Source organism: Gigantopelta aegis, chromosome 4 (assembly GCF_016097555.1).
Source record: "Gigantopelta aegis isolate Gae_Host chromosome 4, Gae_host_genome, whole genome shotgun sequence".
In the NCBI taxonomy this organism is placed as follows: Eukaryota; Metazoa; Mollusca; class Gastropoda; order Neomphalida; family Peltospiridae; genus Gigantopelta; species Gigantopelta aegis.
In genome coordinates this window covers 43543819-43661185 of record NC_054702.1, presented here as the reverse complement: position 1 = coordinate 43661185, position 117367 = coordinate 43543819, and the positions used below count along the sequence as shown (strand labels likewise).

At 36.2% G+C, this 117367-nt stretch overlaps 2 protein-coding genes across 3 annotated transcripts; one reads left to right on the top strand and one right to left on the bottom strand.

Annotated features, from left to right (window-relative positions):
• Positions 1–7408: 7408 nt before the first annotated feature.
• On the bottom strand, positions 7409–62319 carry LOC121370589 (importin subunit alpha-1-like). Its single transcript, XM_041495911.1, has 12 exons — positions 62218–62319; positions 50452–50630; positions 49027–49155; positions 46429–46613; positions 34256–34428; positions 33517–33599; positions 17902–18112; positions 15025–15134; positions 14414–14590; positions 13515–13697; positions 11033–11182; positions 7409–9844 (listed from the first exon to the last, which is right to left on the bottom strand). The coding sequence occupies exons 2-12, from the start codon at positions 50509–50511 to the stop codon at positions 9749–9751; spliced, it is 1557 nt and encodes a 518-aa protein (XP_041351845.1). The 5' UTR covers positions 50512–50630; positions 62218–62319; the 3' UTR covers positions 7409–9748.
• A 2111-nt stretch (positions 62320–64430) lies between these two features.
• Positions 64431–110047, top strand: LOC121370588 (AT-rich interactive domain-containing protein 4B-like). Of its 2 annotated transcripts, none has more exons than XM_041495910.1 (26): positions 64431–64565; positions 65932–66042; positions 67099–67164; positions 68696–68789; positions 71869–71948; positions 73182–73279; positions 74045–74293; positions 80955–81034; positions 84408–84514; positions 85239–85311; positions 86912–87006; positions 87781–87875; positions 88809–88974; positions 89599–89815; positions 90744–90985; positions 92583–93340; positions 95635–95749; positions 98496–98563; positions 98773–98908; positions 99496–99667; positions 100682–100741; positions 101302–101523; positions 102121–103749; positions 107579–107722; positions 108619–108765; positions 109170–110047. In XM_041495910.1, exons 1-26 carry the CDS (start codon positions 64563–64565, stop codon positions 109205–109207), a joined length of 5265 nt encoding a protein of 1754 aa, XP_041351844.1. In that variant the 5' UTR covers positions 64431–64562; the 3' UTR covers positions 109208–110047. The 2 variants fall into 2 exon arrangements, with proteins under 2 accessions (XP_041351844.1, XP_041351843.1); XM_041495909.1 differs by having other exon boundaries at positions 89599–89869.
• The last annotated feature ends 7320 nt before the right edge of the window (positions 110048–117367 follow it).

Below are 117367 nucleotides of genomic sequence, written 5' to 3'. Positions count from 1 at the left end.
AGAGCGCATTGAGCGAGCGCTTTACGACTGGGCTACCTCCCGCCCCTATACACAGACATTACTAAGCTAGTAGCGAATTACATTTGATCTACAATTAATTACCAAGTGTTCCCTTATTCATTTCTCCCAGATATAGTAAATACATTCAATGTAATAGTTAAGTATTAAACACGTGTAATGCACGTATTGTTTCGTGTGTATGGAGTATTGGTATTCCGAAGTAATATTGTGAACACTGATTACTAGCATTTGATTACCACCACTACCATTAAACAATAAATGTATCTTCTTCACACAAGCTTGTACCTGGCATAATTAAAGACGTTTAGAGGCGGAACTTATTATTTTTATCGGTATATATAAACCAAAACAAATGTGTTTGTGCCTCTTCCTACTGCACTCCACACACACACTTCACACAGTCTGCTTTGTGCAAAACACTTGATAAATTTCAACTCAAAATGGTTTTGTCAACTGTAATAATCCGCCTAACGCAGCCCCACTTTTGATAAATAACTTCACTCATTTGGGAATTCCTGGCAACAATGGTAAATGAAAAATGTCGAAAACAAGTTCTATGATGTAGCATTAAGAAATTCATTTGAACGTTGTTAACGATACGAACTGGTGTGTTTAAAATACATCATGGTAAATGCTTTCATAGTTATTTTTGCTGTTCAATTCATTTTAAACGAGAAAGAGTCAATATTAAAGATACGTCTCACATAGTGTACGTACTTCGTCTTGAGACAGTCACCGTGAACGTGTAAAGACTGTTAAATATGATGTATTTACTTACAAACCTGTGTTATTCGAAGCCAATTCGTGTTGGGTCGTCACATCCTTGTATACTCCGTGTCTGTGTTCCACTGGACTTAATAACATGTATGTGTGCCGTTAAATCCACATCGAAAATAATCACGTTTTTATCCGATACGATTCATTCCATGTGAGTAAGAATAAAGGAATTATGTTAATCGTGTTTCTTTGACCTGGCGGCTCTATTGAAAAGAAGTTGGGTAATATGGTACCCCACACTGGGTCATTAAACAGGAGAACTCACCACTTTGACTGATACGGTGTTGCTAGTAGTATATCGCCTGTTACAAACGCAATTTCAGGTAGATTATTCAGTTGGTCATGTTCTTCAGGATTGGTTTTATAATGGAGGAAGTTAGGAATAGGTGTGCGTCAACCATCTATGTAAATTCATCAAAATACTTTAAAATTCAGCCAGTGAGACGAATTAGCATTCCACTATAAGAAACCACAATGTGGTGAGAAATAATATATTAAATGATATCTTTAAATTTACGAATAGTTTTTGGTAAAATTGAATGAAGTTTCCTATAAAAATAATGTACCTTTTTGTGTGTTATTTTGTTATTACTAGTCTGACTTATAATTTACAACTATACTTATAATTTATGTTTCAGGATATGTAAGCTAGATGGAGCAAGTGAGTTTGTTTTGTTTAACGACACCACTAAAGCACATTGATTTATTAATCATCGGCTATTGGATGTCAAACATTTGGTAATTTTGAGTCATAGAGAGGACACCCGCTACATTTTTTTTCATTAGTAGCAAGGGATCTTTTATATGCATCATCCCACAGACAGGATAGCACATACCACGGCCTTTGATATACCAGTCTTGGTGCACAGGCTGGAACGAGAAATAACCCAATGGGCCCACCGACGGGGATCGATCCTAGACCGACCGCGCATTAAGCGAGCGTTTTACCACTGGGCTACATCCCGCCCCTAGATGTCGCAATATGTCTGCAACTTAGGAAATAATTAATTCGTCTTTCAATTTGGGGAGGGTTATTTCAACACTGAGTAAGAACATAAAACATAGTTTTTTTCATTGGAAATGCATAACACTCCACATCTCGTTATGCACTGGACACAATGACTGGTTTATCAAAGCTTGTGGTATGTACTATTGTGTGTGCGGGGGAGCGCATGTAAAAGAGCCCTTGATACTAACATTATAAGTCTGTTTGACACCCAAAAATTAATATATCAATGTGCTCTAGTAAAGTCGTTCACTCGCACAGCCAGGATTTTACGGGGGGGGGGGGGGGGGGGGGGGAGGGGACAGCTTACTATTGGGGAGGGCAACCCACACTATGTATGTGTGTATGTATATATGTTTGATTTTATAAAATTTAATACAGTACAAAAACAAAGAAAAAAAGAAAAGAAAAAGAAGATTGGAGGGCAGTGGCCCCTCGCTACGCCACTAGTGTCGTTAAACAAAGCAAACTTTATACACTCACCATTCACTATCATAAGACTAGCGTAATTTCCATAACACCATTAGGCGCAACCAATGTTCAGCACCGTATCGTGGGGTTACGTAAATTCTAAGTTTAGCTGGAGGCACTTCAGATCGAATCTCTTCAGTTTATTTTATTTTCTTTCTTTCTTTTTTTCATTTTTTTTTGAAGGCCAATACATTTCACATTATGAAATGTTTGCAGTTCGTTATTTGCCGAAACGGTCACCTGAGTAATATGTTGAGCTCCTTGTACACGATACCCATGGTTATGATTCAGGGAAGCTTCCCACCAAATTTAGTTGGAAATGGTCTAGTAGTTGTGAATTACCGTGCAATGTGCAATTCAGTTCTATAGTCCGTTTGAGTTTGAGCCTAACTCTATGATGAATAATGTTAAAACTCGTATGTATAAATATATATATATATATATATATATATATATATATATATATATATATATATATATATATATATATATATATATATATATATATATATATAGTTTTAAACCCATACCAACTATCATACATTTTTTAAACAAACACTTGTCAATAAAACAAACTTGTTATGTAATACCATAAAATTGTATAGATTAAATGTATTTTAGTACAGACAAAATGCTGGAATAGCCAAAGTAGACAATAAAAAAATCGTGACATAATACCATAAAATTGTATAGATTAAATATAATGTTTAGTTACAGACAAAATGCTGAACAGTCAAAGTAGGCAGAATTGCCCCCGCTTTACCTGGCTGTGCCATCAGTTGTCTTCATCATTGTATCAAGGGAAATTAACTACTTTTTATTTACACTGAGACTTTAAAAAATATATTATAAATATTATTATTATTTGTAAAATGTTATGTGCGTTGGTATGGATTTTAAACTTAATAATTACGTTTTTATACGAGTTTTTACATTATTTTACTGATGACATTTACATACATGAAACTGGCCTTGGTGGCGTCGTGGTTAGGGCCATCGGTCTACAGGCTGGTAGGTACTGGGTTCGGATCCCAGTTGAGGCATGGGATTTTTAATCCAGATACCGACTCCAAACCCTGAGTGAGTGCTCCGCAAGGCTCAATGGGTAGGTGTAAACCACTTGCACCGACCAGTGATCCATAACTGGTTCAACAAAGGCCATGGTTTGTGCTATCCTGCCTGTGGGAAGCGCAAATAAAAGATCCCTTGCTGCCTGCCGTAAAAGAGTAGCTTAAGTGGCGACAGCGGTTTTCCTCTAAAAAAACAGTGTCAGAATAACCATATGTTTGACATCCAATAGCCGATGATAAGATAAAAAAATCAATGTGATCTAGTGGCGTCGTTAAATAAAACAAACTTTACTTTACTTTTTTTTTTACATACATGAAGACTACTGGGTAGAGTTAAAGTTACAGTGTTTTAACGACACCACTAGAGCACATTGATTAATTAATCATCGGCTATTGGATGTCCACCATTTGGAAATTCTGACAAGTAATCATCAGAGGAAACTCGCTACATTTCCCCTATGCAACAAGGGATTTTTTATGTGCATTTTCAGACAGGAAAGCACATACCACGGCCTTTGACCAGTTGTGATGCCCTGGTTGTAACGAGAAAAAAAAACCCAGTTGAATATATTCACCGAGGTGGTTCGATCCTGCGACGCAAGCCCCTCAACCGACTGAGCTAAATCCCGCTCTTACTATTTGGTAGAAGTAGAAACACAAAAAACTTTAAATTACGGTCTTTGGTTACATCGTTTACTGGTGGGAAATCCAAGCTCAGCTGGATTTTGTACTTGTAGGAATCGTCTCAAAAATTAAATTAAAAATCTCCCTGTATACGAAGAGGGGCGGGACGTAGCCCAGTGGTACAGCGTTCGCTCGATGCGCGGTCGGTGTGGGATCGATCCGCGTCAGTGGGCCCATAGGGCTATTGCTCGTTCCAGCCAGTGCACCACGACTGGTATATCAAAGGCCGTGGTATGTACTACCCTGTCTGTGGGATGGTGCATATAAAAGATCCCTTGCTGCTAATCGGAAAGAGTAGCCCATGAAATGGCGACAGCGGGTTTCCTCCCTTAACATCTGTATGGTCCATAACCATATGTCCGACACCATATAACCGTAAATAAAATGTGTTGAGTGCGTCGTTAAATAAAACATGTCTTTCTTTCTTTGTATATGAAGAACGTTCGGTTGAGTGTGCAGGTATTTCGTTCAATATTGATAATGCACTACTGACAACTGTAAAGTTCTTATACTGTTCTGTAGTATTTAAGACTATACGATAAAGTGTATGTAGATTCGAAGTTTAGCTTGTATTTTTTTTTTTAAATATGTTATTACCTTTTGAAGAACTATACTAAAGTAGACATTAAATTATGTAGGGCGGAACGTAACCCAGTGGTAAGTGCTCGTCTGATTCGCGGTTGGTCTAGGATCAATTCCCGTAGGTGGGCCCATTGGACTATTTCTCGCTCTAGCCAGTGCACCACGATGGTATTATCAAAGGACGTGGGATGTGCTATTCTGTCTGTGGGATGGTACATAATATAAAAGAGCCCTTGCTACTAATGGAAAAATAGGTTTCCTCTCCAATAGCCGATGATTAATAAATAAATCTGTTCTAGTGGTGTTGTTAAACAAAAACAAAACGCTTAACTTTAAGTTTTCACTTCGTATGGAAGGTGGGGAAGGTTGGGTTCCATACCTAGTAACAAGAAGGGAAGATGTAGCTTAGTAGTAAACCGAATGCCCGAGATACGATAGATAGGTAATATTTGGTACGGATTTATCTAATTCGTCGTACCTATTTATCCCTGGACATTTTTGCCCTGTAGCACAAAATTAACCCTAGATGGTAAATTGTCATCAAAACGCATTTCACAAAAAGAAAGGGTGTGTGCACGCGCTAAGTCCCCTTATTGATGCATAACAGTTTTCAGACGATGAATCAGGGCTTTAACTCTTTAACAGCATTTAAGTTTCTGGGGGCAATAAATAAATTAAAAACAAAAGTCAAGGTGGAGCAAATCTCATTAACCCCGAAAGCAATTTATGTTATGTAAACGCTGTTCGGAAGTGTCTTAACTAAGAACAAATAACAGACCTTGGCAACACAGGATTATTGTATGCCATCGAAATTAGTACTATATTCAGGGATACGGACACAAAAATGGTGACCGTTAAAATGCTCAGTGGACAAATCAGAAGAAAGAACATGTACAAATGGAATGACCTTTCAACAAGACATACTAAATATAGGGGAGCTTCCGAGATGCTTTGATGCGACCTACACAACCAGTACGTCCACGCGGTCAGACCGTTCTCGGTGGATGCATACGCGTTCGAGGTCTCCCGTTGCACCCTCCTTAACAGGATGTTTATTCATCAAGTATACTGGACATTCATAGTTTACAGAAAGAGCAAGCCATGGCAGCCACATACATTCTGTGGGAGATGACAACCGTCTACAAAAATCAAAGTAAAGAGGAAAATTCGAGAACTTTGAAGAAATCTTGAAAACTTGTACTTTTTGTAAAGGACAATATTTTCAGCTCTGAGAAAAAGCATCGGTTTTGACTTCTCAAAAATGCGACAAAACCAAATGCAAAGTAAATAAATACTATATTTATTGAGCTTTTGTCCTTTAAAATTTGGTCGTGTATTTAATTAATGCGCATCTGTCCAGTACCCATATTCTACTATCGTAATCATGACACCAATACCATGTTTCCCCGAGGCTCAACATTTGTCTATATAAACTTCCTAGAGCTCTCGCTCTCTACTATGAAACATCAAACGTTCGTGATTAGGATCTCCACGAGCAAGACTAAAGTCCAGAGTATTCGTACAAGTGTAGGACATGTATTCCAGCAGAAATTAATAAGCGATAAAAGTTATACAATAATTATATGATCACGAGCTTGTTTTTCTTTTTAATCTGGCCGTCCGTACGTCCATCATAATAGTATACTATAGACATGCTGAACTTAACAACCGGTTTGTAAATGCATTACAATGGCATGATTTGGCATTCATGTTCAGCGCTGAAATTAACATGCATAATTGCTCTTTATTCCTTAGTCTCATTATCATCCAAGTGTCGGGTACCGAGTACCAGAGTCCAATATTTTGGACTCACGGAGGCCCTATTTGTGATATGATTAAAGTCCACTAGATGCTGGTTCTTCCCATTTACCACCGTCTGCCATCTGTACTAACGATGAAGTCACACCCAGATTAATACTATAGTAGTATAGCGTGTATTCGTTCTATTACGTCATGAAATATCCCACTTGCTTTATAAATTGTATTTAAACACCTCAAAATTTGGCTTTTGCCCCAAGGAACAAATTTACCCCAGTGGACAGAATACCCTCGACAAATATACTGCATGCAAACAAGTTTTTACTCTTAACTCGTGTAAACGAAAAATTACTAAATTACAAATAAGACGGGCGCCTGCATAAGACTGATCGTCCTCGGACATACGGTTTTGAATGCCCAAACTAATGGTACATCAAAGAACGGGGTTCCAAACAAGAACGTGCATATAAACTTCACAGCTGTTAATCGGTTGGCTTTACCCTCTCCCAAGTAAATGTTGCTGTATCTAAATGAGTGTACATACTGAAACCATTAAAATTTTTGTAAAAATTATAAATTTTCAAACTTCTTAGTTTGAAGGATACTTAGTTTCAGAATTATCCATCAAAACCGAGATTTTAACTAATAAAACTTCACAATTTCTAAATTTCCAAAATATCAATTAGTTTGTTAAGACTTTCTCAGAGAATCATAGTATCAAGTTTCAGAACTATCATATAAAACAAACTAGGAAAAAATATTTTTTAATTTATTATTTAATAATAAAAATTTTGAATTTTAAAATTATCTCTTAAGTTTGTGGATGTCATCGTACCAACTTGGAAGACAATTCAATCAAAACTGCTGGAGAAGATAGACTTCAAAGGAAAAGTTAACGGATGGACGCTGGACAAATTGGTATTAGAAAAGCTCCACCTATGAATGTCACAGTGGAGCAAATACGTACAGGCTGATTATAAAGGGTTACTTGTATCTACTTCACAATCATGCTTACTTCAAAAAGTCAAAGACACATACGATCAAAATATGAATTTATTGTGACAGAAAGACAAGAGTGCTAGCAAATTCAATTTGCTGAAAATATGAATGCTTAGTGCTAAAAACAAAAAAAAAACAAAGGCATAATTTAAATATTGCAATCCATACATTTAGGTTTCAAATGCATACGTGGTGGACTTATTGCTCCATTTCAATGCATGTTGTAGTCTATATAGTTATACAACACAAATTTCATTCCATGACCCAACATGTACAATTCAACATAATTATTTTATAACAAAGAAGCTATTTATCGACTAATTTTCACTTGCAATTAATGAATGCTTATTTTTAACATTCAAGCACTGAACCCGGATGCCAATTCTATCAAAACATTTTATTCAACATTTCCAAAATCATTAAACTCGAGCTGCAAAAATCTTGAAACTCCACCCCCTCCCCCCACCCAAATACTAACCATCCATGTCAATATTTAATCAGTAATACCGTATATATTTTTTTAACTTGTTATTAAGGATATAAATCAGTGAATTATGTTAAAGAAAATGTTGATGGTTTTCACAAAAAATTAAACATTTTGCACAATTAATTTGTACCTTTTCAAAAGCACAGTATTAAAAGGATACCATGAACCTTTGACATGCGTTTGGTTACATTGGTTCAATATTCATTTATTTACCTTTTCTGCAAGCTAACTTAATATATTGATTTTGTCTGCCTGTTACTAAAGGACCCATGACATCAGTCAATGAAAACATAAGTCACATGGTTCAGCTTTTGCATGTGTTAAAGCATGGAGAAAAGGTAGGTAAAGAGACAAGGTGATCAAGACAATCAAACTTTACTTTGATTAAATGGTGGTGTTCAGCGAGGTGTCGAAATTGTTATGGGACTGTAAAAGGATGAGATCAACCTTCATTTGTTCCCTAATGGGGGTGGGAAGTAAACCAGTGGTAAAGCACTTGCTTGATACAGTCGATCTGGGATAGATCCCATTCAGCAGGGCCATGGAGCTATTTCTAGTCCCAGCCAGTGCACTGTGGTATGTGCCATCCTGTCTGTGGAACGGTGCATATAAAAGATCCCTTGCCACTAATGGAAAAATATAGGTTTTCTCTCTTAAGACCAAGTCAAAATTACCAAATGTTTCACATCCAATAGCCTATGATTAATAAATCAATATACTCTAGTGATGTTGTTAAACAAAACAAATTTTTGTTCCCTAATGATAGTAATCTCGGTAAATTGACTGCTTTATCAACCAGCTCAATTAACATGACAAACAGTTCTAAAAGGGCTCAATGTCACTTTGTAGCAGCAGCGATGGTTTTTATATATTTATACATGTATTTTTATATATATGGGGGGGGGGGGGTGCCCACCACTTTTTGGCACCTTCCTATTGACCATGGAACAATTTTCAAGTCACAATAACCAAAAAATAAGATCAACTTCATCTTAAAATCCAGGTTTTATTAGGTGTGCCTCCACCCACTGGTCACCAGTTCATATCAAATAGATTATATAGGTTTTCAATAATCATTGAAGATAAAATAGTTTATCTTATGTTTTTAAGTTCAACTGTCCAAAAATCACTGCTTGAATGCATGCAAAAGCCAACCATGTGACTCAATGTTTTCACACACTGATGTCACAGGTCTTGTTTGTTTCGGCTGGGTTTTTGTCACTTTGAAAAAAATAGTGCTTTATCAGCAAGACTTATCAATATAAGTTTTATGACACATGTAATTTTAATAATAAGCATCACCGTTGTTCCATTCATCATATCCTTTAACTACAAATTCTATAAAAATGTGTTGTATACATATATATATATATATATATTGTAAAACATTTGACAATAAACACTGTTCTGAGCAATATGCACCAAATGGTTGCATGATAAACAATATAAATAAATGGAGCACTAATGAGCAACGTGAAATGTTTAGTGTTAATAGGCATTATAAAAAATGTCAATGTTAATTTTTTCAATAATTTGACTGTAAATTCTTTATTTACAAAATATTCTTAAAGTATAAGTTGAAATGAAATGTACAAATAAGTCAAGATCTGAAAGTCAAGAGATCAAAACAAGAAAGTGTGAGATAGAAAGAACATTTGGGTGGGGAAATGCAACAAAATAAGGCAAACAATAGTTTAGACATACGTGTTTTTTTTTAAACTGTTTCAAAATATGCATCATTGTTATGCAAAGTGTTTTCTGTATAATAAGTATTTGTAATTGTTGTGCCACTAGGCCACAAAGGTGAATTAACAAATCAGCAGTGTTCCAAAACACTTCAAGTGATAAAGGAAGCCATGATTACTTGAATTCCGTCAGTTGATAAGTTTTATCTTAAAAAGAGAAACCTTGTTCTGGCACCGAGGGTGTTGCATTGAACTCAAATGCACCATCAGCAGTCTGGCTTGGCGCAATGCTCTCATCTTCTTCCTATGAAATATAGTATGCAATATATTTAAATATTCCTTCAACATAATATACAATTCAACTAATTTAAATATTAATGTATAAAATCTAGTAGTAAATGTATAATATAAGTTTGTGGCAATGCTGAATTTCATGACATGACAAAGGTTCCAACAGGGCTCAATATTTTACACGTAGCGCCATTCTGTTCAAATGTCAGTTAAGAAACTTTTAAACAAGTTAAATTGCAAACCATCCTGAAATAAAAAGTTGCATACTTCAGGATCACTAGAACCATACCCTTTGATTTCAAACAGAGTATTTATATGCAGCACACCAAGATATTTCACCCAACGTCCCTAAAACGCGGTAAACCATGTAAACGCAGCAAAAAAAAAGAAATGTTTTATTTAACGATGCACTCAACACATTTTATTTTACAGTTATATGGTGTCAGACATATGGTTAAGGACCACAGATTTTGAGAGGAAACCCACTGTCGCCATTACATGGCCTACTCTTCCGATTAGCAGCAAGGGATCTTTTATTTGCGCTTCCCAGGCAGGATAGCACAAACCATGGCCTTTGTTGAACCAGTTATGGATCACTGGTCGGTGCAAGTGGTTTACACCTACCCATTGAGCCTTGCGGAGCACTCACTCAGGGTTTGGAGTCGGTATCTGGATTAAAAATCCCATGCCTCGACAGATCCGAACCCAGTACCTACCAGCCTGTAGACCGATGGCCTACCACGACGCCGGTATAAACGCAGAAAATTCTTATGCCTAAAGTTGGTTTTCTCAAATGTCTGTTGTATAATTTTCTGATAATGGATTAGGTCCAAAATAACATGGCAACTCAAATTCTCACTACTGCCAGTAACCCAAAGATATAAAACAAATCTTGCCATTTCACTGGCTAGATTAGAGCTTGGTGTGCAGTGAGATACTATCACTGTAAGATACTAGTTCCACCTAAGGTCAAATTTTTGTAGCCAAAAGACTCACAATCGTATTGAAAGTGAAAGACAAATGACTACACAATAAAAGAAACATTAACCTATTCAAGACACGAAAGAGTGGGAATATTATTAAAGTAAACATTTATCAAACTTCAACCAATGTTGACCTGGTCCGATATCCTGACATAAGGATGACAAATATTGTAGTTAGGATTTATATGTACAAATGTTTCCACAATAACTGAACTTACTTCTCCACCAAAGTATTTTTCAATCAGCTCCAGTGCTGCTTTGTAAACCTGCTCATTTTCATGATTTTGAAGATGTTCTATTTTATCAACACCTCCCACCGATTCGATTAACTCTGACACTTGCTCATGTTGTCCAATTCTTTCTGCAGCCTTCAAAACAAAGTTTAAATTTTTTAAAGTTACCTACAAATTCTACAGTTGCTGTTTAATTGTTTTAACATCATACATGTAAATGTGTTGAACATAACATTACCATTCTGACTACTAGATTAATTTGTGACAGTTTTGAGGGGTACAACTTTTAAATGCTTAAAATTGTACAAAACATTTATAGATTTACTTATGCACATTTGTGTCCAGATGTCAGTATTCATGGCCTTTATTCCCCAATCACGTTGTTTTACTCAATTTATGTGTGAAACTAACAATTCATATCCCATATTTGGTGGTTGGTAAAATGGTTAAATTATCAAATTAGCAGTCACCATTGGCTATCCATTCTCCAAAATGACCGTGACATTCCATTATCATTGTAAAGCAAAAATACTTGCCATAAACTTTTTCAACTCACAATTCTCCATCAAATTGTTTTAATTGTTCTATTATTATTTCTGGCAATTAAATGTGCAAAATGTTGGAAAATACCAATGAGTGAATACACTGCATGTAGTATAGTTTCGGCTTGTGTGATGTTGGGCAATTTATCTTGCTTCAGTAAGTAGGTTAACACTTAAATTAACTATAGAAATTACAATAAAAACTATCCTGAGTTTTGATACCATTGTAACTCGTTTACAACACATGGAATCTTTTTGACTAAAATTAAACATTAATTTTCTTGATTACAATATCAGTTTTTCTATAGATAAGGTTTTTGTTGTCGTCCTACTAAAGTTTCACAGTATGTAAGCTACGACAGTTTCTTGTGGAATTGTATGTTTTCAAGTCACATCACATGCATTTTATTACTTATTTCGCAGATACAAACCAATGCTAATCAGGATTGTTGAATATTTAATCTTAGGACATAACTGTCGACAAGACTAAGAACACGTTATTCACATCATTTTAGGGGTGCAACGATACGGTCAAAACCGTATTGCGATATATTGCGATATAAGAAACCGTATTGCAATATGTATTGCAATATAGTTGATATTATTTAAATTTAATATTTATGGGTTGGGTCTTTTTTTTAATGAAAACAGAAGGCATAACTTTTTAATGATTTTTATTAGTTTCAGCTGTCAGGCTAAATGTTTTAGGCCATATTTTTATTTTTTAACACAATACTTGTCTACTAGAACACCGGTGTGACGGTGTCAAACTATTTATAAATTGTCACATTCGGAAATCCTTACTATCGGGCTTTTCCGTTGCTGCTCGCTTAACACGGAAATGTACGTATTGAGTCGCTATGTTTCGGCAGATTGACCAAACCAGAGCCGAGGTTATTAGCCGAGGTATTTTGAACGATCGGCTGAAGTATTCCGAGTTCAGTGAAAAACAGCGAAGTGTGATTCTCACTTGTTGGTTTATTTCTTTGAAGATGATAGCCGTAGCCGTATTCCAACGTAAATGAACAATGAATGATAATTTGTAAGTAACAAAACATTTACTTGTAATTATCATTAACTGGTTATTTTCAATGGACATTAAACACGTTTTGTTTAGAAGTCAGAACCAAGTATAACCGACCTATCACTTCGTATGCCAACAAGTAAGCCGACTACGCTTAACGTGATAGTTACACTTCCTGTCACCACCAATTAATAAAATGATGTGGTTTTTGTTTGTTTATTTGCCTATTTCAAGTCAAATAAAATACAAGGAAAAAAAATAGCGTATAAAACTCGCGATACGCAAAACTGTACCGCGGTTCGTATCGAGCTGATCAATTATCGCGGTTTATCGTTGCAGCACTACATCATTTGGACCACATTGTTGTAGGTAATATTTTATATGGTGTTAATATTGTTAAAATACAGAGTGAAAAATTAAAAATGACTTAACATTACCAAACGACCTCAAACACATTGGATATACAGATGCTGGTATTCTTAATAAGATAATGTATTTGATATCTAATTTTATTCACCAAAAAGACTAAGTTGGAAACATTTTAAAATGGCTGTAAACTCAGGACAGTGCCTTTACAAAGACCAAAAGAATTATCTTAATGACCTATCAAAGAATGATAATTATTATACACTGGTAGCATATACCGATGTTTTTATTCGACATGTCATGCGTTGCATGACATCATTGTGTATCAAAATGAAATATGTTTTCAGTACATTTTACTTGGGTAACACATTCTCAACAATTTAGCCATTTACAAATGCCTACAATTATATCAAATATGATATGAATCTAATTATGCTTTAGGCCTCGAGTAGTTACAATAATTATTGCAGATTATGAAACAAATAGTTAAGTACATAATATTTAAACTGAACTCTCTCCAATGCATAATACTCACATGTAAAATATTGTTAAATGCATCCAGAATGACCAAGATCACTTTGGCTTCTCTCGACCCCAGGAGGTCACATAGTGGTGGAATGATGCCCATTTGTACCACATAAGCTATCTGTTCCACAGTACCACCAGATGTTAAATTGGTCACCGCCCAAACTGCTTCCTTCTGACTCTTGTAGTCGCCCTAAAACATACAATATCATGCAGAGAATATTAACAGAAACAAAATCAACTTTATAAGATATATTAATATAGTTAGACCCTTTTGTGGTAAATGTGTTAAGAAGATTTCAAAGATTTCTAGTTCACTGGAGTATGGCTACAATGTAAAATTCAACACCGTATGATGCCGAAGATATTGGTCAGGTTAGGTCATGGCCCGTGCTTGGCAAATGCAAGAGGACATAAGCAGCCCGACCAGGGTTGGTAGTGGGCAGGGGAATGACGATACCTTACATAACTGTATTTATAGCCAATACAACATAGTAAAGTTTAATCAGTTTCTCAATGGGCACGAGAAATTAGGCTATTCCAAAAATTACAACCCATGATCATAATGTAAGCCATTTCCAATTGGCCCCTGCAGACTGTCTAAAATGAGTTTCAAAATTGCAAGCAGCAAACATGGCAAAAGACTGAGAATGGCTTTCAGATACACATGAGAGAGAGAGAGACAGACACACAGAGACAGACGACAAATCATGCTTAAATACCAGAAGCCAAGCAGCATATCCTGAGAAATGAATACATTAGGTTGTTCAAGTTTTGTTTTAACTATTCTCAGGCACTGAAATTTGAACAAGACAACATTCATGATCAGCCATTATTTACAGGCTTAATGAAAATTGGTCAGTGGACAATTTGACTAAATTCATGTAGATATCTTTAAAAATTACATACGTTGACAAGAATATGGACAATGTGGGGAATCAATGATTTGTCAACAACAGCTTGGATTTGCGATGTATTTCCAGCAGTGATATTGGAGATTGTCCATGCTGCTTCTTTCTGGATATTTGTTTTGGTGTGGGTCAGGAGTTTTGGAAATGCATCAAGAGCTCCACTGTCTATTACAATCTGAAACATAAATGATGTCATGATTAATTAAAATTTATTGTGGTTGTTCAAACGATACAATCAAGCTTTATTGAAAACCCCCAGCAACTTATGAATTTATCATCCAAACTGCTACGCACATTAAACAGGCCAAGCTAGTTCAAACAGAATATTAATATATACTTATTGATTTGTTGACATTATGCGATGACCAATATCAGAATAACATTTATTAAACGTATATCAGTGGAGGAAAAACATGAGCTAGTGTGGGGGTTTTTGTGGGTTTTTTAAAGCCACTAGCTCATTAGGCTACTGGTTTTGCATTTGTCACTGGCCCTGTGTTAAAAAGCACTAGCCCCGGGCATTGGGCTAGCGGATTTGTCGGGGACTAATATTTGACACCCATTACATCAGGTTAATTATAAAACAGAGGGTACAAAAAGCGAACAAACCTGAGTTTGTAAGTCATCCCCCGTGACAATATTACCCACAGATCTCAGAGTTGGAGTCAGCACGGACACCTCATCCACCATCAGCAGTGAAACCAGCTGAGGTACAATACCTGAAATTAAGGTCAAACTAAGGCAATTGGTTAAAGTTAACAGTGAAACCAGCTGAGGTACAATACCTGAAATAAAGGTCATATATAAATAAATATATAAATGAAATAAATTGCAAGATGAACAAATGAAAGTAAGTAAAAAATCATCTGTTCTAACCAATTAAATCTGCAACTGAAGACAAATATATCAGATGACTGACTGTGGTCACAAAAACCCCCAAAGTCACTGCACATTAAAAATTACTTTAGTGCCACATGAATAACCTGTTTCAGGCAAAGATTGTAGATGTTTTCATTTTTCAAATATAGTATACATTTTATTATATGTATGGAATGAGCAAAGGACACTACATGGCATGCATTTATTCAAGGTGTTAACTAAACTGGTTAATTTATGGAACGTAAGCTTTTGAAGCAAGGACTGGCTAACAGATTTTCAAGTAGTTATGAAAAGGTTACACCCTTGTTAGACAAATTTAATGCACATACTCAATCGGATTCCTATATTATTAAATTCTGGACCAATTTTGCAATACGACAAAACGAATTAACATGACAGTGGAAAACATCCTATTAGCATACATTAAGCATTTAACAATATTCATTTAATTATAACTTAAGTTGTATTTTGCATTAATAAAACATAATGGAAAACTGAGCCCAGACCCGTATTTAGCTGGTGAGATAATGCCCAAGTGCTTTGTTATTTGCAATGGTTAGAAGTTGGAAGTTGCCACAATATTTTGAAGCTAATACAATTTTTTTTTTTTAAACTACCATAAAACAGACATTGGTCAGATAACTCCTTAAAGGCTGTACATCAGGCATGATGGTGTGTGGTGCAAGGCTGTACATCAAGCATGTCGGCATGTACATCAAGCATGTCGGCATGTGGTACAAGGCCGTACATCAAGCATGTTGGCATGTGGTACAAGGCCGCACATCAAGCATGTTTGTGTGTGGCGCAAGGCCGTACACCAAGCATGTTTGTGTGTGGTGCAAGGCCGTACATCAAGCATGTTTGTGTGTGGTGCAAGGCCGTACATCAAGCATGTTTGTGTGTGGTGCAAGGCCGTACATCAAGCATGTTTGTGTGTGGTGCAAGGCCGTACATCAAGCATGTTTGTGTGTGGTGCAAGGCCGTACATCAAGCATGTCGGCATGTGGTGCAAGGCCGCACATCAAGCATGTCGTGTGGCGCAAGGCCGTACATCAAGCATGTTTGTGTGTGGTGCAAGGCCGTACATCAAGCATGTCGTGTGGCGCAAGGCCGTACATCAAGCATGTTTGTGTGTGGTGCAAGGCCGTACATCAAGCATGTCGGCATGTGGTACAAGGCCGCACATCAAGCATGTCGTGTGGCGCAAGGCCGTACATCAAGCATGTTTGTGTGTGGTGCAAGGCCGTACATCAAGCATGTTTGTGTGTGGTGCAAGGCCGTACATCAAGCATGTTTGTGTGTGGTGCAAGGCCGTACATCAAGCATGTTTGTGTGTGGTGCAAGGCCGTACATCAAGCATGTCGGCGTGTGGTGCAAGGCCATGCATCAAGCATGATAGTGTGTGGTGCAAGGCCGTGCATCAAGCATGATAGTGTGTGGTGCAAGGCCGTGCATCAAGCATGATAGTGTGTGTTGCAAGGCCGTGCATCAAGCATGATGTGTGGTGCAAGGCTGTGCATCAAGCATGATGTGTGGTGCAAGGCTGTGCATCAAGCATGAAGGTGTGGTGCAAGGCTGTGCATCAAGCATGAAGGTGTGGTGCAAGGCTGTGCATCAAGCATGAAGGTGTGGTGCAAGACATACATCAAGCATGTTTGTATGTGGCGCAAGGCGCCATACATCAAGCATGTCGTGTGGCGCAAGGCCGCACATCAAGCATGTTTGTGTGTGGTGCAAGGCTGTACATCAAGCATGTTTGTGTGTGGTGCAAGGACGTACATCAAGCATGATGGTGTGGTGCAAGGACGTACATCAAGCATGATGGTGTGTGGTGCAAGGACGTACATCAAGCATGATGGTGTGTGGTGCAAGGCTGTACATCAGGCATGATGGTGTGTGGTTCAAGGCTGTACATCAGGCATGGTGGTGTGTGGTGCAAGGCTGTACATCAGCATGGTGGTGTGTGGTGCAAGGCTGTACATCAGCACGGTGGTGTGTGGTGCAAGGCCGTGCATCAAGCATGGTGGTGTGTGGTGCAAGGCCGTGCATCAAGCATGGTGGTGTGTGGTGCAAGGCTGTACACATCAAGCATGATGGTGTGTGGTGCAAGGCTGTGCATCAAGCATGATGGTGTCTGGTGCAAGGCTGTATATCAAGTATGTTGGTGTGGTGCAAGGCTCTACATTAAATATGATGGAGTGTGGTGCAAGGCTGTACATCAAGCATGATGGTGTTGGTGCAAGGCTGTATATCAAGCATGATGGTGTGTGGTGCAAGGCTGTACATCAAGCAATACTGTCTTCTCAGGAACGGTCATTTCAGTAATGCCAAAAAATACTAATTACTTTCAATTTAACAAAACAATAGCACATTAATTATCAGTTACTTAGAAGTTTATTACCGGAAATATTATTATTTGATAATAAAAATATGACAATTTGAACCGAGTGACAAAACATTATGAAATGTACTGATAAATGTTCACATTGCCTGTTTTTATAAAACTTCTACTTTTTCTATTCTAGATTAGGGCCTGTGGACCTTCACTATTATATACATGTAGTAAAAAAGAAGAAGATCAAACTGACAAAATGAACAGTAACCAACCAGCATCTACAACTTCCTGTATTTTATCATTTGTCCCATCAGTAAGGTATGAGATGGCCCAACACGTGTCAGCCAGCACCTCTCGGTCTTGATGATGTAACAGGCGGGACAGAGTTGGAAGACACTGTTTCACAGTTTTAAATTTTGGTGGTGGGTTCTTGTTTCGGCACAAGTTTGAAATTGTCCATGTTACATTCCTTAAGAAGCCAGCCTACAAACATTAAAGACAGAAATTAAATAAACACATAAAACAAATAAAGGGTAAGCCAAATTGATCAGTTTAAACTATTGGCATCTTAACATAATGCAAGATAAAGCTATTTGATTGATCAGGGTGCAATTTGTTTTTAAAATTTTGATTAGCAGTTTTTCCTACAGGATGGAGAATTGATTAGCAACTATTGGAAATTGATTAGCACTTTAATAAAATGAGTAAACATGAATAAAAACACATTATTTTCAATAAAATTGCATATTTCTTGTACATGTATCTGTATTGTGGGCTGCTTACCACAAAGTAAAACAAGTATAGAACAGTACATGTGAAGGGTCATCACTGTCACTTGTTTACAAGGCCGAATCCTCCAGAGGTCATTGGGGGGGGGGGGGGGGGGGGGGGGGGGCAGTTGCCTCCCCCTCCCCCTCTACACACACAACCAGAGAATCTCACTTTGGTTTGTTTTTTTGCTATATAGAAAATAGCATAGATATGTCAGGGTTAATTTTTATAGTACAACATATTTCTGAATATTATTTGTCAATGGTTATGCTAAGCAGCTTGGTCATCTAACTTGTTCAAAAGCGATTTTTTTAGTCTTTCCTGAGTTGATTTGTATGTCTGATCCAAAGTGCGATTGAAGCCCGAGAAAAATTCCTCATTTGGCTGATCATTCCAACGTATTCGGTGTTCATTTTTGTTATGAAAATTGACAATTCTTAAACGATATATATACGTATTTTACCGGAACATTATTTGCCGAGGCAATTCGAAATTAAAAACGCCAAGCTGTTAATGCTGTGTTTTGTATCTATAGGCATTATTCAAAGCTAAATCGGAAATAAGTTAACGCGTAATTAAATTCGCGGAGCTATCAGCATGTTCGCGGTATATTTAATTCGTGAACATAATATATTTGCGTGCACGGTAGGCTACAAGTTCAGTGTACAAGATCATAGCTGCTTGCAAATTAGGTTACCACGATGACGTAGCAACTAATACGTTACGTCACTGTTCTTGTTCTTGTTAAAACGTCAAACATCTCCGCGTATTCCGACAGTATTTTCTATTTGAAATACTAAGACACGTGAGAAGGTTGTACACTGTGATACATTTTTTAAATGTTTATCATTGACGAATCAGTTACCTTGGCTGCGATCACAGAAAATCGACACCCCTAAGTGCGTTCTTCTCCCGCGATCTCAATTCAAAGATCAATTTGGTTACAAAAAACATGCATCGCAAACTGCTAGTCATTGTTACAATATTGCATCGCGATCGCAAGATTTTGCATCGCTTTTTGCGATGCGAACTCAGTCATTTTGCAGCCTGATGATTGTTGGAAGTTTTGGACCAGTCTATGGGTTCAGGGTGGAAATGCACTTGGTTTGGGATGAAAACTGTAACAAGACAGTGTCACTTCTGCTGTGAGCATAAACTAAATTGTTGACAAAGGACAAACAGCACTGACAAACGGTCATCCATTTTAATAGTTATTTTGAGATCAATATTTTTGTAAATGGGCTGTTCTCAGAAATTGGGGTCAGGTAAAGATTTCCGACTTTGAGACTGAATAAAATGTTTGTATTCAAAGAAATGGACAAACTTATACCATTTTTATTATTTGTTTATATGAAAAAAATAAAATATATAATATTAGTGCTGTGTGTTGCGTGTTGTTTTGAATGATGACACGTAATCTAGAAATGAGCCAATTATAGCACGAACAATTTGTGACAAGAAGATAGGTCCTGTTTTTACTTCGCTACAGCATCTATCAAAGACATTTTATTAAAGACATTTAACTTAAATTAGTTAGTATTGTGTTACACTACAGCTACATCGTTGTATGATTGATTTGTGATTGATTTGTGACAAGTATTTATTAAATTAGAAACGTTACAAAATAATGTTAGTCGCAACATTTGGTTTCCACACAACTTCTATAAATAAGAGACGTTGAAAAATGCACCAACATCACGTGATCAGTTATATGATTTGTTCATGCTTGCTTGGAATGATCAAATCTAAATGTTGTTATGCAGTACCCTAATTTCAAAACATATTCCAGAGTTTGTGAATGTTTAAAGTTGATTGAGAAACTATAGTTTCCAATTTTTTTTATGTAGCGACTGTACACCAAAAGAAAGTTATTAATACCAAGAGCAAGCTATTCAGCACTACTTTGCCAGTTTACTCAGTCAGCAGCATTGGCGGAACGTTAAATCTACGTAAATTTGGCGGGGTTTTTGTCATTGTTTACGCACACCGTTATCACAAGTAATTGTCTTCCACATGTAGCTTCGATGTTGCGACCGTTCTTCGTGAATACAGGATTCACAACCAACACCACTTAAAGGTAAGAATATGTTATGCAAATTGCTATACTGTCTGTTTTTCATGTATAAACTAATTAACTTTATTTTATGGTTTTGTAATATTTTAGAATTATATTTTATCATCTTAACTTCATAGCGATTCCCGATTTTCAGTTGGTGGTGAAGTTGTTTTTCCACGCCAGTTTTGACTCTTGCCCAAAGAATGCAATGTTTTGATACAATAAAATATAGTTCAGAAATAATAGGCTTTTGAGTTTAATAAGTAAACAACAACAAAGTTGTGAATTAAGTTAAGATGACTAAAACGTCTGCACGGTGGTTTTATTTACACGGGAAAACAACCAGCGCTACAGTCGATTCAGGAAACGTCTGTGTGTCGCTTCGATGTTACAAATGAACACGTTGTTGCACGAAATCTCGTATCTATAAACTGTTCACACAGAATGTTTACATTAGTATTTCAGTATTTAGCAGTTATTAATATGGTCGTTGTTTTTTCAGTTATATATATTTTTTTTTAGCACTGGGTTTGTTGTGCGCTATGCAAAATTAGATCGTGCGTTACAGTCGCGACTAAGAAACCGGTACCGGAGATTTCTCTGTACGACTGTAACACATGTAGTAGTTCGTTGTTTTATAAACTTCTGATTTAATTTTTTGTTGCCAAATCTTTTTCTAACTGAAATAAATAATATAATAAAGTATGTTATACATAATACTTCATATTACATAAAGTATAATGGCCTGTCTTTGGGATTTTACATTGCACGGTCGCAAACGGAAACCATTTATCATGGTATCCATGTTGCAACAGTCCACTGTACAAGCTATTTTCCCCGACTCAAACCTATTTGCTGTGATTATTTTAGTTAATGTGACTGGTCATTTAATTTTTTGTCAGAAATACATTACATTAATGCTATTATTATTTAAAAATGATTTTAAAAAATCACTTGTATTGAAACATAAATCAAATTTTCATTAAGATTGTAACAAGAGACCAAATGTAATTGTTTCTTTGTTGCAACAGGATGCACTTCGGTTGTTTTGCACATTGAAGCTATATGTGGTCTTCTCATCTTTTAAGTGTGTTTTGTGTGTCCTACAGTTGATTAAAATAATGCTGTTATATTCAATATAATGTTTGTTTATATTTTTTTCAAATTTGGTTGCAGTGAGTTACATAGAAAAATTAAAACTATTTTTATTTCATTCTTATTAAAACATTTTATTGATTGACAAGATTGTTTATTAATGTATTGTCACTTTAATTTCTTTTTAATGTATTGAATAAAGTATCTTAAAACAATTAAGACCTTTTTTTTTAATAAAAGTACTACAGTTGTAACATGGAAACTAAAAATATACATTATTTGATTCTGGATTTGGTTTTATTAAGTCACTTAATTTTATTGAATGGAAAGATGCATATATTTATAATGTAGTTTAAAAAAAAAGGTTAATTAAAATAAATTATTTTAAACCTCCCTATTAGAATTTTCTTTTACCATTTTAACATGGAAGCAAACACAGAATTTGGATTGATTTGGGGTGTGTTTGTTTATTCACTTAATTTTTTTATTAGCAAGAATAATTTATTCAATATCATTTTAAAGATTTACCAGTAAATATTATTTGTAATTCCCTTTTGTCATTTTTGTTTTACAAAAAATTAAATAATTTTTGCTGTTCATATTCTTTTAGATTGTTTTCAGATTTACTTAATTTTCAGATTCATTGATTTGTTTATTTATGATTTCTTTGTTTTGCAGCATTTGTTTGTAAAGTTAGGTGATGTTATTTTAATATTATTTTTACAGATTTAGATGTCACCTAGAAGATGCAGCAGACTTGCTCTAAAAAGACAGAAGTCCATCACCAGACCCTCCTCCACTACATAAAAAAAAGAAGAAGCTCTCTAATGCAGATAGAGTTAAGGCCCACAGAGACAGAGTGAAAAACGAACAACCTGAAAGGTACAAGAGGTATCTTGAAGAAAATGCTTCAAAATGCAAGGCCTACCATGCTAAACTGTCCGATGAACGAAAATCAGAAGAAAGAGAAAAGTCAAGGCTCCGAGTACAAAAGTCGAGGCAGAAGAAGAAAGAGGAATTGGCAACATCTTCACTGTTACGGGTAACAACACGGAATGATATTGCTGCTAAAGAGATACGAGCCGTTTGGCGCAATCAGAAGCAGAAGCAGGCAGAGCAGATGACATCTCAAAAGAGGAGGAGAGTGAACGAACGGAGGCGTTTAAAATATAAGGAGAAAAAAGATGCTGAACAAGCAAAAAATTCGAAATCAGTGCATTATGAGCCAGATGGCAACCATCTTGAACAAAGAACACCTGATGCCCAACGGAAAGCACTCCATCGAGCTAAAGCTGCTCTCCCTAAAAGCCCTCGGAGATATGTTTGGACAGTTAAGGCATTAATTAAAAAAGCATCTCCAAGAAAGCAACGTTTATTCAAACGTACTGAGCCAGTGCAGACAGCAGAGCATAAAGTTGGTCGTCTGTTCGTACAGTCTGTACGTCGCTTGCGAAACAAGAACTTTGCAGCGTGTTCTGCTGAATGTTTGCCAGGGAAGTGGAACATTAGTTAAACGAAGTTCAATGCTTGGGATAAGCCGAAAAACACTGAAGCGCCATGAAGATGTCCGCCCCAAAGTGAAAAAACCAAAACAAGTGGAAAAGCAAGCCAGTGTGTTTTATGAGCAAACTGCCACATCCCTTCCTGATAAGAAACTGGTTAGCAAGAAGACTGGGAAAGCTGCAGCTATTTTGCGGAAACCGTTGCATGAACTGCACAAAGATTTCTGCAGCACTTCTGGCCATAAAATAAGCTTTTCGACATTTGCCAAATGCAGACCATCCAATGTGAAACTCATGGCACAAGCCAGATTACGCCAGTGTCTGTGCGAGTACTGCACAAATGTAGATCTCAAGCTGACCAGTATCAATGCTGTTGCTGCCACATGTGACTACAACAGTCGCATTAGACATGAAAGGCATGCTGTTACTTTGACTACTTGTGATGGCAACAACAAAAATTGTTGTTACAGATCCTGTGACAAGTGTGGTGTTCACTTGATGAATATCATCTTCGCCCTCTCCTGCAGTACAATGGCGAGCTTTCCTGGCATCGTTGGGAGTCCAGGATGGTGGCTTCAAATGGTAAACAGGTAGGACCTGATTTTAATATTTACCTCACCTTTTTTGTGTGTATAAATATGATTCAGCCCTCTATATTGCAACGGATTTGGTTGCATATGCGATAATGTTGTTCATCTGGCAACTAAACTATTATCTATATAAAAATAAAAGTAGGTGCTATCTGGCTCCAAGATGGAGAAATTAGCATAGAGTGCTGCTAATTATAGAAAAGTGTGTGGTAAAGGAGAAATTATTTACAATTGATGTAATTTTTGTGAACAATGTTTGCTTTTATTAATGAAAGTATTCCTCTTTATATTTTGCAGGTAACACGAAAGGTGCTCGTAACAAAGAAAGGTCGTATTCGCGAGTTAGTGGATGAACTCATGACGGAGGTGGCTTTTCTGTCCGAACATCTGTTTCGTGCAGACTGGCAGCACAAGCAGTTTGTTGCACTAAAGAACACTAGTCCCTTTCCTGCCAACACTGTATGTATGGTGATGGATTTCGCAGAGAACTTTGCATGTACCTACCAAGAAGAAGTTCAGGCTGCACACTGGCATCACGAGCAGGTGACTGTGCACCCCACTGACCTATTACAAGTGTTCTGCATGTGAAGAGACAGTGACGGAATCACTTGTTTTCATTTCATCAGATAGGACGCATGACTATCATGCAGTTCATGACTTCACTAAACGTGCTGTTCATCACCTGAGAGAAACAAGAGGTTTGTCCATTGAGCACACTTGCCAGTTGACAGATGGCTGTGCAAGCCAATATAAGAGTAAAGGTCCATTCTCAGACATCTCCTGTATACGCGATTTCAACAGCACAATGGAGCGGAACTTTTTCGGTTCCCGACATGGCAAGGGCCCTTCAGATGGAGAGAGTGCTGTAGTTAAACACCATGCAACATCGGCCATAATAACAGCACAAGCCATCATTGCATCAGCAAAGGATTTGTTTGAGTACTGCCAGCAATCGTCACTGAACAAGCAGGCTCCAGCTGAAGGGTGTTCCCATTTTTTGCGGACATTTTTCTGGGTCGAGCAAATCAACCGGTCTCGTAAACACAGCGCTGTGGATACTGTTAAAGGTACTCGGACATTCCACTCAGTCAAATGTGTTAAAGACATCAGATCGTGACAAGGCATCTGTCGTGCCTTTGTCTGCTAGAATGCGACACCAGATCAGGGGAGAGTGTGATCACCAGGGTTTGTGGACCATGCACAACCCATGTGCTCCAGAGTACAGGACAGAAGGCAGTGAAAGTGTGTGTCCCCCAACAGTCGCAGGAGTCCATGGCAGATGCCCCCATCTCTACTGGCGTGTCATGCAGGTAAAGTGGGTTTTAGTATTACTTCATTTAACTAGTATAGAATGTTTTACGTGCATAAAATAAATTCTTTTTTCCCATTTATCTGAAGTTAAATATTGTGGATGTTGTAACTTGTTGAATGTCCACATTTCCATTTCAATTAAAACATTTTCCAAAGTCATTATTTGTCAACTACATATAATTCATCATTTTATACTTATAACTGGATATTGTGGTTTGTTGTTGTTTCAGACATCTGGATGTGGATGACATCCCTGCGATGGATAGCATCTTAGCCCTGGATGTAGACGACACCCCAACCCTAGATATAGGTGACACCCCAGCCCTGGATGTAGACGACGCCCCAGCCCTGGATGTAGACGACGCCCCAGCCCTGGATACAGACGACGCCCCAGCCCTGGATACAGACGACGCCCCAGCCCTGGATACAGACGACGCCCCAGCCCTGGATATAGGTGACACCCCAGCCCCAGATATAGGTGACACCCCAGCCCCAGTCCCAGACCTGGATGTAGACAACACCCCAGCCCTGGATGTAGACGACACCCTAGCCCTGGATGTAAACGACACCTCAGCCCTGGATGTAGACGACACCTCAGCCCTGGATGTAGACGACACCCCAGCCCTGGATGTAGACGACACCCCAACCCTGGATATAGACAATGTCCCAGCCCTGGATACAGGTGACACCCCAGCCCTGGATATAGGTGACACCCCAGCCCTGGATCTAGAGGATGACCTGGATGTATCAACAAGGTAAAGTGATGTTTTGATTTTTGATGTGTCTAGTGTGAACTAAGTTTTAGATTCATTAATCCATCTACAAACCTATACAGATGTTTTTGTAGATAAATTTTCATAAAGGACAAACGTTCTTTGTTTCCAAGTTTCATTTTATTTATGGCAATTATATGTAAACGATAATCTCATATTTAATAGTGCTTCTTTTCTCTCCAGGAAATTGACAAAAGGTGCCTGGATCACAGTAAATTATGGGAATGGAAAACGGCAAAAGGAATATGTTGGAAAGGTATGATATACTTGTATTAGCCTCAAATCTTTGAAATTGATTTTTTAGAAATCATGTTAACATAAAAATTTAATTTTTGCTTTATTTTATTGGAAATATTACTATTATTGACATTTGTGTACATTATATTATTTTTTTGCAGGTCTTGGATGTTGACAGTGATGGAGATGATATCCATGTAAAATTCCTGCGATGTCGAGGAAGCTACTTCACCTGGCCAATGTTGACGATATAGCTTGGGTCAACCTCAGTCAAGTGAAGAAAGTTCTTGGCCATCCCATAATCTCAATTCGAGACCAGTACATATTTGAATGGACTTGATTTGTAAATAAAAATATTTATGTTTGTTGTTTTTAATTCACCATGTAACCTATGTATCCTTTAGCAAAACAAAATCTAGAATAGTGATCCATGTTGCAACTGTTATTATACATGTATCAAACATCATTAAATTTGAAAACAAAATAAATAAATGTAACAGTTTGCTTTACAAAAGTATGTTTGTTGTTTTATTTCATCATATAAACACATGTATCCTGTTTACCCTTCTTTAAAAACAAAATCTTGAACATCAAATATTTATGGTTTCTATGTTGCAACCATAATAAAATTATTTTAAAGGAACATCCAAAGCCAAAATAATACTCTTAACGACACAAATGGTTTAGAAGCGTGTTAAACAAATTAAATAAAGTAGATTAATTCCAAAATACTTTTATTTAATGGGAATTTGACAGCTAAAATTTTATTTCCTGTTTCGAATTTCTTTCTTTTTTTTTGGTCGCAACATACAATACACAAAATATTTGAAGTATTGGTTAAATTTCTAAAGTTAAATCTATATTAGAAAATTTGTTTCTAATTTTCATTATTATTCATACTTACCTAGTGCTAGCACAACAAATATGCTATTCAACCTGAGTCATACCTACACACTGCAGAATTCTCTCCCTTGCCGGATATGTGCAATGCTATCCTTGCACGGGCTACCTGTAACTTCATTCTCGGTTCAAAGTCCACCCACCCCTATGAGGCTTTCCCTCGGAGGTATAGTTTGTTGTGCTAGCACTAGGTAAGTATGAATAATAATGAAAATTAGAAACAAATTTTCTAATAGTCTTATTCAACTTACTGTGCTAGCACAACAAATATGCTATAACGGACGTGCAATGACACCGTTAGAGCACGTGAATTCAACATTAATGGGAGGAGGTAAGAAAATAGAGGACTTACCCGTACCCAAAAAGCTCCTTTGAAGTAATGACATGGAGATAGGACGAACCACGACATACGGTAACCACGACATACGGTAACAAGGAGTCAAAAAACTTTTGGGAATAAAAAGGGGCTTCCCAAAAGAAAAACTCATCCCCATGAAGAGGAGGAAAAACATCTCCCCAGGGCGAGGAAACGGTAGACAACACTACAAAAAAAAAAAACACCCATCCCTCAGAAAAGAGTGGAGTGTTAAACATGTCCGAAGCGTGAATCGATGGCAGTCGGACGGAAAAGAGGTCGACCCCTTTCCGTTGCCCTGCGCACAGACACGACGTGTTGAGCCGCAATGACTGTCTGGATCCTACGCGTACCGTCAGGACCAACCGCCATATCCCGGAAATAGAAACGGTCAAAAGTGTGCCGTCCTTTCCAAACCCCTGCATTCATGACCTTTATAATATCTAAAGAGTCATGAAAATTCAGGGAAGCAGAAATGGCTCGGATCTCATGTGGTTTAACAGAGAAATTCCGTAACACATGATCACCCGCCATCTCATATGCTAGCTTGATGGTAGCTGCTATCCATCGAGACAAAGCATTTTTTGTGACATCACCCGGCCTAATGGTATAAGAAATAAACAATCTCTTTTTACCCTGCCGCCGGTTTTTCGTACGCTGCAAATAATACTTCAATGCTCTCACCGGGCAAAGAAGTCTATCCGAGTTATCAGATGACAGTGTACGAGATAAACTGTGAATGACAGTAGGTGGAAACTCTTCCCCTGGAGACTGGTTTTTAGCAACAAAGATAGGGTCGGTACGTAAAGTGACAGACCCGTCCGAATTGTAATCAACCAAGTCATGCAAAAAAGCAAGTATCTCACTGATCCGACGACAAGCTGCCAGTGAAACCAGAAACAGAGTCTTCCACGTCAAGGCACGAAGACTAGCAAACCTCAACGGCTCATAAGGCGCACCCTTAAGAGCATGCAACACCAGAAAAACATTCCATTTCGGAATAATGGAAGGTCGTTCAACCGTGGATTGTAATGATTTAAGTAAATCATGCAACACCAAGTTGGTAGAAAAGTCACGACATCCACACTGTTTAAGAGTAGTGAAAATCGCAGCTCTGTGACTTTTCACTGTCGTGACTTTAAGTTTCCTTTCTTGGACCAACGCCAGAAAGTACTCCGCTAAATCGTTGACAGTAGGCGATAAGGGATCGAAATCCCGTGCGTTCGCCCAACGAACCCACATACGCCAGTGACACTGATAAACCGACTCGGTAGATTTGCGCTTTGCTGAAGAGACGAGATGCACAATTCTTGTCGAAAAACCTCTGCGTCGCAAGGAAGCCCTGATAACCTCCACGCGTGAAACCGGAAGACCTCCGGCTTCGGATGCCACACCGTCTGACTCAGTCGCTGGCTGAGTAGATCGGACAACACTGGTAATCGGAACGGGACTGCCACTAACAGTGACAGGAGCTGTGGAAACCAGGGCTGCGCCACCCACAGAGGAGCTATCAACGTCACATGACAAGGTTCCTGGACCACTTTGGTCAACACCTTGCCGAGTAAGACAGGAGGAGGGAAGGCATAAAAATCCAGTCCCGTCCAATCCATACTTAACGCGTCGTACTCCAACGCCAATGTGTCCGGTACCGGGGACACGAACACTGGCAATTGGTTGTTCAACCGTGTGGCAAACATGTCCACCTGTGGACTGCCCCACACCCGAAGAACCGCTGCGACCACCCCTTTGTTCAACATCCACTCCGTCTGAACAGGGGTATGTCGACTGAGGGCATCTGCTAACACATTCACCGATGAAGGAATGTGTTTCGCCCACAGAGTGGTCCCTAGTTGGTCGCAGAATTCCAAAATCGCAAGAGCTTTGCGACCCAAAGTCTCCGATTTGGTTCCACCCCAACGATTGAGATATGCCACTACCGACGTATTGTCGCATCTCAACAGAATTCGACGGTGTCGAAGAACACACCGGAAATGAAGACAGGCACGATGCACTGCCTCCATCTCCAAACAGTTGATATGAAGCTTCCTCTCGGAGAGATTCCATACCCCTGAAATGTGTTGATCCAACAGATGCGCCCCGTACCCGTGCAGCGACGCATCCGTGAACAGGATCAGATCCGGAGCAGGGGGGTGCAACGGAACCGATAGGGACATGCACTTGTCCGACAGGCACTCCTGTATCGGATGAGTGAACCATGGGCCCAGAGGCACTATCGTGTCCCAATTGTGACCGTCCCACCGTGGGGACAAATGCCACTGGAGTGGTCGTTTGAATCGTCTGAACCGCACGATCAATGAGGCCAGAGATTCGAGGTGGCCCAACACCACGTGGAGAGATCGTACCGTAGTACTTTGCTCCCCCATCAAACGTTGCGCCGACGTTTGGAAATTGTGGATACGCGCATCGGTGGGACGAACCGACGCTACCACAAGATCGAAGACCACTCCGAGATATGTGAAAATCTGAGCCGGCGTTAACTCCGATTTCACCCAATTGGGAATAAAACCCAATTGGAGGATCGTGTCCAAAACCAACCCGACATTGGTCTGACACTCCTGTTGCGACGAAGCTGGGATCAACCAATCGTCCAGATAGGTATGCATTCGAACCCCTAACAAATGAACATGACCTACCACCGCTTTTACCACACGTGTAAAAGCATGGGGACTCGTCGCCAAACCGAACGGGAGCACACGAAACTCGTACGCTTTCCCGTCGAACAGGAAGCGCAGAAACTTCCAAAACGCCTTGTGCACCGGGACATGGAGGTATGCGTCTTTCAGATCGATCGACACAGCCCACTCCCCAATTTGAAGCAGGTTCCGGACCGAATGAACCGTTTCCATTTTCATGGAAGGAACATCGACGTAGACGTTCAGTGGCTTCAAATTTAGGATTGGTCTCCATTCCCCATTTTTCTTCCGGGCGAAGAAAAGATGAGAATAAAATCCCGGAGTGTCCAGACTGACTCTCTGGATGGCCCCTTTGTCGAGAAACTCGGCAATCATACTCTCCACTAAAACGCGCCGATCCGCGGACGGTAACGGCGGCATTCTCGGAGTGGAAGTAAGAGGGGGGCTCGAAGAAAAGGGTATTTTGTAACCGTGTCGAACGACCGACAGAACCCAGGGGTCGAGACCAGGCAGCTTGCACCAATTTCGAAGGAAATGGCGGAGCCTGCCCCCCACGGGTATGGTTGCTAACGGTACCTCCGAAAGCAACTGCCAATCGTTCACATACCCTCACCCCAACCGCTTACCACCCGTAGGCGCAACGCCTTTGGTGGACTGAGAACGGAACGCAGTACGACGTTTGCGTCCTCGCTTAGCGGAAGACGGGTTGTTACCTGGTTGCCTCCTAGTGTCAGGAACCCTAGGGATCTGAGACGACTGTAAAAAAGCAGCCTTTTTTACAGGAGGCGGCTTGAACCCCGAAAACGTGGACCGACGTTTACCAGAGGTTGAGGGTCGAGTGTTCGGGACTGGTCACGACAAATCCTTGTCTAGGACAATATTAAAATCGGGACCGAAAAGTAAATTTTCCCGTACCGAACGTGTACGAAAAAACGTCTTCGCAACGTTTGACGCACTCAAACCCACCAGGTAATGGTCACGCCATAACAAAAGACTGTTCGCAAACAATCGGCCAGATAACTGAGCGATATGCTTAGAGGCTTTTGACGCAGCCTCCAAACAGCCTTTCGCCATCGCGGGAAGGCTCTCGACAGCCTTATCCAAGCCAAATAGGAACGTACCTAAATGGTTATTAACCTGGAACATCGACTTAGCCAGCCGTTCGAACGATTCCAGATCCGCGATTGGCAATGACACATGCGGCGATGGGGAACAAGCGGCTCGGACACTAGCGGGAACGACCGCCGGATGTTCGAGAAAATCCGCCCCCAACGTCTCATAGGAGTCGGCACGAAAAATGCGCGCTCCCATTAGGATTTTCCCCGTAGGCAGTGCCGTTGGGTACTCATCAACACCCACTCCCAGGATACGATCACTGCCAGTGATCAACACATCAATGTCATAAAGTGAACTGTGCGCCTCCTGTGCAAGTGGTAAACCCGACTCCTCATGAGGAGTGACCAAATTCAAAGAACGGTTCCCGAAGGAGACACCCTTGAATGTAGGCTGGGCTTCAACCTGAGGTATAGCGTCCCCGCATACCTGTCGGACCTGGTCCCTGACAAAAGCCAGAACCGCCGGATAATCGCACTCCTCCTCTACCTCCGAACCGAAGTGAGAGAGAGCTGGGTCAGCGACAGAATCCGGTCCAACCGACGCTTCCTCTGAAGCCAGGTCACTGTCCACTGGATCCCGAAGATCGATATGGACTCCTCCCCCTAATCGAGACGCCCCTGGGGCAGCGTCTCCCGAGACGGAAACAATAGGAACCGAACGACAATCCCTAACTGCATCGTCAAACTGCTGTCGAGACGCAGTTTCTGCTGGTTTTGGCGGAAAACCAGGGGGGGGGGCAGGAGGAGGAATGGGAGCCGCACCCGACGGTCCCGTCTGCGAAAGCAATGATCCCAACTGAGGCGAAGCGTTCAAAAATTCCACAAAACTCCGAAACAACGTTTCCTGAAAGCCTAACGGTCGTTCCTGCGCCAAGTGCGGAACGGTCGGAGTTTGCGGCCACAGAGTACCCCCAGCCGAGGGGTATCTGCGCGAACCTCGTCCTCTATCGAGTAAAGTCGAAGAGGTAGGGACCAAAGACGGTGCAAACTGTGAGGAGATGTCCGTTGCTACCGAAGTCACCGGACCCTTGGGGTAAACATATGCAAACGGAGGACCCAAACGGGATGAGTCCTCCACCCAACGGTAAACATCGGTCGGGATGCCATCAGAGACGGATCCCGGCATCGGAACAACTGGCTCAGTTCGAAGCAAACTGGCAGAACTCTCCTCGGGCCTTGAGAATGATGAGGTGCCGAAGCGACTGTCAGCAATCGAAGGCAAAGTCGGGGCCACCTGCTCTGCGGACGAAGCAGTGGACCTATGCACAACGGAGTGCATGTGCTCGGTAACCGATGAAGTCGTCAAAAACCGGTGCCGCGACGACTCCACCCTGCCCCCCTTCTGTTTGTAAAGGTAACCGTAACGACGATGGCGACGCCCGCGACGAAGCCAAACAAAAAGAAGAAGGCGCCGTCACTAACGAAGACGGCTCACGTACCACGGTCACAATAGGAGCCCGGGGGGGCGCTCCCGAAGTATCTGTAACTGTACTCGTAACACGGACCGAAGAAGAAACACCCTTGTGTTTCCCCCCTTTCCGGACACTTTTCGAAGTGTCTACAGACTTATGGGACCTACCCACTAAGTCCGACTTGCCGACTACTGCCGAAGCAGACGACAAGATTTTGCTGGTACCCGAAACCTGAGTCTGCAGTCTTGAGAACAAGACCGACAGTCCGGACACAACACGTGTGTGTCTTTACGTCGTAAAGGAAATGGACAACCATCTCGCGCACAAACTTTCCGTGCGCTAGCTGTCAACGAACTCGCGTTGGACATGGTAAATTCAACACAGAATTCCCAACTACCAACCGTATGTCAAGTTCAACCAAAAAAACAAACACAAAATTACAAGTAAAGAAAACTTTTTGCCAAAGCTTAACAGGTGTTAACAGGTGGACTGCAGAATTGAGAATGAAGTTACAGGTAGCCCGTGCAAGGATAGCATTGCGCATATCCGGCAAGGGAGAGAATTCTGCAGTGTGTAGGTATGACTCAGGTTGAATAGCATATTTGTTGTGCTAGCACAGTAAGTTGAATAAGACTATGTCGATTCATAACTGAGTCAACATTATGTAAAATTTGGAATGTTAAAGATTGTTTTTAAACATTTTAATATGTTTGGTTTCCATGTTGCAACTGTAATTTCGTTGGATGACATTACTTAATCACACACCATGCATAAACCAGTGAGTAGACTATCTTTTTTGTTGTTTTACATGCTGTCTATGGGCTTTATCTATAACTGAGACACTAAGATATGTTTTTTGAGAAATGTTTATTTTTGGGACTTCATGTCACAGAAATGGCTACAATTTCTGAGAACAACCCAAATCTTTAAATAAAAGATTTAAAATCATATTGAGAATAAAAAATGTCAATAGTTGCAAATATCAAAATTATCATTTGTAATAAAACCACAATTAATCTAATAATCTTGTTCAGTTATCAGGGTTTCCAATATTTCTAAAATATTTAATTTTAGCATTAACACTTAACAAAAATTAACAGTTTTCAGTGTACCGACCGGGGCATCATTTCTAGCAAGACGGAGAATAGGCTCAATAATTCCAGCATCAGTCACATAATCACGGAGATCCGGTCCATCGCCTAAAACAAAATAGAAACAGTATGTCAATGCACTCAAGAGTACTAAACAATGCACACACAAAAATAATCACAAATGTTTGGCTCAATGTAATAGTCTTTGTATCAAGTGCTCCTGTTGGTAGTAGCTAGTGGGAAATCTGTTGGATTGGAACCAGATTTGATCACATTATGATGGGTGAGGCAACAATGACTAATGTATTTAAATCAATATTTATTGGTAAAAAAAAAATGAAATATGCACCATAAAAAATTATATATAACATAAGAGTCAATCCTAGGACACTTCGCACACAAGGCACAACCCACCCCAGAACTTTAGAATAATTCAAATAACACAGATAGCTTCAGAATATTGCCAAAACCAGTTAAGATATAATACAATGTTTAAACCATCTGCATTTAAACTAAATGGCACACACATCACAGCCTTTGATATATCAGTCATGGTGCATTGGTTGGGACAGATTTTTTTTTTTTTTTTTTTAAATTAAGAGAATGATTCCATTCACCTCTATAGACCAAGCTAGAATGCCTCATAATAAAATAGATGCAAACTGTTCTTCACTTAACACACACATTGACTATATTAACAACAAATATGTCCACACCAAGAATCAAACACACAAAAATATTGAGAGATTTATCCAATAACTCACCAGCAATATTACCAAGTGCCCAAACTGCCTGCTCACAAACAATCTGAGATTCTGAATCAAGAAGATTAATAAAATGTGGAACTGATCCAGCGTTAACCACAATTTTTGTCTGCTCACTTGTACCAGATGCTATATTGGTTAATGCCCATGCAGCCTCAAACTGTATATCAGGCCTGTAAATAGAATATGTAAGGAACTTTGTTAAACACATATGGCATGAAGTATAAACAGAAAATCCACTCATGAACAAGTTATACATTCATCACATACAGGTTCCAACGACAATCTGATTAAAATTATCTCTACTGGTCTAGAGCCACTGAAATTTCGCATTGGAAATCGGCTGATTCCGCGTTTGTGAAAATGGGAATTTTAGCAATTTCCGAGATTTTCCGTGCGTAAGAAACCGGAAATTCCGCAATGAACCAATCATCTGCATACAAACCGTCGTCAAAACGGCAATTTCTGCGACATATATTCAAGTGCGGACACAAACTATACTAAATAAGTCGTATTTGATTGCATGGAAACAAATAAACAATAAATAATGATACATTGCATTGTATTACAGTATATACTGTAATAAATACTGGCATCTGTCAATCAAAATGATGCCAGTCTGGGTTAAGTCTGTTTCAACAATTTAAATGTTAGTAAATTTAAGATACAATTATTGAATTAAAATATTAAAAAAATAATCTTCGATACTGCAGTGAATCAGAATGTTTTATTTCGGAAGTGTTTAAAAATAAAAACATTTAATTTACTATAGATACATAATAATGGGCTAAATAACGGTTAACGGTTACATTTCGGTTAAAACCGTTATTATTGGAAAGCGAAAGTGACTAACTTTATTATGCGCTACGCGCCATTGCATTCAATGTATTTAAGTAGGTACCGGCAGAAGCCTGGAAGGCTGAGTGGAATTGGTAAATTTGTCCAAATCTGGCAAGTTTCCCCTGCGTTTATCTCTATATTTTTTAGTATTTATCCTTTAAAAAAATATACTGGATTAAAGATCAAATCTTTTTCTGCAATATGATGTTTATTGTGTGTTTATTGTTCATGTTTTAAGTATATTACTTTTTATGACAAAACACTAATTTCAAGACTAATTAACGCTGTGGAACACGCCTCCAGCAGAAATCTGTGCAGACACAAAATGCATACCGACTTTCTTTCGCTTTGCTCAAAAACGCCGTAACTCATACAAATAATCTAAAAATAGCACGATATTCAGCACAAACTCTTCTTTAATTTGATACCAAATATGTAGTACAAAAAAATAGTATAGTAACTTTAACTCCAAGTTTAAATTTTTTATTTATTTTTAAACGACTACTACGGCTTTATTTTTTTTAAAAGACTGACGAAATGTTATATCAAACGAATCGTCATTCAATTGCCTTTAAAAACAGCTTTGCATGCAGTGGCTAGGTCAAGCGGCGCGCATACGCAGACTGAAATAAAAAGGTATATTCCTAGCTTTCTTGGAAAATAACCAAGCGCGCGCGACCATGAGGAATGGCTGAAAAATGTGAGCAAGAAAATTTGAAACCGTCAACGATATACAACAAACTAGGTAATTATCTTATATTTAATTGTTTGCATTTGTTTTATTTATTATTTAGGACCATATTTTTATAAGTTTTAATCACCGATGCATACTTTTAGTTAAATAATTTGACCAAAAGTAGTTTCGATTTTTTTAGCTTGTTGTAAAATGTAAACAAATCGTTAACGGTCGTTTGTCTTTTATAATTGTAAACTTTTATCGCATTTAATAACAGAAATAACTTAAGATGTAAAACAATAACATGTTAATGCACCATTTCATTTTTTTTTATCGACACCAGTTATTATTTTTATGACTGTATTTTCACAATTTTTAAGAATAAAATAAAATCGAACAATTCCAAAATGGCGGACATCGATGATGGTTTCGTTTATTTTTATCAGTTACATTCCAATAGATTGCCTAGTATTTATGTTGAACTTCCATAGCTTGTTAATAGTTATGATATTTATAATTACAACTAAAAATAATTAGGTATGGGTAATTGTAGCCGTTGCTATAGTTTAATGAAATAATTATAACTATAGCATCATCAACATGTACGTACTCATTTAAAATTTAATTTTTAAATAATTTTTTTTTTTTAAATTGCTTATCAATTTATGATTCTTCAAATATGTTCATTATGTTGCATGATGCCTTTGTCATCCATGTCATTTAATAATGAAGTTTCCAAATATGATTAAATAAAATAGAATACAAATTTTAAAATTAAATCTTATATTTATTATCCATTACAGAATTGTTGTTCACAATCACAGAAACAGTTATTTTGCAGTAATATTTACTGAAGTCTTCCTAAAGTACATGTAAATTGTATTTATTTATTTGATTTCGATCAGGCACACATGTAGGGGAGGGTTTTGTGGATATACCCCTTCTTCCCGTGTTAACAATATCCCCCCATTATTGTTCAATGTATTTCGGGCAGTATAAATATAATCATCACCCCACCCCTGCCTTAAACTTCACTCAACACAGTATAGACCCCTGCACATGTGCCTGACAATTCAGTAGTTACACACTATTAATATTATACTGTTTCATTACTTTCTTAAGCTTTAAAGTTAAACTATGCCTTAAACTATTTGAACAATTTTTAAAAAAAATTTTACTTTTAGATGATGAAAACTTTACAAAGTTGAAAGGATTATTTAATTTCATCGGAAGAGGGCGTAGGCCATCCTTGCCAAAGGTTTCCTGTACCAACAGACTTCTTCTTCAACTATCATTTGAAGTTAAATAAAACATGGGATGAACTTTCTGAGTTTGCAGTGCAGTTCGTAAATACCGAAAAAACCCAGGATACGTGCATTAATTGAAAAAACATTAAAAACTGCTCTACAGCTAAACCCGGCAACTGAGGACTTTGATCACTTTCTTGAGAAAGAAATAACATTTGTAGGCACTTATTTAAATGAACATAGCATTACAAAAACTGAGCTGATTAAAGTAATTTTCCAAACAAGTACATGTAAATCAAATGTCATACCCCTTACAAATGGAATTATTTTGGACTTGATCACATTTCAAAAAAAAGAATGTTTACCTGCTACATGGATCTACACAAGTGCCATTTACTTGTCTGGTGCCAATTTAATTCAAAGTTTATTTAATAAAGATGTAAAAAAAAAGCCAAGAAACTGCAAAAAAGAAAAGTAGGTCCCGATACCGTGATGAAGAAGCCTATAACAACTTTTACAGGGCGACATACACACAGACCCCTGCTAACACTCTGGTCTTATCTGCAACTGAAAATACTGATTCTGATGTTCCCCCTTCCCGGAAACGAGTTAAGCTGGATAATACAGATGTGTCAGAGAGAAGTGGAAAAAATGTACCCCTCTTTATTGCAGCACAGGCAATTCAAGTCAAGAAGTTCAAAGGTGATGTATAAGTTAAATGTAAAGAACTTCATGAAGAAAAAGAAACAACAAAAACACTCAGAGAGCTCATTTCTAAAAAAATTCATGAATTCGAGAGAGAAAACAAAAAAATGATGATGCAGAAGAAAAAGTAAGAAACCAAAATGCACTGCAATTAACCATTGAAAATTACAAAAAAGAACTCGAGCAATGTGTGTCAGTGAATGCAAAAAATTCTCAAGAATTGGCAAAAATCAGACATTCATCATACTACAAGAGATTGAAAAGGTGGATTACAAATTAAGAAAGAAAGAGAAGTCTAAATAATAATCACTCAAATTCCAATGATACTGTCCTTAAATTGAAAAACCAACTAAAAAGAACACAAACACTTCTGTCAAACTGCAGACAAAACCTTAAAAAGAAAACAAAGGAAAAACAATTACTTTCTGTTAAGGATTGAACACCTAATAAATCAGTTACAGACAGACACATGCACAGAAAATGTTCAACTACAAATGAGGGAAGAAAACTCAAATAAATACTCAAAAGATGTCATAAAATGTGTCATTGGATTAATTGGACAGGCAGAGGTGTCGGGCAAAAACTGTGGGTCTGTTATTGACATTGTTGCCAAAAATTTATTCCATGTTGAGCTGGATTCCAAGGATATACCATCAGAAAGATCATCCCTTCGATTCGTGGATACGGGTTATATACTAGCGAAGCGTCAACTGGCTGAAACTCTCCTGAAATCATCTCATGTTGATTTGCATTCTGATGGCACTTCAAGAGACCACAATAAGGTAGTGGGGCACCAACTGTCGGCTGACGGACCTACTCATAATGAAAGGTTATTGATGTCATGTGGGTTTACTCCAGTCTGTTGAATGAGTTGGCTGCATTGTATGATAGTGAAGCAGACCATATTTTTCAGTCCATGTTGAAACATTTAACAGGTTTGATGAGTGACAGAGCTAGTGTTATGAAGTCATTTGATAAAGCTTTCAATGAAAAGAGAGAATTCTTGGGGTGGATGAAAATATGGAATTCCTACATTGCAATGCACATTTTCTTCTTGGATTAAGTACTGCATCAGACAAAGTTTTAAAAGAATGGGAGAAGGAACAGCAACATAAATTTGGCCGGGACTGTTTGGAAAAATTCAAGAGATTCTCCAGTTCAGAAAATGCAGGGTCCCGATTCATTAGAACAGCTTGTGACATACTTGGTCCTCGCGGTGATGAGAAAAGTGGATGCAAAGATATGTGGGAAGCATTTTGTAACATGCAAGGGATTCATTCAACAATCACAAGTTTCAAATCGAACAGATTTAACAATCTTTTTCAGGCAGCTGCCTCTCTACATCATCAAAGAGATGACCTAATCAGCTTTCTCAAAATTACATGCCCACCTTGAACTTGAAACAAGAAAGTGTTATGTTTGATTCTAAATGTGATTCACTGGATACCATCATCATTGCTCTTGGTATAATTTACCAAAAAGTGACAGGCCCTTACTGGATGTTGATGCGTATGGATGTCGAGTATTTGACCCTATACATTTACATAGTGGAAATGCATGAAGCTTTTGTCAGATGGGAACAAGATGCATGTGAGCTGTTGATAGAAAATGCACCTCCTCTGTTTAGGCTTTCAGTGAAGAGCAACATGTTTCCTGCCCTCTATGCCATCAGCGATACCAAAAGAAACAAAGTTCTTCTCATACTTCAGAAACTAAGTGGTGCTTACCGTGGAGTTGTTGAACGACAGTTAGTAGATTTTTTACCAGGTGGTAGATACCATCAAGTGGAAGATCAGCTAATCATTGACAAAATGAAACATTCCAAAATCACAAATTTGATTGGAGAGGAATGCTTTGGTGATTTGGACAGTATTTTTAAACGTCAACATGCTTCTATTCACCATCATAGTACCATCAACATGTTGAAAAGAAACAAAACATCAGCCTGGTTCGATTCCAAAACTTCTGTTGAACAGGATGAGTTACTGAGGATCTGTTCTCTGAAATCTGATGGGTTGAGACAAAAGCATATGCAGCTGCAAAAAAGCATTCTTGTCAAACGAAGAGAAATCGTATGTGAAAACAGGAAAATTAAGGGAAAAAAAGCAACAGATCTTGCCAACACAAAACGTGAGATTTCAGACAAGGTAAAAGGACATGGTGGTCCTTGTTTGAATTCTGCTGAAGTTGAAAACATTTTGCAGGACATTACCCTTGTTAAAGCTAAACAGGAAGCCATTAAAAATGAAATACGCTTTCAAAAAGGTGCCAAAAGTCCTTTTCTGAAGCTTTCTGGAACTCTTGAAACTCTGAAAAGCAACTTGAAGTTATTTCTTGGTGACAAGTCACCTCTGGTGGATGTTCAGGATTCGGTAGAGGAAGAAGCTACAGACACTGTGGATCAACATGACGAGTTAAATGAAGGTGATGATGATTCGGATGAAACCATCATTGATGAGTGCTGCTTCGGTACATTTGCTTTCAGTAAGCAGGGACAGTATATAGCTGTATACTATGACAATGACTATTTCATTGGGCAAGTAGTTAATGTAAAAAACAGTGAAGAAGCAGAGGTCAAATTTCTTCAAAAATGTGGCATACAATCAAACACGTTTAAGTGGCCAAGACTTGAAGAAATTGAAACGGTGTCATCAGTGTTTGTGTTTGACAGTGACATTGAGATGACAACATCAAATGGTAGAATGTGGTCTGTTCTATGTTCGGAAGCGTATTCAAAATTGTGCAAGAAATATCTGTTGTACAAACAGATGTATTGTTAAAAAACAAAATTGGCATATATGTTGATACATTTTTAATTCTGTATATACCAGACTACTTTTCAACTCACTGTTTAAATGCAAAAGACTAATGTGACTACATGTTTTCCGATGGACAAATTCGAAAAATGAACAAAAAGTTCCAGGTATGTTATATGACAAATAATCAGATCTGAACAATGAATTTAACACAGATGCTGGTCCTGTGTATACCCAATCCACATGCCAAATTTCATGTACATAGTTATAATACTTTTTTAATTATAAATTTATGAAAATTGAAGATTTTCGCCATTTTGGGGCCTTTTTTTCCGCTCCCAATTTTTAACATTACATCATTTTCAAGTAGCTGTAACTTATAAAGTTACACTCCTACAAAGCTGAAAAAAATAGGTAGATATTATATAACTTGTTGTACATAAATTAAAATGCATTAGACCTGTAACATCATTACATTTTGTTTTGTGACCCCATAAAAATGGTCGACACATTTTTGTGCCTTTTTATCGATATAATTTAAATTTTTACAGGTAAAAAGCACTTTATAAATAATACTGTATTAAACCCATTTCATTTATTTTTGTTACAGATTAATACATACATTTTAATAATCATAAAAGAGTAATTGTCATTTATCTGTATTTTATGTTATTTCATGCCAAAAGGTGCACCCCATAGCATAAAAACGCGATTTGTATTTGTGTTTTTGGAAAAACGGGCATAACTTCAAAAATAATAGACATATTTAAAAAATTATTTTTGTCAAATGCTTTTATTTCTTTACAGTATTATAAAAATGTATATTAACAGTGAAAATCAGTAAATGAAATTTTGACTGCCGGTACCTAATTTAAGTTATTGTCAGTTACCAGTCAAGTAAGAAAGCACGAGGTTATTTCAATGAATTAGAAGTCAAAAGGTCAAAGGTTTATCAACAAAAGTACGATTTTATATTTTTTTTTAAATAAAAATAACCGAAAAAAAACAGAGGACGATTTTGACCCAAAAAAAAACATGTTTCCCCAGCGGAAAATGAAAATTCTGTTTTCAACCACCGATTCCGTGATTTCCGCAGTCGCAGATTTTCGGTGGCTCTACTGGTCTCACAAGTAGATCTAACAGCATTGCGTGGACTCCCCATGTCCAGTGACATTTCATCTATAAATAACAATTTAAATATCGACCAATTACACTTCACCTTTTATAACGTTATTCGGGAGCATACAAATTCTAAAAATATCGGTCAAGACTATTTATGCAATAGGCGAACTTGTTGGTCTATTTCAACATTGAAAAAACAGGGGGAAAAGTGCAGTAATAAACTCTGGATTGTATACTAGTATAAACAGATTTTGTGGCTATACCATTACGTTTCTTTTTTCGTCTTGAAACAAATTTTATATAAAAGTTTATATTGAAATTAGTTTCCGGCATACTTTGTAATTCACCCGAATCATTTCGTATACCCTTGGCATAAACCCGAATGTTTTCAAATTCTTTTCAAATCACTGGCATGATTTTGCAAGTAAGTCTTTGACTGGTTGAATGAAAGGTCAACTGGACATGAGCTCCAACGTGCTGCTATTAGATCCACATGTAATAGTGGAGCTAATTTTAATTAGATTGGTTCCAGCTACTTCATTTAAGAATGGACTTGTCACAGAGTCATTTTGTTAGCACTACTTTTTCCATCAATATTTTATCCAGTCAATTTCCCCTCAGTACTCAGTTACAACTGGTACCTAACTTTGATCATATATGATTAAAATACTTAGCAAATGCATAAAATAACTTATGTACATGAAACAATAAACATTATTTTTTGGTTTTGTGGGGTTTTTTTTGGCAAAAAGACTCTTTAATAACAAGAAATAATCATTTTTAAAAATCAACAAGTAAACAACATTATGAATGCCTACTAACATTTATTTACATATATCATACTTTCTTTGTGTTATTTAAATAAATAAGTAAGTAAATAAATAAATAAACAAAGAATTAACAAATAAATAAATGATGTTATGTACATATATACAGAATTGTGGATGGAAGAAACCCTTAACCTTTAGACTACTGGATTAATTTTTAACAAAAACCACGTTTTTAATTTTTACCGACATATATTCACTTAAAGGCATACTGTCACAGATTTAAGGACCTTATTTCTTGAAAAATAAATAATAAATCAAAATTACATTAATGTTTACAAACCAAACCTTGCTATTGCATCACCTTAACTACACCATGATGGAGTGAAATCCATGTCAACCCTCTCAGCAATGTACAGGGATATACCGGACGCACAAAACTTGCGTATAGGATGCACTATAACTTAACTGGACCCGCAAAAATAGAGATACTGCATCCCGTGGGACGCATAAAATATCTGACATTTTCAGTAACCCTGTCCACTATCAAAGATCTATCATTCTGTGTAACACACTATTTCTTTTCTACCTATAAACTGCTTATTCAAATGGGGATTCCCCATATGGAAAACAAAAAGTTTTAATCTCTGGGAACACTGCGTTTTTATCCTTTGCTGCGCTTAATCGGGTAAAGTTAGTAATTTCCGGAAAGAGATTGCGGATTTGCAATCATTCGGAACTTCTCGTCAACAGGCCGAACACAATCGAAAATTCCCGGGCGAATAAAACAAATTGGTTAAATGTTCTGATTTGCATTAACAAACAAGTAGCACGATTCATAAACAACGCATGGTATTGTGAGTGTCATTTAGTTTGCAGGAAATGGTTCAAATAATTATACAGATCAAAGTGAAATGTTGATTTTGAAAGAACAAACAATGAATACCGACATTGATTTCCCGAAAGGAAAAACAACAACACAGCTTGTTAAATTTACTTTAATGAAACATAGTATACACGTGATTTGTTGTCTGCAGCTCTGTCGTTTGTGTGATTTTGGGACCCTTTGTTTTCAGGTTGGGACCCCCAGAAAAGAAGAGGTGAGTCCAAGGGACCCCCATTTCAGAAAAACAAGGTAAATCCCTGAATGTAATTCTATTATTTTTACAAAATATATAAATATCATTAATAAGTAGAGTACGGAGTTTATGTAGATGGTTGAATAAAGTACATTTAGGGACAAATCAAATATATATATTTTTAAGTAATACTTTGTTTGGCCATGTAAAAGGGTCAGTGGTCTGTGACAATATGCCTTTAATGTTTTATAAACACATGAAATAAAGTTCAGAATCGATAAGTATTATTTTCTTGGTTTTTTCGAATTTTTATGATATTTTATATCAGTTTATGGTGATTAAAATTAGGCAAAAAATCGAAAAAGTTGCATTTACTTACAGGCATTTATGGCCAGCTGTCCAGTATTTATGTCCATTATTCCCGATAAAAGTGGTTTTCTGACCAGAATTTTTTTTTAAACCTGAACTATGATACATATTGCAATATTTGGTGATTTTCGTTGTTGGTAAAACGATTAAATTTATTCTCAAATTAGCTGTCACAATCAGCTATTGATCTCTGAAAATTACTGCGACGTGCTGCCATTGTCGTCAAGCGAAAATACTTGCCAAAAACTTGAAAAAATCTAAATAAAAGCCACCATTTTGAAAAGAAATTTTTTTTCTTTTATTATATATTTCCGTTTCCGGTGAGTGCAGTGTGCAAAACGGTGGGAAATATGAATTGGGGAATGCACTGTATGCTATTTGGAACACATTCTGAAACTTGGAATCAATATCAATGAACATTGTTAAAAACAAATCTAAACCAAAACAACAAACCATGGCAGTGTTCTCGCTGGGTGAAAATTAAAGGAGGGCGGCCGCTCGGCACCACACCCTTCCCCCCCAAAAAAAAAACAGGAGGGGAAAAAAAAAAAAAAAAAAAAAAAAAAAAGGGGGGGGGGGAAGAGAAGAAAGAGGGAGGGGAGAGAGAAAGTAATTTGGTTACCATATTGTTGTGTGTTGGTAGACTTTGTGAAAAGACATACTCCTTATTTTGGCTACAAAAAAGTGCAAAAAGGTTTATAAATACGAAATACAAGCAGACTCGTCTTTTAACTGAACTGAAGATGATATCGGTCTGACATTCACGGGCAGTTCCGGTTTTTCTGGACCGATCAAAGTTTTAATATTATTTTTCATAAAGATTTCAAGATATACGAAAAACAAAAAAATATTATTGCCAGCTGATAAAAAGTAGTTTCGTTTTTGTAAAGGCTGTGCATATATTATTTGGCACTAAGATAAATGATTTTAATGATAAACACTACCACTTCCGTTGCGTTCACATCCCCCCAAAATGAAGTTTACAATATTTTATAAAGAACTGCTGAATAAACAATGACAAAAAGTAAAAATCATCAGTTATAACCAGTTATATCTGCAACTGAGGACAAAATATCAGACGATAGTTAGTGGAAACAAAAGACAGAATGACCTGATCACGTGACAAATTTGGCGCCTTATTTAAGTGAGGGTTTTTTCAATCGGAGATTGCTGAATCCGAAAAAATTAAATGTTTTCATTGCTCACATAAAATATCTTATTGTGTCTATCAAACATACAAATGGATACAGATATTGGACAAAATAGAGGCTGTTAAAAATACTGTTAAATTACGTTACGGTAACTGTCGTAAATGTTTCGTCAATTGCTTTTTCATACACAACGCGGCTTGTTTCTTTTGATGTCCAGTGTGCAGACTGATCGTTGTTTTTTGTGTGGAAAAAAGTGTGAATTTGGAAATAGATAGAAAATAAAGAAGGGCACTCAAAAATAAAGGAGGGCGGGGAACGTAAAAGGAGGGCAGCAAAATGGAATAGCTGGGCCCCGCCCCGCTTAAATGGAGCAGCGAGAACACTGCATGGACTCATTTTTTAAACGTTAATCTGAACAATTGTTTCTTTCATTATTGATTGAAAAAATATTTTATTGTAAACAAAAAGATTAGGCACAAGTTTGACAACTGTCATTTTGCAACCCTAATTGTGTAAAAACTAAATTATTTATGCATCTTCTGTTTTTATTTATGTTTTAATGTTAGTTAATAAAAAAGAAAGATACATAACAAAACTGGATAAAGTGACATTATTATGAGTCGTCGCTTCGACAGTCAAATTCATTCGGCAATTATCGGACATGTTCGTTTGCAGTTACGAATTTGATGTCATGGGAAATAACTATATTCTAAAACGTGACCCTCAAAACACCGGATTCTCTCCAGACCGGATAAATATTAGGTCCCCGATTTCACTGTAAAACCATTTTTTTTTCATTTGGCGACTAAAACACACTATATAAAAATACAAGTAGGTTCCATCTGGCTCCTAGATGGAAAAGTTAACGTAGAGGGCTTTGAGGAGAGAGAAAAAGTACACCTGAGGTGGTGAAAATTTCGACCTGGATTGAGGCTTGCCCAGTCCCATGGTTGAAATTTTCACCACCGAGGGTGTACTTTTTCTATCCCACATGACCACATATGATGAAGTCTCTCTCATTCATTCGGTAAATAAACCATTATTTTACACGAACAGACAAACATGGCTGAACACAGTTAACTTTTGGGGAGGACTATTTTGTCATAAACTACACTATCGTATTTGCCGTGTTTCACATGTTAAATAAAATTTAACACTACAAATTAATAAGATAGCTTTTAAAATGAGGGTTTTAATAACAAAATATGAATTTAAAACTGTCTATCGACCTCACGTCGCCACCTCACATTAAATGACATCATATATTACCAACAACGTAATGTTAAACGCAAGCGTGTGATATTCAGAGAAATTTCTTACATAGCTTTCTTTCAGGGGGTAACTCTGTCCTATATACCGGAGGATTAGAGAAAAAAAAATTAACTGCACCCTTGGAAGGCACTGTACTAAACAACATTCTACTCCAGTCTCAACCAATCAGAAAATGGAAGCCACACCTACCTGTCATTGTATTTGAGGAATTGTACAAGATGTGGAATTACTCCAGCACGAATTACATCATCAATAGGAGGATTTCGTTCTTTTGAGAGAAGCTTTCTTGCTGCCTGGGTTGCAGTCAGTTGTGTTTGTGGATCACTCGAAGTAATTCCAGCAATTATCTCTGGAATACTCATCAGAAGCCTTTCCTGTTAAAAGAATAAAATAAGAAATTTAATTTGAAAACCTACCAATATATAAAGTTAAGTTTGTTTGGTTTAATTTGATTAATTAATCATCTGCTATTGATGTCAAACATTTGGTAATTCTGACACGTAGTCATCAGAGGAAACCCACTACATTTTTCCTAATACAAGGGATCTTTTATATGTACTTTCCCACAGACAGAAAAGCACATACCACAATATTTGACCAGTCGTGGTGCACTGGTTGGAATGAGAAAAATCAGCTGAATGAATCAGAGGTGGTTCGATCCTGCGACACAAGTAGGTAAGTGACAACAACAGATTAAGTTGAATCCCGCTACACCCAACATATAAATGGTCCTTGGGGAAAACTTGTTATGGAAACAGTCCCAATGTGTAAAATGTATAGCACTGTCCCAAATGGTCTGTAACAGTACAAGTTTGCGCGAGGTTCTGAAAATGGCAAGTGAACAACTTTCTTCTTAAATATGGAATTTAATTGCACAAATTTTTGTATCAAAGAGCAGATGGAATGAAAATAAAAAGGAAAAGAAATGTATTGGATATATCTAGGAATAGGCCCATCTCATTTTCTAAATGTGCCCTTTTGATTTTGTAAAAAACAATCAGCTTTAATTATTGACAAAATATTTTGAAGAGAAGTGTAAAGAAAGCTACATAGATTATAAAAAAACTAATAATAATTTATATGTTATAAAAAAAATAGTGTATAAATTTTCATACTAGGACAATAGCATTAACAGTGTACAGTTGTCAGGACATCCGCACATTGACCTACCACTGCAGCATTAGCAACTCATTCAGCCAGTCCTTTTCCTCAACACCTATAGGAAAACTTTTTTATTTTAAACATAACCATCGGCGTTAATTCCTTTCTATCAGTCATGCATGTTAATACCATGGTTAAATGTTTTTCAGCCCCACAGGTTTTTACGTGTACTAAATGTGCCCCCTTCATATAAATCTTTGCTCTCCGGCAGCAGGGCTCACACTGGAACAAATTTTGGTTTAGCCAATTTTAGGAAATGTAGAGTATTTTCTTGAAAAAACATTAAAATGTGGTTAATTTAAGGAATATTTTATTAGCCAAACCTAAATCTTGTAGTTTTTTTGTATAAAAATTAGCAATTTGCTAATTTGACAATATACAGGGTGAGCCCTGAGGCAGGTCAAGGTCATCTCTTCTATGTTATCAATCTCGTCTGGCCTCCTTAGACTTGGGCATCTCAGCCAGGACATCTTCTCCTTTTTCTCACTTGTTTCTTGTTGACATCCAATTGTCGTGCTGCAGCACAATTATTAGTTTTCTGCGAAATGCTCAGACTTAGAAAGATGCATGATATGCAGATAGTTTTCTTTTGGAGCTTATGTTGCACTGACAATATTTAAGTGCAAAACATAATTGTGATAATACCAGGCCTTTATATAGAATTGAAAAAGTGAGAAAAGTGACTTCTTTCCCAGAATGAAGGGGAGAAGTTTGATAAAAATAGGCGAAGTGAACATTTATCAGTATGTTTCGCCATGTTCAGCATTCATTTGGAAAAATTTCAAATTTTACTCGCTTGTAATATTATTTTTATATAAAATACTTTTAATTCCGATAATTGTAAGTTTCATTAAAGACGTGATATTATTAAGTAGTTAATAATGTGTCGTTATGTTAAACTGAAATTAATAATCAGTATTTTCTGGCATTACTAAAATGAATGTGGTCAAGCAAACCTCGACTGGTCACTGCAAACGTGTCAATGTACAGTCTGGCACCAAAGTAAAAACATGATTGACAAGGTGACAAGTGAGCTATCACACTAAACAGTCAGGTACAATGCAACAGTGTAATATAAAAAATATGCATATGTCTAAAAAAATTGTGTGCACACCAATACATTTAAATAAAATATTTACAAACATACTTATTGAAAAACAATTGCCACTTCAGGTGTGTTAATGTATGATACAGCAAACTCGTATTGAATTTAAATATAGCTTCTGGGAATGTAGACTGTAGATAAGACGAAAACATCTTTTGATATCAACAAAAAGAGTACCAGTGTGGTACATGATACGCCCATCATGAGTTTGATGGAAAACAATTGTATGTGGCAAACCACCATCCCAAGTTGTTCCTACATGAGGTTTGATAGTGCTGTATGCATCTGTATACAAGATGAGATCCGGACAAGGATTTACTGTAATGTGCAGTAGACTGAAAATTAGGTCACAGTGACTTAGTAATTGTATGCGACACACTGCCATCCCAAGTTGTTCCTACATGTAAGGTTTGATGGTCTTGTATGCATCTGCATTCAAGATACACAGACGGACAACGCCATACCATAATACAACCCATCATAGATGGGTGTATAAATAATAAAAAGCAGTAAGCATCTACCTTATTTTTTTCTTGTAGTGGACTTGTTGGTTCATCACAGACCGACACATTCCTACGTTTCAGCAGTTGTTCATCTTTCTTGCTCTTCCTTAGCTCAACAGAGACTTGAGTACGACGTCTTCGCATCTCCTTCAGCAAATACACAAAACAAAAATGTTGCTTTAACAAAATTTATCAAATTTCTAAAATTTGACACGACACCAATGGTTTAGACTTTGCAGGGTTTCTGCCAGTTGGTAAAACGGGTATTGTGCCATACCCAAATTATTTTGGCAGATTTTATTTTTTAAAGTTAACATTTTGACAAAATTAATTTCTCTTATCATTACTATGATTTTCGTAACCCTAACCCTAAAATTAAACCCATTTTCTTTCTGGGGGAGGCCCCCCATACCACCTGTTTACTGTGGTTGCATTCAATTCCATACCCAAAAATTTCTTTCTGGCAGAAACACTGATAATTTTAGCTGTGTTTTAGAAGAAATTGGGAATTTTTAGTTCCATTTCAAATATATATTAGAATTTAGATGGGTGTATAAATAAGTTAGAATTTAAATGAGTAATACTATACATGTATTTATTAAAATTAATAGATTTTGCATTACGAAACATTATGGGGGAAAGAAGTCAAGGGTTATGTCTTGTTTCATGTCTTTATATAATAATAAAAAAATGCAAATGATTCAGACTGGGAAATGTTACTCCAAACTGGGTAATAAATAACAATATAACCTTTGAGGAATAGTGGCGAATATACATGGAACATTTTTTTCAGTGTTGCATCACTATACAAATTTCACAGATTGCTATACAATTTTAAAACATTAAACAATAGTTGCTTATCAATTTTCAGTTAACTAGAAATATTGCTATCAAGTTTTAAAAAATTATGTTCTGTTATTTGATAAATCTCAGCAGGCATTGAAATAAGCCGTGTCTGGCAGCCCATGAACAGGTTACCACAAAATAGGAGTCCTAATAACCTATGGGATACAATACATTTATCAAGCTAATAATTACCATTATCATGAAGTACAACAAAATCACAGAGAACTGACATTTGTATGTATTTGATAAAATAAAAAAACCCCACTATTGATCAAAGTTTGAGGGTGTAGTTTTTGTTTGTGGCAAATGAAGTACTATTCAACTCACTCGACGTGGCAACGACCTGTAAGCTTTGTTGACTTATTTCGCCTGCTGTAGTCCAAACAAACACCAGATTACTAAATGTACTTTCTCTTAGATTAAAAAAAATATATAAAAATTTGTTTTAACCCCACCCCCATATAAGATTTTGTTGGAAAATGCTCAGAGTTAAAACTAATTGTTCCTTTAGTATAGATGATGGAATTAATGTAAATATGTTGGGGTTTGTGTTCATGTTATCAATATAATTTATTATAAAGATGATTTGAAAGTTACATCTGCATCTCTTCCTTTGTTCTTGTATGTCTTCAACCGACAGTTTTCATCCAAAGGCATTTTGGTCTGTTCCTTAGCTTAAGGTATCCCAAGTCTTGCAATATAGTTAGCTTTAAGATCTTTTCTTCTAAGTTTTGCAATATTATAATTATCAATTCCACCTAGGACAGCAACAAAGTCTGAAATGACAAATGCAATAGAAATAATAAACATTTAATGACACCACTATAGTATAGCACATATTAAGATTTCCTTTGTTATTGAATATAAAACATTTGGCAATTTTTCTTATCATTTTTCAATTGGCAAAAAGAATCAAGTTTGTTTTGTTTAACGACACCACTAAGACTGGTAATTTTTCAGAGACGAAACCTACATTTTTCCATTAGTAGCAAGGGATCTTTTATATGTACCCACAACCTGAAAAACATTTTACAAATCAGTATTTTTCATCTCCATTTTATATTAATGCACTCTTAATGGTGTCGTTTAACTACTTTGATCTTTTCTTGCAAAATACAAACAAAGTACATTTTAATAAACCTGTTTTTATATTTTCACACACAGGGGTCCAGGAACTTGTAAGTACACACCCATTCGCCAAATGAGTAGAAATTCTGACAGAGGATTAAAAAAAGAAGAAGCAACTACTGGGTTTTTTCCATTCAAATCTGCAGCAGCTGTATCAGAATTCCACACTATTCAAACAGATGTTTCAAAATGATGACGAAATACACAATACATGTAGGCATACTGCTAGACAGACTACTCTGCCATTCAGTAGCTAGGCAGACTTTTTGTAGTTACGTCTTATGATCACTCAACCATCAGATCAATCTGCAGCAAAAACAAGGAATGGCCGACTCCACATGGTAGACAAAGATTCCCACTAATACAGTATACGTATGTACCAACAGGTTTCTTCCTGTAGTGTGTGTATTAGTGGTGAATAAGCGAAATATTTGTTATTGGCGAACTGGAAAATGATCAATGTAAAGGTATTTAGCGTCAAACTTAGAATTGTTGTTGTATTAGAGCAGGAATCTCTACCGTGTGGTAGTCCGCTATACAGCATTATTGCTATAGAGTGATCTGATGACAGAGGGATCATACTGTCCAAATGTCTTTGTCTATAGTCCGTCCCACAGGGAACGCCTTTTTTCATGCTATGGAACTGACTAAGCAGGCTTCGACACTAAGGTACGTCCGAACGACATCGTCTAGTAAACGGCTGGTTCGGTCTAGTCATGAGTGTTTCTGAGTAGGCCGACTGGTCATGTTGATAATTTATGAGCAGTGAATTAATTTGCCATCCAGTGATCCTACAAACATTAATATTTTCCATTAAACTATAACACGGAAATCCCAAGTTCTATAATTAGACGTGATGCAGTGGGCAGTGAATAACTGAACAATCCCGACTGGTGCTAACCACTGACGGATCCGATATGTAGAGGGCACCGTTCGTTACAACTCGGTTGATTCCGTTGATACCAGAATCGATCGAGGTTTGTCAATAGTGTGCGTTTGCTAAATTTAGTGTGCATAGATCTATGTCGTAAATACTATCGGCGAAAACAGTATTATTGTTTCTACTTTGGTACTTGTTTTTTTGTCCAATAAGTCAAATAAGGTAATAAAAATGCAAAACATACAATAGTGTTCGTTCTTTGAAAAAAAACAATTCGGGTTTTTCAAATATACGACAATCGATTTCGTTTTCAAATTATTTACATGTGGTTACGGTCGTATTCGAGCAGACAAAAAATGGACCTGTTCAAATACGGGGTTTTCATCTGACAAAGACCCGTCTGAAACGGACTTGTTTTAGAAAAGAAAGAGTAAGGCAACTGAACAGAGTTTATATGGATATTCTGTGAAGTGATATATTGCATTGTTTGCCATAGATACAGTTTAGCTTATTCCACTGTAATAAGACTACAAGCGTTAACTTTTAATGTTAAATATGTTTCAGTCATGAGTAAAATATGCAAAAAAAGTTACACATACCATGATGTAGGTATGTCAAACTACTTGAGTTCGGGATTGCCATTGTTCTCCGATTGTACCCGTTACGGAGTTTGGCGAGGGCTTTCCCTGAAATGCGGGCTTTTTGTTGGTTCGGCGGACGTATTTACCAGATTTTTTTTTATATGACGCGAGGGAAACTCCCCTCTTTAGCCACATCGATCGAACTTCTAGGATTCGTCCAAAGGTAAGTGGGATTTTAATATAACATTTCAACTACAAACTGACAAAGTTTCATCATAGTCTGATGTTCCGAAAGTAGGTTTTGAATGTCCGAAATTAGTCACTATCGTTCCGATGGAGCGTCATGGCGGATGAAAATAATTGAAAATGGCTCTTCATCCCAGCTCGATTAAACCATTATATTTTTATCAAATCTTATAGATCTTACATTATATGACTCAAATAACATTTGTAGATAATATATGTTGAGAGTTTACTGGTTAATATCCTCCTGGTTGACCGTAATTGTGGATTTCTGACCAGATAGTTTTCTGCCGATCCATGTTGTCAGTCGTAAATGTAGGTCAGTGACCTAAATAGCATCATCTGATTGGACGATGCGCTATGCATACAAAACAAATTACATGTGTTTACTGTTGCTTTAGTTTATTTAACCTTCTGACTACTGCAGGCGAGATATCTCGCCCAACGTCACGTCAGTCGATATACTGTACACTGTATACAGTGCATTCCCCAATTCATATTTCCCGCCGTTTTGCACACAACACTCACCGGAAACGGCCAGAATCGAAAGTATATCGTGTGGCTTGCAGCTTGGACAGAATTTTCCAAAATTGATTATTCAAATGAGTGGTCATTACATCACCCAGAACCATCACCTATGGACCCTGTGAATTAGCTTGTATCTTAAGTTTAGTATACCAGGCTTTTCACTGTTCAACTAATAGTACACTCCGAATTTCACTAGACACTGGTAAAAACAATGGAACAAGTACGTATAACTATTACAACAGTTCATGCAAAAATTATCACTGCTATAACACTCACACTGAGAATTAAAGACAATGAGAAGATCAAATAAATGTAATCTTTCATTGTTCAAATGTGGAAATAGTCATATATCATATTCATATAATATTACCGTATTTGACCGGAAATAAGCCCATGTCTTTGAATAAGCCCCCCTCCGTTTTGATAGCATTTAAGAAATTAGGCCCTCATTCGTAAATAAGCCCACCCCCAACTTCGTCACCTTATAAATAACACGAAATTGCAAGTTTGCTCAAAGTTCATTTAAAAGGTCATACCTCCTGCAGATAATTAAACACAAATGTAACACAATATTTTACCACCAGTGAGATTTAGCAGTCTAACAATAACAGTGTGTAACATTGTTTTCAATTTCATGCCTGCAGTATTTCTCTGAAGTATCCAAGCCCAAGTATGAACTAAAAACCAATGTCTATTTTTACCACCACACTGGGTCCGCAGTTAATGCTAATTAAGCAAATACCTTATTCTGATTGGCTAAGAACAATGACCTTAGATTGACAATTCTTTGTAGTGTAAGCTGGCTTGTATCAGAAACGTGTGTACACACTATTGAGTTTGTTGTTAATTGCTGTTGTTTTAAGTCTTCTCAGCATTAAATTTTGGATGTAAATAAACAGCACTGGTAAGTAATTGTAACATAGAAGGTGTGTTTCTAATAATTAGATACTAGTAAAAAAAACCCACAATTTAATTAATAAACAATTATTATTTATTAATAACAAATGGAACACTAATTAATAGATGTGCTACTGAACGTTTTTTGTTTTCTTCCTAGTTCTTTTAAGTATTGTTATTTATTTTAATTATTATTATGAAATTTTTTTTCAACAAAACTGGCCCCTTGTCTGGGAATAAGCCCACCCCATGCTAAGCTCACAATGAGTTGTCTTGGCCCCCTGGGCTTATTTCCGGTCAAATACGTACAATAAAATAGAAAACTATTTAGTTATATTAATCATACATTTTCATTTCACGTTCATTGCATTTAAAGTGGACTAACTACAGGAGTTGACATTAAGAATGACGGATCTTGTTTACCATACCAACAGAGAACGTATTAATGCTTTGATGTACTCGTGAATGCTAATAAACCTGATATTGGGCAAATTGTGACCTTTGACCTTAAGTGAATTCAGTACAGGGGTTGATATTTAAAAATCATTGATCCTTGTCAGGGTACCCTAAGGAATATTTTGGCAGTAGTTTCGTTGATGTACTCAGTCATGCTAATTAATCTTCTAATTAGCGCTAATTAGTGGCAGTCTTAAGTGGATTAAGTACAGGAGTTAATACTTAAGAATGGTGGAGGATCTTAATTTGTACATCAATAGAGAAAATCTTAACGTTAGTTTCGTTGATGTACTCGATCGTGCTAATTAAACCTGAAATTGGATGGATTTTGACCTTTGACCCATTCTTAAGTGGATTCGGTACAGGTTTTGACACTTAAGAATTGGCACATATCTGAGGGCCAAGTATCAAACTCAAACTTTCTGCAGTGATACAACATGACTGTTTTGTCAGTACCTGACACACGGATGACTGTCTCCTTTTACCCCAGTCTTATGAGTGTCATCAGCTGCTTTTGCATGAAGGCATATCTTGGTATCCGCCTCCTCGTGGTTATTTCTAAGGTCATCAACCACATCACACTTGAGAACTCCATCTACAACTTTGAAATGATGGCATTCCCCTGGAATATCAAGGTAGAGCTGGCGGCTTCCAATTATCTGTGCATATTGCTGGTCCTGCCACTCCCTTGCCAGGAACTGTGAAAGTTGGGTTTTGAATGATCAAAAACTCTGTTATCTGCTCATCTTCTGCCTCACTCCATATCTTTCAAAGATGGCTGTGGGTAGTTGTCAAAGACGAGGTGAATTTGAATGATAGACAATGCCATTGTTTGAATCAGAATGTTTCTTGCAAGTTCTCCGTAAGTTGACGGTAGACTGAGGTAATGTAGGAAGGGGAAACTGGCCGTCTACAATGCATACACGTGTGAATTCGGGGTGGCCTTTTCCATCTTTCACCTCTTGATTCCAATAAATGGAAGGGAGCATTTTTTTTCGGTTTTTGCCATTGTTCCATCTGTGTTGCACATTGACAATGGTACAGGTGTGAGTGAATATTCAAATATGAATGGCAAGTCCAGATTCCGTTTGGTTGCTAGTAACACCAGGTGAACCATAAGATATGTTGTACTCTCAAGTTCAGCTATTCTGTGGTCTTTAGCTCTTTGATTCTTCACACAATCATTTGTAAATGACTTTATCTTCTCTTCAAATCTGTTGAGATCACTAATGCAGGACTGTAGGAATTCTCGTTGGTGTGATTGTTCATTTTCTGGAACACAGCAGACTTTCCCGAATCTTGTCACTGGCAGCCTTCCCTGTGCTTATGTTGAGCAGATAACTGGGAGTTTTTGATAACAGGACCTAACAAAGGAGACCACAGGTTAATAGTGATGCCTTGAAATCGAGATCATTCAAAACTCAACTACCACAGTTCCTGGCAAAGTTGTAGATGGGAGTTCTCAAGTGGGAAGTGGTCGATGACCTTAGACATAACCACAAGGAGGCGGATACCAAGATATGCCTTCATGCAAAAGCAGTTGATGACTCTCACAAGACTGGGGTAAAAGGAGATACTGACATAGCAGTCATCATGCTGTATGACTGCAGAAAGTTTGAGTCGCCACTGTTGATTGATGTTGGTACAGCTGCCAACAATAACCACAGATATACCAATATAATCGCTATTTACCAGATACTTGGCCCTCAGATACTACACTGGATCATTTGTTCGCAAGGGAAAGTTGAGACCATCTGCTAAGCTGGAAAAGAATACTGAGGTACAAAAAGCATTTGAAGATATGGCGATTGATGCAGAACTCAGTCATATCACACAAAATACCCTGCAAACATTTACCGCTAGCATCTATGGAACAAAGGATACAAGCAAGACAACACCCAATGCCTTTTCAATACAAGATATTTAAAAAGGGTTATGGACCAAAGTCAATGACAAAAAAAATCCGTTGGAAAAGCTGAAGGCCATAATTGCAAGTGCCATTCCCCCATGTGAAGCAGAGCTAATCATGCATATCAAACATGCATCCTTTGTTTCACAAATGTGGGTGAATGTCGATCTCACTGATACAACTGCCAGAAACCCTCATTACAGATGAAAACGGGATCGTTGATGATGAGAGCATCGAAGAGGATGACATGACAGTATCATCTGATGATGAGGCAGTCCTTTTTGAGGATGAAGATTAAGGAAGGTGAAAGTTGTTTAGGCAGGCAATGAAATGGAAACAGACTGGAACTTAAGTTCTGTTTTGATCAATAATTTTCTTTCTGTCTGGTGACTAATCAGAAAAATGAACCTTCAGTTGAATTTTGATCACATCAATAACTTAGTTTAGATTTAGGGAAACACTTTTCGTTTTGACCTAGTCGTGGAGTTCGACTACATTTAGTATAATCATATAATCACATTCTTTATTCATGCTGTAGTTTTGGAGAAATCCCATTTTTATGTCATGTGTTATGGCGCGGAATCGAAAGTATATCATGTGGCTCGCAACTTGGACAGAATTCACCAAAATTTATTATTCAAATGAGTGGCCATTACATCGCCCAGAACCATCACCTATGGACCCTGTGAACTAGCTTGTATCTTAAGTTTGGTATGCCAGGCTTTTCATTGTTAATTAATAGTACATTCAGAATTTTACCAGACACTGGTGAAAACACTGGATCAACGAATGTATAACTATTACAAGTTACTGTCATTTATGCAAAAAGTATCACTGCTATAACACTCACATTGAGAATTAAAGGCAATGAGTAGATCAAGTAAATGTAATCTTTCATTGTTCAAATGTGGAAATAGTCATGTACTCGTGAATGCTAATAAACCTGATATTGGGCAAATTGTTATCTTTGACCTTAAGTGAATTCAATACAGGGGTTGATATTTAAAAATCATTGATCCTTAGTCAGGGTACCCTAAGGAATATTTTGGCATCAGTTTCGTTGATGTACTCAGTCATGCTAATTAACCTGAAATTGGATGGATTGTGACCTGTGACCTTTGACCCGTACAGGTTTTGACACTTAAGAATCACTGATCCTTAGTCAGGGTACCCTAAAGAATATTTTGGTATCAGTTTCGTTGATGTACTCAACCATGCTAATTAAACTTCTAATTAGTGCTAATTAGGGGCGTTCTTAAGTGGACTAAGTACAGGAGCTGACACTTAAGAACGGTTAATCTTAATTAGTACATCAACAGAGAACATTTTGGTGTAGGTTTGATTGGTGTACTCAACCATGCTAATTAAACTTAAAATTTGGGGTATTTTGAGGGGCGGCCCCTTGGATTGGTACAGGAGATGACACTTAAGAATGGACGTTTGGGGGTCCCACAGCCCACACCTATGTATTCCAGGTCTCAGACCTTTTGTACTCGCATTGCTAATTAAACCTCTCTGGGCTCCCGGACTAAAATGTTACCATGGGGTTCGACACTACCACACAGGAAGGCACACATGTTAACAGCATCCATTTCACAACAAAAACTGATTATGTCGCTGCGGCTGTCGATGAGTTACCAGGGGGAACTGCAGCAGATTATGCTAATCATGTGACAAACAGTGAACAATTTAACAGAAACTTTTGCATACTTTCACAATGAAGACTACCAGAGGTCTAGGGAAAAGATCATTAGCAACATAACAAATACGTTGACTGACCGCTGTGCAGCAAATGCAGCAGCTCTTCGCTTGGTCAGGGAGGTGTGGAAGAAGCCACTAAATGAGCTAAATTGTCATCTCCACCCCCTCGATACAATTGCATCGTCAAGTCGCTCAGCCCTTAAGAAACTGGAAACAACACGAGGCAAAGTCTTCGGCAAAGACTGCATAGGTGCAAATGTTGTTCTTCGGGTCAATAAACTCAGATTTAAAGATGGAAAGGGTGACCCACGTGGCTTTACAGCATTTCTTGATATAAAAAAATCTCCCTCATACTCTCCTGTCACGCTATCAAGGAAATCATCTGCATGTGCTATTCAAAATCTGTGGCCTCTTTATTGAGCACTATGATGTCCTGGAGGAATTGTTTGCTTCTGGAACTTCTTGTGGTGCACTCCAGAGTAGTATTCTTGAGGATTTCCACAGTGATACTGCAAAACTGGAATTTTTGGTGTTGGGGATTTTGGGTAAAGTACTTACAGGTCCATGGATGAAGAAGTTCTATGTCTCCTCAGAAAAACAAATGAATCATGTAGATGGCATTGCAGTTGTGAAACTGGTTATTCAAAAGTTGAAAGACAATTGCACTTGAAGACCCCCTTGGTCTATTTAACAGTGATGTTGATGTTTTCGGGGAGAAAATGCCTGATGACAACACACTGAAGAAACTTCGCCTGTTCCCTGTAGCTGATAAGGATCAACTCACTGTAATGTTGAGAGCTGTTCTAGCTGCTGTTGTGGATGTCCTTGAACGCCAATATACCATGTACTTCACTCTGGATATTAATGATAAGCTGAGGAAGGAGACTGAATCTGCCCTAGTCCATAACATCGATGCTGAAGAGATTATGGGCATGTTTTCAGCAGCAAAGGAAAGAGTTCCTTATTTTCCCCACTATTGGGGTATTGAATTAGCCATATCAACGGGGTATTGCATTAAACACTACAAACGACGTATTGTTTTAAAATATATTGTATATAACTATCGCTAACCCTAACGCTAACCTTAAACTAATTCTAACATTTATTTAAAATCGTTATGGGGAAAATAAGGAACTCATGCCGGATTTGTTATTAGGGGACCTTGTTTTATCTGATTAGAGTCGAATTGATCATTAGACTGCATTATTGAAAGAAAGAAATGCTTTATTTAACGACTCGCTCAAAACATTTTATTTACGGTTATATGGCATTGGACATATGGTTAAGGACTCCTGTCACGGGGATTCTATAATTCCCGTAACTGAATAAAACACGATTATCAAAATATCTCCTAACGGTATATCTATTAGATCTCTCTGTAACAGGCTGTTAAACCCTAGTATGGCTCGTCTCTAGGTAGATCAGAGATACGATCTTATATAAAGTATATATGATTATAGCACGTTAGTTCTCTAGAAACACAACAAAAACACAATACACTTTGGAATCTGTATTAATCTACGCTGACAAATGTACAGCCGTAGTAGTTAATTAATAACAGCAATAATAACAACCCAGAACTGATCACTTAATTAGTTAATCTCTAGGTGTCTAGTTACACAATATGCGAATCACTTCACCGTTACACCACACCCACACGTGTGATAATTGAGAAACGCTTCCAGGAGAAGTTAATTAATAAAGGAATTACAACACCATTCCTAACTGGTTAATTTTTAGTTAACCCTTACTACTCGTTCAGTAACGTGTGATAATTTAGGAACGCTTCCAGGGGAACTTAATTAATAAAGGAATTACAGCTCTATTCCTAACGGGGTTAATTTTTAATTAACCCTAACTACTCATTCAGTAACCTTGTAACACAGAATTAATACTGGTACCTATCACAATAAAGACAATAACCTACAGTTTACCTAGGTCGTCTAGGATGACTGGCTAAGCTTTATATTACCAAATACTCGTATAATGTTAGAACAAAAAGTCTACGATTTACTTCGTCAGATGACCGAAGACACTGTCTAAAGAATATTGGTATAATACAGTATTAAAATATTTAAAGTCATATCAATCACATCAAGGTTATACACAGAGCAGAAATAAAAATATTTACCAAAGTCCAACGGACTACGTTCCCTGGGAGCCTTCCTATTCTGGTTCTCCTCGATATCTCTAAAAACTAGCTATTTATTATAAATCAGAATTCGCCTGGGGGTACAAGGCGGTACCTCCCCCTATCATCTGATATTCCACCTCTACTAGAGTCGGTATATTTCTCTCTGATCGTCAGACTTACTGACGCCATCGTCGCCAAATCACGGTTGTAAAAACCGCACTCGCAGAGGTATTACGTAACTACTCGCCACATGGCCTCCACAGCTGGACTAAGTGCATATTGGAATGCCCGATCGCGCAAAGTATTACGTAACAAGTTGCCCACCTGGCTTAAGTGCAATTAAACTGCACACGGCCCTCTAACACAATTAAAAATCGCCACAGGCGAAACAAATTAAAGAGCATGTTCCGTCACAACCACACACATATTGAGGGAGGAAACCCGCTTTCGCCACTTCATGGACTACTCTCTTCGATTAACAGCAAGGGATCTTTTATATGCACCATTCCACAGACATAACACTTTGATATACCAGTCGTAGTGCACTGGCTGGAGCGAGAAATAGCCCAATGGGCCTACCGACTGGGATCGATACCAGAGCGACAGTGCATCAAGTGAACACTTTACCACTGGGCTACATCTTAATTAATTAATTAACAGATTATTGATTAGTCCAAAGAGTTGACAGTGCTCTGTATAGCTGATACCTAGTCTTAATTCTCCTGAAAATTTCATTTAAAGGGACACACCCTAGTTTCAACCCATGAAAATGCACACGAAGTTTAGTTAATCTACAAACCTGTAACACATTTGGGTTACCTGTTACAATTGAGTGAAACATGAGTATGACTTTGAAATGGTGAAATACCCTCTAAAAATAGACTAAAACACGAATCCATAACTTACTTCTCAGACGCACGTGTGGTTTTAAGAATATAAGAAATGCATTTTCTGGTATTAAAAACACCAGGATGACCAAAAACACTGACTGTACGGATAATGGATAATATTAAAACACTAAAATCTAAGTAAAGCATGATTTCAGTTAACAAAAACAGCTCTAATAGTAAAAAATATACCTTAGTGTTTAAAAACTAGGTTATGTCCCTTTAATTATCTTGAAATTCAAAGAAGATACAGGTTTCTTTTGCCATTACATCATTGCTCGCGATCACAGTAATTAGTTTAATTAAAGGCTAAAACAATGCAAAAAATTGACGATTTTTAACATACTTCGAATAGCCATAACTTCCTTATTAATTAACATATTTGGATCATCTTGGTGTCATTTTGTTCCTTGATTACTGCTCTTTCTGATGGAACAGGAATTATTGATGGGGGTTTTATTTGTGTGTTTTATTCAAATATAGTTACATTGGCTAATTATTATGTATACTCTTCAAATAATAGGCAATATGAAGCAAAGTTTAACAAAATTAGCCCTGCTTAGGTATATTTTGTCATTCAGCAGTTTGGTCTAGTTGATATTAGGTCAGGTCTAGTAAATTTTAAGATATACTAGTCCACTGGTCTAGTAAAAAATAGTTAACGTCGAACCCTGCTTAGCTGCTAAGTTATTTATTTCTGAGCAAACTGTTTTCTAAGTTGGACACAAAAATAGTTGGGTTTTTTTGTTTTGTTATTTCCTAAAAACTTTTACTTTTCTTGTTACGTCAAACAAAACTGCAATTATTTAGAAGCGTTCGGAAGTCTTGCCGGATTGGGAAGGACAAAACTTCAAAAGTCACAAATAAATGAAATATTGAAATCATGAATTTGATGAAAACTTCAGAAAAGCCTATTTATTTGGGCACGCTAGATTAAACATTTTAAGATATTACCCGAAAGGTTAGCTACATGTACTTCTTAGAAAAGCAAAATCTATCTACTTAAAAAAAAAACATACCTCAAACTTGTTTTCAGTAAAGAATATGGAAAGGGTTCAAATGCTGTGTATAATGACGCCTCGGACAGTGCGTCGATGATTTGTTCATTGATTGGCTAGCGGCTCAACAAAATACTTATGATTGGATAAGCGCTAAACAACAACTTTATAGGCTGTTACTGTTATTACTATATCGTAAATTACATTTTCAATTAGTTGTTTTTTTAAACAATAACATATATAAAAATAAAATAATCGAATGTTTATTTTCAGAAAATACAATTACATAATTTCAAGTCCCACGGAACATATCCGATTGTTTTCGTGATCACTCTACGAAAAATCCGTAATTGGCCGAAGTGTTCCGAATGCATAAATCGGGAAAGGCATTCGTCAGTCACCGAAAAGAATGAATGAATGTTTAATGACATCCCAGCATGAAAAATACATTTCCTATTGGGTGTCAAACTCAGTCACCGAAACGTTACCTTAATAATTAAGTCAATTTACATCGTTGCAAGTACATTTTGACATTTATTTTTGATAAATAATTTCAAATCAATGCACAATATTTCCATAATTAAGTGAAAAATATCAGTGGTTTGAAGTGGGGAACGGCATCCTTCACTTAGGCCCCTAATTCTACCCGTTTAAGCAGGTCGTTTAAGTGGTGACAACCAGAATTGGTTGTTCAAAATTCTTGTTTTCAGAAGAAATAATTAATTTAAACAATTTAAAATTGATATACGTGTATTCGAATTATAAATATAGAATCAGAATATATTCTAAATTGATATACCACTTTAGGTTCAGGCACGTCTATCTTGGGCATGACCTCCGACTTCGCCAGTGACCGTGTCCGGTACAGAAAGAAAAAGAAAGAAAGGTTGAAGAAGACGAAAACTGGTGTGAAAAAGAAGAAAACATTATCAGAGTGCATGAACGGAACTGTCTCATTATTTTGTGGAAGTGTGATTATGTGTAATATGATATAGCTTATATTTTGTTCTTCTGGAATATATTGTTGATTCCCAAACAGGTTTCAGTCTGAAGAAAACGCCTCTCAGCCTTGTTTATGCTATTGCTTTTGCTTTTTTTTTTGTCGGCACCAGCTCCTCCATCTGCATACAATGCTTCCCAGATAGTGTGCGTGTGCGTGCGTGCGTGTGTGGAAGTGGGGGGGGGGGCAGATGAATTCTTGGAATGAACAAGCATATAGAAGGCGCAAGACACTATAGGGGGCATGCTCCCCAGAACATTTTGAAATCTAGGGGCTCTGAAATACCATTTTGCAGTCATTTCAGGGAGGTAACTGGTTATATACGATATCAATAAGCAGTAAACAAAATTGTCCCCACCCCATCGCTAGCTACGGCCCTGAAATTATATTCCTCAATCATCATTTTTTAAATTAGAACACCTTCATTAAATCAAAATTTTGACAGTGAAATGCACTTATTTATGGAGAATGAGTATGTGACATTGTAGGCATACGGTAAGATTTTCCAACATTTCTGTTTCTCAGTGGACAGTTTTGGCAGATGGGTAACACATATCAATGCTTAATGATTACAAATGCAGGGTGCAAACAAACACATTAAAACTTGGGGGACAGCTAATTAAGTTAAAGAGAATTGGACTAAAAAAAAATTTGGTTAAATAAAATTAATTATAAATTGCTCTGACGAATAGGGGACGGGTTTTTTTTTTTTCAAATTTGCGAAACTGGCCTCTAGAATATCCACTGACGTGTCATGTTTACATCTATCATTCTATGCTGAACATGATTTATGTTTAACTATTATAACATTTTGTGTTTTTCATCTAATTAGGTCCATTTGCTGCAGTTTACATTACAAAAGTCATAAATTTTTTTGTTTTTTAAATGCTTGTTCAGTTGTTGTATGCTTTACCATGCAGTATTGTACGAAATAAACAGGAAGTATGGTACGAAATAGATTTCGAACACTTTACTGTGATTCGTTAAATGTTATACATTCCTTATAAATAATACGCATATATGTAGTGTACGTCTGTTGTGTCATTTGCGGGTACAAATGAAATATAAAGTGTCAGAAAAGGCACTTTAGCGGAACCTCAATTAAATGACCCTTGACCTCTTATTTACAGCTTTAAACGCTTTACGCATGTACAGCGCGCAATCTCATACATGTTCTGCATTTTCGTAGCTCTCAACCAATCAAAATTCTCGACTCATTGTGACAAGTTGTTGTTCTCGCTGTGTTTTCGTGTGTACAGTCCGGTACTTGTTGATGAATTATTACATAAATCTAGTGATCATAAATTAATTACATATGTATAATTTGTAATATTGCCCTGCTTAGTCATTTTGAGATCATCTGACAATGGTAAGTTGACTTGTAAAACTGCACTTCTATTTTTTTTGGATGTGGTAATGAAACTGGTTGACTCAGCTGAGCGAAGCTGTTTAGGTCATCACTTATTATCAGTTTTATGTTGACACTTTGGTCGTTAATTGAACGTTGTTTCGCATGTATTGGTATAAAAATTTGACCACATGATAATACAAATATATTGCATTTTCTTTTTAAATAGTTGTACATAAGCATATTTTTGTTGTTCACTAGTATTAGGTCTTCCTTTTGGCTCTTCCCTTTGAAAGTTGGTGAATGTTTCTCAAATGCCAATCCATGTCTTGCTGACCTAATCACAGGTACCCCAAGCAACAACCATGGGAATACTACTGTTATATATATGTGTAAGTGTAGGACACTTCAAGACTACATTTTACAAAGTTGATTTATGAAAAAAGTGCCAAAATTTACTTTACAAATCATGTCAAATGTATCAAGAAAAACCTATGCTGCATTGAGTTGTATATAGTATATTAATAAATTACTAATGACTAGTAATGTTGAATTTACTTAATATCACCATGTATTTAATAGATTTTAAATAAATGTTACGTAACTCTCTTCATGGACACAATTCCAGGGATGAAAATCGTTGCTAGAGGGGCATGGGATCACCGATCAGGCTATAAAACTTTACAGTTGAAACTCAAATCTCAAATGACATCACACATATACAATTTGTATGGCATAGCCCAGGCCCTGATCTAGCCAGCAAAATGAACGTTTTCTTCACAGAAAGTCGGGTCAATATTTTGGACCTAATCTGATTTCCAAAACAAAACTACAACAGACATCAATACCCCCAACTTATTTAGTGTCATAGCTTACTTGGCACGCTGTGACTGTCGGTCAGTTTTTACTTTGGCGCCAGACTGTATATCGACACATGTCATCACATTTGCAGTAACCATTTGCGTTGTTAATTCTGTAACAATAGAAAAATATAGTGGGATGTTGAGAAATAAAGAGGGGCACAGAACACTAAAGCAGGGCAGCAAAATGTAATAGTGGGACGGGCTACCCGACTTAAATGGAGCAACGAGAACATTGTACTCACAGTACTCCTAAATGTTTTATTGTGAACACTAACATGAATTGTCACCAGTCTTTTAAGGTTGATGTCACTTTTACTGCCATTTCATGCTTTTTAGGGTGGCAGATCTGTAAACCAAGTAATAATAAATTGCCTACAGTTCGTTTTATCTGGATGGGGCACAAATGTTGCATAGTGACGTTTCTACGGTACTAGTCCCCAGAGCAGGAAGGAAGGAAATGTTTTATTTAATGACACACTCAACACATTTTCATGAACTAATATTTAATTTTATATTATTTGTAGGCTGCTCATGAACCAGCTGTCTTGTCAGTTGGAACGGATGTCAGTGCTAAGTATCGAGGAGCATTTTGTGAAGCAAAAGTTCGAAAAGTTGTCAAGAATGTGAAGTGCAAGGTATTTAACCTTTAGACTACTGGATTAATTTTGGACAAAAACACGTTGAGTGGGTACAAGTTTATAATTTATACTTGAATGTTTTATAAATACATCAAATAAAGTTCATATTTGAATCGGTAAGTATTATTTTTGTGTATTTTTCTAATTTTAATTTTTTTTATGATCAGTTAATGTTGATTAAAATTAGGCAAAAAATCTAAAAAGTCATGTTTACTTACAGGCTCTCCAGTATTTATGTCCATTATTCCCAGTAACAGTGACTTTCTGACCAGAATATTAAAAAAAAAAGTACTGATATTATTAACATCACAAAGTATTGTGATGCATTTTTTACCAATCTAATGCATCCTAATATTAGTCTAAAGTTTAAACTTTAATGGTATTTGAGAAAATGTAAGTATATTGTTGAAGAAAATTAAAACGTTCTCAAACAAATAACCTGTCACCCCTAAACTTGTAATAGACGTTACCAACCAACATGGTTTATTACAGTAAGTAATTATATGTAATATTATTGATTAAGTAGACTGTCTCATCTAAAGTCACAGAACTGTCAAAAGAAAAGGAAATGATCACTTGGTTATCCTGGGTGGTAATTTTTGTTTGAATGTACTACTACATGTATGCATTGTTTTCTTTGGGATTTTTTCATCAGGGAAAAGTACTGTTAATGCACATTGAAATATTTTTAGTTAAATTTTATTTTATTATATTATCAGGACATTTATGTTCTTTTACAAGTCAGGCTGATCAAAGCAAAGCGCCTTGCCTTAAATTACTGCATTTGTTTAGTCTGTTAATACAGCAGTAGTTTACAGAAGCTGATATCACTTCCCTTCCAAGCTTTCAGTGGTGACGAAAAAGAAACAAAATGGCTGCCCCTTGTTTGCAGGAATAATCAAATGTTTTTATTAATTCTTATACTCAGTATGTGTTGGTAATGAGGGTATACATCTTTTCAACACCTAAGGCTTATATTTGACCTGATTGTTCCTTTAAACGGTAGAAGCCATGATAAAACCAGTGGTATTAACTTTCATACAATTTTTTCAGGTTATTTTAAAGGAAGCGCAGACATCTCTGATTGTCACAGATGAATTTATCAAAGGACCTCTTAAGGTATGCTGATATAATTAAATTGGGTTCAATAATCAAACATGTACATGTAATGTTGATTTGCTGCAAACTTTCATAACACCATGTGTAGGGGTGTATCAACAATTGGACCTACATTCTGCTCTAGAAGAGGACAGGTGGTGTTTTCGATTTATGTAACCTTTTTAAGACCATTTTCATTAACTATGTAGACCTAAAAAAAAAACAATACATGTTTCCAGGATCATGACCATACCTCATAGGGGGGGGGGGGGGGGGGGGGGGGGGGGGCTGACCCCATATATATTTTTATTGTTATTATTATTTTTCATCAATATTTATTTGAAAAGAGTACATGCATAATATTTTATCTGAAACCATAGAAACAAACAGAAATAATTTGGGGGGGGGGGGGGGTCCTTAGATATAGGGAGTCTTTATTTTTCTTTTAATATTATGGATGGTGTTTTATATCAAGTATTTATTAAAATATAGAAGAAAAAATGCAGTAAACCTGATGATCGTCAGTGATGTGACAATGACGAAAGGAAGGAGGAGCTGGTATAAGGAAATGTTTTATTTAGCAACGCACTCAACACATTTTATTTACGGTTATATGGCGTTGGACATATGATTAAGGACCACACAGATATTGAGGGAGGAAACCCGCTGTCGCCACTTCATGGGCTATTCTTTTCAATTAGCAACAAGCAATCTTTTATATGCACCATCCCATAGACAGGATAGCACATACCACGGCCTTTGTGAGCTGGTATAGATCATCATGTCATTTTAGAGAACTAATTAGTATAGTGTTACTTTCATATAAGTAATTGTTGAAGACCCCCTAACATAAATTGGCAATTGTTATAGAATTAATCCACAACCTGTTATCGAACCTTAGGTTTACACTTTGGCTAACTCATCCAATTATTAGCCATTAGCTATTAATCTCCTTCAAGAAACAGACCCCACCAAAAAATATCAAAGGGATCTGCCCTTAAAATCTATTTTTTTCCCACTAAACATACTCATATGTATACTTGTCAAATTCTAATTCCCCCCATTCCCAACTAAAGACCCCATATTGCACTCCTATCTATCCCTATGTACCTCAATGGTAAATCAACAGCCTGGCGTGCTATGGGTCTTGGGATCAATCATCCTCAATGGTAATTTTTTATTTTCCATCACAACCAAAGCCCCATCCCACGACTAACTTGTACATCTGAAGGCTAAGTTGTTGTATGTACGTAACACTAGATCTCCCTTTCTCTCTCTATCTTTCTCTTAACCAGTTGTTCATTAATTAATTTCACCGTATTTTTGTGCTTATATCCAATTATGGTTCAGGCATGTTGTCTCGGGCACACACACCTAATCTATCTGGGTTGTCTTTCCAGGGACAGTGGTTAGTGACATTAGAAAAGTTAAAAGAGCAAAAGTAATTTTGTAGACATATTGCAAGGAGAGCAGAAATCATTTGTCCTGGTATTAGCTGTTATGGTCACATGCCTGAAGTGCCATTTAAAGCAAGATGATGTTTTATTTGCAGGTTGGCCTGACGGCAGAAGTAACTCATCCAGACACTGGGGAGGTGTTGGATGCAGTTATCAACAAGCTTACAGACCAAAGCATTTATACAGTTGGTGAGATACAAACTTATAGACTACCAGTGTTTCCCCCAGGATTTTTGTTCAGAGGTTTGGCAATATAGTTTGATGTTATCTGAGCCCCCAAAGGGTGCGAAAATGCTAGGGGAGTTTGGGGGCATGCTCCCCAATAATGTTATTTTAAATTTCCAGTTGTTTTTAGATGCATTATGGAATACATGTGGGTGTCATGTACACTTATAGAAGGAGATATTTTAAGATAGATTTTAATAATAATGTTTATTATTAAATATTTACATAATGTGAAAACAATAATTTGAAAAAGAAGTATAAGAATATTAGACTACGCACAAACAGATAATACATATTACTGAATTACTGATTGTAATATGTATTATTTGTTATCTATCTATTTATCTAAAAGTAAAACCCAGATCTTCTAGAATTTAAAAAAAATCCACTAACCATGGGATTGGTGATTTTAAAAATTAATTATCCATGATTGAATATTCATTAGCCCTACTTCTGTATGTATATCAGGGGTTCTAGAATTTAAAAAAAATGACTTCCCATACTGACCAGTGGATACAAAATTTACTGGTCATGATAAAAAAATTCACCTGCTAAATTGTAATCACTCAGTGACTGATAAAACAAATAAAAGAAAGTCAATATATTTTTTTTATATGTAGGTACGTTTTTAAATTTGTGTTAATTCATCATATAATGCACTTTTAAAATAATTTCTTTCAAGTCTTGCAACTTGGACTTTAATAAAATTACATCTGTAGGTATATTCATTTCAGGGATGGGGCATAGATTACTGGTGACCATATATTCATTAGTGGACTGTTGCATGTGAAAGGAAATCAAAAGTATTGATTTGTATATCCGTTTTCCTTTTTACATTTGATCGATGTTGGTTGAATTTTTTACTTTTTTTCATTTGAGCATCATGATGGTTGATCTTTTTTCCCCTAACTGGCCACCTAACAATGTACATATTTGTGGAATACTAGTATATTTATGACTACTAGCATTTGCATTTTATTTTATTTTATAATATTGGCGAATTAATCGTCCCTTTTTTTAATGGTTACAATTTTTACGATCCCGGTAAAGAAATTCACGGGGTGGGTACGGGGTCCTTCCGGCCCCTAGGGAAAACACTGACTACTATTAATTCGATAATACAGTGTATCTGTTGGTTTACGGTATAGACTACTATTAATTTTATAATACTTGTTGGTTTATAGTATGGGCTCCATAGATGTTTGTTCTGAGCACCGCAAGGTCTTTTTGATGCAGTAATGTTATTAACAGCTACTGAAAAGTTGTGGATATTCAGAAATTCATTTCAAGTTATTTTGATACAATGAAAGCATAACAATTCAGAGGTTTTAAGTTTGTACTGAATTTGGAGTTATCATTTTAGGCACAATGTTTATTGCATCAATGTAAAGCCCCGAAAAACACTAACAATACATGTCACAACACTTGATATACCATTATTAGAACACTGTTTCATATAAAAAAAAAATCCCTTATTCTCTTCAACACCCATTTACATATATTAATTAATATACAATACAAGACAGTGCTACATGTATTTTGACAATAAAATATACTCTTCAAAAAAAGAAACGCAAAAGGGTACAAATGGGTTATAACTCCGATTTTATGTTTCCTACCGGTTCATGCTTTGTGAATATAAGGTCATTGCATGTCCCAAACACATTCCCACGGTTACATTCGATAAAACGCAGCTACTGTACAATAAAGTTCCAAAATGTGAATATTCGCAAAAACGCAGCCACGTGCAAACCATGTCACCACTGCACGTGCGTTGTCTGCACGTGCAACATGAACACCGACAGTATAAAAGTGCAGGGTGTTCGCTTGCCTGGCCTCTGTATCTGGCCGACAGTTGACAATCCAGGACATGCCACGTCTCAGTGAACCGCAGAGAAACAATGCCATCGGCCGACTAGACGCAGGCGAATCCAGAACGGCCGTTGCCAGGGCATTCCATGTGTCCCCAAGCACCATCTCCAGACTGTGGGACCGTTACCAGCAACATGGATCAACACGTGACCGCTACATCCGGGTACGCCACCTTCGGGAACGATTGACTACTGCCACCTCCACAGCCGCAGCAATACCAGGTTTGCGCAGGATATCCGACCAGACCGTACGGAACCGCCTACGTGAGGTAGGAATTCGTGCCAGACGTCCAGTTCGAGGTGTCATCTTAACACCACAACACCGTCGACTCCGACTGCAGTGGTGCCAGATTCATCGACAATGGCCTCAACTGCGATGGAGACAGGTGTGGTTCAGTGACGAGTCCCGATTTCTGCTCCGACGTCATGATGGAAGATGTCGCGTGTATAGGCGTCGTGGTGAACGTTATGCGGCAAACTGCGTGCAGGAAGTGGACAGATTCGGCGGGGGTAGTGTCATGGTGTGGGCAGCCATCTCACACACTGGCAGAACTGACCTGGTCCACGTGCAGGGCAACCTGAATGCACAGGGCTACATTGACCAGATCCTCCGGCCACACATCGTTCCAGTTATGGCCAACGCCAACGCAGTGTTCCAACATGACAACGCCAGGCCTCACACAGCACGTCTCACAACGGCTTTCCTACAGAACAACAACATTAATGTCCTTCCTTGGCCATCGATATCACCGGATTTGAACCCAATTGAGCATCTATGGGACGAGTTGGACCGACGCCTCCGACAGCGACAACCACAGCCCCAGACCCTGCCCGAGCTGGCAGCAGCCTTGCAGGCCGAGTGGGCCACCATCCCCCGGGACGTCATCCGTACTCTGGTTGCTTCAATGGGCAGGCGGTGCCAGGCAGTTGTCAACACACGCGGAGGCCACACCCGGTATTGACTCCAGATGACCTTGACCTTGGTGGTGTGTCCTATCACTTACTCACAATGGACTAGAGTGAATTGTGAACAATCCTGCAACATTTGGTAATTATCGGACTCACCATTCAATAATTAAATCAATTCTCCAAATGTTACGACAATGTGGTTTTGCGTTTCTTCTTTTGAAGAGTATATGTACCATACTGCAATTTTTATTTATGTTTTGTAGTGTTTGATGATGGTGATGTGGCCACCCTGAAGAGAACACAGCTGTGTTTGAAAGGGGAGAAGCATTTCATTGAAAGTGAGGTAAGTGAAGATTTAAAGCAAAACTGGAGGAAGGGAGGAAGAATGTTTTATTAACGATGCACATTTTAATTTCAGTTATATGACGTTAAACATGGTAATGAGAGAGAAATCCTGTTGCCACCACACAATTGGCTACTCTTTCTGATTAGCGGCATACCACAGACAGAATAGTACATACCACAGTCTTTATTGCACTGGCTAGACCAAATGACCATCAAGCGAGCGCTTTTCCACTGGGCTACAAACTACCCCTATCATTGTTTTTAATGATGAGTAATCAACATTACTTTATAATCTTTTTATTCTGAGACACGTTTAATATGTTTCATAATGGTACATCTTGTAAATCTTATTGGTTGAAAATGTAAGCAATTCCACAGAACTTGTCTCTGTTGTTCATAGTTTCAACTTTGAAGGAAACGGTGGATATTGTTTTCTAAATGGTATCCACAATTAATGATGGATCTGTGGTAAATTCACAGCTGTATAATAAACATTTATAACTAGTGCAACATGTAATCTTGTCTGTAATGTTTTTTTTTTTTCTTGTTCCACAAAAGTTAAAAGGAACTTTTTCTATCATTGGTGTTGCTGCTTTTATTAAAAATGATATTTGTTTCTAATTACTGAATTTAAATTATTAGTCCCCTGCCGGTCCAATCGGACCAGACTATAGGTTTCGTTTCTGTCTACCTATTCATCTGTCTGTTTTAAATATATTTTTTCGGACTTGTTTTTTTTCCGGAATGCCTCAAGATATTGAGCTGAACATATATTTTTTTATATATCTTTATCATGTACTGTTACAGATCAAGTTTTATTTTCATGGTCATTTATCCATTCTTGACAGTTGTGTGTCTTGAACTTTTAGGAGGTCTGCAAATTTGTTTCCCGAACCTCAAGATATTGAGCAGAAATATTTTGTATAGCTTTACCATGTACTTTTACAGATCAAGTTTGACTTTAATGGCGATTTACCCATTTTTCATAAAATTATGGCCTTTTTAAGAAAATTTGTTAGGCCGTGCAGGGGACATGTATTGCTTTAGCAGTACTCTCAGAATGCTTGTTCTATAGATAATTGCTGAGTAAAAATAGTGATGATTATTATAAATTTGTTCTAACAAGGGGTATCGAACCCTTTATTCTAAGCGAATGATTTTCTGATTAATCAAGTTAATCAAGCATTTCTGGCATAAGTCATGGCTCTGTATGTGTGCTTCCTATTTTCAGACTCTCGACAATCTTCCACTCTCACATCCGGAACACTTTGGAACTCCAGTTTTACAAAGTAAATCTCGAAAGAGAACTGCCAAGATGGGATCCCCAGAGTAAGACTAATAATGTTTCATAAATAAGATCCACTTTTATAATTTCAAGTGTTAAACTACATGTATCATTTTATCTATTACTTTAGTTGATAGATTTGTCTTTTTCTCTATCATGTCTGTGCCATTCTGATTCCTCGCTGTGCTCACCCTTAATAAGTAAGTTGGATAAATAACACTGCCAAGTAACTATCCAGTTAAACACACTGCTCACCAGTCATTGTGGAGTTGTAGAGGGACAGTTTGTTCGTTTTTACTCTGCCCTATAGCTTGCACACAGGCAAATGTGTTAAAGTGTATTTCAATTAACTGCCATAAGTTAAATATGGTTTCCTTGATTGCCACAAAGAATTTATACTCAACAAAATTAATTAAGGGCCAGTACACTTTTGGGTAATTCTTGCTGGTGTAATATTATTTTGCAGGTATTGATCACAGGCGACCTTTAGACGTGCCACATTTTGCACATGGTAGCTTTTTTGTGCATTTACTAAAGCTTACCAAAAATGCACATTTGACTAGGAATCGTTACATGTTGGTTTGTAGTGATTCTTGTAATTTTGTTAGCTCTAAATTGTTGTTTAAATCTGTAGGTTTAATAACATGCCACAATGTTGACATCTTACAAAGGAACCATCGGTCTAAGTATTTATTTCTTTTACCATATTTAGAGATCTATGTCAAAAATTTCTAATGGCCTCTAATTAATTTTGTTGGGTGTATGTTTGTTGTGCATTGAGCAGACTAAAGTGTGTTCTCTGTCTGTAGGTATGGGTCAATATATATGTCACAAGAAGATACTGAGTCAGATCAGAGTAGTTCTGAAGACAGTTCTCCAAGACGAGCGATGTACCGTGGCCGAGGTCAGGAATTTGTTGGAAAGGTAATGTGTGTGGATCTCGGTGATAAGAAGAAGACTCTTCTGACTCCTGTCATTGTCTGTCTGCCTGATGCTCATTCCACGGAACTCAGAACCAAGGAGCATATGCTTGTGCGGTCGTTTCGGGATGGCAGATTGTAAGTATGCCTTGTGAATAATGTTGTGTTGTCATACTTGTTATAATTGTCAGAAAAAGTGTACACGTTTTTTTATCATTGCATACTGTGGGACTTAACAAGTCAATCTACGAAGAACACTCGTCATTGTCCGTGAACATTCGTCATTGTTCGGTGTTGACCAGCCTCGGTGGCGTCGTGGCAGGCCATCGGTCTACAGGCTGGTAGGTACTGGGTTCGGATCCCAGTCGAGGCATGGGATTTTTAATCGAGATACCGACTCCAAACCCTGAGGGAGTGCTCCGCAAGGCTCAATGGGTAGGTGTAAACCACTTGCACCGACCAGTGATCCATAACTGGTTCAACAAAGGCCATGGTTTGTGCTATCCTGCCTGTGGGAAGCGCAAATAAAAGATCCCTTGCTGCCTGTCGTAAAAAGAGTAGCCTATGTGGTGACAGCGGGTTTTCTCTAAAAACAGTGTCAGAATGACCATATGTTTGACGTCCAATAGCCGATGATAAGATAAAAAAATCAATGTGCTCTAGCGGCGTCGTTAAATAATACAAATTTTACTTTGTTCGGGGTTGTGAACATTTGTTGTACATCGGTATGATTCGTATCGTGTTATGTGTGCGCGCATGTCTTGTAGTTCTCATGTTTCCTGTATCGTGTGGATCAGCTGGTCACTTGTTAAAATGTTTGTCTGTAAAGTAAAGTTGTGTTAATGTTGTTCGTGTTCTTTTGACCTAATAGAGATTGTGGCTCACATTTGGTGGCAGCGGTTAAAGTGGTAAAAGCTTCAAGAACGGCTGTACGTTTATTACAGAACTGTTTCAGTCATGAGTGGGAAAAAATTTATCTTGGAAAGTTGTTTGTCAACAGTGACCTTGAATGTCAGCACGTGTTTCTTCGAAGTCAGTCGGGCCGCTGGGTGCGTGTGTCGGACTCGCTATTGTGTGTCGATATTGGTTGACTATAACATTCGTATTGGCGTTAAATATGGGTGAGGAAGGTAATGTTGCAGACACTCAAAGTAAGCAGTTTTCTCAATTCAAAATGCCTGTTTGATCCGAAAAAAGTGACATTTTCGCAGTACATTAATGACATTTATGAAGTTAAAGCATGGGGGTTTGGTTGGAATGATGAAACAAAACTAAGAAGCTTAGCTTTTATTCTCCCCACAGGTTGGTGTACATGAGTATTCTGTGATTTACCTGTTGAACACAAAGAAACTTATACTTCTTTGACAGATCATCTTATTAAAGTGTTTGACAGGTCTGCAGAAAAAAAGCAAAATGCAGCAGGAGATTTTCACAAAATGTCTCAGTATTTTAATGAAACTATTGATGAATTTGCCCATAGACTAAGAAATAAAGTTGACGAAGCTAATCCTTCTTTTGCTAAAGGTAATAAAGAAGAACTTTGTGCCCAAAGGTTTTTTGAAGGGGTTCGTGGAGAAAAACTTAAAGAACAATTGAATATTATTATGTGTCAGTCTGCAAAACCACCAAAGTTTGATAATTTGGTAGATACAGCACGTCATTTGGTAGAAACCTGTAAACCAAATGAACAGGTGTTGCGAGTTCGGTATTTTTATTGTAATAAACCAGGACATAAACAGAATCAGTGTAGGAAAAAGAAAGCAGACCTGGATAGAACTTTTGATAAAGACAGTTCAAGAAAATCACAAAGTCAGAATAATTGGATGAAAAGTGCTAAATGTTACAATTGTTCACATCGGGGTCATATATCAAAATTTTGTCCCAAAAAAGATGTGAGAAATACTGTTAAAGAAATTCAGTCTTCAAATAGAAACTGTCCAACTAGGGAAATTCTAATTGGCAAACTTGAGTGTTCAGCTGTGATAGATTCGGGTGCATCTGTTTCATGTATATCTAAATCTACTTTAGAGCGAGCATTTCCAAGTGGTATTGTGCTTGAAGAGAGTACAGCTACATTACGTGGTGCTGAATCGCATGTGTTACCTGTATGTGGTACAGTGTCTGTTCCAGTACGTATGAGTGAAGATGTTATACCGTGTAAATTATATGTATTGGACACCGATGAAGACAATTCAGTTTTGTTAGGTTGGGATTTCATGTGTAAGTTTGAACATATTTTGATTAAACCCGAAGACAACAAAGTAGTGTTTGGAGCAGTTAGATTGGCCGAGTCAGCTATTATTCCTCCTAGATCTCAGAAAATTTGCCGCGTGACTGTCGATAAATCACGAATGAATGGGACATCTAGTTTGTTAATAGAAAGAAATGAAAATTTTGAATACAAAAAAGGTTTATATGTTGGTAGGATCTATAGTTTCTGAAGATGAGGCATTATTGCTTATTTTAAATAGGAGTACGACAAGCAAAAAGATATATCGTTGTCAGTCACTTGGGGTATGCTCAAATGTTCAAGAATGTAAAAATGAAAAGGAATTTGAAAAAACTTTACCAGTGATAGTACTGTGAAATGGAACATAGGTAACAGAGTACCGTATTTGACCGGAAATAAGCCCAGGGGGCCAAGACAACTCATTGTGAGCTTAGCATGGGGTGGGCTTATTCCCAGACAAGGGGCCAGTTTTGTTGAAAAAAAATTTCATAATAATAATTAAAATAAATAACAATACTTAAAAGAACTAGGAAGAAAACAAAAAACATTCAGTAGCACATCTATTAATTAGTGTTCCATTTGTTATTAATAAATAATAATTGTTTATTAATTAAATTGTGGGTTTTTTTTACTAGTATCTAATTATTAGAAACACACCTTCTATGTTACAATTACTTACCAGTGCTGTTTATTTACATCCAAAATTTAATGCTGAGAAGACTTAAAACAACAGCAATTAACAACAAACTCAATAGTGTGTACACACGTTTCTGATACAAGCCAGCTTACACTACAAAGAATTGTCAATCTAAGGTCATTGTTCTTAGCCAATCAGAATAAGGTATTTGCTTAATTAGCATTAACTGCGGACCCAGTGTGGTGGTAAAAATAGACATTGGTTTTTAGTTCATACTTTCAGTAGCACATCTATTAATTAGTGTTCCATTTGTTATTAATAAATAATAATTGTTTATTAATTAAATTGTGGGTTTTTTTTACTAGTATCTAATTATTAGAAACACACCTTCTATGTTACAATTACTTACCAGTGCTGTTTATTTACATCCAAAATTTAATGCTGAGAAGACTTAAAACAACAGCAATTAACAACAAACTCAATAGTGTGTACACACGTTTCTGATACAAGCCAGCTTACACTACAAAGAATTGTCAATCTAAGGTCATTGTTCTTAGCCAATCAGAATAAGGTATTTGCTTAATTAGCATTAACTGCGGACCCAGTGTGGTGGTAAAAATAGACATTGGTTTTTAGTTCATACTTGGGCTTGGATACTTCAGAGAAATACTGCAGGCATGAAATTGAAAACAATGTTACACACTGTTATTGTTAGACTGCTAAATCTCACTGGTGGTAAAATATTGTGTTACATTTGTGTTTAATTATCTGCAGGAGGTATGACCTTTTAAATGAACTTTGAGCAAACTTGCAATTTCGTGTTATTTATAAGGTGACGAAGTTGGGGGTGGGCTTATTTACGAATGAGGGCCTAATTTCTTAAATGCTATCAAAACGGAGGGGGGCTTATTCAAAGACATGGGCTTATTTCCTGTCAAATACGGTAACAGACAATTGTAAAGCTAATCTCATAACTTTATTGAACAAATATGAAAATGCAGTGTTTACAGGCCTAGGAAAAGCCAAGAATTACACATACAAGCTTCAGGTTAAACCGGATGCAGATTTGTCAATGATTCGTGGTCGTCGTCGTCATTATGGACCGCACTTGGACAAAGTTGTTGAAAAGCAAGTTGAACAGTTAGTCAAAGCGGATATTGTTGAACCTAGTACATCTACTGTGATTTCTTCGATTGTTTTGGGGAGAAAACCTGATTCGACAATCAGATTCTGTTTGTTTTTTCGGGGGATAAATAAAATGTTAGTAGATGAAGTGTTTCCATTGGTGACAGCATCGGAAGTGTTAATGAAGTTACGCAACTCAAAATATTTTTCAGTGTTTGACATGAATTCAGCTTACAATCAGATTCCTATGGACGAATCATCTCGTAATCTGACAGCATTTGAAACTTCGTCGGGGGTATATCAGTTCACTAGAATGTGTTTTGGTTTGAAGACGGCTCCTTTAGCATTCCAGCGTATTGTGCACATGATGTTTTCTGGTTTGCCCAGGTCTTTTATACTGGTGTATTTAGATGATATTCTTGTTCATAGTGCTACTCCAGAACTTATGCTGGAATATCTTGAGGAAGTTTTAAATCTTTTGAAACAGCTGGATTAACACTGAGAAAAGATAAGTGTTATTTTTTCATGGATAGTGTGAACTATTTAGGTTTCAAAATTTCTAGGGATGGTGTACAACCTGGTGATAAAGGTTTGAAAGCAGTTCGTGAATTTCCATTACCTAGGTCTTGGGAAGAGGTTCATTAATTTTTAGGACTTTGCACATTTTTTCGAAGATTCATTTTAAATTTGTCTGATATTGCCTTGCCATTGAGTTGTATTGTGGAGAAAAAGTTATATGAATGGACTCAAAAACAAGAACAAGCATTTGAAAAGTTGAAATCTTCTATTACATCAAAACCATTGCTAGTACATCCTAATTTTGATGACGATGCTCTGCTGTTTATTGTACAAACTGATGCAAGCAACACTGGTTTAGCTGGGGTACTTATACAAGAAAATAATGGTTATGAACATCCAATTGCGTTTGCTTCAAAGAAACTTTCTAAAACGGAACGTAATTATTCAACCATCCATCGTGAGGTGCTGGGAATTATTTGGTCGGTTCGGAAGTTTCGTGAATTCTTGTATGGCAGGAAATTTGTTATTCGAACAAATCATAAACCACTGATATACATTACAAGTTCAAATTCACCTAAGTGTGCTCGCTGGAGTTTGGAACTTTCGGAATATGATTATCAGATTGAGTATGTTAAGGGTAAAGATAACATTCCAAGTGATGTTCTGAGTCGTGCGTCATTATATGATGAATCTGAATTACCTGTGTTAGCAGTGACAAGAAGTCAAGCAGAACGTCTAGATCTAATAAAACATTGTCATGTAGTGGCTAATTTTGGTGCTGAGAACATTAGAGTTAGCTAAAGAAATTGATCAGTCAATAACCTTAGAAGAAGTTCAAATATACATAGCTACATGTAAACAATGTCTAGAAGGTCCACATGTTATTCCTAAATGTACTTTAAGTATGACAAGAACTGCTATTAAACCATGGCAGATTGTGTACTGTGATTTCGTGGGACCGATTCCATGGACAATTGGGGGTTATGAATACATTTTTACATTTAAAGACAATTTAACAAGATTTGTGTTTGCGATTCCGGTTAGTTCACAAACAACTGCATCTGCAAAGAAAGTATTGAATCATATTTTCTCTATTTTGGATCCTCCTGAATACCTGCATATGGATAATGGTCCAGTGTTCACATCTTATGAATTCAAGAGTTTTCTTAAGGAGTGGAATGTTGAAAGCAGTTATACACCTATTGATAGACCACAAGCTAATCCTGTGGAACGTGCTCATAGAACTTTAAAAACTTCATTGCTAAAAACTGCTGAAACGGAAAAACAGTGGGATGTTGTGCTTCCTAAAATTGTAGCAGCCCATAATGCGGTGACAAATAGAACAACAGGTATTCCTCCATATTATGCTATGTTTGGAAGATCGAGTCCAGTTTTCCAAATGATTTCTGGCCAGGATAGTAACTTTCTTGAAGGGGAGGAGGAACAGGGTTTAAGAGAAATCTGGAACTGTTATCGAGAGAAACAATTAACTAGAAAACAATTATGGAAAACTATGGAAAAATCAAGTAACGGTGTTAAGCGTGATTTCACTGTTGGTCGGTGTGTTGCTGTTAAAATACTGACTGGTCCGAAGTTTAAGAAACAACACTTTAGACCTGGTTTCACTGTATCAAAAGTGTATGGTGATTTTCTGTGTGTAACTAATATGGAATGACATCATCGTGAGTCTGTGATTGTCAGCAAAGACTTGGTCATCCCTGATACAACATCTTAGGGGGAAGTAATGTGGGACTTAACAAGTCAATCTACGAAGAACACTCATCATTGTCCGTGAACATTCGTCATTGTTCGGTGTTGTGAACATTCGTTGTACTTCGGTATGATTCGTATCGTGTTATGTGCGCGCGCATGTCTCGTGGTTCTCGTGTTTCCTGTATCGTGTGGATCAGCTGGTCACTTGTTAAATGTTTGTCTGTAAAGTAAAGTTGTGTTAATGTTGTTCGTTGTTTGTGTTCTTCTGACCTAATAGAGATGGTGGCTCACAATACTAAAAACACATATTGCCAGTGATGTAATATTATGAGATATTTAAAAACAAAAAAGCCAAATAGTAGCATAGGTCAAATTAAAATTGCAAAAGAATTTGGAAGCCAAATAAAGAAATCGATAAATGTAACTAATTTTGTTTGAAAAACAGCAACCTGTTACTTTAAATGAGTACTTCAGGTTTGTGCATCATAGTTTACAATTTTACTGAATATGATCGTAATTAACTGATATTAGTAGTTTCCCCATTTGTAATGTTTTCCTTTGTTTTCGTTCATTAGTTTATCAATTTTGAAAAAAGAGCTGAAAGAATTTACAAGAGAGATTGCAATAAAAAATGAAGACAAAAATTTGAAAACAGGTAAGCAGTGTGATTGTAGACAATGATGCCATATTGTTTATATCATGTTTTTTGTGGGGGTTTTTTACTTTTCTGTTTCAAATTGATCACAGATTTTGTCACAGTAACTTTTGATGTTTTTATCTTTTTCATTTCACTTACTTCATTATATCTAAGTAAATTCAGGACTCACGCTGTCGGTAGTCAAATTAGCCATTGGCTAATTTTTACAAAAAATAGCTAATAAAATTTGCAAGTAGCTAAAATTTTGGCTGAGCCATTTTGTATCTTCTGATGTAAACAAACTGTTACATAATCTATCCGACATCTCAAACATAATAATAATACCAAATATTCAATTAGCGTAATAGTGATCTCGTGACCAGTAATGAGAAACGGTGTCATCCAGAATACAGCGTAGGCCTAGAAGTTTGCTTATTTTAACAATCACGGTTATTAATTTTAACAGCATGCATTCAACATGTATGAAATCAAAGTCTGTAACTTGTTATTTTAACTTTGTAAAGTCTTTGAACCAAAGTAATAAAAACAGCCCGTTTCGGTTATTTCTTTCTCTTTGTTAATTTTGTACCCACGGTCGAAAGCACGCATGCATATCACGATTGCAGGAAATGAAAATGCTGTATTTATACAAATTGCAGTTACACATAAACTGAATAAAATTAGTTTACAATAATCTTATTTGTTAGATATAGATTTGTAAGACTGTGAGGTGAAATTTAATAAGTTAGCTGGATTTTAAAAAGACCGTACATTTTAATTTTATTACAGTTTACAAAAAAAATAATATATAAATGGAATATACTGTGAAGTCGGCATTCTTAGCCTAGGTATTTTAGAAGCAGAAATCACAAGCATTTAACACGACGCTGAAATCAACAGCAACAACATGGCGCAAATTATGAAATTGTTGGGGGTGGGGAATTGATGGGTTACTTAAAAAAAATTCCAAAAAAAAGAAGCAATTCAAAGTAACATAAAGATAGCTATTTCAAGAAATAATGAGCTCTATATTAAAAAAAAAGAAGCATAATGCATCACACACACACACCCGCTGAAAAATAAAAGTAATATATTACCGTATTTGACCGGAAATAAGCCCAGGGGGCCAAGACAACTCATTGTGAGCTTAGCATGGGGTGGGCTTATTCCCAGACAAGGGGCCAGTTTTGTTGAGAATTTTTTTTTATAATAATTAAAATAAATAATAATAATTAAATGAACTAGGAAGAAAACAAAAAACGTTAAGTAGCATATCTATTAATTAGTGTTCCATTTGTTATTAATAAATAATAATTGTTTATTACCGTATATCTTCGCCTGTAAGTCGATCTCGGCTATAAGTCGAGTCCCTAATTTCAAGCCCTGAAAACGTATTTTTTTATTGACCCGTTTATAAGTCGACCCATGAAAAACTACTTATAAATATTGAAATATTTCTTATTTTCAGCACATGAGAACAATAATATTTGAACAAAAGAAAATTATTTTACAAACTTCGGTTTTCATGTTTTGTACATCGCAATATAATAAACTATTCCAATCAAACTATCATTATTACATAGCATCAAAACGAAATATTCCCTTAGTAGAGAGTGAAAGCTGTTTGACTGTTACTGTATAGTACTGTACAGATGGTTTTGTGCACAGACAACAACTTTATTTATAAACACTGACAACAGATCACTACGATAAAACTGAAAGTATCACGTTTTGCCGCCATATTAATACATGTAAGGAGGATAACTCTGGAAAGTACACTGGTTTTTGTACCAAATGATGTGTGTCCCTATTGCTCTAGATAGTGAACTGCAGAGATCAGTCTATTTTAAGGGAAAGCTCAGTAATATTCATGAAGTTAATCACCGCCAAAACATTGTTTGAACAACCATTAATGCCAGTGACCAGATTTCAAAATAAACTCAGGCAACAGGTAGTTAGTATTGTTTACATTTTTACTATTAGTGATGACTGTTAATTTAACTAAGTGGACTGTTGTCTTGGCATGTGAGTGAGATCGTACGCCTTTTCGCATAACCAAAACCGTTCTAATGCCAAAAAAAATAGGTTATAAAAAATAAATGTGTCAAATTAACATATTTGAGTATAAATACATGGCATACTTCAACAATAAAACTTGTAAAATAATCCCCAAAACAGTAATATTTTTTGTTGAATTTTTTTTACCCTCTTATAAGTCGACCCCCCAAGTTATAAAATAATTTTTGGGTGAAAAAAATTCGACTTATAGGCGAAGATATACGGTAATTAAATTGTGGGTTTTTTTTACTAGTATCTAATTATCAGAAACACACCTTCTATGTTACAATTACTTACAGTGAGGTTTATTTACATCCAAAATTTAAGGCTGAGAAGACTTAAAACAACATCAATTAACAACAAACTCAATAGCGTATACACACGTTTCTGACACAGGCATCCAGCTTACACTACAAAAAATTGTCAATCTAAGGTCATTGTTCTTAGCCAATCAGAATATGGTATTTGCTTAATTAGCATTAACTGCGGACCCAGTGTGGTGGTAAAAATAGACATTAGTTTTTAGTTCATACTTGGGCTTGGATACTTCAAAGAAATGCTGCAGGGCCTAATTACTTAAATGCTATCAAAACGGAGGGGGGCTTATTCAAAGACATGGTCTTATTTCCGGTCAAATACGGTAACTGCCCCTACCCCCATTGCTGTCTTTGATTTTGATCAGGTAATATGGTTTTGTTATTCAGATTTTTTTCCAATTTGTACACAATTAGCTGAAAAAGATGCATTTTCAGATTCATATATAAATACTCTATACAGTACTAGGTAAAACAATTTTGGCTAAAGCGTTTTCAATATGGCTAATAAAATTTCCATTTGGCTAATATTTTGGCTACAGGTATTTTTAATCCAGGGTGAGCCCTGAAATTGCTACATTGTTCATGTGCATTGTGTTGAAATCTTTTGAAAGAAAAGTGAACAGCACAATAGATGTCGTTGCTTGCCAAAAAATATAAAGTGTACATAACATTTCTTCTTTTTTAATTCAGATTCCCTGTTATAAAGACATTTCTTTTTGGTTCATGCTTCCATGAACTGAACAATAGTTGCGATCAATAAATAAATTCACATTTCACAAAATGATCAGATGCAAAAACAATGCAGTAAGTGATACTACAACATTTAATGTGAACTTTTTAAAAAGTGATGCAGTTCTTGATTGGGATTAAAGATGGTTCTGTTAAAACCAGAAAATATTTCATGGTGAACTGTTGAGATACGTGTTGAGTAACTCAGGTGCTGGGCGGTTGTAGTCCATATGAAAATGTTTACATTTATTCTATAATTATAAAAGATATATTTTAAATTTTGTTAGCCATGGAGAAGGCCTTGCTGTATTTTGATAACCGTGAGTTACCGAGCCAGTGGAAGAGAGAAGAGCTTCTTGGATCTGATGATGAAAACTTAAGTGATGATGATGATGTAAGTTTTAAGTTTTCTCAGTCATCTTAACATCGAGAGAATAAAATCTCCCATTTATATGGAATGTAACTAAGACTGAAGATTTGATTACAAAGTTTATTGACATTTTTCATCAAAGTTTAAGTAATGGTTTTGTTATATACATAGCTATTAAATATATAATCCAAATGAAAACTATAATTGTCAGTGGGCTAACCTAGCATTACAATAAGACATTCTGTTACGTTCACACACAGGTGTGTATATTTAAAAGCATGTTTTATTGTAATGCTTTGTTACTCACAGTGGTAAAGCATTCGCTCGATGTGTGGTCGGTCTAGGATCGATCCCTATGTGTGGGCCCATTGGGCTATTTCTCGTTTCAGCCAGTGCACCATGACTGGTATATCAACGGCTGTGGTATGTGCTATCCTGCCTGTGGGATGGTGCATATAAAAGATCCCTTGCTACTAATGGAAAAATGTAGTGACTAAATGTGAAAATTAGCAAATGTTTTGACATCCAATAGCCGATGATTATTAAATCAATGTGCTCTAGTGGTGTCGTTAAACAAAAACACATTTTGTTAGCTCACTGTATGGCATGAATAAGTGCATTCTGCGGCCATTATGTAGCATTTTTAGTAAACAGTTCATTTAAATTTGAGCAAATTAGGTATGTTTTTTTAACTTTAATTAGGTATGTTTTTTTAACTTTAATTAGGTATGTTTTTTGTTTTTTTCAGACATCGGATGATGAACCAAGTGAGGAGAAGGACAGATTTGTAGCTCAGCTTTATAAGTTCATGGATGACCGAGGTATGTATTGGGGTTTATTCCTTTCATTACCTTAAAGAAGCTTTTTAGTATTTGGATTCATTCAAGTTATGTCTGTGCAATTAGTATTATATCTGTTCACTCCAATTTGATTTTTCATGTAGGATACTACATGAGTGGCCGTTAGGTACTGTTTATTTTATGTACCATGAGTTGTATGTAATGAGCGAAAGTGAGCTTGATTTCAATGTTAAACAACAAGTTGTAAGATAACAGGTATTTAATTGACTCAAATGTAGTATTCTATTTCTTACATATCCTCTGTTTACTGCCCTAGTACTTGTAGTGAACATAAGTGTTACAGTCAAATCAATGTCAGGTTGACTTGTTCTTCACAGAGTGATAAATTTAGATTATGCTGCTTTTTTTTTCATTAAATGGTATAGCAGTGGTGACCTGGTCATCACTTTGGAGCAGCCAGTCATATGTCTTGAAGTTGTTATCATGCTATATGTGTTAACAGTTTCAAAAATAACAAATGATGTTCTCATCAACAGGTGTGTAAGGAAAATGTTTATCAACTGACGTTATTTAGAATTTTCTTTTACACTTTCTCATTATTTTAATGCATTTATTTATCAGTTACAAACAAAGTGAAATTGCAATATTAGTACCACCCATGGGACTTTATAAAATGTTGAATACGGTGATTGTTTGGTACATGTTGATCAGGTATTTTATCCTGTCAGGTTATCAACATCATTGTCTTGACGGGCACAATTAATTTGTGATGGAGTTAAATTGGCATTTACCTATACGTTGTATTTAACTGCAAAATTTAAGTGTCTTATCTGCTTCAGTTATTTATGAAGCCTGTACCCATTTCCTTAATTACTTCACATAAGATTAACAAGTGTGGATAAACGACATTGTCTCAGAAATTTAGGGTCAGGTCATGTCTGAAAAACATCAAAGTACTCTGTGGAATTTGTTTAATGAAATATTATGATTGTATGTAGCTGTCATTATAACACCTTCTACTGTTCAACATTCTTATGTGCAAGATACTCAAAGACTGCACAAAACTAGTATGAAGCTAATCCTTGTGTACTTCCAGTAAGATTGTTTGAACAGCACTTGTAATTAACTTCATTGCTATGAAGAAGACAATGAAATATTTTACCATCATGTTGTTTGTCACCTAAGCAGGTCCTCAAATTTCACGGAAACAGTTGTTTCCGGCATTGTGTCGGTAGAATGCTAGTAAAATCACGGAACTGAAATTTCGTTTCTCATGATTATTATGTCGAGTACGACTATTCAATGAAAAGAATATATACAGTTTCCAATAGGTTCCCATGATCACAAGACATGGGACCGAAGTTTTAAATCCTATGACCTGCTATGCTGAGGGGAATGATTAATTGCTCCCCTCACGTAGATTATGGTGATCCATTTAAAATATTACCATATTGATACCATATAAATTCACATGCCAAGGGGAGGAAAATATTACTCATTAAATTAGTCTCAGGGTAGTGATGGAGAGCAAGTGTGATGATTCCCCTTAAACAGCAAGGAACCAGAATAGATAAAGCTGTGGTCACATTATTGTATTACATGTATTTTTATTGTCTTTCAGGAACTCCCATCAATAAAGCTCCCAGTATTGGATCTAGAGATCTGAATCTGTACAAGCTGTTCAAAGTTGTACAAAATATTGGCGGATACAATAGAGTATGTTTATCTTGTTGTTAAAGTATTAACATATTTTGTATTTTAACCACTGACATATATGGTATATATGATTCTGTTCTGTAAAATTCTAGTATAAAATATTACATAATTTGACTTTTGTTTGTTAATTGCAAGTTGTTTGTACCAACCAAATGTGTATTGTTCTAATAATTTGCATAGGTGTAGTTATTGTCTTTCCCTTTACTGTCTGCAAATCTGTAAATAACAAATTTTGTTATTAGATTGGTAATCCGTGTTTCTGCCAGAAAGAAATTTGTAGGTATGGCGCTATGGAATTGAATGCAGTCAGTCAACAGGAGGTATGGGGGGTCCAGAAAGAAAATGGGTTAGGTTTAGGATTAGGATTAAGAAAATTATACAGTAATGAAAAGTCATTAATTTTGTCAAAAGGTTAACTTGGGTATGGCCCCATACACGTTTTACCCTCTAGCAGAAATCCTGGTGATATATTTGTATTGATAAGAAGAATAAAATTAACATTTACCACAGTAAATTTGGAATAGAAAGCAGATGACCATGGTAACAATAAAATATTAGTTTTAATCAACAATCTATACAGATGAACGAAAGTAAATTTATTCTAAATGTTGCAGTTGAAGAATTGTCATTAATCCAAACAATATTGCATTCTTGAAAATAATAGACAGGGTTTAGAATGACCAGTTTGTTGTTAATTCTGTATTAATTTAAATGTGCATTCTGCTTCATCTATGGCATAACAATCTCTTAATTTTTGTTCTGTCTCATTTTTAGGTAACCAACCAGATGAAATGGCGACTAGTTTATTCAAAGATGGTTCTCCCTGAATCTAACACTGCTTCACATCAAATAAAAAATGCATACAAAAAGTAAGTTGTGATATTCACATAAATGAGGTTTATTATTTTAACATTAAATTTTTGTTTGTTATATATATTTGAAAATCTTTTGAGTTCTTCCCAGTAGTGATTGAACTGATTGTACTTATTTTAAATAGTGAAATGACTAACTTTTCCTTTGTTTAATAAATTATTTCCACTGGTCAGTAATTGCATTACGGAGACTCAGCTAGCTCGTTATGCTAAGTCATATTGTAAAGTATACATGAATGGCAACGATTATAATATGGTATATGCCTGTTCTTCATCAAAAATAGATCGATTTCATTCCATTTAGGTCTATAGTCTGTCTGGGTCAAATGGGAATAGATTAACTGAGATATAACTTCATATAAAAACATATGATTATCATTAACTTTTATGAACATTCTACTTATTCACTATCTGTATGATATGTTCATACAGTGGAACATATTATGGTCATTCATGACCATACCTAGGGGTGTGACAAGTGGTGCATCTACTGAAAAGGTATGAAGAGTGGCTTTTTTGTTGATAAAATAAACTCTTTTTACCATTAAATATGCTAGATTGAATCAAAAGTGTTCCATCAAATAAAATAAAAATAAATAATTTGAAGAAAAAAAAAACCCAGCATACTTAATGTACATGGAGTTATTAGTCCCCTACCAGTTCAACCAGAAGGGAATATAGATTTTATCACCATTATGTCTATCTGTCTATCTGCCTGTTTCTTCCATATACAGTTTTATGGACTTTTTGCAATGCCTCAAGATGTTGAGCTGGCATTTTGTGGAAAGCTTATTGTTACAGATCAGGTGTGACTTTCATGGTAATTTACACATTTATAGTAATTTAAAACAATTGATTTAAAGTTATTTCACTATTGTCTTCTTCATGAAATCATGTCTTTGAATATTTTCTGTGTTTTTATAATTGTAGGTATTTGCATGCATTTGAAGACTTTTATCGAAAACTTGGAAGTTCTATGGGCACTATAAGTCGGCCAGGAAGGGTTCGACAAAACTCTGGTAGAAGTATTCTCTCCTTTCGTAGTAGAGATAAAGGAAGTCCCAAGTCGCCCAGAGTAGTTAAGAGTGCAGAAAAGGTACCATTTCAGAATTAGACATAGAATAGTATATTTTCAGATTAATTAAAAGGGGTTTTAGTGATGTTTTAAAAATTATTTGTGCTAATGTTTTTGTTACCCATAATTTACAGTTCTAACTGAATCACAACTGACTCATTATTTTCATTGAACAAAGATAATAAACACAAAAAGTGTCAGAATACTGACTGTTTATTGTGGCATTACTTCTGTTTATTAAAGTTATTTAGATTGTTATTATCCCCAGAAACACAGGTGATGTCAGACTTGGAGAGCCCTAAATCATCACCGTACATTTTTTACTTCTATTACATTAATCATAAGGGTGAAAAAACATGAGTGAATTAATTAAAAAAATGTATGACCTTTTTTCGTCAATGGAGCTTTTCTAATAATAATTTCAAATACCAATTTGTCCTGCTCCTGTCCATCCATCCTTTGAAGTCTATCTGCTACATTTTTGATCGAGTTCTGAAACTTGATCCAGCAATCCTCTGGAGTATCCTCCACAAACTAATAGAGAAATATTTTAAAATTTAGAATTTTTGTTTAAAGAAATTTAAATTTAAACAAATAATACAGTATTTAGTGTCTTGTGTTTGAGTGTTCTGGTTCTCTCTACAGGCTGTTGATGAGAAGCTGAAAGTGAAGTCTGATGAGATAAAAGTGAAATTGGATGAAAGTCGTTCTGACGAAGAACTTGATGTCTTGTCAAAAGAGGGCTCTGATTCTGAAGTGACTAAGCGACCAGTATCACGGCGAATCCTTCGTGATGATTTGCGAGAGAAAACTGAAGAAAAACGTGAAGAGGCCAGGGTGAAAAAGGAAGAGAAGGAAGAAAGTAAGACTAAAAAAGATGATTTTGATGACTTGCTGACAAAGAAAGATGATAAAGGTGAACTCTTTTTTGTTTGCACTCTTTGATCTTTTGATCTCTTGTGGTGGTGATGTGTTACAATTTTAAGTACACGAGTAGGTTTTTTATAGGCCCGTCTTAAAAAAGTTTTATTATGGTATGGGATTGGAGGTCTGGGTGCCTGTCCATCTGTTAACTTGTCTGAACCATATCATGGATACTGATGCATGCAGGACCATCAATTTTTACATGCAGGAAAATCTTGGAATGGGGTTTTATCACATACCATTAGTAGGACACTGTGACCTACTTTTCATGGTTTTACTGCATATTAGAGTGAATCCTAGTATCTTTTTTTATTATTTCATATCAGATCCTTAAACCTTACTTGCAAGTACAACTTGGGGTGGCATTTTGTTGCATACCATTACTAGGTCACTGTGACCTAGTTTTCTGGGCCATATTTTCCTTACATATGCAAGCAGGACTATCATACCTTGCAAGTATAACTTGGAATGGCAGTGTATCATGCTAGGTCACCACAACCTATTTTTCATGGTTATAAATAATAGACCTGCCTCTATGAGCTCATCCTGAGCTACTTTTGTTCTAGATGACGTAACAGACCTCCTGTCGCAGATAAATCATATAAAGCACACCATTAATGTGTGTGCTTCTTTGTAAAACTCCTGAAAGGCATACAATTTATTTCACTAATACTCTTATTATTATATGTGGCAAAATGCTGAGATTACTAAGACAGCAGTTGTCTTTGTATTTCAGATTATGAAATGATATAGGATAAGGAGGCGAATATTCAGCTCAAGAGTGGTAGAAGTTTATAATTGGCCATTTGTCTGTATTTGATTTACCTAATATGTTTGATTGTACTAATGGTTACAAATATTTTTAGGTCATGAAGAAGATGACAAAAAACCTTTACGGAAAGATCGCAACGATGACAGAGCAATTTCAAAAAAAGAGGAAATGAAAGTTGAAAGAGAAACACGGCAACAAAAAGACAAAGAAATGAAACAAGAGGCAAAACTTGAACGAGAAAAACAAAAGCGTAAAGAAAAGGAAAAGGAAAAAGATGATGTAGGACAGGAAGACGAAAATGAATCAAAGCAAGAGTTGAAACCTGACCAAAAACGGGTATAAAAATGCTGTGATTTTAGTCATGTATAGTGTTTTCCCTAGAAATTTGGCAAGACATTGTAGACACAACACTTTGGGGCATTTTCACCATTTCCAGGGCACTTTTTTTGCATTAAAGACAAAAAAAACAATTTGAAATAAACATAAAAATGTAATCAGTGTTCTTGCTTTAATAAATAAATGGCAAAATATATAACAGAGATATTTTTATTAATTAATAATGCATGTTTTGAGTGTTTCATCAAGGCAGTTTTAGAATTAATTATTGAAAAAGGCTTTTTTAATCTCAGTGCAGCATGACACAAGTTAAGGCAAGATGGTGCTAGACTATTAAGGCATGGTGCCGCACCATGCTAAAACAAGCTAGGGAAAACACTAATGTAGTTATGTTGTGTTTATATGCATACATCTCTGTGATGTGTTTATGCATGGTAAAAGAAGTATGCCTTTTGTGAAGGTTATTTCAGTTTTGATGAGTATTCAACGAGTCAAGAAAAGAAAGACATATACTTTGATAATTTTATTTAATTATTCCTTAATTTTTCTTCTGTTACATTAACCATATGGGTAAAAAAACAACAAGTGGATTAATTAGAAAAATTGATGACCTTTTTCGTCAGTAGAGCTTTGCTAATACCGATTTGTCCTGCATCTCTCCATCCATCCGTCCGTCAGCTTTTCCTTTGTCCTTCTTTAAAAATGGTAACTTAAATTGAGACATAGGCATAAGACCAGAACAGCTGTTTTTCAGAAAAATTCAAATCACATGTTTAGTACATTCAAAATCCTGATATAACAAAGCTAATTAAAAACATTTAAGAATTTAAAAAAAAATTCTGTGACTAGCATCTTGACAAGAACATACATATTGATATAGTGCTTTAGCAAATTGAACCATGTAGCAAAAGAAATTAGTTCTTGTACTAAAACTGTCTGGTTTCATATGTAATTTGCAGTGGACACCACATTTGCAGATTCAGTCAAAACTCAATAAGATGCATCACAAAAATGAACATAAACATCAATTTTAAGATCTGTTCTTTATTTACATGAGTGTTTTGGGAAATTTGGTTCTTATATTTAATGTAAGTAACAAATGTCTCAATTATCGTGCTAATGTTTTACTTAATATTTTGAAAAATGTGAAAAATGTTTTGTGTTGTTTGTCCAAGTATATTAATTGTTTCCTATCTGTTTCACATGTATCCAGGAAATATTTTAGGGGGAAATGAGACACAATCACTGTTTAATTAATTGTGTATTCAACTGTAAAAGTGTCTGGGGGTCGAAAAGGTACCATTTTCAAAGAAGGACTAATATTTTATTCAAGTTTTTTTAATAGCAATTTAGCAAAAAGTACATTATGTAATTTTAATATGAAAAATACTTGCACCTGTAAGTAGTCATTTAGTACCTTTTACAGTAACATGTTTACTTTTGTCCTCTTCTTCCCTCTGCCCCAAGGAAAAATAATATAGTAAACTTATGCTTGATAACTAATCCCCAGTTATTAAAAAAAAACCCCACAAAATGTCTAGACATAACTGTTGAACTGATCATTAAATGGAATCATGTTTGTTTGGGTTTTTTTTAGGTTACAAGACGAAAGCGAATTGAAATTGAATTTGAAAAGAAAGATTTTGATAAAGAAAAGGAAAAGAAAGATGTAAAATCAAAAAGTGATGAGGTCAGATTGAAGAAAGACCAGAAGAAAGATGAAAAACCTGAAGACAAGAAAGAAGATGCTAAAGCCAAAGAAGACAAAAAACAACTGCCAGCAAAGGAGGAGAAGAAAACACCAAAAGAAGATAAAAAGACACCAGCAAAGGAAGAGAAAAAGACACCAGCAAAGGAAGAGAAAAAGATACCAGCAAAGGAAGAGAAAAAGATACCAGTGAAGGAAGAGAAAAAGATACCAGTGAAGGAAGAGAAAAAGACACCTGTAAAAGAGGAGAAGAAAACACCAGGAAAAGAAGAAAAAAAAGCCGCTACAAAAGAAGATAAACGTCAGCCTTCAAAAGAAGAGAAAAAAGCAGTTTCTAAAGACAGTAAAAAACCTCAATCAAAGGAAGATAAGAAAATTGTCACAAAAGAAGAGAAGACAGGCCCAATGAAGGAAGAGAAGAAAGCAGTTTCATTAAAGGAAGAGAAAAAGGTGGCTGTCAAAGAAGACAAGAAAGTTGCAGTAAAGGATGACAAAAAGCCTGTAGTGAAAGAAGAAGTAAAGAGGGGCCCTGTCAAGGATGAAAAGAAGGTTCCGGTGAAAGATGAGAAAAAAATACCAATAAAAGAGACAAAGCCAAAAGAAAAATTGATGACATCTGATGAAAATTTACCATCGGACAACAAAGTGTAAGTAGATTTTTACTTTTCGAATACTAATTTTGTATTGTTGCATAATGAGAGAAAAAGTCTTTAAAAAAATTATTACATGTATAGCTGAGCATACACACTAATCCAACAGTAAATACCTCTTAACAGTATTATTTAAATTTATAATTAAAAAACATTTATTTAACATAGCTTATGTACGTAACTTTGCTCAAATTTGATAGAACTATTAGTGTTGTTTTATTTGATCTGTAACTTCATGTTTTATTTGAAGTAGTACCATATTTCCCTTAGTATTATATACACCCCTACTTTGAAAGTTTATACACACAAAAAACCCACAAACCACAATTTAATGCACACACATTTTTTAATGTAGTCACCGTAACCAATTAATACTATTATAGGTCGTAACTGTCATTCACTTACTAAGCCTACTCTGGTTTTCAAAATTTCAGTTAGAACTTCAAAAAGATAAAATAGGTTACTGATCAGAATGGATCGGACTAAATGCCGGACAAATGCATCATACTGACCACCAGAATGGCATTCTGTTGAATCATGCATTATATTAATGCTTCAAAATTATTTGCACTGAACTACATGTTTGTAGCATATGGCTTGAAGGCAATTTAAAAACAAAAAGAATATTTTTTAAATTTATAATTAAAAAAAAGCCATTTGGATAACATTTCTTATGTACCAGGGTTTTATCACCTATGTTTCTAGACTCCGATAATCGACACCTTTGCCTACCATTCCTCAAAGGCTGTCATTTTTTATTCTCGATTTCGGAATAATATATTCCCAATGTGTATGTCCCATTTTATATTATTATTTAAAGACATATTTTGAAAATATATTTAAACAGAAACACCAGAATGTTCCGAAAAATGTTTGTGAAATTGTTTTGTCGGTGATTAACTAAACACAAACCAATGATTACATGCTATTGATTAAACCAAAATGATAAAACTAAAACAACAAAGTAAGTTAGCATTTTCATTACTGGAATTTTCTACTAAATTTATGTTGTCTGTAAGCTGCATACTGTATAAATTGATCAGTAGTAGTATTTCAGCTAATCCTACAACTTATGCTCCTTCTTTTTTGTAAATTTAGTTTTTGATATGTCGACCTTGTTAAAGTTTTATGTGACTAATATATCACTTATTTGGATTTCACTAAATTTTAAGATTGTTAATAGTTTATGATTTGCAGTATATTAATTTGAATAAAATACAAGTATATATATATATATATATATATATATATATATATATATATATATATAGTATTACTCTTTTAAATTCTAACTTAGCTTAATAAGATGTTTTTGAAATGAAACTGAAAATTCCTCTTTGTTTTGTAAAATGACATTAAAATTCCCAAAGTCAAAGCCATGGGTGACAAGTCAAATTTGAGGAAAAAACCTTGTGTACATAATTTTGCATAATATGTACATAACATTCTACAAGGCCTTAAACATACACAATCTATTTTTTTTGCTCTTTTTAATATTTATTTTACATTTATTGTAGCCAAAGTAGTAATACTATAGAATACTGATTTTCATAAAGATTTTGATGTTTTATCATAATGAAGACTGTCAAGAATCTGTAAGGTACTGTCGATGTTCGCTGGCAAATTATGTTTCCTTTCAACTTAACCTGACCTTTTACCATTGGCATTTACCCCTATTTCAATAGACTAGTCCGAACATCCCAACAACTAATGAAATTGCTTAAATCTATGTTAGAAGGAAAAAGTGAAATCGGAAGTATTGAGAAGCTAGCAGAATTGCTACTGTATTTAAGGAATTTCCTAAAGTTTAAGGAGTCATTGCGGACTCATCTCCATCATAGTAACATTCAGGATCTAGCTATTAATTCAAAGTTGGCCATGGAGCCTGATCGATTCTTGTCTGTGGACCCATTGGGTTAGTTCTCATTTCAGCCAGTGCACCACGACTGGTATATCAAAGGCCATGATATGTGCTATCCTGTCTGTGGGATGGTGCATATAAAAGATCCTTAATGCCACCAGGTAAAATATCTGTTGACATCCATCTTAAATCAAAACATTGTTAAATCTTATGATGCTGTAAACTGGACATGTTTTCCCCCACAAATATGCACCTAAGCACAATCACTGGTATTATGCAATACTTATCTGAAGTTAAAATAATGCATGCGTATAAATTTTGTGACTTAAGGTTGAGTGCAAACAACACCAAATGTATATGCATGTATTTTTGTCTCTGTTTACCGTAGGTATTGTTGTAATGGGTATTCTGTATCTGTCATTTGTTGTAGTGATGATGACAAGGAAAAAGATCTACCAAAGATGGACAGGAATGAACACAGTCAGGGAACTAAGCTCAAGGTTCGATATGGACGAGGAAAGAACCAGAAGATATATGAAGCTAAGGCAAGTAAAAAATATACACATTAAAGGCTGAACATGAATATTAAATGGGAGTAGTATTTGTCTCAGAGATAGAGAACTTGCTTGGGGTATAGAATCAATCAATGTCTGTGGGTTTTCCTATTTCAGCCACTACGATTGATATATTAATTAGGTATGGGGCTTTTATATGTACTTTCTCACAGACATATCATAACTTTTTGGTGGATAAATCCTGTGAATTTTGACACCATGGGTGTCGGCTCTACTACCGATGACCAGCATTGTTACCAAAATTGAGGTTTGTTTGGTCATATTTCAGCTTTAAATTTTAAAATATACCTCTCATAAAAACAACAACCAATGAATTATGAAAATTAAGAATTAATTGACAATAGTCTTTAAACACACCCCACCACAACTGGTCAATGGCCATGGTATGTGCTTTCCTGTCTGTTGGAAAGTACATATATAAGATCCGTTTCTGCATTAGGAAAAATGTAGTTGGTTTTCTCTGATGAGTCTGAATTACCAAATGTTTGACTTCCAGTAGCCGATGATTAATTAATCAATGTGCTCTAGTTGTGTTGTTAAACAAAACAAACTTTTCAACTTTAAACACACCCAAACCTGGCATTGTCCGTGTTACAAGTTTTATTAGTTGTCTACTCTTGAATGTAACTCTCATACAAATGCATATATATGCAAACTGATAGCGGTTACAGTAATTGGCTATTATATTGCATGTAGACTTCATGAGTATCGATACAAGCTTGTACAGGTCTTTACATTGACCTGATGAGACGATCAGCTGTTGTTGCGGAATGTTACACCAGTTTTCAAACAAACTAATGACAGATAATATAGAGGCACTGATTTTCTGTGATCGCGGAATCGCAGACGGAATCGCGGAAATACCTATCTGAAACGGAATTCCCGATTTTTTCCCATAACATTATTTAACTTTAAATAGCGCATTTGATAAATAAAAATTTATTTTTCGAACTAGAAACTATGGACACCGACATCTGCCTGTGCTACACTACAACACTAGTACCTTTGTATGTTGCGCCAAATGTTTAATGTAGACGTTTTACCAGTCATCTTTTCTTCGCTTATTCCTGGCGATTTAACGGGAAAAACCGAACATTGTGAGCTAAAATTGTCCGATATTTACTCAAGTGAAAGATATGTTATGTTTGCTTATTAATTTTTAACATTTGCGGCATTGCCATATTTCCGATCTCACAAAGGAATGCAGTACTTGCATATTGTATGCCAGGCTTTGTTCAAAATAAATTATACAAGGGAAGTGGTTTATAGTGTGATTGTTTGTAATTATTTTCCCGATCATATCGTAAAGAAAACCGAAAATGTCCGAAGTCTGTGTCGTGGCGGTTTCGTGTTTAAATTTAAACCAAAAATAATTACAAACTACTGACATGTTTTGCCTTATTGCATATTTATTTATTTTATACCAGCAATTAATTGCGGTTTGTGTGTAAGTGAAACGGAAAAAAACGGAATTTGTAACATTATGAACAGAAAAGGGAAAAATCTGAAACGGAAAATCAGTGCCTCTAATAATATAGCTACTGTGAATGGACATGGTGACCATATACCTCCCAAAGATGTCCCAGACATGTTCTATAGGATTCAGATCAGCGGATCATACTTGCTAGTCCTTGTGAGACATACTGTTTGCCTGGAGTGCAGCAGTGACTACTTGTGAGCAGTGGGGTTATTCGTTGTTGTCCTTAAAAATGAAATCTTTTCTTTGCTATTGGAATAGAGGGATGACCATAGGTGTAATTATTTTATCCCTGTATCTCACCAAATATGACACCCCTCCTGATGATGACAACAAGATCAGTTCTTTGTCCAGCCTGAATTCCAGCCCAAACCATAATGCTGCCCCCACCAAAACAACCACGTTGGGTAGTGGTACAATTTGCGAAGCATTCTCTAACTTCTCTTCACACTATGACGTCAAAGTCCACACACAATCTTGACTTGTCTTTAAAGTGAACTTCACGATAATGGTTAACCCACAAGTTGACATGAGGCCTTGCGAACTGCATTTGCATCTGTGATAATATGCTTTTAATATGTTTCTGTTATACATTAAATTATATTTGTATAAGTGCACTGGTATATTATTTTTATATCAAGCCATTAGAATTTAATTAGCATAGTGAGATCAGTTTTGGTGAGCATAAGCATTTGGTTCTAAAGCCTGTCAATATTTATGAACAGACAGTTGTTATCCACATAGCTACCTTTTTATTAGTATTTTTTCGCTTCAAATAAACACTAAATGGCTGCTGTATAGCAAAGTTTTCCATATGTGCATCCAAGTATCCGTAATGAGAGTTTTACCAGAAGACACCTTGACAATCATGTGACTTCAATAACTAGATAGCAGTACAGCTGAAGATAGACAAAAATAATTTTTAAATATAAGTTTTCTTTTAAATTACAGACTTTGAAAATCATAGAAAAAAGTATTAACAAATGTGTCATTTTTATCAAGATCTATTTTGCTTTCTTTGCTTATTTTAACCTAATTATTACGAAGATTTCTGTGAATGTGACAGATAATGGTTTACTTTCCCCATGCAAAAGTTAACAATGTCAGAAATCTTCAAATGTACGTACTGTTGCGAGCAATGGATGCATTCACCGAAACAGTTTGTCACCACAGGGCAATGTACGATACTGTTTAAAAATAAATATATATTAACACAAGATACTCAATTATTAATTTCAGGTGTTGGAAGTTCGTAAAGAAGGATCACATAAAACATACCTTGTTCATTATGCAGGCTGGAATAACAGGTAGGAATTTACTGGTCTCCCAGATCATTTGGTTTTGTCTTTTATACTATTTTACACTCCAGCTGGCGGATACATGTTGACAACTAATGGTAATTAAATTTTTAAACTAAATGTGGATAGTATATTTACAGATCAAATACAGTTATTTTCCTTTAGTGTTTTTGTAAGAGTTATATTCCTGACCTTAACTCAATTTTGTAATATTGCAGGCATGATGAGTGGATTCGACATGAACGTATTCAAAGTGTTATCAGCAGACCAGACACTACAAAGAAAGGGAAGAAATTACTGGCTGCCCAGATGTTAAAAGATGGCTCTATACTCAAAGTGGTTACTGAAACCAAGGTATGTCCGAGAGAGGGTGGGGATGTGATTTCCCATTACACATGTAAATAAATATTGGATACCAATGTATAAATACGTGACAAAGCATGCAATTGTTTAATGTTTAATTTCATTCATTTGTTTAATACTTCATTCATTCATTACCTTTGTTTTATACCCAATAGATAATTAATTTTTTATAGTTTAATGCTGTACTAGCATCCGCTCCACCTACCATTTTCGCCTCCCCAACTATTTTGCCAACCCTCTGATCAAAAATCCTGGGGGAAACATTGATCTCCTATTGCATGCCCTAATAAAATCTTGGACTTTATAGCAAATTGTTCTGTTCAGGAACCAGTCAAATATTACTTGTCTATTATGAAAACAAATTCTTCAGTATTGTAAGAAATATTTCTGGGATATTAAATACTGTTTTTATGGTAATTGCTCTTATAAAATTGGTGTTTTACATAGTGTCAGAAAATAGTAAATTTATGATGGATTAACAAATTGAAATATCGTGCCACAGATAGCTTTACCATGAAAGAAAATGGTGAATATTGTTGTGTTCTGCTATTAGGTAATGGGACAATATTTTATTACAGGAATCCTTACTGAAGAAGCGTGGACGGCCGGGAAGTACATCTGGTCAAACCAGACTAAGCTGCGATTTCCGGTCACCAAATCAAAAGAACAAGTCCCTTTCTTTAGATGGGTTGAAATCGAGATCCACTCGATCTAATAGCATTGACCTAACCGTTTCTGAAGGACTACCACGTAGGTTTACATTATTGTTGCAGAAAATGCTTGCTAGATTGTAGAATTATTTTTGATTATTGGTTACTCTTGTGTTTTTGAATTACTGTCATGTTAATAAGACTTTATTGTCTCCTAATTCCTTAGGTAGTTCAACATAATCTCTGTAGGCATAACTGAGGGCTCGAAATTTGGCCGCTGCGACGAGAATCTGTGGATTCTGATGAAAACAGTCTTTTATAATGATTTACCCATTTGTCACAAAACTTGGGTCATACTTTGAGAATGCTTGTTTTTTCTAAAACTGTTTTCCTTTTTCTCCTACGTTGACACTAACCAAAATAATACATGAAAAAGATATCTTGAAAACTATAAAACAGACTATGGCTATAGATGGAAGGTATTTTGTTACATAACTATGTTTCAGTGGTGAGTCTATTCTTAATGATGTCATACCACTGTCATTCTGCTAGTTGACAGTTCTGTCGTCATGACTATAGTGACACAGCACACCTTAGTAAGATTATGTGAATGGAGTGTAGTGTAGAGAGAAATGCTTAATATCTACGTTTTTTAAATTGGCCAACACTTTTGTGGATAGAAAGAAAGAAATGTTTTATTTAACGACACACTCAACACATTTTATTTACGGTTATATGGCATCAGACATATGGTTACGGATCACACAGATTTGGAGAGGAAACCCGCTGTCGCCACTACATGGGCTACTCTTTCCGATTAGCAGCAAGGGATCTTTTATTTGCTCTTCCCACAGGCAGGATAGCACAAACCATGGCCTTTGTTGAACCAGTTATGGATCACTGGTCGGTGCAAGTGGTTTACACCTACCCATTGAGCCATGTGGAGCACTCACTCAGGGTTTGGAGTCGGTATCTGGATTAAAAATCCCATGCCTCGACTGGGATCCAAACCCAGTACCTACCAGCCTGTAGACCGATGGCCTAACCACGATGCCACCGAGGCCGGTTTAGTGGATAGATTAATAATTATAAAATTTTATTTGTTTTCTTTCAGCCAAGCTACGGAAAACAAGACAAAGTTCTGGAATGACAGAATCAGATACTTGTTCACATGGTGAGTATGCTTGTGAAAAAAACATTAGATTGGCATAGATTCCACATACTAGAATGTAATCATGTAACCTATATCGACTAGAAGAAAAGCAGGTAATTTTTCGTCGTCTGCCATTTTGCTTTTTTATGGTATACTCTTCAAGAGGGGTGGAAGCCTCAAAAGAATGTGATGTAATTAATATGACGACATAATGACTGCCTATACCATAACACATGTCATGACATTGTTAGATTACATCACATCCTTTGGATAGTATTCCATAAAAAACCAAAATGGCAGCCTACATATTTTTTGTCCTAGGAAATTTCAGCAAGGTCAATATAGGCGACATGGTTACCATCTAGAATGTGGAATCTGTGTCATTGCAATGGTTCTTTCATGATTTCTGTCCAGACACAATGTTGGGGGAATCTGAAGGTAATTAAAGGGAGGAGAGTCATTTATTGTAGTTGTTAACAATTTGGTTTGGATTTTAGTCTCACTTTCTTTTCTAGATTAGTATGGTTGATCATTTCTAGTTTTGTTGCTTAATTTTCACTGTGTGTTTGTGTTTGATGCAGCGAGTGGCGACAGTAGTGAGTTGTCCGATGGTGAGAGTGAAGAGAAGATTGTGGTTGTCCTTGAGGAGCAGGATCAATCAAAGAGTGACCTTGACATGAAGGACACTGAGCAGGATACGAGCCTGGAGGACGAGGGCCAGGACGATGATCATGACACGAGCATGGAGGAGAAGTCCGACCTCGGCCTGAGTCGCGAGGAGGATGAAGACACTGAGGAAGGAGGTACACAATTTATCTCTCATCACATTGGGAACGAGATACTACAATGTAAAGAAAATCATATTGTAATTATAGGTCACACATTTATCAGATCATGAACCTTTCTGCATTATAATAGATATAGATATAGAGAATAACTGGTTACTGTCTTGAGATAAAGCCAATATTTTAAGACAATAACCAATTATTTTATTTATACTGCAATCCAACAGGAATAGTCAGAAAATAATTATTTATTCCAGTTTTCATACACAAATCAAGTATCATCAACCTAGCACGGCTTTTGCAGTATGATGTCATACAAGATAGATGACGTCTTTCTTTGTAAGACACTATCTACATTCTGTCACATTCAAAAAGCATTTCTAAACTGAACCGAATGATTTAAAGAGTATGTTTATTTAAATCTAGTCCGATAATCAAGTAGAGTCGGGCTTATGTCACATGACATATTTTCGGTCTCTGACCGAAAGTATAGAAATTGATATAGTCGTCATATCTTGCCAATGTATTTGTTTTAATGGTTTTGTCAATTTTCTTCAGTTCTAAATATATTTAAGTCATTAATAATGTAACATGTTTGATTTTGTGTTTATGAAGGCATTTTGGAAGAGTCGTTGGAATGCAATGAAGAGATGATTGGGCCTGAAGAGGAGCTGGATGACCTGGTTGACGTCGATGTGAAGGATGTTAAGCAGGATGAAATGGTGCCGAGTATGTGTAAGATTGCCTCGAGTAAGGACAAAGTCAGTGATGAAGCACTGTCTCCACCAAAGCTGGATATCATTGACAACGAGCTACCACCTACAAAAGAAGACATTTTGGGGAAGCCGGTGTTGAGTCAAAATGATTATTTTAATGACAAAGAAACGGCACCAAAGTTGGTAGCTGAGAACATTTTTAAAGAAATTCCAATAAAAACTCTTGCAGAGAAAAAACAAGGTTCTGAAAGAATCGACCTTGTTGCTGAAAAACCTATGAATGTTATTTCTGTGGTTGAAAATAAAATACTCTTGGCATCGGACAGTACTGAAAGCATGAATGTGCCCATACCAGAGATAAGAAAGGAAGAGGCGCCATTACAAGTTTTGTCAGTTTTAGCAGTTTCTCCAACCAAGTCTGAATCTGACATCATTAAGAAGGAGCCTGAAAAGAGAGGAAGGAAGAAGAAGGAGGCTGGTGTGGTGAAGAAAGGAAAGCAGGCTGAAATACCATTGGCGCGTTCACCTGTGCCAGCAGTGTCCCCACCAATGGATGCCAGAATGCAAGCGGCCATGGACCTGTATGACTTCACAAACTTTGAGGACAATGACGACATTGTTCTTCGAGAAAAGAAACCAGAGTTTGGACCAAAATGGCTAGCTGAGAGCAAGGAGAAAAAGCTGGATATTTTGGAGAATGTGGAGAGTGAGAAGAAGAAGGTGAAGAAAAAGGTGAAAAAGAAAACGGAGGACAGTGTTGAAGGAAAGAAAGATACAGAGGATGAGGTGAAGTTGGTTATTGAAGAAAAGAAGGAACTGGATGAGAGAAAAGACGATGCTGAAGTGAAAAAAGATATTCCTGTGAAAGAAGGTTTGAAAGGTGCCAAGTTTCCAAAAGTTGAGAGGGTAATAAAATTAAAAGAAACAAAGAAAACTAAAGACATTAAAGACATTGATGTAAAAAGTGACGTCAATGAGGCTCTGAGGGAAAAGATTGAGAAACGAACTCGATCACGCTCACAGAGTCCTGCTGATTTCAGTCACAAGGTATTGAAAAGTGATAGTTTTTCATTTTCTCCAAAGCCTTGTACAAGTTCAAATACTCCTGTTGATTTGAACAAATACCAAGTAAGCCCAGGCATATTGGACTCGACACCTGAGCAAACTGTCTCAAATATTGTGTTAGACAATACGCCCCCAACAACACCTGAACATGAAGGTGCTGATGGGGACAATGTGCCTTTGTCCAAGGTGACAGCTGTTCTAGAGAGTGAGGAGCACGTTGCCATGGAGAGGGATAGTAAACAAGGAAGTGAATCTCCCCAAGCTGGCAGTGCTAGTGGCTCATCCATTGAAGGCAACGAGAGCAGCAGTGTTGTTCCCAGTTCGGAAAGCAGCAATGATGTGGAAGTGCTGCTGTCCCTTGGCAAGCGGAAGAGAGAGTCAACTGATCAAATACAGAACAAGAAAAAGAAACGGTCCCTCAGCAAGTCGAAGTCTGATAAACACAAACACAAGAATTCTCATGGTGAGTTTGTTGGTCATTTGTGTTTTCTGGACAATATGCTCATTTACAGGAAGTTTTTTAACATGGGTTCGGCATCTACCCAATGACAAATGCAGAGCTGAGAGTAAACCCGAGTTATTATTAGTCCCTTCCGATCCAACTCTGTTCTTATGTCTGTCTGTCAATCTGTCTGTCCCACATGCAGTTTTCTGGATGTTTTGAAATTTTGTGTATAGATTTATCATGTACTGTTCCAGACATTGTTTTAACCTGCTTAAAGAAAGTTGTTTTATTTTGAATGCTTAACCTAGATGCAACACTGATTTAATCTTTAGACTACTGCATTAATTTTTGACAAAAACCACATTGAAGGGGTTATAACTTTTACTTGCAGATTTTCACTTAAAGATATTTATATATATTTGGAACAACAAAAGATGTGGAAATTGTGTGTGTGTGTGTGTGTGTGTATATATATATATATATATATATATATATATACTGAACAAAAAAAGAAACTTCCGATTTGTACATATAGTATTTGTTGTGTTAAAGAATTCATTGTGTAATGAAATTATATAGGTAGTATTAGCCTTGAGCTGTATTATCAGGATTCATGAATTTTATCGATTATTTTTGCACTGTTAATCGTCGACAACGTGAAATTCGGTTTGCACGTGCATGCATGGTTCGACATGTCCCGCGTAGTATTCGGTCAATTTGTTTTACTTGTCTTACTGACATTGTTGTCAAGTGAACGAAAACGCTACAAAATTTGTAAAAAAATTAAAGTTTTTTACATTGTAGCATTTTTAGTATGCCAAGAATACCCAATAATTTACGCGAACGGGCGATTGGCTTGTTTGATGCTGGCATGTTGACGGAAGACATTGCAAGGCATGTTGGGAGTTCTACTCGAGCGATACGAAATCTTCGCGTAAGATTTCGAACGACAGGAAGCACCAACGACTTGCCATGTCGTGAACGTCCACGTGTTACAACGCGTGGTCAAGACTGCTATATCATGAACATGCATTTGCGCAATCGATTCCAAACTGCCACTGCTACTGCTGCTAACACACCTGGGCTTCATAATAACCGAATCAGTGGGCAAACTGTTCGTAATCGTCTGCAGGAGAATGGTTTACATGCACGATGTCCTTACGTCGGATGCGTTTTAATGCAACGTCATCGTCTAAATCGTCTTAATTGGGCACGTGTACACACTCGCTGGATACGGTGACGCTGGAATACCGTTCTTTTTTCGGATGAATCCAGATTTTCTTTACAACGTGGTGATGGCAGGGTGCGCGTCTACCGTAGAAGAAATAAACGCTATGCTGACTGTTGTGTTCTTGAACGATCGGGGGTGGGGATTCTGTCATGGTCTGGGCAGCCATTGCCCATGGTTATCGTTCACCACTAGTCGTTATTAATGGCAATTTAAATGCTCAACGTTACCGCGATGACATTCTCGCTCATCACGTCATTCCTCTGTTCCATAACAATGCCAACATCTTGATTTTTCAGCATGATAATGCCACCTCTCATACAGCTAGAGACACTGTAAATTTTCTTAGGACAAATAACATTGATTTCATTGATGACTGGCCCGCTAAAAGTCCTAGGGCCTAATTCACTAAACTCTCACAACTTTGCGATCTCGCAGTGCAATGCTGAAAGACTTGCAAAAAGGATGCTTTGTTGTCTAGCAGAGCCTAAGAGACCTTTGTGAATTAGGCCCCTGATCTCAACCCCATCGAGCATGTCTGGGTAGTCTGGACAGACGATTGAGGCGTCGTCCAAACCCACCTGCTAACGTCAACGAACTTCGTCAAGCGCTCATTCAGGAATGGAACAATATTCCACAGGCAGAAATCAACACTTTAGTCAATTCTATGCGCCTGCGATGCACTGCAGTGGTCAATTCAAGAGGTGGTCATACCCGTTATTAAGTGTTTTTTAATTTTTTTAACCCCTACCACACTTGGTCAAAATTTCTCCCAGTTTCTGTTAACCTATGGCCATGATTTTTGCACTAAACGATACATCATGGAACACTCTTTAAACGCATATATAACAATTATTCCCCCGGTTTGTTTTCATCAAGTTATGTTCAAGCAAAGTTAGCGGGAGTTTCTTATTTTGTTCAATATATATATATACATATGAAGGGTCGGACCCTTGGGAATAACCTATGATGTCCAAACAGATAATCAGTATTATAATGGCCGTGTATGTCAAGAACACACTGACTTAAAAACCTATAATTATGGTAGGCTATTAAAAGTTGTTAGTAAATTATGCTTTCTTATGTATAAATTATTCCATGATTGGAGAGTAGTAAACTTTAAAATTGAAAAATATTACCTTTCCAAAAATGTGACATCACAGGTTATTCCTGTGAACCCTTCATATATATATATATATATATATATATATATATATATACACACACACACACACACACACACACACACATATACATACACACACACATACATACACACATACACAATAAACTCTCCCTCATACTCCTTTTTCTCAAAAGTCATTCTATCTCGAAGGAAGAAGTGTGTCCCTAGTTTTTCTACGTAAACATGTAAGCATTTTTCACAAACTTTAAACATAAACTCATTATTTCAAATGACGTGTGGTCCTAAGTGACATATCTACTATGTATTTTTTTGTTCTCCAAGTTGAAACATATCCATTTTTTTTCAACAAATTTAATAAAATTATTAAATAGACCAGGCAATATTTTATTATTATTATTTTCATCTTTGATCATTAGATACCAATTATCTCATGACATATTCAATTCATAAACTTATTTCTTTTTAAATTAGAACATAAATTTTCTTTATTGTTGTAACTTACTGTAATTAGCTAAACCATTGGTATTGCCAAGTATAAATAATTACACAATTGCAATGCAGTAATATGTATATTATGTTGTGTGAAGTAGGCTAGCACTAGTAGTACCTGTTTGTATACTGTAGATCCAGAAATTAATGCGATCATAATATTAATGCGAAAAATGCAAGTTCGTGTTATTCGCATTAATAATATTACACATTTATTTCTATGTTTTGTATATGTGTCCCATGTTATTAAACATAATCCCCCACAAAATAAAATTGTAATATATTTATAAAAAGGAACTGGAAAACAATTTAGTGTAGGCGACTAACAGACTAACTGTTGAATAGTCCAGGAAGTTATGTGTCACACGCTATTAAAACAAACAGATTAAAATTCTAATATATTTATAAAACAACTGGAGCACAAATCATCGTAGATGAGACAGACTAATTGTCCAATAGTCCAGCAAGCTGTCAGCCATGTGACAATTGCAGGGTCTTTGGCCGCCCTGTCAAAAGCCAACACGATCCATTGCGTGTGAATGGGTTTTAGCATGCTAATATTGCGGTCAATCTTTTCTTTGTCTTTACTGTTTAAGTTTCCTGCAACTGTGTTGGCATACAGTTGTAATGGTACATGAATGCTAACGTTTAGCCAGATTTAGGTAACTATCCATGTTAGGTAATTCGTTGCCCCAAAAATATGCTTTGAGTTGATCTCATCCAAAACAATAGGTACTAAACAGGTTTACTGATGTGTACACAGACATGTTAGTGAGTTGATTTCATTTAAAATGCCTGTAGCTTTAATTTAATCCAAAAAAAGTACACAGACGTGCTAGGAAAGTTAATATTTCTCACATTAATTTCATGTCGCATTTTAGTCTGCCCGCCTTCACTCGCATTAATTTAGGGACACGTTAATATCAGGATCTACAGTATATTACAGAATCAGTGTGTTTAGTTGAGATTCTCTGTTTTTGCAGGTAGTGATAGTGATGAAATGGTTAATTTGAAGTTGCCAAATCCCGCCCAACCTGTTGTGTCTGATCCCAGTGTTCCAGTGAAGGTTCCTGAACTAAACCACATCCCCAGGTCTCCAAGACCACCCAAGTATAACTTCAATATTGGTAAGCTGTCTTCCACAGGGTTTTTTAAAATCAATTCAATAGTATATATTATTATACATCTATATATCTATTCCAGTTAAATTCAGGCCCTCTATTTTTACTGAAAGTCTGCTCAAGTTGTATTCAAATGTATTCGATTATAAACAAAATTATTCAAATATATATTTTATTAAATTATGTGGCTAACATTAATTGTAATAATTGACGTGCTCACTTTTTGCATGAGATCTACGCTGATCAGAGGTCATGACCTCTCAAAAGACATTTCATTTTGTGATTAAAAGTTTGTTTTGTTTAATGACATCTCTAGGGCACATTGATTTATTAATCATCGGCTTTAGTATGTCAAACATTTGGTAATTTTCACTTATGGTCTTAGATTTTCCCATTAGTATCAAGGGATCTTTTATATACACCACCACACAGACTAGGTAGCACATACCACAGCCTTTAATATACCAGTCATGATGCACTGCCTGGAACGAGAAATAGCCCAATGGACCATTGGGGATTTGATCCAAAACCAGTCGTGCATCAGGCAAGTGTTACACCATGGGGCTATGTCCCGTATGAGAGATGAAATATATCCTATGGGTGTTTCCGCCACTGTGGTGCAATAAAATATATGACATTGATTCTGATAAATGGGAATACAATTATCATAACAGCTAACATAGCAGTATAGTTTTAAAAGTAACTGATAAATCAAAATTTACTACTTTGAAACTAATAAATTGCGAAATGTATAATAAAAAGGTTCATTGTTGTTTACAATATTGAATTTTACTGTACTATTTCATGTTGTGGTGAAAATCTGTATTGAACTCGATGCCTACAGCCTCTCATCCAGTACAGCTGCTTTTAAAACTGAATCCATTATCTGTTTTGTTCCATAGAGGAAGGTGCCCGCTTGGAAGGTGATGGAAGGATCAGATTTCTCATGGAAAAAATGCAGGATATCAGAAAAATATATATTTCTTTGAAAGCAGAAGTTGCTTCCATAGATAAAAAACGAAAACGTGCTAAGCGTAAGGAAAGAGAAAGTAAGTAATTATGGCTCTGTACTTTTTTCTTGTCATTTTTAGAAATCCATTATTGCAGCAAAGTTTCATTTTTATTTAATTAATAACCATTTAAACCAGGATATTGCATGTCAGGAAACATTTCTTCCATTTGGTTTTATACATTGATTAGAAAAAAATAATTACATTTTGTATTTGGTGCTTAATAATGTGTTTTGTTATCCTGGTGATCATTCTGAAATGAAGGAGATACCATAATTATAGTACTGACCCAAGTTTTGTGCATATTTTGATCATTAATCTCAGCAGCTTATATTGTACAGAATTTATTACATTCTTTAAAACATTTTAATTTAATTATCTAAAATTTGCATTCAGAATTTAGGCAAAATATTTCCTAATGATATGTTTTGTTTGATTTTCAGATTCACAGTCCTCACAAATTGAATTAGAAAGTTCCTGATTGTTGACTTCTTGTAACCTTCATCAGGATATCATTGTGCATTTAAAATCATTCATTTTGAAGGATGTTTATCTTATTGTGTTATTGATCCAGGTCAGTAATGTGGGTCGGTTCTCAGTACTGCTGGAACACAGTGAGATTGGTTTTCTAGTCTTTTTTTCTTTTTTTTAATAATTGTTTCACACACAAAGTGTATGCAATAACTGGCATCAATGCTGCCCATCTCTCATCGTCATCACTAGCCATTCATACTTATTAAGACTCGGATCTTGACAACCAAAACCTTTAGTTGATGAAGAAAAACATTTTATATTAGTTTTTTACTTCAAAATTCATATCTGTTCATATCTTCATGTAGTTATTGTACTGTATATATACTGTAAAAAGGGTAATTTTTGCAGGTGAAAATATTTGGACTTTCAAAAATGGTTGCCATTATTGTTTTATTCATGTGTCAAATATCGTACCACAACAAACATTTAAGAATTGTGCCATGTACAGAAAACATTTATCCTTCCTTTGTTCCCTGGCTGCTTGTAATCACAAATCTCGTTCAGTCAGCTGGTAAATGTGTGGCAACATAATCATTTAATTCCTACTACATATTATGCCAATTTCAGGGCTCCAAAATTGCTGTGGTTGAAATGGACTACCAATTGCAATTTTGTGCCTGCATAAGGCAATTTTTTTTTAAAGTAACTTTTGCAGCAAATGAATATGACTCAAAGGTTATTTTACTGTATGTAGACATATTTCAAATGTACAAGTGTTAAATAATGGTAGATAATGTACACCAGGACCCATATTCACAAAAATTGTAAATTTACGTCTACGACTAGCACTTACGTCTGCCGTAGATTTACGTTTACGTGCAAGAAGCACCTTATTCTCAAAGACGTAAATATAAACGTAACTTAGTTGGACGTAAATCTACGATTTAACATTCTCACCGGAGAAAAAAACACAAAAACATTAGAAACGATGGCTATCGGGTAAATAACAAATGCGCAATTTCGTTTGTTGTCTACTAACAATAACATCGCGAACAGCGAACCATGACATTTTGGTATTGGTGAGGATCCACTTTTTGGTACGAACTTGAGGATATTTCTTAAAAAGGAAAAGATAACTCAGGAGAAATTGGCCGAGTCGAAAATATCCGTTGAATCACCAACAAAAATATGTTAAATCCGTGGGTGTTCGCCATCGTAAACTGCTTCAATTATTGGAAATGCTGCCAGTTTCCGTAAATAATAGTGAATAATGGTGATCATGCTTGATTTATTATATGTACACGACTTACGTGCAGTGTTAGTTGTAACCGGAGGCACTCTTATATTTACGTCCAACTTTACACGTAGCTTACGTTTTCGTTGTTTTGTGAATAACTCTTCAGTCGTAGATTTACGTTTACGTGTAAAACTAGGTTTACGATGTTTTGTGAATATGGATCCAGGTGTATATATTTTGCCAATTTTGAGGAGCTCTGCTGATGTTAGTAATGTTTATCTAGTGGCATAAAAGTGCTGTCGGTGATGCAGTGTATATTAAGTTTAAGCCCTGCAATTTATCTAAGATTGCCACTGGTGATGTTACATGGTATGTTACGTTTGTTACTTATTCTGATTGGTCAGTGTAGAATGTGCATTCTGTGGTAGTTCCAAGTTCATAGATACCAGTATGTGTATCTTGGTCCTAATACCAGAACGCTCATTTTGTATTTTTATAATGAAGCTAGATATTATTACATTAGGCTAAATTATGATTGTGAAAAGTGCCGAAATTCCATACATGTATGTACCTGTGAAAAAGACCTGTTTTACAGTAGTTTTTAGAGCTGAAAGAACACTTTAACTATTAGTTTATAATTAAATGATTTTGTGATATGGCATTTGATTGGGTGAATATTCAAAATGATAATGATGTTTCCATTGCAGGTATTTTGTTTGTGGGCTGCAATAGCTACAAAAAAAAAAGTTCTCTCCTAGACATGAAGGGAAGGGCTTTATTATCAAATGTTGGTAGTAAATAACCATGTCCTACATGTATGTGTGACTTACGTAGTTATTACGTAGTTGATGATGCCCTTTATTATGACTGGTTTGTCTTCAAACTTCCATATTACAGAGAAATGATATGAAAATCAAAAATGTAGAAGCAAACATTATGACATGCATTGATTAGTGCAAGGAAGAAATGGAGATAGTTAATTTTATATTGTAGATTTATTTTATTCATTTAGAAAATAGAATCCTATTTTGTCAAAATGGAAAGTGGGTGCTGAAACATCTAAAAAAAAAAAAACTGCTAAATAATTTTGTACCACAAGATACATGTATTTAATATAAAATATATTTTTAAAGTAACCAGTTTTGGGTTTTCGTGAATTGTTTTTAGGGGGGGGGATGGGGGGGGAGGTGTGTCATAAGAATGTTTTTATTTCTAATGTGTGGTAGAATCATGCAACAGGCAGGGCTACACATTGAAACGAAAACATATTTGCAGGTCTCACATAATATTAAATGATCATGATAATGTTTGTTTTGATGCAATTTGAGCATGTTTAGTACTAAAAATCGCACCTTGTATTAGGACATCCTACCTATGACGACCCATCCCAACACCACACCAGCTTTGAATGCCTAAACCCACCAGTAGTTTATGTAAGATAAATATGTTGAAACCTGTGGAAATATTCATATGTAGTAAATACATGTATGTTTATTTTTATACAAGTGTGGTTGAAACAGTTTTGTTTACCGTACAAGTTAATATGCAAGATTATCTAATGTGTCCAGCAAGATTTTCTTGAAAGTGGTGTTGAATATTTATATGCTATATTGTTGTGTTTAATGGTGGCCTTACAGTTAGTAGTTGTGTGTTGTAAATGATGACTTGGGTATGTTCTCCATGAAGTCTACTTATACTTACAAAATACAATATTGGGTGAAGTCTGTTTCAAATAAATCAGCAAAAATACATCATTTGACCCAGCATTTGTCCTGACAACTATTTTTGGGTTTTATTTTTTATTTTATTAAAAAAAAAAACATTTTATGACCAAATTACTTTCTCTCAAATGCTCTTGAACAAAGGATCAGGTCCCAGGTAAATAATAAGTTAGAACTTGTGTTAAAAGCTGGATTATAAAAATAACTAGCATTAATACTGCTTCAGTTGAAGTGAAATGAAACTAGATTTATTTTTATGACTACCAGCAGGTTTTATTCATTTGAATTTCCATGTACATATGCATTAGCTGGGTCCTATTAACATGGGTACTGTGTATACCTGGTATTTAAGAGATAGAAACTGATGATTAATTGGCATATTCTGGACTGAATAGATCACCAACTTGATATAAATGTTGTTTTTTAAAAATACAGTTTGGTTTGAGAGATGACTGAATAGATCACCAACTTGATATAAATGCTGGTTTCAAAAATACGAAGTTTGGTTTGAGAGATGACTGAATAGATCACCAACTTGATATAAATGTTGGTTTTAAAAATACAGTTTGGTTTGAGAGATGACTGAATAGATCACCAACTTGATATAAATGCTGGTTTCAAAAATACAAAGTTTGGTTGAGAGATTCCAATGGAATCCACTAAAAAGTTGGTTGATTGGCAGTTGATGTATTGGTTTAATAAATTATTTTTGTTGACTCTGTATTGACCCAATTTGTTTGGTTTACTGGATGATGGTTTTGTCCCTTTTTTGTTAGATTGTGATGAATTCAAATACATTTTTACCATCACAAACTAAAGACAATACTCTCATATATTGACCAATGGTAGTTATTTTCTGGTAGTGTTACTGTTGTTTATATTGTTGTGTATTGTACTAACAGTCACCTGTGGTAATTATCCAGCCATTACAGCACATAGAATATGTTTTGTTTTCTCAAAAGATCTGATCGGTGTCGAGCTATCTTACAAACCTACTGTTGTTGATAGCTTAACACATGGAGAGCTTGCTGCCGTTTAAAACTCATTGTTATCACAATATTTGTACAGTGTTAAAAACAGTATTTATTTTTTACATGATGTAAAAATAATTTGTTTATGTCTTCTATCTGTTTACAGTGTCACAGAACATTTCATCGAATGCAAATGAATATCCATTGTTAGATGTCTCATTACATGCCTTATATTCATTTATATTGTTTATTGAGAAAGAGTGAATTCTCACTCTGGTATTTTAGTGTTGTTGGACAATGTTATTAATGCAGTAGACTACTGGTCGGGGCCCCGTTCCACGAAACGATCTTAGCACTACTATTGCCGTAAATACCTACCATCATGACTTTATAGCTTTTCTACAATCGCCAGCCCGTTCCACGATGTGGTGTAGCTTACTATCGTCGTAAATTTCGATGAAAATTAACAATTAGTATGAGGCAGTTGTAAGCCACTAACTTAGATGTCAAATGGCAGTTAGATGATGATTTGATCATTTTCTAAGAAGGATACTAACTTTTTGTGTACAAATGGATCTAATATATATCAAATACCTTTTATGAAACTCGGTGTTTGAGGAAAAACATTCACACGAAAATATGGGAGATGACTGTCATGTCTTATGCATTTGGCAGTTATCTCTCAGCAAATAAACTGACAGTTACTTCACGGATGTCCGAAACCAATGAATACATCCAAAATGTTCCTAAAAGTTGGTAGTGAATTTATTATTTAACTCATTCGCACTTTTTTGCAAAGAAAATTTCAGTCATTAGAGGGGCACTTACGACTACCATAAGGTTGCTTTGTGGAACGATGGTAAAGTTTATGGTGCCAGTTGTAAAACTCACCGTGAGTCACTACAATTAATGTTAGGTACGATTCTTCCATGGAACGGGCCCTGGTTCATTATAGCCCGATAATTACCAAACATGGTCCATTAGTGCCATTTTTATCAACCCAGCCATGCACTCTTCACCCTCCCGCTGCCTCCTTTTGTCTTCCCTGTGGCCATGTAGTTAACGTCGATCTCCAGAGCTGTATTTGTTAGTTACAAACCTTTAGGTCTCCTATGGTGGATCTTTCTGCTGGGGAATATACTGATATCATGTGTAGCGTGTCATGCCCTGACGATGGGGGTTTTCTTAAAACTTTGCTGTTCAGTAATCCGGCCAGATATTCTTTTTACAACTGATTTATTAGTAATGATGGATGGTTATTAGTTATTAAAAAAAACATATGACATTGGTGTTAAACACAAATAATTCCAGAATGTTTTAGATATTGAGTAAATAACATAAAATTAAAACTACAAATGCTGAGAAAGTGCCAGTGAATCTCATTTAGATAACACTACCCTGGATGCGTTTCTGCTAGCAGAATTTAGTTGTGGCTTTGTTTGTTTGTTTGTTTGTTTGTTCGTTTTTTGGGGTGTAATAAAAAACCTTTGGATGACAGACACTGAAGAGAAAATAATTTTAGAAATTAAAAGCTTAATTTATGGTCATGCAGCCGCTTGTTGAGGGAAGGGGGGATTGGTCTTAAACATTTAGACACTCCTGATCTCAATAGTAAACATCAGTAGAGCAGTAGAGGCATGCTATATTACTTCTTAGAGTTGACAGTGAAGTGGCTTGAAAGCCAGGCATAATTTCAAATTTGATTTTTATATATATATATAATTTTTTTTTTTTTTTTTTTTTTTTTTTAAATGAAATCTGTCTGCCAGTTTATGTATATTTTGTGATTAGATGCCCATTTGTCACATGTCTATAGTTCTGGTATTTGTTATGGTTTGACAGGATGGCATGTTACAGCATTGAAAAAGCATGTGCAGGGTACCATAAATTAAGAGCCTCTTAATCTATAAGTAATGTTATTACTATAAATCCTTCACCAGCACACTTGATACATTTTTACTCCTTCACACCATTGTTCTTGTATTGATTCGTGTACGTGTATGTGTATTTTGTATTTGAATAACACTCGGAAGATACAAATTTAAGTGGTGTAGTTTTTCATTTTAATCTTTTGTGGAGAACGAAATACCATTCTCAGCATCTTTCACATGTGGTAATCTCCTGGTAACGACCGTTAGTGAGTTAATTTGATGTCTGATGTAAATTCCAGTACACTATTAAAAGTCTTGTGTTTTTGTGTAAACATTTTATTGGATATTTCAGAGCAAACAAAATTCACATACACTTATAGCACTTAGTAATAGAGAAGGTTTGCCATTGTAAAAACGTTATAGTTCTATATGCCATGTCTAACTTCACATAGTGCTATTGTTTTCTGGTATCTAGACTTCACATTTAGAGTTTTTTATATATTACATGTACACGTGGACATGCTTCAAAAGCCATTTGTTGTTGTGAAATGAAAATACGACATAACCAAAATTTTATTCTTTTATTTTTTCAATTTATATGTTTTGCAGATTTGTTTTTGTTTTTTATATATACATCTGCAGTGGTCTCCATGTTTGTTATATTAAATGTATATAAGTGAAATCTTACCAAAATTGTAACTTGCCATATGCAGATTTTATGAATTTACACAGTATTGGTTGTATATATTATTGTCTTATTGCACATTTTAGAGAACTTTTCAGACAAGAATGAAAGGTTTTCAGTCATAGATAGCTTTGGGTTTTATATTTTAATTGTTCAGTACATTTAAGAAAGTAATGGCAGTTTTAAAACAAACATTAAAACAATTCTAAATCATTATTTATCAGTGAAAGAATTTGTTTCTCTTCTTTTCCGAGCATTTGATTATTTCTAGGGTTTAAGCTGCTAATGTATATTTACAGTGATTTTCTCGGCTTTTTATCTGATTTCAGCCTTTTTTGTAGAAGGCCATCGGTCTACAGGCTGGTAGGTACTGAGTTCGGATCTCAGTCGAGGCATGGGATTTTTAATCCAGATACCGACTCCAAACCCTGAGTGAGTGCTCCGCAAGGCTCAATGGGTAGGTGTAAACCACTTGCACCGACCAGTGATCCATAACTGGTTCAACAAAGGGCATGGTTTGTGCTATTCTGCCTGTGGGAAGCGCAAATAAAAGATCCCTTGCTGCTAATCGGAAAGAGTAGCCCATGTAGTGACGACTGCAATGTTGGTTATGTCCCTTGCCTGAACTATTGCCTTGTGTACTAAAACAATTTCTATTGTTGATAACATTAAAAAGTACTAATTAAATTGTTACGTTATTTAATGTTGAATAATTAAAATGCACAGTTTAAACGAAATAGGTACATTGTATTTTTGAAAATGTATAATTAAATTACAAAAACTCGAACATGTTTTAGTGTTTTGGCCCCTTTCTTGCTTGTCGTTAACTTAAAGGCTCGTTCCTAGATGATACAAACATTTTAAATCACTGGTGAACAGTACACACTGAATTTGCAAGCAAACCACTTATTAGATTCGATATTTGATAAAATGATATATCACTGGATAAAAGTAGAAGCGGTTTTAAAGTTAATTAATCATGAGGTGCTGAAAATTGTATTGTGTGCGTGAATACATATATAGCACAAAACAGCTGTAGGTTCTTGTGTATAATATAGGGCAGGATCTACCTCTGTTGATAGTGACGGGATGTAGTCCAGTGGTATAGCGCTCGCTCGATGCGTGGTCAGTCTGGGATCGATCCTTGTCGGTGGGCCCATTGGTCTATTTCTCATTCCAGCCAGTGCACCACGACTGGCATATGACTGTGGTATGTACTATCCTGTCTGTGGGATGGTGCATATAAAAGATCCCTTGCTGCTAATTGAAAAGAGTAGCCCATGAATTGGCAACAGTGGGTTTCCTCTCTCTATATCTTTGTGGTCCTTAACCATATGTCCGATGCCATATAACTAAATAAAATGTGTTGAGTGCATCGTTAAATAAAATATTTCCTTCCTTCCTTCTACCTCTATTGATGGAGTGCTCACCTCATGTGCTTGGGTCACAGGATTGAACCCCCTCAGTGCACCATTCTCTGATTGTTTAAACCCCCCACCCCCATCCCAACCAGTGACCCACGGCTGGTAAATCAAAGACCATGGTATGTGCTGTCTTGTCTGTGGGGAAAGTGCATATAAAGATTTCTTGCTAATGGAAAAATGTAGCAAATTTCCACGAAAATGTTTCAGTGTTTCAATATACTGAGGTTGAATTTTTATAATAATTGTAATGATTTGTTT

Bases quoted from the DNA above. Each gene is read 5' to 3' on its own strand.
- LOC121370589 (XM_041495911.1), bottom strand. From the start codon at position 50,511: ATGCCTTTGGATGAAAACTGTCGGTTGAAGACATACAAGAACAAAGGA. The intron at 14,591-15,024 runs GTTTGTTCGCTT...TTTATGTTTCAG, and splicing joins GGGATGACTTACAAACTCAG to ATTGTAATAGACAGTGGAGC. The intron at 9,845-11,032 runs GTAAGTTCAGTT...TATATTTCATAG, and splicing joins AAAAATACTTTGGTGGAGAA to GAAGAAGATGAGAGCATTGC.
- LOC121370588 (XM_041495909.1), top strand. The intron at 84,515-85,238 runs GTAAGTTTTAAG...TGTTTTTTTCAG, and splicing joins ACTTAAGTGATGATGATGAT to ACATCGGATGATGAACCAAG. The intron at 89,870-90,743 runs GTGAACTCTTTT...AAATATTTTTAG, and splicing joins GACAAAGAAAGATGATAAAG to GTCATGAAGAAGATGACAAA.